At 57.9% G+C, this 123,649-nt stretch overlaps 5 protein-coding genes and 1 long non-coding RNA gene across 6 annotated transcripts; 3 read left to right on the forward strand and 3 right to left on the reverse strand.

Annotated features, from left to right (window-relative positions):
• The first annotated feature begins 21,273 nt into the window (after positions 1-21,273).
• LOC126232362 (axoneme-associated protein mst101(2)-like) lies at positions 21,274-27,697 on the forward strand. The gene is made up of 4 exons (XM_049942637.1): positions 21,274-21,736; positions 21,850-24,407; positions 24,468-26,594; positions 27,212-27,697. Exons 1-4 carry the CDS (start codon positions 21,274-21,276, stop codon positions 27,695-27,697), a joined length of 5,634 nt encoding a protein of 1,877 aa, XP_049798594.1.
• A 22,344-nt stretch (positions 27,698-50,041) lies between these two features.
• On the reverse strand, positions 50,042-55,491 carry LOC126232363 (trichohyalin-like). Its single transcript, XM_049942638.1, has 3 exons — positions 54,127-55,491; positions 53,697-54,038; positions 50,042-53,182 (listed from the first exon to the last, which is right to left on the reverse strand). Exons 1-3 carry the CDS (start codon positions 55,489-55,491, stop codon positions 50,042-50,044), a joined length of 4,848 nt encoding a protein of 1,615 aa, XP_049798595.1.
• Positions 55,492-57,155: 1,664 nt separating this feature from the next.
• LOC126232364 (uncharacterized) lies at positions 57,156-70,697 on the forward strand. The gene is made up of 6 exons (XM_049942639.1): positions 57,156-58,990; positions 59,104-61,213; positions 61,260-65,945; positions 66,338-68,706; positions 68,896-69,637; positions 69,702-70,697. Exons 1-6 carry the CDS (start codon positions 57,156-57,158, stop codon positions 70,695-70,697), a joined length of 12,738 nt encoding a protein of 4,245 aa, XP_049798596.1.
• Positions 70,698-70,804: 107 nt separating this feature from the next.
• LOC126232365 (trichohyalin-like) lies at positions 70,805-81,087 on the reverse strand. The gene is made up of 9 exons (XM_049942640.1): positions 80,866-81,087; positions 79,775-80,777; positions 78,372-79,708; positions 77,675-78,328; positions 76,430-77,139; positions 74,551-76,327; positions 73,840-74,507; positions 71,021-73,374; positions 70,805-70,812 (listed from the first exon to the last, which is right to left on the reverse strand). Exons 1-9 carry the CDS (start codon positions 81,085-81,087, stop codon positions 70,805-70,807), a joined length of 8,733 nt encoding a protein of 2,910 aa, XP_049798597.1.
• Positions 81,088-81,573: 486 nt separating this feature from the next.
• LOC126232366 (axoneme-associated protein mst101(2)-like) lies at positions 81,574-85,077 on the reverse strand. The gene is made up of 4 exons (XM_049942641.1): positions 84,898-85,077; positions 83,453-84,795; positions 82,882-83,353; positions 81,574-82,821 (listed from the first exon to the last, which is right to left on the reverse strand). Exons 1-4 carry the CDS (start codon positions 85,075-85,077, stop codon positions 81,574-81,576), a joined length of 3,243 nt encoding a protein of 1,080 aa, XP_049798598.1.
• Positions 85,078-95,283: 10,206 nt separating this feature from the next.
• LOC126232390 (uncharacterized) lies at positions 95,284-120,824 on the forward strand. Its single transcript, XR_007544695.1, has 3 exons — positions 95,284-95,441; positions 95,550-95,674; positions 120,733-120,824. It is a non-coding gene; the product is annotated as an uncharacterized LOC126232390 (long non-coding RNA).
• The last annotated feature ends 2,825 nt before the right edge of the window (positions 120,825-123,649 follow it).

A 123,649-nucleotide genomic window follows, 5' to 3' on the forward strand; every position in this document is an offset into this window, starting at 1 on the left:
TGCGCAGGTACAGCTGCGCAGGTACAGCTGCGCAGGAACAGCTGCGCAGAAACAGCTGCGCAGGAACAGCTGCGCAGGAACAGCTGCGCAGGAACAGCTGCGCAGGTACAGCTGCGCAGGAGCAGCTGCGCAGGAACAGCTGCGCAGGAACAGCTGCGCAGGAACAGCTGCGCAGAAACAGCTGCGCAGGAACAGCTGCGCAGAAACAGCTGCGCAGGAACAGCTGCGCAGGAACAGCTGCGCAGAAACAGCTGCGCAGGAACAGCTGCGCAGGAACAGCTGCGCAGGAACAGCTGCGCAGGAACAGCTGCGCAGAAACTGCTGCGCAGAAACTGCTGCGCAGAAACTGCTGCGCAGAAACAGCTGCGCAGGAACAGCTGCGCAGGAACAGCTGCGCAGGAACAGCTGCGCAGGAACAGCTGCGCAGGAACAGCTGCGCAGGAACAGCTGCGCAGGAACAGCTGCGCAGAAACAGCTGCGCAGGAACAGCTGCGCAGAAACAGCTGCGCAGGAACAGCTGCGCAGAAACAGCTGCGCAGGAACAGCTGCGCAGAAACAACTGCGCAGAAACAACTGCGCAGAAACAGCTGCGCAGGAACAGCTGCGCAGAAACAGCTGCGCAGAAACAGCTGCGCAGAAACAGCTTCGCAGAAACAGCTGCGCAGAAACAGCTGCGCAGAAACAGCTGCGCAGAAACAGCTGCGCAGGAACAGCTGCGCAGAAACAGCTGCGCAGAAACAGCTGCGCAGAAACAGCTGCGCAGAAACAGCTGCGCAGAAACAGCTGCGCAGAAACAGCTGCGCAGAAACAGCTGCGCAGAAACAGCTGCGCAGAAACAGCTGCGCAGAAACAGCTGCGCAGAAACAGCTGCGCAGAAACAGCTGCGCAGAAACAGCTGCGCAGGAGCAGCTGCGCAGGAACAGCTGCGCAGGAACAGCTGCACAGGAACAGCTGCGCAGGAACAGCTGCACAGGAACAGGTGCGCAGGAACAGGTGCGCAGGAACAGGTGCGGAGGAACAGGTGCGCAGGAACAGCTGCGCAGGAACAGGTGCGCAGGAGCAGGTGCGCAGGAACAGCTGCGCAGGAACAGCTGCGCAGGAACAGCTGCGCAGGAACAGCTGCGCAGGAACAGCTGCGCAGGAACAGCTGCGCAGGAACAGCTGCGCAGGAACAGGTGCGCAGGAACAGCTGCGCAGGAACAGCTGCGCAGAAACAGCTGCGCAGAAACAGCTGCGCAGAAACAGCTGCGCAGAAGCAGCTGCGCAGAAACAGCTGCGCAGAAACAGCTGCGCAGAAACAGCTCCGCAGAAACAGCTGCGCAGAGACAGCTGCGCAGAGACAGCTGCGCAGATACAGCTGCGCAGAAACAGCTGCGCAGAAACAGCTGCGCAGAAACAGCTGCGCAGAAACAGTTGCGCAGAAACAGCTGCGCAGAAACAGCTGCGCAGAAACAGCTGCGCAGAAACAGCTGCGCAGAAACAGATGCGAAGAAACAGCTGCGCAGAAACAGCTGCGCAGAAACAGCTGCGCAGAAACAGCGGCGCAGAAACAGCGGCGCAGAAACAGCTGCGCAGGAACAGCTGCGCAGAAACAGCTGCGCAGAAACAGCTGCGCAGGAACAGCTGCGCAGGAACAGCTGCGCAGAAACAGCTGCGCAGAAACAGCTGCGCAGAAACAGCTGCGCAGAAACAGCTGCGCAGGAACAGCTGCGCAGGAACAGCTGCGCAGAAACAGCTGCGCAGAAACAGCTGCGCAGAAACAGCTGCGCAGAAACAGCTGCGCAGGAACAGCTACGCAGAAACAGCTGCGCAGAAACAGCTGCGCAGAAACAGCTGCGCAGAAACAGCTGCGCAGAAACAGCTGCGCAGAAACAGCTGCGCAGAGACAGCTGCGCAGAAACAGCTGCGCAGAGACAGCTGCGCAGAAACAGCTGCGCAGAAACAGCTGCGCAGAAACAGCTGCGCAGAAACAGCTGCGCAGAAACAGCTGCGCAGAAACAGCTGCGCAGAAACAGCTGCGCAGAAACAGCTGCGCAGAAACAGCTGCGCAGAAACAGCGGCGCAGAAACAGCGGCGCAGAAACAGCGGCGCAGAAACACTCTATAGCCTCTGGTTACAGGAGCGTACCTCCATGTTCAATGTTTTTTGGGCAGTTGAACATGTAAAGTTGAATCCCGTACGCGCGTGGTAGGATCTCTAGACCACGCGCGCGTACGGAGTTCGTCACCCATGCTGTTGCAGTGAAGTCTCATCAGAAAATCAGAAACAGCTGCGCGGAGACGGCTGCGCAGAAGCGGCTGCGCGGAAGCGGCTGCGCGGAAACGGCTGCGCGGAAACGGCTGCGCGGAAACGGCTGCGCGAGAACAGCTGCGCGAGAACAGGTGCGCGGGAACAGGTGCGCGGGAACAGCTGCGCAGGAACAGCTGCGCAGGAACAGCTGCGCAGGAACAGCTGCGCAGGAACAGGTGCGCAGGAACAGGTGCGCAAAAACAGGTGCGCAAAAACAGGTGCGCAGGAACAGGTGCGCAGGAACAGCTGCGCAGGAACAGCTGCGCAGGAACAGCTGCGCAGGAACAGCTGCGCAGGAACAGCTGCGCAGGAACAGCTGCGCAGAAACAGCTGCGCAGGAACAGCTGCGCAGAAACAGCTGCGCAGGAACAGCTGCACAGAAACAACTGCACAGAAACAACTGCGCAGAAACAGCTGCGCAGGAACAGCTGCGCAGAAACAGCTGCGCAGAAACAGCTGCGCAGAAACAGCTTCGCAGAAACAGCTGCGCAGAAACAGCTGCGCAGAAACAGCTGCGCAGGAACAGCTGCGCAGAAACAGCTGCGCAGAAACAGCTGCGCAGAAACAGCTGCGCAGAAACAGCTGCGCAGAAACAGCTGCGCAGAAACAGCTGCGCAGGAACAGCTGCGCAGGAACAGCTGCGCAGAAACAGCTGCGCAGGAGCAGCTGCGCAGGAACGGCTGCGCAGGAACAACTGCGCAGGAACAGCTGCGCAGGAACAGCTGCGCAGGAACAGGTGCGCAGGAACAGGTGCGCAGGAACAGGTGCGGAGGAACAGGTGCGCAGGAACAGCTGCGCAGGAACAGGTGCGCAGGAGCAGGTGCGCAGGAACAGCTGCGCAGGAACAGCTGCGCAGGAACAGCTGTGCAGGAACAGGTGCGCAGGAACAGGTGCGCAGGAACAGGTGCGCAGGAACAGCTGCGCAGAAACAGCTGCGCAGAAACAGCTGCGCAGAAACAGCTGCGCAGAAACAGCTGCGCAGAAACAGCTGCGCAGAAACAGCTGCGCAGAAACAGCTGCGCAGAAACAGCTCCGCAGAGACAGCTGCGCAGAGACAGCTGCGCAGAGACAGCTGCGCAGAGACATCTGCGCAGTTACAGCTGCGCAGAAACAGCTGCGCAGAAACAGCTGCGCAGAAACAGCTGCGCAGAAACAGCTGCGCAGAAACAGCTGCGCAGAAACAGCTGCGCAGAAACAGCTGCGCAGAAACAGCTGCGCAGAAACAGCTGCGCAGAAACAGCTGCGCAGAAACAGATGCGAAGAAACAGCTGCGCAGAAACAGCTGCGCAGAAACAGCGAGGCAGAAGCAGCGGCGCAGAAACAGCTGCGCAGGAACAGCTGCGCAGGAACAGCTGCGCAGAAACAGCTGCGCAGAAACAGCTGCGCAGGAACAGCTGCGCAGAAACAGCTGCGCAGAAACAGCTGCGCAGAAACAGCTGCGCAGGAACAGCTGCGCAGGAACAGCTGCGCAGAAACAGCTGCGCAGAAACAGCTGCGCAGAAACAGCTGCGCAGAAACAGCTTCGCAGAAACAGCTGCGCAGGAACAGCTACGCAGAAACAGCTGCGCAGAAACAGCTGCGCAGAAACAGCTGCGCAGAAACTGCTGCGCAGAAACAGCTGCGCAGAAACAGCTGCGAAGAAACAGCTGCGCAGAGACAGCTGCGCAGAGACAGCTGCGCAGAAACAGCTGCGAAGAAACAGCTGCGCAGAAACAGCTGCGCAGAAACAGCTGCGCAGAAACAGCTGCGCAGAAACAGCTGCGCAGAAACAGCTGCGCAGAAACAGCTGCGCAGAAACAGCTGCGCAGAAACAGCGGCGCAGAAACAGCGGCGCAGAAACACTCTATAGCCTCCGGTTACAGGAGCGTACCTCCATGTTCAATGTTTTTTGGGCAGTTGAACATGTAAAGTTGAATCCCGTACGCGCGTGGTAGGATCTCTAGACCACGCGCGCGTACGGAGTTCGTCACCCATGCTGTTGCAGTGAAGTCTCATCAGAAAATCAGAAACAGCTGCGCGGAGACGGCTGCGCAGAAGCGGCTGCGCGGAAGCGGCTGCGCGGAAACGGCTGCGCGGAAACGGCTGCGCGGAAACGGCTGCGCGAGAACAGCTGCGCGAGAACAGGTGCGCGGGAACAGCTGCGCGGGAACAGCTGCGCAGGAACAGCTGCGCAGGAACAGCTGCGCAGGAACAGGTGCACAAAAACAGGTGCGCAGGAACAGCTGCGCAGGAACAGCTGCGCAGGAACAGCTGCGCAGGAACAGCTGCGCAGAAACAGCTGCGCAGAAGCAGCTGCGCAGAAGCAGCTGCGCAGAATCAGCTGCGCAGAAACAGCTGCGCAGAAACAGCTGCGCAGATACAGCTGCGCAGATACAGCTGCGCTGAAACAGCTGCGCAGAAACAGCTGCGCAGGAACAGCTGCGCAGAAACAGCTGCGCAGGAACAGCTGCGCAGGAACAGCTGCGCAGGAACAGCTGCGCAGGAACAGCTGCGCAGGAACAGCTGCACAGGAACAGCTGCGCAGAAACAGCTGCGCAGGAACGGCTGCGCAGGAACGGCTGCGCAGGAACGGCTGCGCAGGAACGGCTGCGCAGGAACGGCTGCGCAGGAACGGCTGCGCAGGAACAGCTGCGCAGGAACAGCTGCGCAGGAACGGCTGCGCAGGAACGGCTGCGCAGGAACGGCTGCGCAGAAACGGCTGCGCAGGAACGGCTGCGCAGGAACGGCTGCGCAGAAACAGCTGCGCAGAAACAGCTGCGCAGAAGCAGCTGCGCAGAAACAGCTGCGCAGAAGCAGCTGCGCAGAAACAGCTGCGCAGAAGCAGCTGCGCAGAAGCAGCTGCGCAGAAGCAGCTGCGCAGAAGCAGCTGCGCAGAAGCAGCTGCGCAGAAGCAGCTGCGCAGAAGCAGCTGCGCAGGAACAGCTGCGCAGAAGCAGCTGCGCAGGAACAGCTGCGCAGAAGCAGCTGCGCAGAAACAGCTGCGCAGGAACAGCTGCGCAGGAACAGCTGCGCAGGAACAGCAGCGCAGGAACAGCTGCGCAGGAACAGCTGCGCAGGAACGGCTGCGCAGGAACGGCTGCGCAGGAACGGCTGCGCAGGAACGGCTGCGCAGGAACGGCTGCGCAGGAACGGCTGCGCAGAAACGGCTGCGCAGGAACGGCTGCGCAGGAACGGCTGCGCAGAAACGGCTGCGCAGAAACGGCTGCGCCGAAACGGCTGCGCCGAAACGGCTGCGCCGAAACGGCTGCGCAGAAACGGCTGCGCAGAAACGGCTGCGCAGAAACGGCTGCGCCGAAACGGCTGCGCCGAAACGGCTGCGCCGAAACAGCTGCGCCGAAACAGCTGCGCAGAAACAGCTGCGCAGAAACAGCTGCGCCGAAACAGCTGCGCCGGAACAGCTGCGCCGGAACAGCTGCGCCGGAACAGCTGCGCAGGAACAGCTGCGCAGGAACAGCTGCGCAGGAACAGCTGCGCAGAAGCGGCTGCGCAGAAACGGCTGCGCAGAAACGGCTGCGCAGGAACGGCTGCGCAGGAACGGCTGCGCAGGAACGGCTGCGCAGGAACGGCTGCGCAGGAACGGCTGCGCAGGAACGGCTGCGCAGAAACGGCTGCGCAGGAACGGCTGCTCAGGAACGGCTGCGCAGGAACGGCTGCGCAGGAACGGCTGCGCAGAAACGGCTGCGCAGAAACGGCTGCGCAGAAACGGCTGCGCAGAAACGGCTGCGCAGAAACGGCTGCGCAGAAACGGCTGCGCAGAAACGGTTGCGCAGAAACGGCTGCGCAGTAACGGCTGCGCAGAAGCGGCTGCGCAGAAGCGGCTGCGCAGAAGCGGCTGCGCAGAAGCGGCTGCGCAGAAGCGGCTGCGCAGAAGCGGCTAGGCAGAAGCGGCTGCGCAGAAGCGGCTGCGCAGAAGCGGCTGCGCAGAAGCGGCTGCGCAGAAGCGGCTGCGCAGAAGCGGCTGCGCAGAAGCGGCTGCGCAGAAGCGGCTGCGCAGAAGCGGCTGCGCAGAAGCGGCTGCGCAGAAGCGGCTGCGCAGAAGCGGCTGCGCAGAAGCGGCTGCGCAGAAGCGGCTGCGCAGAAGCGGCTGCGCAGAAGCGGCTGCGCAGAAGCGGCTGCGCAGAAGCGGCTGCGCAGAAGCGGCTGCGCAGAAGCGGCTGCGCAGAAGCGGCTGCGCAGAAGCGGCTGCGCAGAAACGGCTGCGCAGAAACGGCTGCGCAGAAACGGCTGCGCCGAAACGGCTGCGCAGAAACGGCTGCGACGAAACGGCTGCGACGAAACGGCTGCGCCGAAACGGCTGCGCCGAAACGGCTGCGCCGAAACGGCTGCGCAGAAACAGCTAGGCAGAAACAGCTGCGCAGAAACAGCTGCGCAGAAACAGCTGCACAGAAGCAGCTGCGCAGAAGCAGCTGCGCAGAAACAGCTGCGCAGAAACAGCTGCGCAGAAGCAGCTGCGCAGAAGCAGCTGCGCAGAAACAGCTGCGCAGAAGCAGCTGCGCAGAAGCAGCTGCGCAGAAGCAGCTGCGCAGAAGCAGCTGCGCAGAAGCAGCTGCGCAGAAGCAGCTGCGCAGAAGCAGCTGCGCAGGATCAGCTGCGCAGGATCAGCTGCGCAGGAACAGCTGCGCAGGAACAGCTGCGCAGGAACAGCTGCGCAGAAGCGGCTGCGCAGAAACGGCTGCGCAGGAACGGCTGCGCAGGAACGGCTGCGCAGGAACGGCTGCGCAGGAACGGCTGCGCAGGAACGGCTGCGCAGGAACGGCTGCGCAGGAACGGCTGCGCAGAAACGGCTGCGCAGGAACGGCTGCGCAGGAACGGCTGCGCAGGAACGGCTGCGCAGGAACGGCTGCGCAGGGACGGCTGCGCAGGAACGGCTGCGCAGGAACGGCTGCGCAGGAACAGCTGCGCAGTAACGGCTGCGCAGGAACGGCTGCGCAGAAACGGCTGCGCAGAAACGGCTCCGCAGGAACGGCTGCGCAGGAACGGCTGCGCAGGAACGGCTGCGCAGAAACGGCTGCGCAGAAACGGCTGCGCAGAAACGGCTGCGCAGAAGCGGCTGCGCAGAAGCGGCTGCGCAGAAGCGGCTGCGCAGAAGCGGCTGCGCAGAAGTGGCTGCGCAGAAGCGGCTGCGCAGAAGCGGCTGCGCCGAAGCGGCTGCGCCGAAACGGCTGCGCCGAAACGGCTGCGCCGAAACGGCTGCGCAGAAACGGCTGCGCAGAAACGGCTGCGCCGAAACAGCTGCGCAGAAACGGCTGCGCCGAAACGGCTGCGCAGGAACGGCTGCGCAGAAACGGCTGCGCAGAAACGGCTGCGCAGAAACGGCTGCGCAGAAACGGCTGCGCAGAAGCGGCTGTGCAGAAGCGGCTGCGCAGAAACGGCTGCGCAGAAACGGCTGCGCAGAAGCGGCTGCGCAGAAACGGCTGCGCAGAAGCGGCTGCGCAGAAGCGGCTGCGCAGAAGCGGCTGCGCAGAAGCGGCTGCGCAGAAGCGGCTGCGCAGAAGCGGCTGCGCAGAAGCGGCTGCGCAGAAGCGGCTGCGCAGAAGCGGCTGCGCAGAAGCGGCTGCGCAGAAGCGGCTGCGCAGAAGCGGCTGCGCAGAAGCGGCTGCGCAGAAGCGGCTGCGCAGAAGCGGCTGCGCAGAAGCGGCTGCGCAGAAGCGGCTGCGCAGAAGCGGCTGCGCAGAAACGGCTGCGCAGAAACGGCTGCGCCGAAACGGCTGCGCAGAAACGGCTGCGACGAAACGGCTGCGACGAAACGGCTGCGCCGAAACGGCTGCGCCGAAACGGCTGCGCCGAAACGGCTGCGCAGAAACAGCTAGGCAGAAACAGCTGCGCAGAAACAGCTGCGCAGAAACAGCTGCGCAGAAGCAGCTGCGCAGAAGCAGCTGCGCAGAAACAGCTGCGCAGAAACAGCTGCGCAGAAGCAGCTGCGCAGAAGCAGCTGCGCAGAAACAGCTGCGCAGAAGCAGCTGCGCAGAAGCAGCTGCGCAGAAGCAGCTGCGCAGAAGCAGCTGCGCAGAAGCAGCTGCGCAGAAGCAGCTGCGCAGAAGCAGCTGCGCAGAAGCAGCTGCGCAGGATCAGCTGCGCAGGATCAGCTGCGCAGGAACAGCTGCGCAGGAACAGCTGCGCAGGAACAGCTGCGCAGGAACAGCTGCGCAGAAGCGGCTGCGCAGAAGCGGCTGCGCAGGAACGGCTGCGCAGGAACGGCTGCGCCGGAACGGCTGCGCAGGAACGGCTGCGCAGGAACGGCTGCGCAGGAACGGCTGCGCAGGAACGGCTGCGCAGGAACGGCTGCGCAGAAACGGCTGCGCAGGAACGGCTGCGCAGGAACGGCTGCGCAGGAACGGCTGCGCAGGAACGGCTGCGCAGGAACGGCTGCGCAGGAACGGCTGCGCAGGAACGGCTGCGCAGGAACGGCTGCGCAGTAACGGCTGCGCAGGAACGGCTGCGCAGAAACGGCTGCGCAGAAACGGCTGCGCAGGAACGGCTGCGCAGGAACGGCTGCGCAGGAACGGCTGCGCAGAAACGGCTGCGCAGAAACGGCTGCGCAGAAACGGCTGCGCAGAAACGGCTGCGCAGAAGCGGCTGCGCAGAAGCGGCTGCGCAGAAGCGGCTGCGCAGAAGCGGCTGCGCAGAAGCGGCTGCGCAGAAGCGACTGCGCAGAAGTGGCTGCGCAGAAGCGGCTGCGCAGAAGCGGCTGCGCCGAAGCGGCTGCGCCGAAACGGCTGCGCCGAAACGGCTGCGCCGAAACGGCTGCGCAGAAACGGCTGCGCAGAAACGGCTGCGCCGAAACAGCTGCGCAGAAACGGCTGCGCCGAAACGGCTGCGCAGGAACGGCTGCGCAGAAACGGCTGCGCAGAAACGGCTGCGCAGAAACGGCTGCGCAGAAACGGCTGCGCAGAAACGGCTGCGCAGAAGCGGCTGCGCAGAAGCGGCTGCGCAGAAACGGCTGCGCAGAAACGGCTGCGCAGAAGCGGCTGCGCAGAAACGGCTGCGCAGAAGCGGCTGCGCAGAAGCGGCTGCGCAGAAGCGGCTGCGCAGAAGCGGCTGCGCAGAAGCGGCTGCGCAGAAGCGGCTGCGCAGAAGCGGCTGCGCAGAAGCGGCTGCGCAGCAGCGGCTGCGCAGAAGCGGCTGCGCAGAACCGGCTGCGCAGAAGCGGCTGCGCAGAAGCGGCTGCGCAGAAGCGGCAGCGCAGAAGCGGCAGCGCAGAAGCGGCTGCGCAGAATCGGCTGCGCAGAAGCGGCTGCGCAGAAGCGGCTGCGCTGAAACGGCTGCGCAGAAACGGCTGCGCAGAAACGGCTGCGCAGAAACGGCTGCGCAGAAACGGCTGCGCAGAAACGGCTGCAAGAAACGGCTGCGCAGAAACGGCTGCGCAGAAACGGCTGCGCAGAAACGGCTGCGCAGAAACGGCTGCGCAGAAGCGGCTGCGCAGAAGCGGCTGCGCAGAAGCGGCTGCGCATAAACGGCTGCGCAGAAACGGCTGCGCAGAAACGGCTGCGCAGAAACGGCTAGGCAGAAACGGCTGCGCAGAAACGGCTGCGCAGAAACGGCTGCGCAGAAGCGGCTGTGCAGAAGCGGCTGCGCAGAAGCGGCTGCGCAGAAACGGCTGCGCAGAAGCGGCTGCGCAGAAGCGGCTGCGCAGAAGCGGCTGCGCAGAAGCGGCTGCGCAGAAGCGGCTGCGCAGAAGCGGCTGCGCAGAAGCGGCTGCGCAGAAGCGGCTGCGCAGAAGCGGCTGCGCAGAAGCGGCTGCGCAGAAGCGGCTGCGCAGAAGCGGCTGCGCAGAAGCGGCTGCGCAGAAGCGGCTGCGCAGAAGCGGCTGCGCAGAAGCGGCTGCGCAGAAGCGGCTGCGCAGAAGCGGCTGCGCAGAAACGGCTGCGCAGAAACGGCTGCGCCGAAACGGCTGCGCAGAAACGGCTGCGACGAAACGGCTGCGACGAAACGGCTGCGCCGAAACGGCTGCGCCGAAACGGCTGCGCCGAAACGGCTGCGCAGAAACAGCTAGGCAGAAACAGCTGCGCAGAAACAGCTGCGCAGAAACAGCTGCGCAGAAGCAGCTGCGCAGAAGCAGCTGCGCAGAAACAGCTGCGCAGAAACAGCTGCGCAGAAGCAGCTGCGCAGAAGCAGCTGCGCAGAAACAGCTGCGCAGAAGCAGCTGCGCAGAAGCAGCTGCGCAGAAGCAGCTGCGCAGAAGCAGCTGCGCAGAAGCAGCTGCGCAGAAGCAGCTGCGCAGAAGCAGCTGCGCAGAAGCAGCTGCGCAGGATCAGCTGCGCAGGATCAGCTGCGCAGGAACAGCTGCGCAGGAACAGCTGCGCAGGAACAGCTGCGCAGGAACAGCTGCGCAGAAGCGGCTGCGCAGAAACGGCTGCGCAGGAACGGCTGCGCAGGAACGGCTGCGCCGGAACGGCTGCGCAGGAACGGCTGCGCAGGAACGGCTGCGCAGGAACGGCTGCGCAGGAACGGCTGCGCAGGAACGGCTGCGCAGAAACGGCTGCGCAGGAACGGCTGCGCAGGAACGGCTGCGCAGGAACGGCTGCGCAGGAACGGCTGCGCAGGAACGGCTGCGCAGGAACGGCTGCGCAGGAACGGCTGCGCAGGAACGGCTGCGCAGTAACGGCTGCGCAGGAACGGCTGCGCAGAAACGGCTGCGCAGAAACGGCTGCGCAGGAACGGCTGCGCAGGAACGGCTGCGCAGGAACGGCTGCGCAGAAACGGCTGCGCAGAAACGGCTGCGCAGAAACGGCTGCGCAGAAACGGCTGCGCAGAAGCGGCTGCGCAGAAGCGGCTGCGCAGAAGCGGCTGCGCAGAAGCGGCTGCGCAGAAGCGGCTGCGCAGAAGCGACTGCGCAGAAGTGGCTGCGCAGAAGCGGCTGCGCAGAAGCGGCTGCGCCGAAGCGGCTGCGCCGAAACGGCTGCGCCGAAACGGCTGCGCCGAAACGGCTGCGCAGAAACGGCTGCGCAGAAACGGCTGCGCCGAAACAGCTGCGCAGAAACGGCTGCGCCGAAACGGCTGCGCAGGAACGGCTGCGCAGAAACGGCTGCGCAGAAACGGCTGCGCAGAAACGGCTGCGCAGAAACGGCTGCGCAGAAACGGCTGCGCAGAAGCGGCTGCGCAGAAGCGGCTGCGCAGAAACGGCTGCGCAGAAACGGCTGCGCAGAAGCGGCTGCGCAGAAACGGCTGCGCAGAAGCGGCTGCGCAGAAGCGGCTGCGCAGAAGCGGCTGCGCAGAAGCGGCTGCGCAGAAGCGGCTGCGCAGAAGCGGCTGCGCAGAAGCGGCTGCGCAGAAGCGGCTGCGCAGCAGCGGCTGCGCAGAAGCGGCTGCGCAGAACCGGCTGCGCAGAAGCGGCTGCGCAGAAGCGGCTGCGCAGAAGCGGCAGCGCAGAAGCGGCAGCGCAGAAGCGGCTGCGCAGAATCGGCTGCGCAGAAGCGGCTGCGCAGAAGCGGCTGCGCTGAAACGGCTGCGCAGAAACGGCTGCGCAGAAACGGCTGCGCAGAAACGGCTGCGCAGAAACGGCTGCGCAGAAACGGCTGCAAGAAACGGCTGCGCAGAAACGGCTGCGCAGAAACGGCTGCGCAGAAACGGCTGCGCAGAAACGGCTGCGCAGAAACGGCTAGGCAGAAACGGCTGCGCAGAAACGGCTGCGCAGAAACGGCTGCGCATAAACGGCTGCGCATAAACGGCTGCGCATAAACGGCTGCGCATAAACGGCTGCGCATAAACGGCTGCGCATAAACGGCTGCGCAGAAACAGCTGCGCAGAAACAGCTGCGCAGAAACAGCTGCGCAGAAACAGCTGCGCAGAAACAGCTGCGCAGAAACAGCTGCGCAGAAACAGCTGCGCAGAAACAGCTGCTCAGGATCAGCTGCGCAGGAACAGCTGCGCAGGAACAGCTGCGCAGGAACAGCTGCGCATGAACAGCTGCGCAGAAACGGCTGCGCAGAAACGGCTGCGCAGAAACGGCTGCGCAGAAACGGCTGCGCAGAAACGGCTGCGCAGAAACGGCTGCGCAGAAACGGCTGCGCAGAAACGGCTGCGCAGAAACGGCTGCGCAGAAACGGCTGCGCAGAAACGGCTGCGCAGAAACGGCTGCGCCGAAACGGCTGCGCCGAAACGGCTGCGCCGAATCGGCTGCGCCGAAACGGCTGCGCAGAAACGGCTGCGCCGAAACGGCTGACCCGAAACGGCTGCGCAGAAACGGCTGCGCCGAAACGGCTGCGCGGAAACAGCTGCGCCGAAACAGCTGCGCCGAAACAGCTGCGCCGAAACAGCTGCGCAGAAACAGCTGCGCAGAAACAGCTGCGCCGAAACAGCTGCGCAGGAACAGCTGCGCAGGAACAGCTGCGCAGAAACAGCTGCGCAGAAACAGCTAGGCAGAAACGGCTGCGCAGAAACGGCTGCGCAGAAACGGCTGCGCAGAAACGGCTGCGCAGGAACGGCTGCGCAGGAACGGCTGCGCAGGAACGGCTGCGCAGGAACGGCTGCGCAGGAACGGCTGCGCAGAAACGGCTGCGCAGGAACGGCTGCGCAGGAACGGCTGCGCAGGAACGGCTGCGCAGGAACGGCTGCGCAGGAACGGCTGCGCAGGAACGGCTGCGCAGAAGCGGCTGCGCAGAAGCGGCTGCGCAGAAGCGGCTGCGCAGAAGCGGCTGCGCAGATGCGGCTGCGCAGAAGCGGCTGCGCAGAAGCGGCTGCGCAGAAGCGGCTGCGCAGAAGCGGCTGCGCAGAAGCGGCTGCGCAGATGCGGCTGCGCAGAAGCGGCTGCGCAGAAGCGGCTGCGCAGAAGCGGCTGCGCAGAAGCGGTTGCGCAGAAGCGGCTGCGCAGAAGCGGCTGCGCAGAAGCGGCTGCGCAGAAACGGCTGCGCAGAAACGGCTGCGCAGAAACGGCTGCGCAGAAACGGCTGCGCAGAAACGGCTGCGCAGAAACGGCTGCGCATAAACGGCTGCGCATAAACGGCTGCGCATAAACGGCTGCGCATAAACGGCTGCGCATAAACGGCTGCGCAGAAACGGCTGCGCAGAAACGGCGGCGCAGGAACGGCTGCGCAGGAACGGCTGCGCAGGAACGGCTGCGCAGGAACGGCTGCGCAGGAACGGCTGCGCATGAACGGCTGCGCATGAACGGCTGCGCCGAAACAGCTGCGCCGAAACAGCTGCGCCGAAACAGCTGCGCCGAAACAGCTGCGCCGAAACAGCTGCGCCGAAACAGCTGCGCAGAAACAGCTGCGCCGAAACAGCTGCGCAGAAACAGCTAGGCAGAAACAGCTGCGCCGAAACAGCTGCGCCGAAACAGCTGCGCAGAAACAGTTGCGCCGAAACAGCTGCGCAGAAACAGCTAGGCAGAAACAGCTGCGCAGAAGCAGCTGCGCAGAAGCAGCTGCGCAGAAGCAGCTGCGCAGAAGCAGCTGCGCAGAAACAGCTGCGCAGAAGCAGCTGCGCAGAAACAGCTGCGCAGAAGCGGCTGCGCAGAAGCGGCTGCGCAGAAGCGGCTGCGCAGAAGCGGCTGCGCAGAAACGGCTGCGCAGGAACGGCTGCGCAGGAAACAGCTGCGCCGAAACAGCTGCGCAGAAACAGCTAGGCAGAAACAGCTGCGCCGAAACAGCTGCGCCGAAACAGCTGCGCAGAAACAGTTGCGCCGAAACAGCTGCGCAGAAACGCTGCGCAGGAACGGCTGCGCAGGAACGGCTGCGCAGAAACGGCTGCGCAGAAACGGCTGCGCAGAAACGGCTGCGCAGAAACGGCTGCGCAGAAACGGCTGCGCAGAAGCGGCTGCGCAGAAGCGGCTGCGCTGAAGCGGCTGCGCAGAAGCGGCTGCGCAGAAGCGGCTGCGCAGAAGCGGCTGCGCAGAAGCGGCTGCGCAGAAGCGGCTGCGCAGAAGCGGCTGCGCAGAAGCGGCTGCGCAGAAGCGGCTGCGCAGAAGAGGCTGCGCAGAAGCGGCTGCGCAGAAGCGGCTGCGCAGAAGCGGCTGCGCAGAAGCGGCTGCGCAGAAGCGGCTGCGCAGAAGCGGCTGCGCAGAAGCGGCTGCGCAGAAGCGGCTGCGCAGAAGCGGCTGCGCTGAAGCGGCTGCGCAGAAGCGGCTGCGCAGAAGCGGCTGCGCAGAAGCGGCTGCGCAGAAGCGGCTGCGCAGAAGCGGCTGCGCAGAAGCGGCTGCGCAGAAGCGGCTGCGCAGAAGCGGCTGCGCAGAAACGGCTGCGCAGAAACGGCTGCGCAGAAACGGCTGCGCAGAAACGGCTGCGCAGAAACGGCTGCGCAGAAACGGCTGCGACGAAACGGCTGCGCAGAAACGGCTGCGACGAAACGGCTGCGCCGAGACAGCTGCGCCGAAACAGCTGCGCAGAAACGGCTGCGCAGAAACGGCTGCGCAGGAACGGCTGCGCAGAAACGGCTGCGCAGAAACGGCTGCGCCGAAACGGCTGCGCAGGAACGGCTGCGCAGGAACGGCTGCGCAGGAACGGCTGCGCCGAAACGGCTGCGCCGAAACGGCTGCGCCGAAACGGCTGCGCAGAAACGGCTGCGCAGAAACGGCTGCGCAGGAACAGCTGCGCAGGAACAGCTGCGCAGGAACAGCTGCGCAGGAACAGCTGCGCAGAAACAGCTGCGCAGAAACGGCTGCGCAGAAACGGCTGCGCCGAAACGGCTGCGCCGAAACGGCTGCGCCGAAACGGCTGCGCCGAAACGGCTGCGCAGAAACGGCTGCGCAGAAACGGCTGCGCAGGAACGGCTGCGCAGAAACGGCTGCGCAGAAACGGCTGCGCCGAAACGGCTGCGCAGGAACGGCTGCGCAGGAACGGCTGCGCAGGAACGGCTGCGCAGGAACGGCTGCGCAGGAACGGCTGCGCAGGAACGGCTGCGCAGGAACGGCTGCGCAGCAACGGCTGCGCAGTAACGGCTGCGCAGAAACGGCTGCGCATGAACGGCTGCGCAGGAACGGCTGCGCAGGAACGGCTGCGCAGAAACGGCTGCGCAGAAACGGCTGCGCAGAAACGGCTGCGCAGAAACGGCTGCGCAGAAGCGGCTGCGCAGAAGCGGCTGCGCAGAAACGGCTGCGCAGAAGCGGCTGCGCAGAAGCGGCTGCGCAGAAACGGCTGCGCAGAAGCGGCTGCGCAGAAGCGGCTGCGCAGAAGCGGCTGCGCAGAAGCGGCTGCGCAGAAGCGGCTGCGCAGAAGCGGCTGCGCAGAAGCGGCTGCGCAGAAGCGGCTGCGCAGAAGCGGCTGCGCAGGAACGGCTGCGCAGGAACGGCTGCGCAGGAACGGCTGCGCAGGAACGGCTGCGCAGGAACGGCTGCGCAGGAACGGCTGCGCAGGAACGGCTGCGCAGGAACGGCTGCGCAGGAACGGCTGCGCAGAAACGGCTGCGCAGAAACGGCTGCGCAGAAACGGCTGCGCAGAAGCGGCTGCGCAGAAGCGGCTGCGCGGAAGCGGCTGCGCGGAAGCGGCTGCGCGGAAGCGGCTGCGCGGAAACGGCTGCGCGGAAGCGGCTGCGCGGAAGCGGCTGCGCGGAAGCGGCTGCGCGGAAGCGGCTGCGCGGAAGCGGCTGCGCGGAAGCGGCTGCGCGGAAGCGGCTGCGCAGAAGCGGCTGCGCAGAAGCGGCTGCGCAGGCACGGCTGCGCAGGCACGGCTGCGCAGGAACGGCTGCGCAGGAACGGCTGCGCAGGAACGGCTGCGCAGGAACGGCTGCGCAGGAACGGCTGCGCAGGAACGGCTGCGCAGGAACGGCTGCGCAGGAACGGCTGCGCAGGAACGGCTGCGCAGGAACGGCTGCGCAGGAACGGCTGCGCAGCAACGGCTGCGCAGGAACGGCTGCGCAGGAACGGCTGCGCAGAAACGGCTGCGCAGAAACGGCTGCGCAGAAACGGCTGCGCAGTAACGGCTGCGCAGGAACGGCTGCGCAGGAACGGCTGCGCAGGAACGGCTGCGCAGGAACGGCTGCGCAGGAACGGCTGCGCAGGAACGGCTGCGCAGAAGCGGCTGCGCAGAAACGGCTGCGCAGAAACGGCTGCGCAGAAACGGCTGCGCAGAAACGGCTGCGCATAAACGGCTGCGCATAAACGGCTGCGCATAAACGGCTGCGCAGAAACAGCTGCGCAGCAACAGCTGCGCAGGAACAGCTGCGCAGGAACAGCTGCGCAGGAAGAGCTGCGCAGGAAGAGCTGCGCAGGAAGAGCTGCGCAGGAACAGCTGCGCAGGAACAGCTGCGCAGAAACAGCTGCGCAGAAACAGCTGCGCAGGAACAGCTGCGCAGGAACAGCTGCGCAGGAACAGCTGCGCAGGAACAGCTGCGCAGGAACAGCTGCGCAGAAACAGCTGCGCAGAAACAGCTGCGCAGAAACAGCTGCGCAGAAACAGCTGCGCAGAAACAGCTGCGCAGAAACAGCTGCGCAGAAACAGCTGCGCAGAAACAGCTGCCCCGAAACAGCTGCGCAGAAACAGCTGCGCCGAAACAGCTGCGCAGGAACAGCTGCGCAGGAACAGCTGCGCAGAAACACCTGCGCAGAAACAGCTAGGCAGAAACAGCTGCGCAGGAACAGCTGCGCAGGAACAGCTGCGCAGAAGCAGCTGCGCAGGAACAGCTGTGCAGGAACAGCTGCGCAGGAACAGCTGCTCAGGAACAGCTGCGCAGGAACAGCTGCGCAGGAACAGCTGCGCATGAACAGCTGCGCAGAAACGGCTGCGCAGAAACGGCTGCGCAGAAACGGCTGCGCAGAAACGGCTGCGCAGAAACGGCTGCGCCGAAACGGCTGCGCCGAAACGACTGCGCCGAAACGGCTGCGCCGAAACGGCTGCGCCGAAACGGCTCCGCCGAAACGGCTGCGCCGAAACGGCTGCGCCGAAACGGCTGCGCAGAAACGGCTGCGCCGAAACGGCTGAGCCGAAACGGCTGAGCCGAAACGGCTGCGCAGAAACGGCTGCGACGAAACGGCTGCGCCGAAACGGCTGCGCCGAAACGGCTGCGCAGAAACAGCTGCGCAGAAACAGCTGCGCCGAAACAGCTGCGCCGAAACAGCTGCGCCGAAACAGCTGCGCAGAAACAGCTGCGCAGAAACAGCTGCGCAGAAACAGCTGCGCAGAAGCAGCTGCGCAGAAACAGCTGCGCAGAAGCAGCTGCGCATAAGCAGCTGCGCAGAAGCAGCTGCGCAGAAGCAGCTGCGCAGAAGAAGCTGCGCAGAAGCAGCTGCGCAGAAGCAGCTGCGCAGGAACAGCTGCGCAGGAACAGCTGCGCAGAAGCAGCTGCGCAGGAACAGCTGCGCAGAAGCAGCTGCGCAGAAACAGCTGCGCAGGAACAGCTGCGCAGGAACAGCTGCGCAGGAACGGCTGCGCAGAAACGGCTGCGCAGGAACGGCTGCGCCGGAACGGCTGCGCCGAAACGGCTGCGCCGAAACGGCTGCGCCGAAACAGCTGCGCCGAAACGGCTGCGCCGGAACGGCTGCGCCGGAACGGCTGCGCCGGAACGGCTGCGCAGGAACGGCTGCGCAGGAACGGCTGCGCAGGAACGGCTGCGCAGAAACGGCTGCGCAGGAACGGCTGCGCAGGAACGGCTGCGCAGGAACGGCTGCGCAGGAACGGCTGCGCAGGAACGGCTGCGCAGGAACGGCTGCGCAGGAACGGCTGCGCAGGAACGGCTGCGCAGAAACGGCTGCGCAGAAACGGCTGCGCAGAAACGGCTGCGCAGAAACGGCTGCGCAGAAACGGCTGCGCAGAAACGGCTGCGCAGAAACGGCTGCGCAAAAACGGCTGCGCAGTAACGGCTGCGCAGGAGCGGCTGCGCAGGAGCGGCTGCGCAGGAGCGGCTGCGCAGAAGCGGCTGCGCAGAGGCGGCTGCGCAGAGGCGGCTGCGCAGAAGCGGCTGCGCTGAAGCGGCTGCGCAGAAGCGGCTGCGCAGAAGCGGCTGCGCAGAAGCGGCTGCGCAGAAGCGGCTGCGCAGAAGCGGCTGCGCAGAAGCGGCTGCGCAGAAGCGGCTGCGCAGAAGCGGCTGCGCAGAAGCGGCTGCGCAGAAGCGGCTGCGCAGAAGCGGCTGCGCAGAAGCGGCTGCGCAGAAGCGGCTGCGCAGAAGCGGCTGCGCAGAAGCGGCTGCGCAGAAGCGGCTGCGCAGAAGCGGCTGCGCAGAAGCGGCTGCGCAGAAGCGGCTGCGCAGAAGCGGCTGCGCAGAAGCGGCTGCGCAGAAGCGGCTGCGCAGAAACGGCTGCGCAGAAACGGCTGCGCAGAAACGGCTGCGCCGAAACGGCTGCGCCGAAACGGCTGCGACGAAACGGCTGCGCCGAAACGGCTGCGCCGAAACGGCTGCGCCGAAACGGCTGCGCAGAAACGGCTGCGCAGAAACGGCTGCGCCGAAACGGCTGCGCAGAAACGGCTGCGCCGAAACAGCTGCGCCGAAACAGCTGCGCAGGAACAGCTGCGCAGAAACAGCTGCGCAGAAACAGCTGCGCAGAAACAGCTAGGCAGAAACAGCTGCGCAGAAACAGCTGCGCAGAAACAGCTGCGCAGAAACAGCTGCGCAGAAACAGCTGCGCAGAAGCAGCTGCGCAGAAACAGCTGCGCAGAAGCAGCTGCACAGAAGCAGCTGCGCAGAAACAGCTGCGCAGAAGCAGCTGCGCAGAAGCAGCTGCGCAGAAGCAGCTGCGCAGAAGCAGCTGCGCAGAAGCAGCTGCGCAGAAGCAGCTGCGCAGGAACAGCTGCGCAGAAGCAGCTGCGCAGGAACAGCTGCGCAGAAGCAGCTGCGCAGGAACAGCTGCGCAGAAACAGCTGCGCAGAAACAGCTGCGCCGAAACAGCTGCGCAGAAACAGCTGCGCAGAAGCGGCTGCGCAGAAGCGGCTGCGCAGAAGCGGCTGCGCAGAAGCGGCTGCGCAGTAGCGGCTGCGCAGAAGGGGCTGCGCAGAAACGGCTGCGCAGAAGCGGCTGCGCAGAAGCGGCTGCGCGGAAGCGGCTGCGCGGAAGCGGCTGCGCGGAAGCGGCTGCGCGGAAGCGGCTGCGCGGAAGCGGCTGCGCAGAAGCGGCTGCGCACAAGCGGCTGCGCAGAAGCGGCTGCGCAGGCACGGCTGCGCAGGAACGGCTGCGCAGGAACGGCTGCGCAGGAACGGCTGCGCAGGAACGGCTGCGCAGGAACGGCTGCGCAGGAACGGCTGCGCAGGAACGGCTGCGCAGGAACGGCTGCGCAGGAACGGCTGCGCAGGAACGGCTGCGCAGGAACGGCTGCGCAGAAACGGCTGCGCAGAAACGGCTGCGCAGTAACGGCTGCGCAGGAACGGCTGCGCAGGAACGGCTGCGCAGAAACGGCTGCGCAGGAACGGCTGCGCAGGAACGGCTGCGCAGGAACGGCTGCGCAGGAACGGCTGCGCAGAAGCGGCTGCGCAGAAACGGCTGCGCAGAAACGGCTGCGCAGAAACGGCTGCGCAGAAACGGCTGCGCAGAAACGGCTGCGCAGGAGCAGCTGCGCAGGAACAGCTGCGCAGGAACAGGTGCGCAGGAACAGCTTCGCAGGAACAGCTGCGCAGGAACAGCTGCGCAGGAACAGCTGCGCAGCAACGGCTGCGCAGGAACGGCTGCGCAGGAACGGCTGCGCAGAAACGGCTGCGCAGGAACGGCTGCGCAGAAACGGCTGCGCCGAAACGGCTGCGCCGAAACGGCTGCGCCGAAACGGCTGCGCCGAAACGGCTGCGCCGAAACGGCTGCGCCGAAACGGCTGCGCCGAAACGGCTGCGCCGAAACGGCTGCGCCGAAACGGCTGCGCCGAAACGGCTGCGCCGAAACGGCTGCGCCGAAACAGCTGCGCAGAAACAGCTGCGCAGAAACAGCTGCGCCGAAACAGCTGCGCAGAAACAGCTGCGCCGAAACAGCTGCGCAGGAACAGCTGCGCAGAAACAGCTGCGCAGAAACAGCTGCGCAGAAACAGCTAGGCAGAAACAGCTGCGCAGGAACAGCTGCGCAGAAGCAGCTGCGCAGGAACAGCTGCGCAGAAGCAGCTGCACAGGAACAGCTGCGCAGGAACAGCTGCGCAGAAACAGCTGCGCAGAAACAGCTGCGCAGAAACAGCTGCGCAGAAACAGCTGCGCCGAAACAGCTGCGCAGAAACAGCTGCGCAGAAACAGCTGCGCAGGAACAGCTGCGCAGGAACAGCTGCGCAGGAACAGCTGCGCAGGAACAGCTGCGCAGGAACAGCTGCGCAGAAACAGCTGCGCAGAAACAGCTGCGCAGGAACAGCTGCTCAGGAACAGCTGCGCAGGAACAGCTGCGCAGGAACAGCTGCGCAGAAACTGCTAGGCAGAAACGGCTGCGCAGAAACGGCTGCGCAGGAACGGCTGCGCAGGAACGGCTGCGCAGGAACGGCTGCGCAGGAACGGCTGCGCAGGAACGGCTGCGCAGGAACGGCTGCGCAGGAACGGCTGCGCAGGAACGGCTGCGCAGAAACGGCTGCGCAGGAACGGCTGCGCAGGAACGGCTGCGCAGGAACGGCTGCGCAGGAACGGCTGCGCAGGAACGGCTGCGCAGGAACGGCTGCGCAGAAGCGGCTGCGCAGAAGCGGCTGCGCAGAAGCGGCTGCGCAGAAGCGGCTGCGCAGATGCGGCTGCGCAGAAGCGGCTGCGCAGAAGCGGCTGCGCAGAAGCGGCTGCGCAGAAGCGGCTGCGCAGAAGCGGCTGCGCAGATGCGGCTGCGCAGAAGCGGCTGCGCAGAAGCGGCTGCGCAGAAGCGGCTGCGCAGAAGCGGTTGCGCAGAAGCGGCTGCGCAGAAGCGGCTGCGCAGAAGCGGCTGCGCAGAAACGGCTGCGCAGAAACGGCTGCGCAGAAACGGCTGCGCAGAAACGGCTGCGCAGAAACGGCTGCGCATAAACGGCTGCGCATAAACGGCTGCGCATAAACGGCTGCGCATAAACGGCTGCGCATAAACGGCTGCGCAGAAACGGCTGCGCAGAAACGGCGGCGCAGGAACGGCTGCGCAGGAACGGCTGCGCAGGAACGGCTGCGCAGGAACGGCTGCGCAGGAACGGCTGCGCATGAACGGCTGCGCATGAACGGCTGCGCCGAAACAGCTGCGCCGAAACAGCTGCGCCGAAACAGCTGCGCCGAAACAGCTGCGCCGAAACAGCTGCGCCGAAACAGCTGCGCAGAAACAGCTGCGCCGAAACAGCTGCGCAGAAACAGTTGCGCCGAAACAGCTGCGCAGAAACAGCTAGGCAGAAACAGCTGCGCAGAAGCAGCTGCGCAGAAGCAGCTGCGCAGAAGCAGCTGCGCAGAAACAGCTGCGCAGAAGCAGCTGCGCAGAAACAGCTGCGCAGAAGCGGCTGCGCAGAAGCGGCTGCGCAGAAGCGGCTGCGCAGAAGCGGCTGCGCAGAAACGGCTGCGCAGGAACGGCTGCGCAGGAACGGCTGCGCAGGGACGGCTGCGCAGGGACGGCTGCGCAGGAACGGCTGCGCAGGAACGGCTGCGCAGGAACGGCTGCGCAGGAACGGCTGCGCAGGAACGGCTGCGCAGTAACGGCTGCGCAGAAACGGCTGCGCAGGAACGGCTGCGCAGGAACGGCTGCGCAGAAACGGCTGCGCAGAAACGGCTGCGCAGAAACGGCTGCGCAGAAACGGCTGCGCAGAAACGGCTGCGCAGAAGCGGCTGCGCAGAAGCGGCTGCGCAGAAGCGGCTGCGCAGAAGCGGCTGCGCAGAAGCGGCTGCGCAGAAGCGGCTGCGCAGAAGCGGCTGCGCAGAAGCGGCTGCGCAGAAGCGGCTGCGCAGAAGCGGCTGCGCAGAAGCGGCTGCGCAGAAGCGGCTGCGCAGAAGCGGCTGCGCAGAAGAGGCTGCGCAGAAGCGGCTGCGCAGAAGCGGCTGCGCAGAAGCGGCTGCGCAGAAGCGGCTGCGCAGAAGCGGCTGCGCAGAAGCGGCTGCGCAGAAGCGGCTGCGCAGAAGCGGCTGCGCAGAAGCGGCTGCGCAGAAGCGGCTGCGCTGAAGCGGCTGCGCAGAAGCGGCTGCGCAGAAGCGGCTGCGCAGAAGCGGCTGCGCAGAAGCGGCTGCGCAGAAGCGGCTGCGCAGAAGCGGCTGCGCAGAAGCGGCTGCGCTGAAGCGGCTGCGCAGAAGCGGCTGCGCAGAAACGGCTGCGCAGAAACGGCTGCGCAGAAACGGCTGCGCAGAAACGGCTGCGCAGAAACGGCTGCGCAGAAACGGCTGCGACGAAACGGCTGCGCAGAAACGGCTGCGACGAAACGGCTGCGCCGAGACAGCTGCGCCGAAACAGCTGCGCCGAAACAGCTGCGCAGAAACAGCTGCGCAGAAACAGCTGCGCCGAAACAGCTGCGCAGAAACAGCTGCGCCGAAACAGCTGCGCCGAAACAGCTGCGCAGGAACAGCTGCGCAGAAACAGCTGCGCAGAAACAGCTGCGCAGAAACAGCTGCGCAGAAACAGCTGCGCAGAAACAGCTGCGCAGAAACAGCTGCGCAGAAACAGCTGCGCAGAAGCAGCTGCGCAGAAGCAGCTGCGCAGAAGCAGCTGCGCAGAAGCAGCTGCGCAGAAGCAGCTGCGCAGGAACAGCTGCGCAGAAGCAGCTGCGCAGGAACAGCTGCGCAGAAGCAGCTGCGCAGAAACAGCTGCGCAGGAACAGCTGCGCAGGAACAGCTGCGCAGGAACAGCTGCGCAGGAACAGCTGCGCAGGAACAGCTGCGCAGAAACAGCTGCGCAGGAACAGCTGCGCAGGAACAGCTGCGCAGGAACAGCTGCGCAGGAACAGCTGCGCAGGAACAGCTGCGCAGGAACAGCTGCGCAGAAACAGCTGCGCAGAAACAGCTGCGCAGAAACAGCTGCGCCGAAACGGCTGCGCCGAAACGGCTGCGCCGAAACGGCTGCGCCGAAACGGCTGCGCAGAAACGGCTGCGCAGGAACGGCTGCGCAGGAACGGCTGCGCAGAAACGGCTGCGCAGAAACGGCTGCGCCGAAACGGCTGCGCAGGAACGGCTGCGCAGGAACGGCTGCGCAGGAACGGCTGCGCAGGAACGGCTGCGCAGGAACGGCTGCGCAGGAACGGCTGCGCAGGAACGGCTGCGCAGCAACGGCTGCGCAGTAACGGCTGCGCAGAAACGGCTGCGCATGAACGGCTGCGCAGGAACGGCTGCGCAGGAACGGCTGCGCAGAAACGGCTGCGCAGAAACGGCTGCGCAGAAACGGCTGCGCAGAAACGGCTGCGCAGAAGCGGCTGCGCAGAAGCGGCTGCGCAGAAACGGCTGCGCAGAAGCGGCTGCGCAGAAGCGGCTGCGCAGAAACGGCTGCGCAGAAGCGGCTGCGCAGAAGCGGCTGCGCAGAAGCGGCTGCGCAGAAGCGGCTGCGCAGAAGCGGCTGCGCAGAAGCGGCTGCGCAGAAGCGGCTGCGCAGAAGCGGCTGCGCAGGAACGGCTGCGCAGGAACGGCTGCGCAGGAACGGCTGCGCAGGAACGGCTGCGCAGGAACGGCTGCGCAGGAACGGCTGCGCAGGAACGGCTGCGCAGGAACGGCTGCGCAGGAACGGCTGCGCAGAAACGGCTGCGCAGAAACGGCTGCGCAGAAACGGCTGCGCAGAAGCGGCTGCGCAGAAGCGGCTGCGCAGAAGCGGCTGCGCAGAAGCGGCTGCGCGGAAGCGGCTGCGCGGAAACGGCTGCGCGGAAGCGGCTGCGCGGAAGCGGCTGCGCGGAAGCGGCTGCGCGGAAGCGGCTGCGCGGAAGCGGCTGCGCGGAAGCGGCTGCGCGGAAGCGGCTGCGCAGAAGCGGCTGCGCAGAAGCGGCTGCGCAGGCACGGCTGCGCAGGAACGGCTGCGCAGGAACGGCTGCGCAGGAACGGCTGCGCAGGAACGGCTGCGCAGGAACGGCTGCGCAGGAACGGCTGCGCAGGAACGGCTGCGCAGGAACGGCTGCGCAGGAACGGCTGCGCAGGAACGGCTGCGCAGGAACGGCTGCGCAGGAACGGCTGCGCAGGAACGGCTGCGCAGGAACGGCTGCGCAGAAACGGCTGCGCAGAAACGGCTGCGCAGTAACGGCTGCGCAGGAACGGCTGCGCAGGAACGGCTGCGCAGGAACGGCTGCGCAGGAACGGCTGCGCAGGAACGGCTGCGCAGGAACGGCTGCGCAGAAGCGGCTGCGCAGAAACGGCTGCGCAGAAACGGCTGCGCAGAAACGGCTGCGCAGAAACGGCTGCGCATAAACGGCTGCGCATAAACGGCTGCGCATAAACGGCTGCGCATAAACGGCTGCGCAGAAACAGCTGCGCAGCAACAGCTGCGCAGGAACAGCTGCGCAGGAACAGCTGCGCAGGAAGAGCTGCGCAGGAAGAGCTGCGCAGAAGCGGCTGCGCAGAAGCGGCTGCGCAGAAACGGCTGCGCAGAAACGGCTGCGCAGAAACGGCTGCGCCGAAACGGCTGCGCCGAAACGGCTGCGACGAAACGGCTGCGCCGAAACGGCTGCGCCGAAACGGCTGCGCCGAAACGGCTGCGCAGAAACGGCTGCGCAGAAACGGCTGCGCCGAAACGGCTGCGCAGAAACGGCTGCGCCGAAACAGCTGCGCCGAAACAGCTGCGCAGGAACAGCTGCGCAGAAACAGCTGCGCAGAAACAGCTGCGCAGAAACAGCTAGGCAGAAACAGCTGCGCAGAAACAGCTGCGCAGAAACAGCTGCGCAGAAACAGCTGCGCAGAAACAGCTGCGCAGAAGCAGCTGCGCAGAAACAGCTGCGCAGAAGCAGCTGCACAGAAGCAGCTGCGCAGAAACAGCTGCGCAGAAGCAGCTGCGCAGAAGCAGCTGCGCAGAAGCAGCTGCGCAGAAGCAGCTACGCAGAAGCAGCTGCGCAGAAGCAGCTGCGCAGAAGCAGCTGCGCAGAAGCAGCTGCGCAGAAGCAGCTGCGCAGGAACAGCTGCGCAGAAGCAGCTGCGCAGGAACAGCTGCGCAGAAGCAGCTGCGCAGGAACAGCTGCGCAGGAACAGCTGCGCAGGAACAGCTGCGCTGGAACAGCTGCGCTGGAACAGCTGCGCAGGAACAGCTGCGCAGGAACGGCTGCGCAGAAACGGCTGCGCAGAAACGGCTGCGCAGGAACGGCTGCGCAGGAACGGCTGCGCAGAAACGGCTGCGCAGAAACGGCTGCGCAGAAACGGCTGCGCAGAAACGGCTGCGCCGAAACGGCTGCGCCGAAACGGCTGCGCAGAAACGGCTGCGCAGAAACTGCTGCGCCGAAACGGCTGCGCCGTAACAGCTGCGCCGAAACAGCTGCACCGAAACAGCTGCGCAGAAACAGCTGCGCAGAAACTGCTGCGCCGAAACAGCTGCGCAGAAACAGCTGCGCCGAAACAGCTGCGCCGAAACAGCTGCGCAGGAACAGCTGCGCAGGAACAGCTGCGCAGAAACAGCTGCGCAGGAACAGCTGCGCAGAAACAGCTGCGCAGAAACAGCTGCGCAGAAGCAGCTGCGCAGAAACAGCTGCGCAGAAGCAGCTGCGCAGAAACAGCTGCGCAGAAGCAGCTGCGCAGAAGCAGCTGCGCAGAAGCAGCTGCGCAGAAGCAGCTGCGCAGAAGCAGCTGCGCAGGAACAGCTGCGCAGGAACAGCTGCGCAGAAGCAGCTGCGCAGGAACAGCTGCGCAGAAGCGGCTGCGCAGAAGCGGCTGCGCAGGAACGGCTGCGCAGGAACGGCTGCGCAGGAACGGCTGCGCAGGAACGGCTGCGCAGGAAAGGCTGCGCAGGAACGGCTGCGCAGAAACGGCTGCGCAGAAACGGCTGCGCAGAAACGGCTGCGCCGAAACGGCTGCGCCGAAACGGCTGCGCCGAAACGGCTGCGCCGAAACGGCTGCGCAGGAACGGCTGCGCAGGAACGGCTGCGCAGGAACGGCTGCGCAGGAACGGCTGCGCAGGAACGGCTGCGCAGGAACGGCTGCGCAGGAACGGCTGCGCAGGAACGGCTGCGCAGGAACGGCTGCGCAGGAACGGCTGCGCAGGAACGGCTGCGCAGGAACGGCTGCGCAGGAACGGCTGCGCAGGAACGGCTGCGCAGAAACGGCTGCGCAGAAACGGCTGCGCAGAAACGGCTGCGCAGAAACGGCTGCGCAGAAGCGGCTGCGCAGAAGCGGCTGCGCAGAAACGGCTGCGCAGAAACGGCTGCGCAGGAACAGCTGCGCAGGAACAGCTGCGCAGGAACAGCTGCGCAGAAACAGCTGCGCAGGAACAGCTGCGCAGGAACAGCTGCGCAGGAACAGCTGCGCAGAAACGGCTGCGCAGGAACGGCTGCGCAGGAACGGCTGCGCAGGAACGGCTGCGCAGAAACGGCTGCGCAGGAACGGCTGCGCAGGAACGGCTGCGCAGGAACGGCTGCGCAGAAACGGCTGCGCAGAAACGGCTGCGCAGTAACGGCTGCGCAGGAACGGCTGCGCAGGAACGGCTGCGCAGGAACGGCTGCGCAGGAACGGCTGCGCAGGAACGGCTGCGCAGGAACGGCTGCGCAGTAACGGCTGCGCAGGAACGGCTGCGCAGAAGCGGCTGCGCATAAGCGGCTGCGCAGAAACGGCTGCGCAGAAACGGCTGCGCAGAAACGGCTGCGCAGAAGCGGGTGCGCAGAAGCGGGTGCGCAGAAGCGGGTGCGCAGAAGCTGGTGCGCAGAAGCGGGTGCGCAGAAGCGGGTGCGCAGAAGCGGCTGCGCAGAAGCGGCTGCGCAGAAGCGGCTGCGCAGAAGCGGCTGCGCAGAAGCGGCTGCGCAGAAGCGGCTGCGCAGAAGCGGCTGCGCAGAAGCGGCAGCGCAGAAACGGCTGCGCAGAAACGGCTGCGCATAAACGGCTGCGCATAAACGGCTGCGCATAAACGGCTGCGCAGAAACGTCTGCGCAGAAACGGCTGCGCAGAAACGGCTGCGCAGAAACGGCTGCGCAGAAACGGCTGCGCAGAAACGGCTGCGCATAAACGGCTGCGCATAAACGGCTGCGCAAAAACGGCTGCGCATAAACGGCTGCGCAGAAACGGCTGCGCAGAAACGGCTGCGCAGAAACAGCTGCGCAGAAACAGCTGCGCAGAAACAGCTGCGCCGAAACAGCTGCGCCGAAACAGCTGCGCAGAAACAGCTGCGCAGAAACAGCTGCGCAGAAACAGCTGCGCAGAAACAGCTAGGCAGAAACAGCTGCGCAGAAACAGCTGCGCAGGAACAGCTGCGCAGAAACAGCTGCGCAGAAACAGCTGCGCAGAAGCGGCTGCGCAGAAACGGCTGCGCAGAAACGGCTGCGCAGAAGCGGCTGCGCAGAAGCGGCTGCGCAGAAGCGGCTGCGCAGAAGCGGCTGCGCAGAAGCGGCTGCGCAGAAGCGGCTGCGCAGAAGCGGCTGCGCAGAAGCGGCTGCGCAGAAGCGGCTGCGCAGAAGCGGCTGCGCAGAATCGGCTGCGCAGAAGCGGCTGCGCAGAAGCGGCTGCGCAGAAACGGCTGCGCAGAAACGGCTGCGCAGAAACGGCTGCGCAGAAACGGCTAGGCAGAAACGGCTGCGCAGAAACGGCTGCGCATAAACGGCTGCGCATAAACGGCTGCGCATAAACGGCTGCGCATAAACGGCTGCGCATAAACGGCTGCGCATAAACGGCTGCGCAGAAACGGCTGCGGAGAAGCGGCTGCGCAGAAGCGGCTGCGCAGAAGCGGCTGCGCAGGAACAGCTGCGCAGGAACAGCTGCGCAGAAACAGCTGCGCAGGAACAGCTGCGCAGAAACAGCTGCGCAGGAACAGCTGCGCAGAAACAGCTGCGCAGGAACAGCTACGCAGGAACAGCTGCGCAGGAACAGCTGCGCAGGAACAGCTGCGCAGGAACAGCTGCGCAGGAACAGCTGCGCAGGAACTGCTGCGCAGGAACGGCTGCGCAGGAACGGCTGCGCAGGAACGGCTGCGCAGGAACGGCTGCGCAGGAACGGCTGCGCAGGAACGGCTGCGCAGGAACGGCTGCGCAGTAACGGCTGCGCAGTAACGGCTGCGCAGGAACGGCTGCGCAGGAACGGCTGCGCAGGAACGGCTGCGCAGGAACGGCTGCGCAGGAACGGCTGCGCAGAAACGGCTGCGCAGAAACGGCTGCGCAGAAACGGCTGCGCAGAAACGGCTGCGCACAAACGGCTGCGCAGAAGCGGCTGCGCAGAAACGGCTGCGCAGAAGCGGCTGCGCAGAAACGGCTGCGCAGAAGCGGCTGCGCAGAAGCGGCTGCGCAGAAGCGGGTGCGCAGAAGCGGGTGCGCAGAAGCGGGTGCGCAGAAGCGGGTGCGCAGAAGCGGGTGCGCAGAAGCGGGTGCGCAGAAGCGGGTGCGCAGAAGCGGGTGCGCAGAAGCGGGTGCGCAGAAGCGGGTGCGCAGAAGCGGGTGCGCAGAAGCGGCTGCGCAGAAGCGGCTGCGCAGAAGCGGCTGCGCAGAAGCGGCTGCGCAGAAGCGGCTGCGCAGAAGCGGCTGCGCAGAAGCGGCTGCGCAGAAGCGGCTGCGCAGAAACGGCTGCGCAGAAACGGCTGCGCATAAACGGCTGCGCATAAACGGCTGCGCATAAACGGCTGCGCATAAACGGCTGCGCAGAAACGGCTGCGCAGAAACGGCTGCGCATAAACGGCTGCGCATAAACGGCTGCGCATAAACGGCTGCGCATAAACGGCTGCGCAGAAACGGCTGCGCAGAAACGGCTGCGCAGAAACGGCTGCGCAGAAACGGCTGCGCAGAAACAGCTGCGCAGATACAGCTGGGCCGAAACAGCTGCGCCGAAACAGCTGCGCCGAAACAGCTGCGCCGAAACAGCTGCGCAGAAACAGCTGCGCAGAAACTGCTGCGCAGAAACAGCTGCGCAGAAACAGCTAGGCAGAAACAGCTGCGCAGAAACAGCTGCGCAGGGACAGCTGCGCAGAAACAGCTGCGCAGAAACAGCTGCGCAGAAGCAGCTGCGCAGAAACAGCTGCGCAGAAGCGGCTGCGCAGAAGCGGCTGCGCAGAAACGGCTGCGCAGAAGCGGCTGCGCTGAAGCGGCTGCGCAGAAGCGGCTGCGCAGAAGCGGCTGCGCAGAAGCGGCTGCGCAGAAGCGGCTGCGCAGAAGCGGCTGCGCACAAGCGGCTGCGCAGAAGCGGCTGCGCAGAAGCGGCTGCGCAGAAGCGGCTGCGCAGAAGCGGCTGCGCAGAAGCGGCTGCGCAGAAGCGGCTGCGCAGAAGCGGCTGCGCAGAAACGGCTGCGCAGAAACGGCTAGGCAGAAACGGCTGCGCAGAAACGGCTGCGCAGAAACGGCTGCGCATAAACGGCTGCGCATAAACGGCTGCGCATAAACGGCTGCGCAGAAGCGGCTGCGCAGAAGCGGCTGCGCAGAAGCAGCTGCGCAGAAGCAGCTGCGCAGGATCAGCTGCGCAGGAACAGCTGCGCAGAAGCAGCTGCGCAGGAACAGCTGCGCAGAAGCAGCTGCGCAGGAACAGCTGCGCAGGAACAGCTGCGCAGGAACAGCTGCGCAGGAACAGCTGCGCAGGAACAGCTGCGCACAAACAGCTGCGCAGGAACAGCTGCGCAGAAACAGCTGCGCAGGAACAGCTGCGCAGAAACAGCTGCGCAGGAACAGCTGCGCAGGAACAGCTGCGCAGGAACAGCTGCGCAGGAACAGCTGCGCAGGAACTGCTGCGCAGGAACGGCTGCGCAGGAACGGCTGCGCAGGAACGGCTGCGCAGGAACGGCTGCGCAGGAACGGCTGCGCAGGAACGGCTGCGCAGTAACGGCTGCGCAGGAACGGCTGCGCAGGAACGGCTGCGCAGGAACGGCTGCGCAGGAACGGCTGCGCAGGAACGGCTGCGCAGAAACGGCTGCGCAGAAACGGCTGCGCAGAAACGGCTGCGCACAAACGGCTGCGCAGAAGCGGCTGCGCAGAAACGGCTGCGCAGAAGCGGCTGCGCAGAAGCGGCTGCGCAGAAGCGGCTGCGCAGAAGCGGCTGCGCAGAAGCGGCTGCGCAGAAGCGGCTGCGCAGAAGCGGCTGCGCAGAAGCGGCTGCGCAGAAGCGGCTGCGCAGAAGCGGCTGCGCAGAAGCGGCTGCGCAGAAGCGGCTGCGCAGAAGCGGCTGCGCAGAAGCGGCTGCGCAGAAGCGGCTGCGCAGAAGCGGCTACGCAGAAGCGGCTGCGCAGAAGCGGCTGCGCAGAAGCGGCTGCGCAGAAACGGCTGCGCAGAAACGGCTAGGCAGAAACGGCTGCGCAGAAACGGCTGCGCAGAAACGGCTGCGCATAAACGGCTGCGCATAAACGGCTGCGCATAAACGGCTGCGCATAAACGGCTGCGCATAAACGGCTGCGCATAAACGGCTGCGCATAAACGGCTGCGCAGAAGCGGCTGCGCAGAAGCGGCTGCGCAGAAGCAGCTGCGCAGGAACAGCTGCGCAGGAACAGCTGCGCAGAAGCAGCTGCGCAGGAACAGCTGCGCAGGAACAGCTGCGCAGAAGCAGCTGCGCAGGAACAGCTGCGCAGGAACAGCTGCGCAGGAACAGCTGCGCGGGAACAGCTGCGCGGGAACAGCTGCGCGGGAACAGCTGCGCGGAAACAGCTGCGCAGGAACAGCTGCGAAGAAACAGCTGTGCAGGAACAGCTGCGCAGAAACAGCTGTGCAGGAACAGCTGCGCAGGAACAGCTGCGCAGGAACAGCTGCGCAGGAACAGCTGCGCAGGAACTGCTGCGCAGAAACAGCTGCGCAGAAACAGCTGCGCAGGAACAGCTGCGCAGGAACAGCTGCGCAGGAACAGCTGCGCAGGAACAGCTGCGCAGGAACAGCTGCGCAGAAACAGCTGCGCAGGAACAGCTGCGCAGAAACAGCTGCGCAGGAACAGCTGCGCTGAAACAGCTGCGCAGAAACAGCTGCGCAGAAACAGCTGCGCAGGAACAGCTGCGCAGAAACAGCTGCGCAGAAACAGCTGCGCAGAAACAGCTGCGCAGAAATTGCTGCGCAGGAACGGCTGCGCAGGAACGGCTGCGCAGGAACGGCTGCGCAGGAACGGCTGCGCAGGAACGGCTGCGCAGGAACGGCTGCGCAGGAACGGCTGCGCAGGAACGGCTGCGCAGGAACGGCTGCGCAGGAACGGCTGCGCAGGAACGGCTGCGCAGTAACGGCTGCGCAGGAACGGCTGCGCAGAAACGGCTGCGCAGAAACGGCTGCGCAGGAACGGCTGCGCAGGAACGGCTGCGCAGGAACGGCTGCGCAGAAACGGCTGCGCAGAAACGGCTGCGCAGAAACGGCTGCGCAGAAACGGCTGCGCAGAAACGGCTGCGCAGAAGCGGCTGCGCAGAAGCGGCTGCGCAGAAACGGCTGCGCAGAAACGGCTGCGCCGAAGCGGCTGCGCAGAAGCGGCTGCGCAGAAGCGGCTGCGCAGAAGCGGCTGCGCAGAAGCGGCTGCGCAGAAGCGGCTGCGCAGAAGCGGCTGCGCAGAAGCGGCTGCGCATTAGCGGCTGCGCATTAGCGGCTGCGCAGAAGCGGCTGCGCACAAGCGGCTGCGCAGAAGCGGCTGCGCAGAAGCGGCTGCGCAGAAGCGGCTGCGCAGAAGCGGCTGCGCAGAAGCGGCTGCGCAGAAGCGGCTGCGCAGAAACGGCTGCGCAGAAACGGCTGCGCAGAAACGGCTGCGCATAAACGGCTGCGCATAGACGGCTGCGCATAAACGGCTGCGCATAAACGGCTGCGCATAAACGGCTGCGCATAAACGGCTGCGCAGAAACGGCTGCGCAGAAACGGCTGCGCAGAAACGGCTGCGCAGAAACGGCTGCGCAGAAACAGCTGCGCAGAAACAGCTGCGCATAAACAGCTGCGCATAAACAGCTGCGCATAAACAGCTGCGCAGAAACAGCTAGGCAGAAACAGCTGCGCAGAAACAGCTGCGCAGAAACAGCTGGGCAGAAACAGCTGCGCAGAAACAGCTGCGCAGAAACAGCTGCGCAGAAACGGCTGCGCAGAAACGGCTGCGCAGAAACGGCTGCGCATAAACGGCTGCGCATAAACGGCTGCGCATAAACGGCTGCGCATAAACGGCTGCGCATAAACGGCTGCGCATAAACGGCTGCGCAGAAACGGCTGCGCAGAAACGGCTGCGCAGAAACGGCTGCGCAGAAACGGCTGCGCAGAAACAGCTGCGCAGAAACAGCTGCGCATAAACAGCTGCGCATAAACAGCTGCGCATAAACAGCTGCGCAGAAACAGCTAGGCAGAAACAGCTGCGCAGAAACAGCTGCGCAGAAACAGCTGGGCAGAAACAGCTGCGCAGAAACAGCTGCGCAGAAACAGCTGCGCAGGAACAGCTGCGCAGGAACAGCTGCGCAGAAACAGCTGCGCAGGAACAGCTGCGCAGAAACGGCTGCGCAGAAACAGCTGCGCAGGAACAGCTGCACAGGAACGGCTGCGCTGGAACAGCTGCGCAGAAACGGCTGCGCAGGAACGGCTGCGCAGGAACGGCTGCGCAGGAACGGCTGCGCAGGAACGGCTGCGCAGGAACGGCTGCGCAGGAACGGCTGCGCAGAAACGGCTGCGCAGGAACGGCTGCGCAGGAACGGCTGCGCAGGAACGGCTGCGCAGGAACGGCAGCGCAGGAACGGCTGCGCAGGAACGGCTGCGCAGGAACGGCTGCGCAGAAACGGCTGCGCAGTAACGGCTGCGCAGGAACGGCTGCGCAGGAACGGCTGCGCAGAAACGGCTGCGCAGGAACGGCTGCGCAGGAACGGCTGCGCAGGAACGGCTGCGCAGGAACGGCTGCGCAGGAACGGCTGCGCAGAAACGGCTGCGCAGAAACGGCTGCGCAGAAACGGCTGCGCAGTAGCGGCTGCGCTGAAGCGGCTGCGCAGAAGCGGCTGCGCAGAAACGGCTGCGCAGAAACGGCTGCGCAGAAGCGGCTGCGCAGAAACGGCTGCGCAGAAGCGGCTGCGCAGAAGCGGCTGCGCAGAAGCGGCTGCGCAGAAGCGGCTGCGCAGAAGCGGCTGCGCAGAAGCGGCTGCGCAGAAGCGGCTGCGCAGAAGCGGCTGCGCAGAAGCGGTTGCGCAGAAGCGGCTGCGCAGAAGCGGCTGCGCAGAAGCGGCTGCGCAGAAGCGGCTGCGCAGAAGCGGCTGCGCAGAAGCGGCTGCGCAGAAGCGGCTGCGCAGAAGCGGCTGCGCAGAAGCGGCTGCGCAGAAGCGGCTGCGCAGAAGCGGCTGCGCAGAAGCGGCTGCGCAGAAACGGCTGCGCAGAAACGGCTGCGCAGAAACGGCTGCGCAGAAACGGCTGCGCAGAAAAGGCTGCGCAGAAACGGCTGCGCAGAAACGGCTGCGCAGAAACGGCTGCGCAGAAACGGCTGCGCAGAAACGGCTGCGCAGAAACGGCTGCGCAGAAACGGCTGCGCAGAAACGGCTGCGCAGAAACGGCTGCGCAGAAACGGCTGCGCAGAAACGGCTGCGCAGAAACGGCTAGGCAGAAACGGCTGCGCAGAAACGGCTGCGAAGAAACGGCTGCGCATAAACGGCTGCGCAGAAACGGCTGCGCAGAAACGGCTGCGCAGAAACGGCTGCGCAGAAACGGCTGCGCAGAAACGGCTGCGCAGAAACAGCTGCGCAGAAACAGCTGCGCAGAAACAGCTGCGCAGAAACAGCTGCGCAGGAACAGCTGCGCAGGAACAGCTGCGCAGGAACAGCTGCGCAGCAACAGCTGCGCAGGAACAGCTGCGAACAGCTGCGCAGGAACAGCTGCGCAGGAACAGCTGCGCAGGAACAGCTGCGCAGGAACAGCTGCTCAGGAACAGCTGCGCAGGAACAGCTGCGCAGGAACAGCTGCGCATGAACAGCTGCGCATGAACAGCTGCGCAGAAACGGCTGCGCAGAAACGGCTGCGCCGAAACGGCTGCGCCGAAACGGCTGCGCCGAAACGGCTGCGCCGAAACGGCTGCGCCGAAACGGCTGCGCCGAAACGGCTGCGCCGAAACGGCTGCGCCGAAACGGCTGCGCCGAAACGGCTGCGCCGAAACGGCTGCGCAGAAACGGCTGCGCCGAAACGGCTGAGACGAAACGGCTGCGCAGAAACGGCTGCGACGAAACGGCTGCGCCGAAACGGCTGCGCCGAAACGGCTGCGCCGAAACAGCTGCGCAGAAACAGCTGCGCAGAAACAGCTGCGCCGAAACAGCTGCGCAGAAACAGCTGCGCCGAAACAGCTGCGCCGAAACAGCTGCGCAGAAACAGCTGCGCAGAAACAGCTGCGCAGAAACAGCTAGGCAGAAACAGCTGCGCAGAAACAGCTGCGCAGAAACAGCTGCGCAGAAGCAGCTGCGCAGAAACAGCTGCGCAGAAGCAGCTGCGCAGAAGCAGCTGCGCAGAAGCAGCTGCGCAGAAGCAGCTGCGCAGGAACAGCTGCGCAGGAACAGCTGCGCAGGAGCAGCTGCGCAGGAGCGGCTGCGCAGGAACGGCTGCGCAGGAACGGCTGCGCAGGAACGGCTGCGCAGGAACGGCTGCGCAGGAACGGCTGCGCAGGAACGGCTGCGCAGGAACGGCTGCGCAGGAACGGCTGCGCAGGAACGGCTGCGCAGAAACGGCTGCGCCGAAACGGCTGCGCCGAAACGGCTGCGCAGAAACGGCTGCGCCGAAACGGCTGCGCCGAAACGGCTGCGCAGAAACGGCGGCGCAGAAACGGCTGCGCCGAAACGGCTGCGCCGAAACGGCTGCGCCGAAACGGCTGCGCCGAAACAGCTGCGCCGAAACAGCTGCGCAGAAACAGCTGCGCAGAAACAGCTGCGCCGAAACAGCTGCGCAGAAACAGCTGCGCCGGAACAGCTGCGCCGGAACAGCTGCGCCGGAACAGCTGCGCAGGAACAGCTGCGCAGGAACAGCTGCGCAGAAACGGCTGCGCAGAAGCGGCTGCGCAGAAACGGCTGCGCAGAAACGGCTGCGCAGAAACGGCTGCGCAGGAACGGCTGCGCAGGAACGGCTGCGCAGGAACGGCTGCGCAGGAACGGCTGCGCAGGAACGGCTGCGCAGGAACGGCTGCGCAGGAACGGCTGCGCAGGAACGGCTGCGCAGGAACGGCTGCTCAGGAACGGCTGCGCAGGAACGGCTGCGCAGGAACGGCTGCGCAGAAACGGCTGCGCAGAAACGGCTGCGCAGAAACGGCTGCGCAGAAACGGCTGCGCAGTAACGGCTGCGCAGAAGCGGCTGCGCAGAAGCGGCTGCGCAGAAGCGGCTGCGCAGAAGCGGCTGCGCAGAAGCGGCTGCGCAGAAGCGGCTGCGCAGAAGCGGCTGCGCAGAAGCGGCTGCGCAGAAGCGGCTGCGCAGAAGCGGCTGCGCAGAAGCGGCTGCGCAGAAGCGGCTGCGCAGAAGCGGCTGCGCAGAAGCGGCTGCGCAGAAGCGGCTGCGCAGAAGCGGCTGCGCAGAAGCGGCTGCGCAGAAGCGGCTGCGCAGAAGCGGCTGCGCAGAAGCGGCTGCGCAGAAGCGGCTGCGCAGAAGCGGCTGCGCAGAAGCGGCTGCGCAGAAGCGGCTGCGCAGAAGCGGCTGCGCAGAAGCGGCTGCGCAGAAACGGCTGCGCAGAAACGGCTGCGCAGAAACGGCTGCGCCGAAACGGCTGCGCAGAAACGGCTGCGACGAAACGGCTGCGACGAAACGGCTGCGCCGAAACGGCTGCGCCGAAACGGCTGCGCCGAAACAGCTAGGCAGAAACAGCTGCGCAGAAACAGCTGCGCAGAAACAGCTGCGCAGAAGCAGCTGCGCAGAAGCAGCTGCGCAGAAACAGCTGCGCAGAAACAGCTGCGCAGAAGCAGCTGCGCAGAAGCAGCTGCGCAGAAACAGCTGCGCAGAAGCAGCTGCGCAGAAGCAGCTGCGCAGAAGCAGCTGCGCAGAAGCAGCTGCGCAGAAGCAGCTGCGCAGGATCAGCTGCGCAGGATCAGCTGCGCAGGATCAGCTGCGCAGGAACAGCTGCGCAGGAACAGCTGCGCAGGAACAGCTGCGCAGGAACAGCTGCGCAGAAGCGGCTGCGCAGAAGCGGCTGCGCAGGAACGGCTGCGCAGGAACGGCTGCGCCGGAACGGCTGCGCAGGAACGGCTGCGCAGGAACGGCTGCGCAGGAACGGCTGCGCAGGAACGGCTGCGCAGGAACGGCTGCGCAGGAACGGCTGCGCAGGAACGGCTGCGCAGGAACGGCTGCGCAGGAACGGCTGCGCAGGAACGGCTGCGCAGGAACGGCTGCGCAGTAACGGCTGCGCAGGAACGGCTGCGCAGAAACGGCTGCGCAGGAACGGCTGCGCAGGAACGGCTGCGCAGGAACGGCTGCGCAGGAACGGCTGCGCAGGAACGGCTGCGCAGGAACAGCTGCGCAGGAACAGCTGCGCAGGAACGGCTGCGCAGGAACGGCTGCGCAGGAACGGCTGCGCAGAAACGGCTGCGCAGGAACGGCTGCGCAGGAACGGCTGCGCAGAAACAGCTGCGCAGAAACAGCTGCGCAGAAGCAGCTGCGCAGAAACAGCTGCGCAGAAGCAGCTGCGCAGAAACAGCTGCGCAGAAGCAGCTGCGCAGAAGCAGCTGCGCAGAAGCAGCTGCGCAGAAGCAGCTGCGCAGAAGCAGCTGCGCAGAAGCAGCTGCGCAGAAGCAGCTGCGCAGGAACAGCTGCGCAGAAGCAGCTGCGCAGGAACAGCTGCGCAGAAGCAGCTGCGCAGAAACAGCTGCGCAGGAACAGCTGCGCAGGAACAGCTGCGCAGGAACAGCAGCGCAGGAACAGCTGCGCAGGAACAGCTGCGCAGGAACGGCTGCGCAGGAACGGCTGCGCAGGAACGGCTGCGCAGGAACGGCTGCGCAGGAACGGCTGCGCAGGAACGGCTGCGCAGAAACGGCTGCGCAGGAACGGCTGCGCAGGAACGGCTGCGCAGAAACGGCTGCGCAGAAACGGCTGCGCCGAAACGGCTGCGCCGAAACGGCTGCGCCGAAACGGCTGCGCAGAAACGGCTGCGCAGAAACGGCTGCGCAGAAACGGCTGCGCCGAAACGGCTGCGCCGAAACGGCTGCGCCGAAACAGCTGCGCCGAAACAGCTGCGCAGAAACAGCTGCGCAGAAACAGCTGCGCCGAAACAGCTGCGCCGGAACAGCTGCGCCGGAACAGCTGCGCCGGAACAGCTGCGCAGGAACAGCTGCGCAGGAACAGCTGCGCAGGAACAGCTGCGCAGAAGCGGCTGCGCAGAAACGGCTGCGCAGAAACGGCTGCGCAGGAACGGCTGCGCAGGAACGGCTGCGCAGGAACGGCTGCGCAGGAACGGCTGCGCAGGAACGGCTGCGCAGGAACGGCTGCGCAGAAACGGCTGCGCAGGAACGGCTGCTCAGGAACGGCTGCGCAGGAACGGCTGCGCAGGAACGGCTGCGCAGAAACGGCTGCGCAGAAACGGCTGCGCAGAAACGGCTGCGCAGAAACGGCTGCGCAGAAACGGCTGCGCAGAAACGGCTGCGCAGAAACGGTTGCGCAGAAACGGCTGCGCAGTAACGGCTGCGCAGAAGCGGCTGCGCAGAAGCGGCTGCGCAGAAGCGGCTGCGCAGAAGCGGCTGCGCAGAAGCGGCTGCGCAGAAGCGGCTAGGCAGAAGCGGCTGCGCAGAAGCGGCTGCGCAGAAGCGGCTGCGCAGAAGCGGCTGCGCAGAAGCGGCTGCGCAGAAGCGGCTGCGCAGAAGCGGCTGCGCAGAAGCGGCTGCGCAGAAGCGGCTGCGCAGAAGCGGCTGCGCAGAAGCGGCTGCGCAGAAGCGGCTGCGCAGAAGCGGCTGCGCAGAAGCGGCTGCGCAGAAGCGGCTGCGCAGAAGCGGCTGCGCAGAAGCGGCTGCGCAGAAGCGGCTGCGCAGAAGCGGCTGCGCAGAAGCGGCTGCGCAGAAACGGCTGCGCAGAAACGGCTGCGCAGAAACGGCTGCGCCGAAACGGCTGCGCAGAAACGGCTGCGACGAAACGGCTGCGACGAAACGGCTGCGCCGAAACGGCTGCGCCGAAACGGCTGCGCCGAAACGGCTGCGCAGAAACAGCTAGGCAGAAACAGCTGCGCAGAAACAGCTGCGCAGAAACAGCTGCACAGAAGCAGCTGCGCAGAAGCAGCTGCGCAGAAACAGCTGCGCAGAAACAGCTGCGCAGAAGCAGCTGCGCAGAAGCAGCTGCGCAGAAACAGCTGCGCAGAAGCAGCTGCGCAGAAGCAGCTGCGCAGAAGCAGCTGCGCAGAAGCAGCTGCGCAGAAGCAGCTGCGCAGAAGCAGCTGCGCAGAAGCAGCTGCGCAGGATCAGCTGCGCAGGATCAGCTGCGCAGGAACAGCTGCGCAGGAACAGCTGCGCAGGAACAGCTGCGCAGAAGCGGCTGCGCAGAAACGGCTGCGCAGGAACGGCTGCGCAGGAACGGCTGCGCAGGAACGGCTGCGCAGGAACGGCTGCGCAGGAACGGCTGCGCAGGAACGGCTGCGCAGGAACGGCTGCGCAGGAACGGCTGCGCAGAAACGGCTGCGCAGGAACGGCTGCGCAGGAACGGCTGCGCAGGAACGGCTGCGCAGGAACGGCTGCGCAGGGACGGCTGCGCAGGAACGGCTGCGCAGGAACGGCTGCGCAGGAACGGCTGCGCAGTAACGGCTGCGCAGGAACGGCTGCGCAGAAACGGCTGCGCAGAAACGGCTCCGCAGGAACGGCTGCGCAGGAACGGCTGCGCAGGAACGGCTGCGCAGAAACGGCTGCGCAGAAACGGCTGCGCAGAAACGGCTGCGCAGAAGCGGCTGCGCAGAAGCGGCTGCGCAGAAGCGGCTGCGCAGAAGCGGCTGCGCAGAAGTGGCTGCGCAGAAGCGGCTGCGCAGAAGCGGCTGCGCCGAAGCGGCTGCGCCGAAACGGCTGCGCCGAAACGGCTGCGCCGAAACGGCTGCGCAGAAACGGCTGCGCAGAAACGGCTGCGCCGAAACAGCTGCGCAGAAACGGCTGCGCCGAAACGGCTGCGCAGGAACGGCTGCGCAGAAACGGCTGCGCAGAAACGGCTGCGCAGAAACGGCTGCGCAGAAACGGCTGCGCAGAAGCGGCTGTGCAGAAGCGGCTGCGCAGAAACGGCTGCGCAGAAACGGCTGCGCAGAAGCGGCTGCGCAGAAACGGCTGCGCAGAAGCGGCTGCGCAGAAGCGGCTGCGCAGAAGCGGCTGCGCAGAAGCGGCTGCGCAGAAGCGGCTGCGCAGAAGCGGCTGCGCAGAAGCGGCTGCGCAGAAGCGGCTGCGCAGAAGCGGCTGCGCAGAAGCGGCTGCGCAGAAGCGGCTGCGCAGAAGCGGCTGCGCAGAAGCGGCTGCGCAGAAGCGGCTGCGCAGAAGCGGCTGCGCAGAAGCGGCTGCGCAGAAGCGGCTGCGCAGAAACGGCTGCGCAGAAACGGCTGCGCCGAAACGGCTGCGCAGAAACGGCTGCGACGAAACGGCTGCGACGAAACGGCTGCGCCGAAACGGCTGCGCCGAAACGGCTGCGCCGAAACGGCTGCGCAGAAACAGCTAGGCAGAAACAGCTGCGCAGAAACAGCTGCGCAGAAACAGCTGCGCAGAAGCAGCTGCGCAGAAGCAGCTGCGCAGAAACAGCTGCGCAGAAACAGCTGCGCAGAAGCAGCTGCGCAGAAGCAGCTGCGCAGAAACAGCTGCGCAGAAGCAGCTGCGCAGAAGCAGCTGCGCAGAAGCAGCTGCGCAGAAGCAGCTGCGCAGAAGCAGCTGCGCAGAAGCAGCTGCGCAGAAGCAGCTGCGCAGAAGCAGCTGCGCAGGATCAGCTGCGCAGGATCAGCTGCGCAGGAACAGCTGCGCAGGAACAGCTGCGCAGGAACAGCTGCGCAGGAACAGCTGCGCAGAAGCGGCTGCGCAGAAGCGGCTGCGCAGGAACGGCTGCGCAGGAACGGCTGCGCCGGAACGGCTGCGCAGGAACGGCTGCGCAGGAACGGCTGCGCAGGAACGGCTGCGCAGGAACGGCTGCGCAGGAACGGCTGCGCAGAAACGGCTGCGCAGGAACGGCTGCGCAGGAACGGCTGCGCAGGAACGGCTGCGCAGGAACGGCTGCGCAGGAACGGCTGCGCAGGAACGGCTGCGCAGGAACGGCTGCGCAGGAACGGCTGCGCAGTAACGGCTGCGCAGGAACGGCTGCGCAGAAACGGCTGCGCAGAAACGGCTGCGCAGGAACGGCTGCGCAGGAACGGCTGCGCAGGAACGGCTGCGCAGAAACGGCTGCGCAGAAACGGCTGCGCAGAAACGGCTGCGCAGAAACGGCTGCGCAGAAGCGGCTGCGCAGAAGCGGCTGCGCAGAAGCGGCTGCGCAGAAGCGGCTGCGCAGAAGCGGCTGCGCAGAAGCGACTGCGCAGAAGTGGCTGCGCAGAAGCGGCTGCGCAGAAGCGGCTGCGCCGAAGCGGCTGCGCCGAAACGGCTGCGCCGAAACGGCTGCGCCGAAACGGCTGCGCAGAAACGGCTGCGCAGAAACGGCTGCGCCGAAACAGCTGCGCAGAAACGGCTGCGCCGAAACGGCTGCGCAGGAACGGCTGCGCAGAAACGGCTGCGCAGAAACGGCTGCGCAGAAACGGCTGCGCAGAAACGGCTGCGCAGAAACGGCTGCGCAGAAGCGGCTGCGCAGAAGCGGCTGCGCAGAAACGGCTGCGCAGAAACGGCTGCGCAGAAGCGGCTGCGCAGAAACGGCTGCGCAGAAGCGGCTGCGCAGAAGCGGCTGCGCAGAAGCGGCTGCGCAGAAGCGGCTGCGCAGAAGCGGCTGCGCAGAAGCGGCTGCGCAGAAGCGGCTGCGCAGAAGCGGCTGCGCAGCAGCGGCTGCGCAGAAGCGGCTGCGCAGAACCGGCTGCGCAGAAGCGGCTGCGCAGAAGTGGCTGCGCAGAAGCGGCAGCGCAGAAGCGGCAGCGCAGAAGCGGCTGCGCAGAATCGGCTGCGCAGAAGCGGCTGCGCAGAAGCGGCTGCGCTGAAACGGCTGCGCAGAAACGGCTGCGCAGAAACGGCTGCGCAGAAACGGCTGCGCAGAAACGGCTGCGCAGAAACGGCTGCAAGAAACGGCTGCGCAGAAACGGCTGCGCAGAAACGGCTGCGCAGAAACGGCTGCGCAGAAACGGCTGCGCAGAAGCGGCTGCGCAGAAGCGGCTGCGCAGAAGCGGCTGCGCATAAACGGCTGCGCAGAAACGGCTGCGCAGAAACGGCTGCGCAGAAACGGCTAGGCAGAAACGGCTGCGCAGAAACGGCTGCGCAGAAACGGCTGCGCAGAAGCGGCTGCGCAGAAGCGGCTGCGCAGAAGCGGCTGCGCAGAAACGGCTGCGCAGAAGCGGCTGCGCAGAAGCGGCTGCGCAGAAGCGGCTGCGCAGAAGCGGCTGCGCAGAAGCGGCTGCGCAGAAGCGGCTGCGCAGAAGCGGCTGCGCAGAAGCGGCTGCGCAGAAGCGGCTGCGCAGAAGCGGCTGCGCAGAAGCGGCTGCGCAGAAGCGGCTGCGCAGAAGCGGCTGCGCAGAAGCGGCTGCGCAGAAGCGGCTGCGCAGAAGCGGCTGCGCAGAAGCGGCTGCGCAGAAGCGGCTGCGCAGAAACGGCTGCGCAGAAACGGCTGCGCCGAAACGGCTGCGCAGAAACGGCTGCGACGAAACGGCTGCGACGAAACGGCTGCGCCGAAACGGCTGCGCCGAAACGGCTGCGCCGAAACGGCTGCGCAGAAACAGCTAGGCAGAAACAGCTGCGCAGAAACAGCTGCGCAGAAACAGCTGCGCAGAAGCAGCTGCGCAGAAGCAGCTGCGCAGAAACAGCTGCGCAGAAACAGCTGCGCAGAAGCAGCTGCGCAGAAGCAGCTGCGCAGAAACAGCTGCGCAGAAGCAGCTGCGCAGAAGCAGCTGCGCAGAAGCAGCTGCGCAGAAGCAGCTGCGCAGAAGCAGCTGCGCAGAAGCAGCTGCGCAGAAGCAGCTGCGCAGAAGCAGCTGCGCAGGATCAGCTGCGCAGGATCAGCTGCGCAGGAACAGCTGCGCAGGAACAGCTGCGCAGGAACAGCTGCGCAGGAACAGCTGCGCAGAAGCGGCTGCGCAGAAACGGCTGCGCAGGAACGGCTGCGCAGGAACGGCTGCGCCGGAACGGCTGCGCAGGAACGGCTGCGCAGGAACGGCTGCGCAGGAACGGCTGCGCAGGAACGGCTGCGCAGGAACGGCTGCGCAGAAACGGCTGCGCAGGAACGGCTGCGCAGGAACGGCTGCGCAGGAACGGCTGCGCAGGAACGGCTGCGCAGGAACGGCTGCGCAGGAACGGCTGCGCAGGAACGGCTGCGCAGGAACGGCTGCGCAGTAACGGCTGCGCAGGAACGGCTGCGCAGAAACGGCTGCGCAGAAACGGCTGCGCAGGAACGGCTGCGCAGGAACGGCTGCGCAGGAACGGCTGCGCAGAAACGGCTGCGCAGAAACGGCTGCGCAGAAACGGCTGCGCAGAAACGGCTGCGCAGAAGCGGCTGCGCAGAAGCGGCTGCGCAGAAGCGGCTGCGCAGAAGCGGCTGCGCAGAAGCGGCTGCGCAGAAGCGACTGCGCAGAAGTGGCTGCGCAGAAGCGGCTGCGCAGAAGCGGCTGCGCCGAAGCGGCTGCGCCGAAACGGCTGCGCCGAAACGGCTGCGCCGAAACGGCTGCGCAGAAACGGCTGCGCAGAAACGGCTGCGCCGAAACAGCTGCGCAGAAACGGCTGCGCCGAAACGGCTGCGCAGGAACGGCTGCGCAGAAACGGCTGCGCAGAAACGGCTGCGCAGAAACGGCTGCGCAGAAACGGCTGCGCAGAAACGGCTGTGCAGAAGCGGCTGCGCAGAAGCGGCTGCGCAGAAACGGCTGCGCAGAAACGGCTGCGCAGAAGCGGCTGCGCAGAAACGGCTGCGCAGAAGCGGCTGCGCAGAAGCGGCTGCGCAGAAGCGGCTGCGCAGAAGCGGCTGCGCAGAAGCGGCTGCGCAGAAGCGGCTGCGCAGAAGCGGCTGCGCAGAAGCGGCTGCGCAGCAGCGGCTGCGCAGAAGCGGCTGCGCAGAACCGGCTGCGCAGAAGCGGCTGCGCAGAAGCGGCTGCGCAGAAGCGGCAGCGCAGAAGCGGCAGCGCAGAAGCGGCTGCGCAGAATCGGCTGCGCAGAAGCGGCTGCGCAGAAGCGGCTGCGCTGAAACGGCTGCGCAGAAACGGCTGCGCAGAAACGGCTGCGCAGAAACGGCTGCGCAGAAACGGCTGCGCAGAAACGGCTGCAAGAAACGGCTGCGCAGAAACGGCTGCGCAGAAACGGCTGCGCAGAAACGGCTGCGCAGAAACGGCTGCGCAGAAACGGCTAGGCAGAAACGGCTGCGCAGAAACGGCTGCGCAGAAACGGCTGCGCATAAACGGCTGCGCATAAACGGCTGCGCATAAACGGCTGCGCATAAACGGCTGCGCATAAACGGCTGCGCATAAACGGCTGCGCAGAAACAGCTGCGCAGAAACAGCTGCGCAGAAACAGCTGCGCAGAAACAGCTGCGCAGAAACAGCTGCGCAGAAACAGCTGCGCAGAAACAGCTGCGCAGAAACAGCTGCTCAGGATCAGCTGCGCAGGAACAGCTGCGCAGGAACAGCTGCGCAGGAACAGCTGCGCATGAACAGCTGCGCAGAAACGGCTGCGCAGAAACGGCTGCGCAGAAACGGCTGCGCAGAAACGGCTGCGCAGAAACGGCTGCGCAGAAACGGCTGCGCAGAAACGGCTGCGCAGAAACGGCTGCGCAGAAACGGCTGCGCAGAAACGGCTGCGCAGAAACGGCTGCGCAGAAACGGCTGCGCAGAAACGGCTGCGCCGAAACGGCTGCGCCGAAACGGCTGCGCCGAATCGGCTGCGCCGAAACGGCTGCGCAGAAACGGCTGCGCCGAAACGGCTGACCCGAAACGGCTGCGCAGAAACGGCTGCGCCGAAACGGCTGCGCGGAAACAGCTGCGCCGAAACAGCTGCGCCGAAACAGCTGCGCCGAAACAGCTGCGCAGAAACAGCTGCGCAGAAACAGCTGCGCCGAAACAGCTGCGCAGGAACAGCTGCGCAGGAACAGCTGCGCAGAAACAGCTGCGCAGAAACAGCTAGGCAGAAACGGCTGCGCAGAAACGGCTGCGCAGAAACGGCTGCGCAGAAACGGCTGCGCAGAAACGGCTGCGCAGAAACGGCTGCGCATAAACGGCTGCGCATAAACGGCTGCGCAGGAACAGCTGCGCAGGAACAGCTGCGCAGGAACAGTTGCGCAGGAACGGCTGCGCAGGAACGGCTGCGCAGGAACGGCTGCGCAGGAACGGCTGCGCAGGAACGGCAGCGCAGGAACGGCTGCGCAGGAACGGCTGCGCAGGAACGGCTGCGCAGGAACGGCTGCTCAGGAACGGCTGCGCAGGAACGGCTGCGCAGAAACGGCTGCGCAGAAACGGCTGCGCAGAAACGGCTGCGCAGAAACGGCTGCGCAGAAACGGCTGCGCAGAAACGGCTGCGCCGAAACGGCTGCGCCGAAACGGCTGCGCCGAAACGGCTGCGCCGAAACGGCTGCGCAGAAACGGCTGCGCCGAAACGGCTGCGCCGGAACGGCTGCGCAGAAACGGCTGCGACGAAACGGCTGCGCCGAAACGGCTGCGCCGAAACGGCTGCGCCGAAACGGCTGCGCCGAAACAGCTGCGCCGAAACAGCTGCGCAGAAACAGCTGCGCCGAAACAGCTGCGCAGAAACAGCTGCGCAGGAACAGCTGCGCAGAAACAGCTGCGCAGAAACAGCTAGGCAGAAACGGCTGCGCAGAAACGGCTGCGCATAAACGGCTGCGCATAAACGGCTGCGCATAAACGGCTGCGCATAAACGGCTGCGCATAAACGGCTGCGCAGAAACGGCTGCGCAGAAACGGCTTCGCAGAAACGGCTGCGCATAAACGGCTGCGCATAAACGGCTGCGCATAAACGGCTGCGCATAAACGGCTGCGCAGGAACGGCTGCGCAGGAACGGCTGCGCAGGAACGGCTGCGCAGGAACGGCTGCGCAGGAACGGCTGCGCAGGAACGGCAGCGCAGGAACGGCTGCGCAGGAACGGCTGCGCAGAAGCGGCTGCGCAGAAACGGCTGCGCAGAAGCGGCTGCGCAGAAGCGGCTGCGCAGAAGCGGCTGCGCAGAAGCGGCTGCGCAGAAGCGGCTGCGCAGAAGCGGCTGCGCAGAAGCGGCTGCGCAGAAGCGGCTGCGCAGAAGCGGCTGCGCAGAAGCGGCTGCGCAGAAGCGGCTGCGCAGAAGCGGCTGCGCAGAAGCGGCTGCGCAGAAGCGGCTGCGCAGAAGCGGCTGCGCAGAAGCGGCTGCGCAGAAGCGGCTGCGCAGAAGCGGCTGCGCAGAAGCGGCTGCGCAGAAACGGCTGCGCAGAAACGGCTGCACAGGAACAGCTGCGCAGGAACAGCTGCGCAGAAGCAGCTGCGCAGGAACAGCTGCGCAGAAGCAGCTGCGCAGGAACAGCTGCGCAGGAACAGCTGCGCAGGAACAGCTGCGCAGGAACAGCTGCGCGGGAACAGCTGCGCGGGAACAGCTGCGCGGGAACAGCTGCGCGGAAACAGCTGCGCAGGAACAGCTGCGAAGAAACAGCTGCGCAGGAACAGCTGCGCAGAAACAGCTGCGCAGGAACAGCTGCGCAGGAACAGCTGCGCAGGAACAGCTGCGCAGGAACAGCTGCGCAGGAACTGCTGCGCAGAAACAGCTGCGCAGGAACAGCTGCGCAGGAACAGCTGCGCAGGAACAGCTGCGCAGGAACAGCTGCGCAGAAACAGCTGCGCAGGAACAGCTGCGCAGAAACAGCTGCGCAGGAACAGCTGCGCAGAAACAGCTGCGCAGAAACAGCTGCGCAGGAACAGCTGCGCAGGAACAGCTGCGCAGAAACAGCTGCGCAGAAACAGCTGCGCAGAAATTGCTGCGCAGGAACGGCTGCGCAGGAACGGCTGCGCAGGAACGGCTGCGCAGGAACGGCTGCGCAGGAACGGCTGCGCAGGAACGGCTGCGCAGGAACGGCTGCGCAGGAACGGCTGCGCAGGAACGGCTGCGCAGGAACGGCTGCGCAGGAACGGCTGCGCAGGAACGGCTGCGCAGAAACGGCTGCGCAGAAACGGCTGCGCAGTAACGGCTGCGCAGGAACGGCTGCGCAGAAACGACTGCGCAGAAACGGCTGCGCAGGAACGGCTGCGCAGGAACGGCTGCGCAGGAACGGCTGCGCAGAAACGGCTGCGCAGAAACGGCTGCGCAGAAACGGCTGCGCAGAAACGGCTGCGCAGAAACGGCTGCGCAGAAACGGCTGCGCAGAAGCGGCTGCGCAGAAACGGCTGCGCAGAAACGGCTGCGCAGAAGCGGCTGCGCAGAAGCGGCTGCGCAGAAGCGGCTGCGCAGAAGCGGCTGCGCAGAAGCGGCTGCGGAGAAGCGGCTGCGCAGAAGCGGCTGCGCATTATCGGCTGCGCATTAGCGGCTGCGCAGAAGCGGCTGCGCAGAAGCGGCTGCGCAGAAGCGGCTGCGCAGAAGCGGCTGCGCAGAAGCGGCTGCGCAGAAGCGGCTGCGCAGAAGCGGCTGCGCAGAAGCGGCTGCGCAGAAGCGGCTGCGCAGAAACGGCTGCGCAGAAACGGCTGCGCAGAAACGGCTGCGCAGAAACGGCTGCGCATAAACGGCTGCGCATAAACGGCTGCGCATAAACGGCTGCGCATAAACGGCTGCGCATAAACGGCTGCGCATAAACGGCTGCGCATAAACGGCTGCGCAGAAACGGCTGCGCAGAAACGGCTGCGCAGAAACGGCTGCGCAGAAACGGCTGCGCAGAAACGGCTGCGCAGAAACGGCTGCGCAGAAACGGCTGCGCAGAAACGGCTGCGCAGAAACGGCTGCGCAGAAACGGCTGCGCAGAAACGGCTGCGCAGAAACAGCTGCGCAGGAACAGCTGCGCAGGAACAGCTGCGCAGGAACAGTTGCGCAGCAACAGCTGCGCAGGAACAGCTGCGAACAGCTGCGCAGGAACAGCTGCGCAGGAACAGCTGCGCAGGAACAGCTGCGCAGGAACAGCTGCTCAGGAACAGCTGCGCAGGAACAGCTGCGCAGGAACAGCTGCGCATGAACAGCTGCGCATGAACAGCTGCGCAGAAACGGCTGCGCAGAAACGGCTGCGCAGAAACGGCTGCGCAGAAACGGCTGCGCAGAAACGGCTGCGCAGAAACGGCTGCGCCGAAACGGCTGCGCCGAAACGGCTGCGCCGAAACGGCTGCGCCGAAACGGCTGCGCCGAAACGGCTGCGCCGAAACGGCTGCGCCGAAACGGCTGCGCCGAAACGGCTGCGCCGAAACGGCTGCGCCGAAACGGCTGCGCAGAAACGGCTGCGCCGAAACGGCTGAGACGAAACGGCTGCGCAGAAACGGCTGCGACGAAACGGCTGCGCCGAAACGGCTGCGCCGAAACGGCTGCGCCGAAACAGCTGCGCAGAAACAGCTGCGCAGAAACAGCTGCGCCGAAACAGCTGCGCAGAAACAGCTACGCCGAAACAGCTGCGCCGAAACAGCTGCGCAGAAACAGCTGCGCAGAAACAGCTGCGCAGAACAGCTAGGCAGAACAGCTGCGCAGAAACAGCTGCGCAGAAACAGCTGCGCAGAAACAGCTGCGCAGAAACAGCTGCGCAGAAGCAGCTGCGCAGAAACAGCTGCGCAGAAGCAGCTGCGCAGAAGCAGCTGCGCAGAAGCAGCTGCGCAGAAGCAGCTGCGCAGAAGCAGCTGCGCAGAAGCAGCTGCGCAGAAGCAGCTGCGCAGGAGCAGCTGCGCAGGAACAGCTGCGCAGGAACAGCTGCGCAGGAACAGCTGCACAGAAGCAGCTGCGCAGGAACAGCTGCGCAGAAGCAGCTGCGCAGAAACAGCTGCGCAGGAACAGCTGCGCAGGAACAGCTGCGCAGGAACAGCTGCGCAGGAACAGCTGCGCAGGAACGGCTGCGCAGGAACGGCTGCGCAGGAACGGCTGCGCAGGAACGGCTGCGCAGAAACGGCTGCGCAGGAACGGCTGCGCAGGAACGGCTGCGCAGAAACGGCTGCGCAGAAACGGCTGCGCAGAAACGGCTGCGCCGAAACGGCTGCGCCGAAACGGCTGCGCAGAAACGGCTGCGCCGAAACGGCTGCGCCGAAACGGCTGCGCAGAAACGGCTGCGCAGAAACGGCTGCGCCGAAACGGCTGCGCCGAAACAGCTGCGCCGAAACAGCTGCGCAGAAACAGCTGCGCAGAAACAGCTGCGCCGAAACAGCTGCGCAGAAACAGCTGCGCCGGAACAGCTGCGCCGGAACAGCTGCGCCGGAACAGCTGCGCAGGAACAGCTGCGCAGGAACAGCTGCGCGGAAACAGCTGCGCAGAAGCGGCTGCGCAGAAACGGCTGCGCAGAAACGGCTGCGCAGAAACGGCTGCGCAGGAACGGCTGCGCAGGAACGGCTGCGCAGGAACGGCTGCGCAGGAACGGCTGCGCAGGAACGGCTGCGCAGAAGCGGCTGCGCAGAAGCGGCTGCGCAGAAGCGGCTGCGCAGAAGCGGCTGCGCAGAAGCGGCTGCGCAGAAGCGGCTGCGCAGAAGCGGCTGCGCAGAAGCGGCTGCGCAGAAGCGGCTGCGCAGAAGCGGCTGCGCAGAAGCGGCTGCGCAGAAGCGGCTGCGCAGAAGCGGCTGCGCAGAAGCGGTTGCGCAGAAGCGGCTGCGCAGAAGCGGCTGCGCAGAAGCGGCTGCGCAGAAGCGGCTGCGCAGAAGCGGCTGCGCAGAAGCGGCTGCGCAGAAACGGCTGCGCAGCCGTTCCTGCGCAGCCGTTCCTGCGCAGCCGTTCCTGCGCAGCCGTTCCTGCGCAGCCGTTCCTGCGCAGCCGTTTCTGCGCAGCCGTTCCTGCGCAGCCGTTCCTGCGCAGCCGTTCCTGCGCAGCCGTTCCTGCGCAGCCGTTCCTGCGCAGCCGTTCCTGCGCAGCCGTTTCTGCGCAGCCGCTTCTGCGCAGCTGTTCCTGCGCAGCTGCTTCTGCGCAGCTGTTCCTGCGCAGCTGTTCCTGCGCAGCTGTTCCTGCGCAGCTGCTTCTGCGCAGCTGCTTCTGCGCAGCTGCTTCTGCGCAGCTGCTTCTGCGCAGCTGCTTCTGCGCAGCTGCTTCTGCGCAGCTGTTTCTGCGCAGCTGCTTCTGCGCAGCTGCTTCTGCGCAGCTGTTTCTGCGCAGCTGTTTCTGCGCAGCTGCTTCTGCGCAGCTATTTCTGCGCAGCTGTTTCTGCGCAGCTGTTTCTGCCTAGCTGTTTCTGCCTAGCTGTTTCTGCGCAGCTGTTTCTGCGCAGCTGTTCCTGCGCAGCTGTTCCTGCGCAGCTGTTTCGGCGCAGCTGTTTCTGCGCAGCTGTTTCGGCGCAGCTGTTTCGGCGCAGCTGTTTCGGCGCAGCTGTTTCGGCGCAGCTGTTTCGGCGCAGCTGTTTCTGCGCAGCCGTTTCGGGTCAGCCGTTTCGGCGCAGCCGTTTCGGCGCAGCCGTTTCGGCGCAGCCGATTCGGCGCAGCCGTTTCGGCGCAGCCGTTTCTGCGCAGCCGTTTCTGCGCAGCCGTTTCTGCGCAGCCGTTTCTGCGCAGCCGTTTCTGCGCAGCCGTTTCTGCGCAGCCGTTTCTGCGCAGCCGTTTCTGCGCAGCCGTTTCTGCGCAGCCGTTTCTGCGCAGCCGTTTCGGCGCAGCCGTTCATGCGCAGCCGTTCCTGCGCGCCGAAACGGCTGCGCCGAAACGGCTGCGCCGAAACGGCTGCGCCGAAACGTCTGCGCAGAAGCGGCTGCGCAGAAGCGGCTGCGCAGAAACGGCTGCGCAGAAACGGCTGCGCCGAAACGGCTGCGCAGAAACGGCTGCGACGAAACGGCTGCGCCGAAACGGCTGCGCCGAAACGGCTGCGCCGAAACGGCTGCGCAGAAACAGCTAGGCAGAAACAGCTGCGCAGAAACAGCTGCGCAGAAACAGCTGCGCAGAAGCGGCTGCGCAGAAGCGGCTGCGCAGAAGCGGCTGCGCAGAAACGGCTGCGCCGAAACGGCTGCGCCGAAACGGCTGCGCCGAAACGGCTGCGCCGAAACGGCTGCGCCGAAACGTCTGCGCAGAAACGGCTGCGCAGAAACGGCTGCGCAGAAACGGCTGCGCAGTAACGGCTGCGCAGAAGTGGCTGCGCAGAAGCGGCTGCGCAGAAGCGGCTGCGCAGAAGCGGCTGCGCAGAAGCGGCTGCGCAGAAGCGGCTGCGCAGAAGCGGCTGCGCAGAAGCGGCTGCGCAGAAGCGGCTGCGCAGAAGCGGCTGCGCAGAAGCGGCTGCGCAGAAGCGGCTGCGCAGAAGCGGCTGCGCAGAAGCGGCTGCGCAGAAGCGGCTGCGCAGAAGCGGCTGCGCAGAAGCGGCTGCGCAGAAGCGGCTGCGCAGAAGCGGCTGCGCAGAAGCGGCTGCGCTGTTCCGGCGCAGCTGTTACGGCGCAGCTGTTTCTGCGCAGCTGTTTCGGCGCAGCTGTTTCTGCGCAGCCGTTTCTGCGCAGCCGTTTCGGCGCAGCCGTTTCGGCGCAGCCGTTTCGGCGCAGCCGTTTCGGCGCAGCCGTTTCTGCGCAGCCGTTTCTGCGCAGCCGTTTCGGCGCAGCCGTTTCGGCGCAGCCGTTTCTGCGCAGCCGTTTCGGCGCAGCCGTTTCGGCGCAGCCGTTTCTGCGCAGCCGTTCCTGCGCAGCCGTTCCTGCGCAGCCGTTCCTGCGCAGCCGTTCCTGCGCAGCCGTTCCTGCGCAGCCGTTCCTGCGCAGCCGTTCCTGCGCAGCCGTTCCTGCGCAGCCGTTCCTGCGCAGCCGTTCCTGCGCAGCCGTTCCTGCGCAGCCGTTCCTGCGCAGCTGCTTCTGCGCAGCTGTTCCTGCGCAGCTGCTTCTGCGCAGCTGTTCCTGCGCAGCTGTTCCTGCGCAGCTGTTCCTGCGCAGCTGCTTCTGCGCAGCTGCTTCTGCGCAGCTGCTTCTGCGCAGCTGCTTCTGCGCAGCTGCTTCTGCGCAGCTGCTTCTGCGCAGCTGTTTCTGCGCAGCTGCTTCTGCGCAGCTGTTTCTGCGCAGCTGCTTCTGCGCAGCTGTTTCTGCGCAGCCGTTTCTGCGCAGCCGTTCCTGCGCAGCCGTTCCTGCGCAGCCGTTTCTGCGCAGCCGTTCCTGCGCAGCCGTTCCTGCGCAGCCGTTCCTGCGCAGCCGTTCCTGCGCAGCCGTTCCTGCGCAGCCGTTCCTGCGCAGCTGATCCTGCGCAGCTGATCCTGCGCAGCTGATCCTGCGCAGCTGCTTCTGCGCAGCTGCTTCTGCGCAGCTGCTTCTGCGCAGCTGCTTCTGCGCAGCTGTTTCTGCGCAGCTGCTTCTGCGCAGCTGCTTCTGCGCAGCTGTTTCTGCGCAGCTGTTTCTGCGCAGCTGCTTCTGCGCAGCTGCTTCTGCGCAGCTGTTTCTGCGCAGCTGTTTCTGCGCAGCTGTTTCTGCCTAGCTGTTTCTGCGCAGCCGTTTCGGCGCAGCCGTTTCGGCGCAGCCGTTTCGGCGCAGCCGTTTCGTCGCAGCCGTTTCGTCGCAGCCGTTTCTGCGCAGCCGTTTCGGCGCAGCCGTTTCTGCGCAGCCGTTTCTGCGCAGCCGTTTCTGCGCAGCCGCTTCTGCGCAGCCGCTTCTGCGCAGCCGCTTCTGCGCAGCCGCTTCTGCGCAGCCGCTTCTGCGCAGCCGCTTCTGCGCAACCGCTTCTGCGCAGCCGCTTCTGCGCAGCCGCTTCTGCGCAGCCGCTTCTGCGCAGCCGCTTCTGCGCAGCCGCTTCTGCGCAGCCGCTTCTGCGCAGCCGCTTCTGCGCAGCCGCTTCTGCGCAGCCGCTTCTGCGCAGCCGCTTCTGCGCAGCCGCTTCTGCGCAGCCGCTTCTGCGCAGCCGCTTCTGCGCAGCCGCTTCTGCGCAGCCGCTTCTGCGCAGCCGCTTCTGCGCAGCCGCTTCTGCGCAGCCGCTTCTGCGCAGCCGCTTCTGCGCAGCCGCTTCTGCGCAGCCGTTACTGCGCAGCCGTTTCTGCGCAGCCGTTTCTGCGCAGCCGTTTCTGCGCAGCCGTTTCTGCGCAGCCGTTTCTGCGCAGCCGTTTCTGCGCAGCGGTTTCTGCGCAGCCGTTCCTGCGCAGCCGTTCCTGAGCAGCCGTTCCTGCGCAGCCGTTGCTGCGCAGCCGTTCCTGCGCAGCCGTTCCTGCGCAGCCGTTCCTGCGCAGCCGTTCCTGCGCAGCCGTTCCTGCGCAGCCGTTCCTGCGCAGCCGTTTCTGCGCAGCCGTTTCTGCGCAGCCGTTTCTGCGCAGCCGCTTCTGCGCAGCTGTTTCCGCGCAGCTGTTCCTGCGCAGCTGTTCCTGCGCAGCTGTTCCGGCGCAGCTGTTCCGGCGCAGCTGTTCCGGCGCAGCTGTTTCTGCGCAGCTGTTTCGGCGCAGCTGTTTCTGCGCAGCTGTTTCTGCGCAGCTGTTTCGGCGCAGCTGTTTCGGCGCAGCCGTTTCGGCGCAGCCGTTTCTGCGCAGCCGTTTCTGCGCAGCCGTTTCGGCGCAGCCGTTTCGGCGCAGCCGTTTCTGCGCAGCCGTTTCGGCGCAGCCGTTTCGGCGCAGCCGTTTCTGCGCAGCCGTTTCTGCGCAGCCGTTTCTGCGCAGCCGTTCCTGCGCAGCCGTTCCTGCGCAGCCGTTTCTGCGCAGCCGTTCCTGCGCAGCCGTTCCTGCGCAGCCGTTCCTGCGCAGCCGTTCCTGCGCAGCTGTTCCTGCGCAGCTGTTCCTGCGCAGCTGTTCCTGCGCAGCTGTTCCTGCGCAGCTGTTTCTGCGCAGCTGCTTCTGCGCAGCTGTTCCTGCGCAGCTGCTTCTGTGCAGCTGTTCCTGCGCAGCTGTTCCTGCGCAGCTGTTCCTGCGCAGCTGCTCCTGCGCAGCTGCTTCTGCGCAGCTGCTTCTGCGCAGCTGCTTCTGCGCAGCTGCTTCTGCGCAGCTGCTTCTGCGCAGCTGCTTCTGCGCAGCTGCTTCTGCGCAGCTGTTTCTGCGCAGCTGCTTCTGCGCAGCTGTTTCTGCGCAGCTGTTTCTGCGCAGCTGTTTCTGCGCAGCTGTTTCTGCGCAGCTGTTTCTGCCTAGCTGTTTCTGCGCAGCTGTTTCTGCGCAGCTGTTTCTGCGCAGCTGTTTCGGCGCAGCTGTTTCGGCGTAGCTGTTTCTGCGCAGCTGTTTCGGCGCAGCTGTTTCTGCGCAGCTGTTTCTGCGCAGCTGTTTCGGCGCAGCCGTTTCGGCGCAGCCGTTTCGGCGCAGCCGTTTCGTCGCAGCCGTTTCTGCGCAGCCGTTTCGTCTCAGCCGTTTCGGCGCAGCCGTTTCTGCGCAGCCGTTTCGGCGCAGCCGTTTCGGCGCAGCCGTTTCGGCGCAGCCGTTTCGGCGCAGCCGTTTCGGCGCAGCCGTTTCGGCGCAGCCGTTTCGGCGCAGCCGTTTCGGCGCAGCCGTTTCGGCGCAGCCGTTTCGGCGCAGCCGTTTCTGCGCAGCCGTTTCTGCGCAGCCGTTTCTGCGCAGCCGTTTCTGCGCAGCCGTTTCTGCGCAGCCGTTTCTGCGCAGCTGTTCATGCGCAGCTGTTCATGCGCAGCTGTTCCTGCGCAGCTGTTCCTGCGCAGCTGTTCCTGAGCAGCTGTTCCTGCGCAGCTGTTCCTGCGCAGCTGTTCCTGCGCAGCTGTTCCTGCGCAGCTGTTCGCAGCTGTTCCTGCGCAGCTGTTGCTGCGCAACTGTTCCTGCGCAGCTGTTCCTGCGCAGCTGTTCCTGCGCAGCTGTTTCTGCGCAGCCGTTTCTGCGCAGCCGTTTCTGCGCAGCCGTTTCTGCGCAGCCGTTTCTGCGCAGCCGTTTCTGCGCAGCCGTTTCTGCGCAGCCGTTTCTGCGCAGCCGTTTCTGCGCAGCCGTTTCTGCGCAGCCGTTTCTGCGCAGCCGTTTCTGCGCAGCCGTTTATGCGCAGCCGTTTATGCGCAGCCGTTTATGCGCAGCCGTTTATGCGCAGCCGTTTATGCGCAGCCGTTTATGCGCAGCCGTTTATGCGCAGCCGTTTCTGCGCAGCCGTTTCTGCGCAGCCGTTTCTGCGCAGCCGTTTCTGCGCAGCCGCTTCTGCGCAGCCGCTTCTGCGCAGCCGCTTCTGCGCAGCCGCTTCTGCGCAGCCGCTTCTGCGCAGCCGCTTCTGCGCAGCCGCTTCTGCGCAGCCGCTTCTGCGCAGCCGCTTCTGCGCAGCCGCTAATGCGCAGCCGATAATGCGCAGCCGCTTCTGCGCAGCCGCTTCTCCGCAGCCGCTTCTGCGCAGCCGCTTCTGCGCAGCCGCTTCTGCGCAGCCGCTTCTGCGCAGCCGCTTCTGCGCAGCCGTTTCTGCGCAGCCGTTTCTGCGCAGCCGCTTCTGCGCAGCCGTTTCTGCGCAGCCGTTTCTGCGCAGCCGTTTCTGCGCAGCCGTTTCTGCGCAGCCGTTTCTGCGCAGCCGTTTCTGCGCAGCCGTTCCTGCGCAGCCGTTCCTGCGCAGCCGTTCCTGCGCAGCCGTTTCTGCGCAGTCGTTTCTGCGCAGCCGTTCCTGCGCAGCCGTTACTGCGCAGCCGTTTCTGCGCAGCCGTTCCTGCGCAGCCGTTCCTGCGCAGCCGTTCCTGCGCAGCCGTTCCTGCGCAGCCGTTCCTGCGCAGCCGTTCCTGCGCAGCCGTTCCTGCGCAGCCGTTCCTGCGCAGCCGTTCCTGCGCAGCCGTTCCTGCGCAGCCGTTCCTGCGCAGCCGTTCCTGCGCAGCAATTTCTGCGCAGCTGTTTCTGCGCAGCTGTTTCTGCGCAGCTGTTCCTGCGCAGCTGTTCCTGCGCAGCTGTTTCTGCGCAGCTGTTTCTGCGCAGCTGTTCCTGCGCAGCTGTTTCTGCGCAGCTGTTCCTGCGCAGCTGTTTCTGCGCAGCTGTTCCTGCGCAGCTGTTCCTGCGCAGCTGTTCCTGCGCAGCTGTTCCTGCGCAGCTGTTTCTGCGCAGCAGTTCCTGCGCAGCTGTTCCTGCGCAGCTGTTCCTGCGCAGCTGTTCCTGCGCAGCTGTTCCTGCGCAGCTGTTTCTGCGCAGCTGTTCCTGCGCAGCTGTTTCTTCGCAGCTGTTCCTGCGCAGCTGTTTCCGCGCAGCTGTTCCCGCGCAGCTGTTCCCGCGCAGCTGTTCCCGCGCAGCTGTTCCTGCGCAGCTGTTCCTGCGCAGCTGTTCCTGCGCAGCTGTTCCTGCGCAGCTGCTTCTGCGCAGCTGTTCCTGCGCAGCTGCTTCTGCGCAGCTGTTCCTGCGCAGCTGTTCCTGTGCAGCCGTTTCTGCGCAGCCGTTTCTGCGCAGCCGCTTCTGCGCAGCCGCTTCTGCGCAGCCGCTTCTGCGCAGCCGCTTCTGCGGCGCATAAACGGCTGCGCATAAACGGCTGCGCAGAAACGGCTGCGCATAAACGGCTGCGCAGAAACGGCTGCGCAGAAACAGCTGCGCAGAAACAGCTGCGCAGAAACAGCTGCGCAGAAACATCTGCGCAGAAACGGCTGCTCAGGAACGGCTGCGCAGAAACGGCTGCGCAGGAACGGCTGCGCAGGAACGGCTGCGCAGGAACGGCTGCGCAGGAACGGCTGCGCAGGAACGGCTGCGCATGAACGGCTGCGCCGAAACGGCTGCGCAGAAACGGCTGCGCAGAAACGGCTGCGCAGAAACGGCTGCGCAGAAACGGCTGCGCAGAAACGGCTGCGCAGAAACGGCTGCGCAGAAACGGCTGCGCAGAAACGGCTGCGCAGAAACGGCTGCGCAGAAACGGCTGCGCCGAAACGGCTGCGCCGAATCGGCTGCGCCGAAACGGCTGCGCCGAAACGGCTGCGCCGAAACGGCTGACCCGAAACGGCTGCGCAGAAACAGCTGCGCCGAAACAGCTGCGCCGAAACAGCTGCGCCGAAACAGCTGCGCCGAAACAGCTGCGCCGAAACAGCTGCGCAGAAACAGCTGCGCCGAAACAGCTGCGCAGGAACAGCTGCGCAGGAACAGCTGCGCAGAAACAGCTGCGCAGAAACAGCTAGGCAGAAACAGCTAGGCAGAAACAGCTGCGCAGAAACAGCTGCGCAGAAATAGCTGCGCAGAAGCAGCTGCGCAGAAACAGCTGCGCAGAAACAGCTGCGCAGAAGCAGCTGCGCAGAAGCAGCTGCGCAGAAACAGCTGCGCAGAAGCAGCTGCGCAGAAGCAGCTGCGCAGAAGCAGCTGCGCAGAAGCAGCTGCGCAGAAGCAGCTGCGCAGAAGCAGCTGCGCAGGAACAGCTGCGCAGGAACAGCTGCGCAGGAACAGCTGCGCAGAAGCAGCTGCGCAGGAACAGCTGCGCAGAAGCGGCTGCGCAGAAACGGCTGCGCAGGAACGGCTGCGCAGGAACGGCTGCGCAGGAACGGCTGCGCAGGAACGGCTGCGCAGGAACGGCTGCGCAGGAACGGCTGCGCAGAAACGGCTGCGCAGGAACGGCTGCGCAGGAACGGCTGCGCAGGAACGGCTGCGCAGGAACGGCTGCGCAGGAACGGCTGCGCAGGAACGGCTGCGCAGCAACGGCTGCGCAGCAACGGCTGCGCAGCAACGGCTGCGCAGGAACGGCTGCGCAGGAACGGCTGCGCAGAAACGGCTGCGCAGAAGCGGCTGCGCAGAAGCGGCTGCGCAGAAGCGGCTGCGCAGAAGCGGCTGCGCAGAAGCGGCTGCGCAGATGCGGCTGCGCAGAAGCGGCTGCGCAGAAGCGGCTGCGCAGAAGCGGCTGCGCAGTAGCGGCTGCGCAGAAGCGGCTGCGCAGAAGCGGCTGCGCAGAAACGGCAGCGCAGAAACGGCTGCGCAGAAACGGCTGCGCAGAAACGGCTGCGCAGAAACGGCTGCGCATAAACGGCTGCGCATAAACGGCTGCGCATAAACGGCTGCGCATAAACGGCTGCGCATAAACGGCTGCGCATAAACGGCTGCGCAGAAACGGCTGCGCAGAAACGGCGGCGCAGGAACGGCTGCGCAGGAACGGCTGCGCAGGAACGGCTGCGCAGGAACGGCTGCGCAGGAACGGCTGCGCATGAACGGCTGCGCATGAACGGCTGCGCCGAAACAGCTGCGCCGAAACAGCTGCGCCGAAACAGCTGCGCCGAAACAGCTGCGCCGAAACAGCTGCGCCGAAACAGCTGCGCCGAAACAGCTGCGCAGAAACAGCTGCGCCGAAACAGCTGCGCAGAAACAGCTGCGCAGAAACAGCTAGGCAGAAACAGCTGCGCCGAAACAGCTGCGCCGAAACAGCTGCGCAGAAGCAGTTGCGCCGAAACAGCTGCGCAGAAACAGCTAGGCAGAAACAGTTGCGCAGAAGCAGCTGCGCAGAAGCAGCTGCGCAGAAGCAGCTGCGCAGACGCAGCTGCGCAGAAACAGCTGCGCAGAAGCAGCTGCGCAGAAACAGCTGCGCAGAAGCAGCTGCGCAGAAGCAGCTGCGCAGAAGCAGCTGCGCAGGAACGGCTGCGCAGGAACGGCTGCGCAGGAACGGCTGCGCAGGAACGGCTGCGCAGGAACGGCTGCGCAGGAACGGCTGCGCAGGAACGGCTGCGCAGAAACGGCTGCGCAGGAACGGCTGCGCAGGAACGGCTGCGCAGGAACGGCTGCGCAGGAACGGCTGCGCAGGAACGGCTGCGCAGGAACGGCTGCGCAGGAACGGCTGCGCAGAAACGGCTGCGCAGTAACGGCTGCGCAGGAACGGCTGCGCAGAAACGGCTGCGCAGGAACGGCTGCGCAGAAACGGCTGCGCAGAAACGGCTGCGCAGAAACGGCTGCGCAGAAACGGCTGCGCAGAAACGGCTGCGCAGAAACGGCTGCGCAGAAACGGCTGCGCAGAAACGGCTGCGCAGAAGCGGCTGCGCAGAAGCGGCTGCGCAGAAACGGCTGCGCAGAAACGGCTGCGCAGAAGCGGCTGCGCAGAAGCGGCTGCGCAGAAGCGGCTGCGCAGAAGCGGCTGCGCAGAAGCGGCTGCGCAGAAGCCGCTGCGCAGAAGCGGCTGCGCAGAAGCGGCTGCGCAGAAGCGGCTGCGCAGAAGCGGCTGCGCAGAAGCGGCTGCGCAGAAGCGGCTGCGCAGAAGCGGCTGCGCTGAAGCGGCTGCGCAGAAGCGGCTGCGCAGAAGCGGCTGCGCAGAAGCGGCTGCGCAGAAGCGGCTGCGCAGAAGCGGCTGCGCAGAAGCGGCTGCGCAGAAGCGGCTGCGCAGAAGCGGCTGCGCAGAAGCGGCTGCGCAGAAGCGGCTGCGCAGAAACGGCTGCGCAGAAACGGCTGCGCAGAAACGGCTGCGCAGAAACGGCTGCGCAGAAACGGCTGCGCCGAAACGGCTGCGCAGAAACGGCTGCGACGAAACGGCTGCGCCGAAACAGCTGCGCCGAAACAGCTGCGCCGAAACAGCTGCGCAGAAACAGCTGCGCCGAAACAGCTGCGCAGGAACAGCTGCGCAGGAACAGCTGCGCAGGAACAGCTGCGCAGGAACAGCTGCGCAGGAACAGCTGCGCAGAAACGGCTGCGCAGGAACGGCTGCGCAGGAACGGCTGCGCAGAAACGGCTGCGCAGGAACGGCTGCGCAGGAACGGCTGCGCAGAAACGGCTGCGCAGAAACGGCTGCGCAGAAACGGCTGCGCCGAAACGGCTGCGCCGAAACGGCTGCGCCGAAACGGCTGCGCCGAAACGGCTGCGCCGAAACAGCTGCGCCGAAACAGCTGCGCCGAAACAGCTGCGCCGAAACAGCTGCGCCGAAACAGCTGCGCCGAAACAGCTGCGCCGAAACAGCTGCGCAGGAACAGCTGCGCAGAAACAGCTGCGCAGGAACAGCTGCGCAGGAACGGCTGCGCAGGAACGGCTGCGCAGGAACGGCTGCACAGGAACGGCTGCGCAGCAACGGCTGCGCAGTAACGGCTGCGCAGAAACGGCTGCGCAGGAACGGCTGCGCAGGAACGGCTGCGCAGGAACGGCTGCTCAGAAACGGCTGCGCAGAAACGGCTGCGCAGAAACGGCTGCGCAGAAACGGCTGCGCAGAAGCGGCTGCGCAGAAGCGGCTGCGCAGAAACGGCTGCGCAGAAGCGGCTGCGCAGAAGCGGCTGCGCAGAAACGGCTGCGCAGAAGCGGCTGCGCAGAAGCGGCTGCGCAGAAGCGGCTGCGCAGAAGCGGCTGCGCAGAAGCGGCTGCGCAGAAGCGGCTGCGCAGAAGCGGCTGCGCAGAAGCGGCTGCGCAGAAGCGGCTGCGCAGAAGCGGCTGCGCAGGAACGGCTGCGCAGGAACGGCTGCGCAGGAACGGCTGCGCAGGAACGGCTGCGCAGGAACGGCTGCGCAGGAACGGCTGCGCAGGAACGGCTGCGCAGGAACGGCTGCGCAGGAACGGCTTCACAGGAACGGCTGCGCAGAAACGGCTGCGCAGGTACGGCTGCGCAGGAACGGCTGCGCAGGAACGGCTGCGCAGGAACGGCTGCGCAGGAACGGCTGCGCAGGAACGGCTGCGCAGAAACGGCTGCGCAGGAACGGCTGCGCAGGAACGGCTGCGCAGAAACGGCTGCGCAGAAACGGCTGCGCAGAAACGGCTGCGCAGAAGCGGCTGCGCAGAAGCGGCTGCGGAGAAACGGCTGCGCAGAAGCGGCTGCGCAGAAGCGGCTGCGCAGAAACGGCTGCGCAGAAGCGGCTGCGCAGAAGCGGCTGCGCAGAAGCGGCTGCGCAGAAGCGGCTGCGCAGAAGCGGCTGCGCAGAAGCGGCTGCGCAGAAGCGGCTGCGCAGAAGCGGCTGCGCAGAAGCGGCTGCGCAGAAGCGGCTGCGCAGAAGCGGCTGCGCAGAAGCGGCTGCGCAAAAACGGCTGCGCAGGAACGGCTGCGCAGGAACGGCTGCGCAGGAACGGCTGCGCAGGAACGGCTGCGCAGGAACGGCTGCGCAGGAACGGCTGCGCAGGAACGGCTGCGCAGGAACGGCTGCGCAGGAACGGCTGCGCAGGAACGGCTGCGCAGGAACGGCTGCACAGGAACGGCTGCGCAGAAACGGCTGCGCAGGTACGGCTGCGCAGGAACGGCTGCGCAGGAACGGCTGCGCAGGAACGGCTGCGCAGGAACGGCTGCGCAGAAACGGCTGCGCAGAAACGGCTGCGCAGAAACGGCTGCGCAGAAACGGCTGCGCAGAAGCGGCTGCGCAGAAGCGGCTGCGCAGAAGCGGCTGCGCAGAAGCGGCTGCGCAGAAGCGGCTGCGCAGAAGCGGCTGCGCAGAAACGGATGCGCAGAAGCGGCTGCGCAGAAGCGGCTGCGCAGAAGCGGCTGCGCGGAAGCGGCTGCGCGGAAGCGGCTGCGCGGAAGCGGCTGCGCGGAAGCGGCTGCGCAGAAGCGGCTGCGCAGAAGCGGCTGCGCAGAAGCGGCTGCGCAGAAGCAGCTGCGCAGGCACGGCTGCGCAGGAACGGCTGCGCAGGAACGGCTGCGCAGGAACGGCTGCGCAGGAACGGCTGCGCCGAAACGGCTGCGCAGAAACGGCTGCGACGAAACAGCTGCGCCGAAACAGCTGCGCCGAAACAGCTGCGCCGAAACAGCTGCGCAGAAACAGCTGCGCAGAAACAGCTGCGCCGAAACAGCTGCGCAGAAACAGCTGCGCCGAAACAGCTGCGCCGAAACAGCTGCGCAGGAACAGCTGCGCAGGAACAGCTGCGCAGAAACAGCTGCGCTGAAGCAGCTGTGCAGGAACAGCTGCGCAGAAGCAGCTGCGCAGAAACAGCTGCGCAGGAACAGCTGCGCAGGAACAGCTGCGCAGGAACAGCTGCGCAGGAACAGCTGCGCAGGAACAGCTGCGCAGAAACAGCTGCGCAGAAACAGCTGCGCAGGAACAGCTGCGCAGGAACAGCTGCGCAGAAGCAGCTGCACAGAAGCAGCTGCGCAGGAACAGCTGCGCAGGAACAGCTGCGCTGAAGCAGCTGTGCAGGAACAGCTGCGCAGAAGCAGCTGCGCAGAAACAGCTGCGCAGGAACAGCTGCGCAGGAACAGCTGCGCAGGAACAGCTGCGCAGGAACAGCTGCGCAGGAACAGCTGCGCAGAAACAGCTGCGCAGAAACAGCTGCGCAGGAACAGCTGCGCAGGAACAGCTGCGCAGAAACAGCTGCGCAGGAACGGCTGCGCAGGAACGGCTGCGCAGAAACGGCTGCGCAGAAACGGCTGCGCAGAAACGGCTGCGCCGAAACGGCTGCGCCGAAACGGCTGCGCCGAAACGGCTGCGCCGAAACGGCTGCGCAGAAACGGCTGCGCCGAAACGGCTGCGCCGAAACTGCTGCGCCGAAACAGCTGCGCCGAAACAGCTGCGCCGAAACAGCTGCGCCGAAACAGCTGCGCAGAAACAGCTGCGCAGAAACAGCTGCGCCGAAACAGCTGCGCAGAAACAGCTGCGCCGAAACAGCTGCGCAGGAACAGCTGCGCAGAAACAGCTGCGCAGAAACAGCTGCGCAGAAACAGCTGCGCAGAAACAGCTGCGCAGAAGCAGCTGCGCAGAAGCAGCTGCGCAGAAACAGCTGCGCAGAAGCAGCTGCGCAGAAGCAGCTGCGCAGAAGCAGCTGCGCAGAAGCAGCTGCGCAGAAGCAACTGCGCAGAAGCAGCTGCGCAGAAGCAGCTGCGCAGAAGCAGCTGCGCAGGAACAGCTGCGCAGGAACAGCTGCGCAGAAGCAGCTGTGCAGGAACAGCTGTGCAGAAGCAGCTGCGCAGAAGCAGCTGCGCAGAAACAGCTGCGCAGGAACAGCTGCGCAGGAACAGCTGCGCAGGAACAGCTGCGCAGGAACAGCTGCGCAGGAACAGCTGCGCAGGAACAGCTGCGCAGAAACAGCTGCGCAGGAACAGCTGCGCAGGAACAGCTGCGCAGAAACAGCTGCGCAGAAACAGCAGCGCCGAAACGGCTGCGCAGGAACGGCTGCGCAGGAACGGCTGCGCAGGAACGGCTGCGCAGGAACGGCTGCGCAGGAACGGCTGCGCAGGAACGGCTGCGCAGAAACGGCTGCGCAGAAGCGGCTGCGCAGAAGCGGCTGCGCAGAAGCGGCTGCGCAGAAGCGGCTGCGCAGAAGCGGCTGCGCAGAAGCAGCTGCGCAGAAGCAGCTGCGCAGAAGCAGCTGCGCAGAAGCAGCTGCACAGAAGCAGCTGCGCAGGAACAGCTGCGCAGGAACAGCTGCGCTGAAGCAGCTGTGCAGGAACAGCTGCGCAGAAGCAGCTGCGCAGAAACAGCTGCGCAGGAACAGCTGCGCAGGAACAGCTGCGCAGGAACAGCTGCGCAGGAACAGCTGCGCAGGAACAGCTGCGCAGAAACAGCTGCGCAGAAACAGCTGCGCAGGAACAGCTGCGCAGGAACAGCTGCGCAGAAACAGCTGCGCAGGAACGGCTGCGCAGGAACGGCTGCGCAGAAACGGCTGCGCAGAAACGGCTGCGCAGAAACGGCTGCGCCGAAACGGCTGCGCCGAAACGGCTGCGCCGAAACGGCTGCGCCGAAACGGCTGCGCAGAAACGGCTGCGCCGAAACGGCTGCGCCGAAACTGCTGCGCCGAAACTGCTGCGCCGAAACAGCTGCGCCGAAACAGCTGCGCCGAAACAGCTGCGCAGAAACAGCTGCGCAGAAACAGCTGCGCCGAAACAGCTGCGCAGAAACAGCTGCGCCGAAACAGCTGCGCAGGAACAGCTGCGCAGAAACAGCTGCGCAGAAACAGCTGCGCAGAAACAGCTGCGCAGAAACAGCTGCGCAGAAGCAGCTGCGCAGAAGCAGCTGCGCAGAAACAGCTGCGCAGAAGCAGCTGCGCAGAAGCAGCTGCGCAGAAGCAGCTGCGCAGAAGCAGCTGCGCAGAAGCAACTGCGCAGAAGCAGCTGCGCAGAAGCAGCTGCGCAGAAGCAGCTGCGCAGGAACAGCTGCGCAGGAACAGCTGCGCAGAAGCAGCTGTGCAGGAACAGCTGTGCAGAAGCAGCTGCGCAGAAGCAGCTGCGCAGAAACAGCTGCGCAGGAACAGCTGCGCAGGAACAGCTGCGCAGGAACAGCTGCGCAGGAACAGCTGCGCAGGAACAGCTGCGCAGGAACAGCTGCGCAGAAACAGCTGCGCAGGAACAGCTGCGCAGGAACAGCTGCGCAGAAACAGCTGCGCAGAAACAGCAGCGCCGAAACGGCTGCGCAGGAACGGCTGCGCAGGAACGGCTGCGCAGGAACGGCTGCGCAGGAACGGCTGCGCAGGAACGGCTGCGCAGGAACGGCTGCGCAGCAACGGCTGCGCAGTAACGGCTGCGCAGAAACGGCTGCGCAGGAACGGCTGCGCAGGAACGGCTGCGCAGGAACGGCTGCGCAGAAACGGCTGCGCAGAAACGGCTGCGCAGAAACGGCTGCGCAGAAGCGGCTGCGCAGAAGCGGCTGCGCAGAAACGGCTGCGCAGAAGCGGCTGCGCAGAAGCGGCTGCGCAGAAACGGCTGCGCAGAAGCGGCTGCGCAGAAGCGGCTGCGCAGAAGCGGCTGCGCAGAAGCGGCTGCGCAGAAGCGGCTGCGCAGAAGCGGCTGCGCAGAAGCGGCTGCGCAGAAGCGGCTGCGCAGGAACGGCTGCGCAGGAACGGCTGCGCAGGAACGGCTGCGCAGGAACGGCTGCGCAGGAACGGCTGCGCAGGAACGGCTGCGCAGGAAGGGCTGCGCAGGAACGGCTGCGCAGGAACGGCTGCGCAGGAACGGCTGCGCAGGAACGGCTGCGCAGGAACGGCTGCGCAGGAACGGCTGCGCAGGAACGGCTGCGCAGGAACGGCTGCGCAGAAACGGCTGCGCAGGTACGGCTGCGCAGGAACGGCTGCGCAGGAACGGCTGCGCAGGAACGGCTGCGCAGGAACGGCTGCGCAGGAACGGCTGCGCAGAAACGGCTGCGCAGAAACGGCTGCGCAGAAACGGCTGCGCAGAAGCGGCTGCGCAGAAGCGGCTGCGCAGAAGCGGCTGCGCAGAAGCGGCTGCGCCGAAGCGGCTGCGCAGTAGCGGCTGCGCAGAAGGGGCTGCGCAGAAACGGCTGCGCAGAAGCGGCTGCGCAGAAGCGGCTGCACGGAAGCGGCTGCGCGGAAGCGGCTGCGCGGAAGCGGCTGCGCGGAAGCGGCTGCGCGGAAGCGGCTGCGCAGAAGCGGCTGCGCACAAGCGGCTGCGCAGAAACGGCTGCGCAGGAGCAGCTGCGCAGGAGCAGCTGCGCAGGAGCAGCTGCGCAGGAGCAGCTGCGCAGGAGCAGCTGCGCAGGAGCAGCTGCGCAGGAACAGGTGCGCAGGAACAGCTTCGCAGGAACAGCTGCGCAGGAACAGCTGCGCAGGAACAGCTGCGCAGCAACGGCTGCGCAGGAACGGCTGCGCAGGAACGGCTGCGCAGAAGCGGCTGCGCAGGAACGGCTGCGCAGAAACGGCTGCGCCGAAACGGCTGCGCCGATACGGCTGCGCCGAAACGGCTGCGCCGAAACGGCTGCGCCGAAACGGCTGCGCCGAAACGGCTGCGCCGAAACGGCTGCGCCGAAACGGCTGCGCCGAAACGGCTGCGCCGAAACGGCTGCGCCGAAACGGCTGCGCAGAAACGGCTGCGCAGAAACGGCTGCGCCGAAACAGCTGCGCAGAAACAGCTGCGCCGAAACAGCTGCGCAGGAACAGCTGCGCAGAAACAGCTGCGCAGAAACAGCTGCGAAGAAACAGCTAGGCAGAAACAGCTGCGCAGGAACAGCTGCGCAGGAACAGCTGCGCAGAAGCAGCTGCGCAGAAACAGCTGCGCAGAAACAGCTGCGCAGAAGCAGCTGCGCAGAAGCAGCTGCGCAGAAGCAGCTGCGCAGAAGCAGCTGCGCAGAAGCAGCTGCGCAGAAGCAGCTGCGCAGAAGCAGCTGCGCAGAAGCAGCTGCGCAGGAACAGCTGCGCAGGAACAGCTGCGCAGAAGCAGCTGCGCAGGAACAGCTGCGCAGAAGCAGCTGCACAGGAACAGCTGCGCAGGAACAGCTGCGCAGAAACAGCTGCGCAGAAACAGCTGCGCAGAAACAGCTGCGCAGAAACAGCTGCGCCGAAACAGCTGCGCAGAAACAGCTGCGCAGAAACAGCTGCGCAGGAACAGCTGCGCAGGAACAGCTGCGCAGGAACAGCTGCGCAGGAACAGCTGCGCAGGAACAGCTGCGCAGAAACAGCTGCGCAGGAACAGCTGCTCAGGAACAGCTGCTCAGGAACAGCTGCGCAGGAACAGCTGCGCAGAAACTGCTAGGCAGAAACGGCTGCGCAGAAACGGCTGCGCAGGAACGGCTGCGCAGGAACGGCTGCGCAGGAACGGCTGCGCAGGAACGGCTGCGCAGGAACGGCTGCGCAGGAACGGCTGCGCAGAAACGGCTGCGCAGGAACGGCTGCGCAGGAACGGCTGCGCAGGAACGGCTGCGCAGGAACGGCTGCGCAGGAACGGCTGCGCAGGAACGGCTGCGCAGGAACGGCTGCGCAGAGACGGCTGCGCAGCAACGGCTGCGCAGGAACGGCTGCGCAGGAACGGCTGCGCAGAAACGGCTGCGCAGAAACGGCTGCGCAGAAGCGGCTGCGCAGAAGCGGCTGCGCAGAAGCGGCTGCGCAGAAGCGGCTGCGCAGATGCGGCTGCGCAGAAGCGGCTGCGCAGAAGCGGCTGCGCAGAAGCGGCTGCGCAGAAGCGGCTGCGCAGAAGCGGCTGCGCAGATGCGGCTGCGCAGAAGCGGCTGCGCAGAAGCGGCTGCGCAGAAGCGGCTGCGCAGAAGCGGCTGCGCAGAAGCGGCTGCGCAGAAGCGGCTGCGCAGAAGCGGCTGCGCAGAAACGGCTGCGCAGAAACGGCTGCGCAGAAACGGCTGCGCAGAAACGGCTGCGCAGAAACGGCTGCGCATAAACGGCTGCGCATAAACGGCTGCGCATAAACGGCTGCGCATAAACGGCTGCGCATAAACGGCTGCGCAGAAACGGCTGCGCAGAAACGGCGGCGCAGGAACGGCTGCGCAGGAACGGCTGCGCAGGAACGGCTGCGCAGGAACGGCTGCGCAGGAACGGCTGCGCATGAACGGCTGCGCATGAACGGCTGCGCCGAAACAGCTGCGCCGAAACAGCTGCGCCGAAACAGCTGCGCCGAAACAGCTGCGCCGAAACAGCTGCGCCGAAACAGCTGCGCCGAAACAGCTGCGCCGAAACAGCTGCGCAGAAACAGCTAGGCAGAAACAGCTGCGCCGAAACAGCTGCGCCGAAACAGCTGCGCAGAAACAGTTGCGCCGAAACAGCTGCGCAGAAACAGCTAGGCAGAAACAGCTGCGCAGAAGCAGCTGCGCAGAAGCAGCTGCGCAGAAGCAGCTGCGCAGAAGCAGCTGCGCAGACGCAGCTGCGCAGAAACAGCTGCGCAGAAGCAGCTGCGCAGAAACAGCTGCGCAGAAGCGGCTGCGCAGAAGCGGCTGCGCAGAAGCGGCTGCGCAGAAGCGGCTGCGCAGAAACGGCTGCGCAGGAACGGCTGCGCAGGAACGGCTGCGCAGGAACGGCTGCGCAGGGACGGCTGCGCAGGAACGGCTGCGCAGGAACGGCTGCGCAGGAACGGCTGCGCAGGAACGGCTGCGCAGGAACGGCTGCGCAGTAACGGCTGCGCAGAAACGGCTGCGCAGGAACGGCTGCGCAGGAACGGCTGCGCAGAAACGGCTGCGCAGAAACGGCTGCGCAGAAACGGCTGCGCAGAAACGGCTGCGCAGAAACGGCTGCGCAGAAGCGGCTGCGCAGAAGCGGCTGCGCAGAAGCGGCTGCGCAGAAGCGGCTGCGCAGAAACGGCTGCGCAGAAGCGGCTGCGCAGAAGCGGCTGCGCAGAAGCGGCTGCGCTGAAGCGGCTGCGCAGAAGCGGCAGCGCAGAAGCGGCTGCGCAGAAGCGGCTGCGCAGAAGCGGCTGCGCAGAAGAGGCTGCGCAGAAGCGGCTGCGCAGAAGCGGCTGCGCAGAAGCGGCTGCGCAGAAGCGGCTGCGCAGAAGCGGCTGCGCAGAAGCGGCTGCGCAGAAGCGGCTGCGCAGAAGCGGCTGCGCAGAAGCGGCTGCGCTGAAGCGGCTGCGCAGAAGCGGCTGCGCAGAAGCGGCTGCGCAGAAGCGGCTGCGCAGAAGCGGCTGCGCAGAAGCGGCTGCGCAGAAGCGGCTGCGCAGAAGCGGCTGCGCAGAAGCGGCTGCGCAGAAGCGGCTGCGCAGAAACGGCTGCGCAGAAACGGCTGCGCAGAAACGGCTGCGCAGAAACGGCTGCGCAGAAACGGCTGCGCAGAAACGGCTGCGCAGAAACGGCTGCGACGAAACGGCTGCGCCGAGACAGCTGCGCCGAAACAGCTGCGCCGAAACAGCTGCGCAGAAACAGCTGCGCAGAAACAGCTGCGCCGAAACAGCTGCGCAGAAACAGCTGCGCCGAAACAGCTGCGCCGAAACAGCTGCGCAGGAACAGCTGCGCAGAAACAGCTGCGCAGAAACAGCTGCGCAGAAACAGCTAGGCAGAAACAGCTGCGCAGAAACAGCTGCGCAGAAACAGCTGCGCAGAAACAGCTGCGCAGAAACAGCTGCGCAGAAGCAGCTGCGCAGAAGCAGCTGCGCAGAAGCAGCTGCGCAGAAGCAGCTGCGCAGAAGCAGCTGCGCAGAAGCAGCTGCGCAGGAACAGCTGCGCAGAAGCAGCTGCGCAGGAACAGCTGCGCAGAAGCAGCTGCGCAGAAACAGCTGCGCAGGAACAGCTGCGCAGGAACAGCTGCGCAGGAACAGCTGCGCAGGAACAGCTGCGCAGCAACAGCTGCGCAGGAACAGCTGCGCAGGAACAGCTGCGCAGGAACGGCTGCGCAGAAACGGCTGCGCAGAAACGGCTGCGCAGAAACGGCTGCGCCGAAACGGCTGCGCCGAAACGGCTGCGCCGAAACGGCTGCGCCGAAACGGCTGCGCAGAAACGGCTGCGCAGAAACGGCTGCGCAGGAACGGCTGCGCAGAAACGGCTGCGCAGAAACGGCTGCGCAGGAACGGCTGCGCAGGAACGGCTGCGCAGGAACGGCTGCGCAGGAACGGCTGCGCAGGAACGGCTGCGCAGGAACGGCTGCGCAGGAACGGCTGCGCAGGAACGGCTGCGCAGGAACGGCTGCGCAGAAACGGCTGCGCAGAAACGGCTGCGCAGAAACGGCTGCGCAGAAGCGGCTGCGCAGAAGCGGCTGCGCAGAAGCGGCTGCGCGGAAGCGGCTGCGCGGAAGCGGCTGCGCGGAAACGGCTGCGCGGAAGCGGCTGCGCGGAAGCGGCTGCGCGGAAGCGGCTGCGCGGAAGCGGCTGCGCGGAAGCGGCTGTGCGGAAGCGGCTGCGCGGAAGCGGCTGCGCAGAAGCGGCTGCGCAGAAGCGGCTGCGCAGGCACGGCTGCGCAGGCACGGCTGCGCAGGAACGGCTGCGCAGGAACGGCTGCGCAGGAACGGCTGCGCAGGAACGGCTGCGCAGGAACGGCTGCGCAGGAACGGCTGCGCAGGAACGGCTGCGCAGGAACGGCTGCGCAGGAACGGCTGCGCAGGAACGGCTGCGCAGGAACGGCTGCGCAGGAACGGCTGCGCAGGAACGGCTGCGCAGCAACGGCTGCGCAGGAACGGCTGCGCAGGAACGGTTGCGCAGAAACGGCTGCGCAGAAACGGCTGCGCAGTAACGGCTGCGCAGGAACGGCTGCGCAGGAACGGCTGCGCAGGAACGGCTGCGCAGGAACGGCTGCGCAGGAACGGCTGCGCAGAAGCGGCTGCGCAGAAACGGCTGCGCAGAAACGGCTGCGCAGAAACGGCTGCGCATAAACGGCTGCGCATAAACGGCTGCGCATAAACGGCTGCGCATAAACAGCTGCGCAGAAACAGCTGCGCAGCAACAGCTGCGCAGGAACAGCTGCGCAGGAACAGCTGCGCAGGAAGAGCTGCGCAGGAAGAGCTGCGCAGGAAGAGCTGCGCAGGAACAGCTGCGCAGGAACAGCTGCGCAGAAACAGCTGCGCAGAAACAGCTGCGCAGGAACAGCTGCGCAGGAACAGCTGCGCAGGAACAGCTGCGCAGAAACAGCTGCGCAGGAACAGCTGCGCAGGAACAGCTGCGCAGAAACAGCTGCGCAGAAACAGCTGCGCAGAAACAGCTGCGCAGAAACAGCTGCGCAGAAACAGCTGCGCAGAAACAGCTGCGCAGAAACAGCTGCGCAGAAACAGCTGCCCCGAAACAGCTGCGCAGAAACAGCTGCGCCGAAACAGCTGCGCAGGAACAGCTGCGCAGGAACAGCTGCGCAGAAACACCTGCGCAGAAACAGCTAGGCAGAAACAGCTGCGCAGAAACAGCTGCGCAGGAACAGCTGCGCAGGAACAGCTGCGCAGAAGCAGCTGCGCAGAAGCAGCTGCGCAGAAGCAGCTGCGCAGAAACAGCTGCGCAGAAGCAGCTGCGCAGAAGCAGCTGCGCAGAAGCAGCTGCGCAGAAGCAGCTGCGCAGGAGCAGCTGCGCAGGAGCAGCTGCGCAGGAGCAGCTGCGCAGGAGCAGCTGCGCAGGAGCAGCTGCGCAGGAGCAGCTGCGCAGGAGCAGCTGCGCAGGAACAGCTGCGCAGGAACAGGTGCGCAGGAACGGCTTCGCAGGAACGGCTGCGCAGGAACGGCTGCGCAGGAACGGCTGCGCAGGAACGGCTGCGCAGGAACGGCTGCGCAGAAACGGCTGCGCAGGAACGGCTGCGCAGGAACGGCTGCGCAGAAACGGCTGCGCAGAAACGGCTGCGCCGAAACGGCAGCGCCGAAACGGCTGCGCCGAAACGGCTGCGCCGAAACGGCTGCGCCGAAACGGCTGCGCCGAAACGGCTGCGCCGAAACGGCTGCGCCGAAACAGCTGCGCAGAAACAGCTGCGCAGAAACAGCTGCGCCGAAACAGCTGCGCAGAAACAGCTGCGCCGAAACAGCTGCGCAGGAACAGCTGCGCAGAAACAGCTGCGCAGAAACAGCTGCGCAGAAACAGCTAGGCAGAAACAGCTAGGCAGAAACAGCTGCGCAGGAACAGCTGCGCAGAAACAGCTGCGCAGAAGCAGCTGCGCAGAAACAGCTGCGCAGAAACAGCTGCGCAGAAGCAGCTGCGCAGAAGCAGCTGCGCAGAAGCAGCTGCGCAGAAGCAGCTGCGCAGAAGCAGCTGCGCAGAAGCAGCTGCGCAGGAGCAGCTGCGCAGGAGCAGCTGCGCAGGAACAGCTGCGCAGGAACAGCTGCGCAGAAGCAGCTGCGCAGGAACAGCTGCGCAGAAGCAGCTGCGCAGGAACAGCTGCGCAGGAACAGCTGCGCAGGAACAGCTGCGCAGAAACAGCTGCGCAGAAACAGCTGCGCAGAAACAGCTGCGCAGAAACAGCTGCGCCGAAACAGCTGCGCCGAAACAGCTGCGCCGAAACAGCTGCGCAGAAACAGCTGCGCAGGAACAGCTGCGCAGGAACAGCTGCGCAGGAACAGCTGCGCAGGAACGGCTGCGAAGAAACGGCTGCGCAGGAACGGCTGCGCAGGAACGGCTGCGCAGGAACGGCTGCGCAGGAACGGCTGCGCAGGAACGGCTGCGCAGGAACGGCTGCGCAGGAACGGCTGCGCAGGAACGGCTGCGCAGGAACGGCTGCGCAGGAACGGCTGCGCAGAAACGGCTGCGCATAAACGGCTGCGCATAAACGGCTGCGCATAAACGGCTGCGCATAAACGGCTGCGCATAAACTGCTGCGCAGAAACGGCTGCGCAGAAACGGCTGCGCAGAAACGGCTGCGTTAAACGGCTGCGCATAAACGGCTGCGCATAAACGGCTGCGCAGAAACGGCTGCGCATAAACGGCTGCGCATAAACGGCTGCGCATAAACGGCTGCGCATAAACGGCTGCGCATAAACGGCTGCGCAGAAACGGCTGCGCAGAAACGGCTGCGCAGAAACGGCTGCGCAGAAACGGCTGCGCAGAAACGGCTGCGCAGAAACGGCTGCGCAGAAACGGCTGCGCATAAACGGCTGCGCAGCTGTTCCTGCGCAGCTGTTTCTGCGCAGCTGTTTCTGCGCAGCTGTTTCTGCGCAGCTGTTTCTGCGCAGCTGTTTCTGCGCAGCTGTTTCGGCGCAGCTGTTTCTGCGCAGCTGTTTCGGCGCAGCTGTTTCGGCGCAGCTGTTTCGGCGCAGCTGTTTCGGCGCAGCTGTTTCGGCGCAGCTGTTTCTGCGCAGCTGTTTCTGCGCAGCTGTTTCTGCGCAGCTGTTTCTGCGCAGCTGTTTCTGCGCAGCTGTTTCTGCGCAGCTGTTTCTGCGCAGCTGTTCCTGCGCAGCTGTTTCTGCGCAGCTGTTCCTGCGCAGCTGTTCCTGCGCAGCTGTTCCTGCGCAGCTGTTTCTGCGCAGCTGTTCCTGCGCAGCTGTTCCTGCGCAGCTGTTCCTGCGCAGCTGTTCCTGCGCAGCTGTTTCTGCGCAGCTGCTTCTGCGCAGCTGTTCCTGCGCAGCTGCTTCTGCGCAGCTGTTCCTGCGCAGCTTTTCCTGCGCAGCTGCTTCTGCGCAGCTGCTTCTGCGCAGCTGCTTCTGCGCAGCTGCTTCTGCGCAGCTGCTTCTGCGCAGCTGTTTCTGCGCAGCTGCTTCTGCGCAGCTGCTTCTGCGCAGCTGTTTCTGCGCAGCTGTTCCTGCGCAGCTGTTCCTGCGCAGCTGTTTCTGCGCAGCTGTTCCTGCGCAGCTGTTCCTGCGCAGCTGTTCCTGCGCAGCTGTTTCTGCGCAGCTGCTTCTGCGCAGCTGTTCCTGCGCAGCTGCTTCTGCACAGCTGTTCCTGCGCAGCTGCTTCTGCGCAGCTGCTTCTGCGCAGCTGCTTCTGCGCAGCTGCTTCTGCGCAGCTGCTTCTGCGCAGCTGTTTCTGCGCAGCTGCTTCTGCGCAGCTGCTTCTGCGCAGCTGTTTCTGCGCAGCTGCTTCTGCGCAGCTGCTTCTGCGCAGCTGCTTCTGCGCAGCTGTTTCTGCGCAGCTGTTCCTGCGCAGCTGTTTCTGCGCAGCTGTTTCTGCGCAGCTGTTACTGCGCAGCTGTTCCTGCGCAGCTGTTTCGGCGCAGCTGTTTCGGCGCAGCTGTTTCGGCGCAGCTGTTTCGGCGCAGCCGTTTCGGCGCAGCCGTTTCTGCGCAGCCGTTTCGGCGCAGCCGTTTCGGCGCAGCCGTTTCTGCGCAGCCGTTTCGGCGCAGCCGTTTCGGCGCAGCCGTTTCGGCGCAGCCGTTTCGGCGCAGCCGTTTCTGCGCAGCCGTTTCTGCGCAGCCGTTTCTGCGCAGCCGTTCCTGCGCAGCTGTTCCTGCGCAGCTGTTCCTGCGCAGCTGTTTCTGCGCAGCTGTTCCTGCGCAGCTGTTCCTGCGCAGCTGTTCCTGCGCAGCCGTTCCTGCGCAGCCGTTCCTGCGCAGCCGTTTCTGCGCAGCCGTTCCTGCGCAGCCGTTCCTGCGCAGCCGTTCCTGCGCAGCCGCTTCTGCGCAGCCGCTTCTGCGCAGCCGCTTCTGCGCAGCCGTTTATGCGCAGCCGTTTATGCGCAGCCGTTTCTGCGCAGCCGTTTCTGCGCAGCCGTTTCTGCGCAGCCGTTTCTGCGCAGCCGCTTCTGCGCAGCCGCTTCTGCGCAGCCGCTTCTGCGCAGCCGCTTCTGCGCAGCCGCTTCTGCGCAGCCGCTTCTGCGCAGCCGCTTCTGCGCAGCCGCTTCTGCGCAGCCGCTTCTGCGCAGCCGCATCTGCGCAGCCGCTTCTGCGCAGCCGCTTCTGCGCAGCCGCTTCTGCGCAGCCGCTTCTGCGCAGCCGCTTCTGCGCAGCCGCTTCTGCGCAGCCGCTTCTGCGCAGCCGCTTCTGCGCAGCCGCTTCTGCGCAGCCGTTTCTGCTCAGCCGTTTCTGCGCAGCCGTTTCTGCGCAGCCGTTTCTGCGCAGCCGTTCCTGCGCAGCCGTTCCTGCGCAGCCGTTCCTGCGCAGCCGTTGCTGCGCAGCCGTTCCTGCGCAGCCGTTCCTGCGCAGCCGTTCCTGCGCAGCCGTTCCTGCGCAGCCGTTCCTGCGCAGCCGTTCCTGCGCAGCTGCTTCTGCGCAGCTGCTTCTGCGCAGCTGTTTCTGCGCAGCTGTTTCTGCGCAGCTGCTTCTGCGCAGCTGTTTCTGCGCAGCTGTTTCTGCCTAGCTGTTTCTGCGCAGCTGTTTCTGCGCAGCTGTTTCTGCGCAGCTGTTTCTGCGCAGCTGTTTCGGCGCAGCTGTTTCGGCGCAGCAGTTTCTGCGCAGCCGTTTCGGCGCAGCCGTTTCGGCGCAGCCGTTTCGGCGCAGCCGTTTCGTCGCAGCCGTTTCTGCGCAGCCGTTTCGGCTCAGCCGTTTCGGCGCAGCCGTTTCTGCGCAGCCGTTTCGGCGCAGCCGTTTAGCGCAGCCGTTTCGGCGCAGCCGTTTCGGCGCAGCCGTTTCGGCGCAGCCGTTTCGGCGCAGCCGTTTCTGCGCAGCCGTTTCTGCGCAGCCGTTTCTGCGCAGCCGTTTCTGCGCAGCCGTTCCTGCGCAGCCGTTCCTGCGCAGCCGTTCCTGCGCAGCCGTTCATGCGCAGCCGTTCATGCGCAGCCGTTCCTGCGCAGCCGTTCCTGAGCAGCCGTTCCTGAGCAGCCGTTCCTGCGCAGCCGTTCCTGCGCAGCCGTTCCTGCGCAGCCGTTCCTGCGCAGCCGTTCCTGCGCAGCCGTTCCTGCGCAGCCGTTCCTGCGCAGCCGTTCCTGCGCAGCCGTTCCTGCGCAGCCGTTCCTGCGCAGCCGTTCCTGCGCAGCCGTTCCTGCGCAGCCGTTCCTGCTCAGCCGTTCCTGCGCAGCCGTTCCTGCGCAGCCGTTCCTGCGCAGCCGTTCCTGCGCAGCCGTTCCTGCGCAGCCGTTCCTGCGCAGCCGTTTATGCGCAGCCGTTTATGCGCAGCCGTTTCTGCGCAGCCGTTTCTGCGCAGCCGTTTCTGCGCAGCCGTCTCTGCGCAGCCGTCTCTGCGCAGCCGTCTCTGCGCAGCCGTCTCTGCGCAGCCGCTTATGCGCAGCCGTTTCTGCGCAGCCGTTTCTGCGCAGCCGCTTCTGCGCAGCCGCTTCTGCGCAGCCGCTTCTGCGCAGCCGCTTCTGCGCAGCCGCTTCTGCGCAGCCGCTTCTGCGCAGCCGCTTCTGCGCAGCCGCTTCTGCGCAGCCGCTTCTGCGCAGCCGCTTCTGCGCAGCCGCTTCTGCGCAGCCGCTTCTGCGCAGCGGCTTCTGCGCAGCCGCTTCTGCGCAGCCGCTTCTGCGCAGCCGCTTCTGCGCAGCCGCTTCTGCGCAGCCGCTTCTGCGCTGCCGCTTCTGCGCAGCCGCTTCTGCGCAGCCGCTTCTGCGCAGCCGCTTCTGCGCAGCCGCGTCTGCGCAGCCGCTTCTGCGCAGCCGTTTCTGCGCAGCCGCTTCTGCGCAGCCGCTTCTGCGCAGCCGCTTCTGCGCAGCCGCTTCTGCGCAGCCGTTCCTGCGCAGATGTTCCTGCGCAGCCGTTCCTGCGCAGCCGTTCCTCCGCAGCCGTTACTGCGCAGCCGTTACTGCGCAGCCGTTACTGCGCAGCCGTTTCTGCGCAGCCGTTCCTGCGCAGCCGTTCCTGCGCAGCCGTTCCTGCGCAGCCGTTCCTGCGCAGCCGTTCCTGCGCAGCCGTTCCTGCGCAGCCGTTCCTGCGCTGCCGTTCCTGCGCATCCGTTCCTGCGCAGCTGTTTCTGCGCAGCCGTTCCTGCGCAGCCGTTCCTGCGCAGCCGTTCCTGCGCAGCCGTTCCTGCGCAGCCGTTTCTGCGCAGCCGTTCCTGCGCAGCCGTTCCTGCGCAGCCGTTTCTGCGCAGCTGTTCCTGCGCAGCTGTTCCTGCGCAGCTGTTCCTGCGCAGCTGTTCCTGCGCAGCTGCTTCTGCGCAGCTGCTTCTGCGCAGCTGCTTCTGCGCAGCTGTTTCTGCGCAGCTGTTTCGGCGCAGCTGTTTCGGCGCAGCTGTTTCTGCGCAGCCGTTTCTGCGCAGCCGTTTCTGCGCAGCCGTTTCGGCGCAGCCGTTTCTGCGCAGCCGTTTCTGCGCAGCCGTTTCGGCGCAGCCGTTTCGGCGCAGCCGTTTCGGCGCAGCCGTTTCTGCGCAGCCGTTTCTGCGCAGCCGTTTCTGCGCAGCCGTTCCTGCGCAGCTGTTTCTGCGCAGCTGTTCCTGCGCAGCTGTTCCTGCGCAGCTGCTCCTGCGCAGCTGTTCCTGCGCAGCTGTTCCTGCGCAGCTGTTCCTGCTCAGCTGTTCCTGCGCAGCTGCTTCTGCGCAGCTGTTCCTGCGCAGCTGCTTCTGCGCAGCTGTTCCTGCGCAGCTGTTCCTGCGCAGCTGCTTCTGCGCAGCTGCTTCTGCGCAGCTGCTTCTGCGCAGCTGCTTCTGCGCAGCTGCTTCTGCGCAGCTGCTTCTGCGCAGCTGTTTCTGCGCAGCTGCTTCTGCGCAGCTGCTTCTGCGCAGCTGTTTCTGCGCAGCTGTTCCTGCGCAGCTGTTCCTGCGCAGCTGTTTCTGCGCAGCTGTTCCTGCGCAGCTGTTCCTGCGCAGCTGTTCCTGCGCAGCTGTTTCTGCGCAGCTGCTTCTGCGCAGCTGTTCCTGCGCAGCTGCTTCTGCGCAGCTGTTCCTGCGCAGCTGCTTCTGCGCAGCTGCTTCTGCGCAGCTGCTTCTGCGCAGCTGCTTCTGCGCAGCTGCTTCTGCGCAGCTGTTTCTGCGCAGCTGCTTCTGCGCAGCTGCTTCTGCGCAGCTGTTTCTGCGCAGCTGCTTCTGCGCAGCTGCTTCTGCGCAGCTGCTTCTGCGCAGCTGTTTCTGCGCAGCTGTTCCTGCGCAGCTGTTTCTGCGCAGCTGTTTCTGCGCAGCTGTTACTGCGCAGCTGTTCCTGCGCAGCTGTTTCGGCGCAGCTGTTTCGGCGCAGCTGTTTCGGCGCAGCTGTTTCGGCGCAGCCGTTTCGGCGCAGCCGTTTCTGCGCAGCCGTTTCGGCGCAGCCGTTTCGGCGCAGCCGTTTCTGCGCAGCCGTTTCGGCGCAGCCGTTTCGGCGCAGCCGTTTCGGCGCAGCCGTTTCGGCGCAGCCGTTTCTGCGCAGCCGTTTCTGCGCAGCCGTTTCTGCGCAGCCGTTCCTGCGCAGCTGTTCCTGCGCAGCTGTTCCTGCGCAGCTGTTTCTGCGCAGCTGTTCCTGCGCAGCTGTTCCTGCGCAGCTGTTCCTGCGCAGCCGTTCCTGCGCAGCCGTTCTTGCGCAGCCGTTTCTGCGCAGCCGTTCCTGCGCAGCCGTTCCTGCGCAGCCGTTCCTGCGCAGCCGTTTCTGCGCAGCCGCTTCTGCGCAGCCGCTTCTGCGCAGCCGTTTATGCGCAGCCGTTTATGCGCAGCCGTTTCTGCGCAGCCGTTTCTGCGCAGCCGTTTCTGCGCAGCCGTTTCTGCGCAGCCGTTTCTGCGCAGCCGCTTCTGCGCAGCCGCTTCTGCGCAGGCGCTTCTGCGCAGCCGCTTCTGCGCAGCCGCTTCTGCGCAGCCGCTTCTGCGCAGCCGCTTCTGCGCAGCCGCTTCTGCGCAGCCGCTTCTGCGCAGCCGCATCTGCGCAGCCGCTTCTGCGCAGCCGCTTCTGCGCAGCCGCTTCTGCGCAGCCGCTTCTGCGCAGCCGCTTCTGCGCAGCCGCTTCTGCGCAGCCGCTTCTGCGCAGCCGCTTCTGCGCAGCCGCTTCTGCGCAGCCGTTTCTGCTCAGCCGTTTCTGCGCAGCCGTTTCTGCGCAGCCGTTTCTGCGCAGCCGTTCCTGCGCAGCCGTTCCTGCGCAGCCGTTGCTGCGCAGCCGTTCCTGCGCAGCCGTTCCTGCGCAGCCGTTCCTGCGCAGCCGTTCCTGCGCAGCCGTTCCTGCGCAGCTGTTCCTGCGCAGCTGCTTCTGCGCAGCTGCTTCTGCGCAGCTGTTTCTGCGCAGCTGTTTCTGCGCAGCTGCTTCTGCGCAGCTGTTTCTGCGCAGCTGTTTCTGCCTAGCTGTTTCTGCGCAGCTGTTTCTGCGCAGCTGTTTCTGCGCAGCTGTTTCTGCGCAGCTGTTTCGGCGCAGCTGTTTCGGCGCAGCAGTTTCTGCGCAGCCGTTTCGGCGCAGCCGTTTCGGCGCAGCCGTTTCGGCGCAGCCGTTTCGTCGCAGCCGTTTCTGCGCAGCCGTTTCGGCTCAGCCGTTTCGGCGCAGCCGTTTCTGCGCAGCCGTTTCGGCGCAGCCGTTTAGCGCAGCCGTTTCGGCGCAGCCGTTTCGGCGCAGCCGTTTCGGCGCAGCCGTTTCGGCGCAGCCGTTTCTGCGCAGCCGTTTCTGCGCAGCCGTTTCTGCGCAGCCGTTTCTGCGCAGCCGTTCCTGCGCAGCCGTTCCTGCGCAGCCGTTCCTGCGCAGCCGTTCATGCGCAGCCGTTCATGCGCAGCCGTTCCTGCGCAGCCGTTCCTGAGCAGCCGTTCCTGAGCAGCCGTTCCTGCGCAGCCGTTCCTGCGCAGCCGTTCCTGCGCAGCCGTTCCTGCGCAGCCGTTCCTGCGCAGCCGTTCCTGCGCAGCCGTTCCTGCGCAGCCGTTCCTGCGCAGCCGTTCCTGCGCAGCCGTTCCTGCGCAGCCGTTCCTGCGCAGCCGTTCCTGCGCAGCCGTTCCTGCGCAGCCGTTCCTGCTCAGCCGTTCCTGCGCAGCCGTTCCTGCGCAGCCGTTCCTGCGCAGCCGTTCCTGCGCAGCCGTTCCTGCGCAGCCGTTCCTGCGCAGCCGTTTATGCGCAGCCCTTTATGCGCAGCCGTTTCTGCGCAGCCGTTTCTGCGCAGCCGTTTCTGCGCAGCCGTCTCTGCGCAGCCGTCTCTGCGCAGCCGTCTCTGCGCAGCCGTCTCTGCGCAGCCGCTTATGCGCAGCCGTTTCTGCGCAGCCGTTTCTGCGCAGCCGCTTCTGCGCAGCCGCTTCTGCGCAGCCGCTTCTGCGCAGCCGCTTCTGCGCAGCCGCTTCTGCGCAGCCGCTTCTGCGCAGCCGCTTCTGCGCAGCCGCTTCTGCGCAGCCGCTTCTGCGCAGCCGCTTCTGCGCAGCCGCTTCTGCGCAGCCGCTTCTGCGCAGCGGCTTCTGCGCAGCCGCTTCTGCGCAGCCGCTTCTGCGCAGCCGCTTCTGCGCAGCCGCTTCTGCGCAGCCGCTTCTTCGCTGCCGCTTCTGCGCAGCCGCTTCTGCGCAGCCGCTTCTGCGCAGCCGCTTCTGCGCAGCCGCGTCTGCGCAGCCGCTTCTGCGCAGCCGTTTCTGCGCAGCCGCTTCTGCGCAGCCGCTTCTGCGCAGCCGCTTCTGCGCAGCCGCTTCTGCGCAGCCGTTCCTGCGCAGATGTTCCTGCGCAGCCGTTCCTGCGCAGCCGTTCCTCCGCAGCCGTTACTGCGCAGCCGTTACTGCGCAGCCGTTACTGCGCAGCCGTTTCTGCGCAGCCGTTCCTGCGCAGCCGTTCCTGCGCAGCCGTTCCTGCGCAGCCGTTCCTGCGCAGCCGTTCCTGCGCAGCCGTTCCTGCGCAGCCGTTCCTGCGCTGCCGTTCCTGCGCATCCGTTCCTGCGCAGCCGTTTCTGCGCAGCCGTTCCTGCGCAGCCGTTCCTGCGCAGCCGTTCCTGCGCAGCCGTTCCTGCGCAGCCGTTTCTGCGCAGCCGTTCCTGCGCAGCCGTTCCTGCGCAGCCGTTTCTGCGCAGCTGTTCCTGCGCAGCTGTTCCTGCGCAGCTGTTCCTGCGCAGCTGTTCCTGCGCAGCTGCTTCTGCGCAGCTGCTTCTGCGCAGCTGCTTCTGCGCAGCTGTTTCTGCGCAGCTGTTTCGGCGCAGCTGTTTCGGCGCAGCTGTTTCTGCGCAGCCGTTTCTGCGCAGCCGTTTCGGCGCAGCCGTTTCTGCGCAGCCGTTTCTGCGCAGCCGTTTCGGCGCAGCCGTTTCGGCGCAGCCGTTTCGGCGCAGCCGTTTCTGCGCAGCCGTTTCTGCGCAGCCGTTTCTGCGCAGCCGTTCCTGCGCAGCCGTTCCTGCGCAGCTGTTTCTGCGCAGCTGTTCCTGCGCAGCTGTTCCTGCGCAGCTGCTCCTGCGCAGCTGTTCCTGCGCAGCTGTTCCTGCGCAGCTGTTCCTGCTCAGCTGTTCCTGCGCAGCTGCTTCTGCGCAGCTGTTCCTGCGCAGCTGCTTCTGCGCAGCTGTTCCTGCGCAGCTGTTCCTGCGCAGCTGCTTCTGCGCAGCTGCTTCTGCGCAGCTGCTTCTGCGCAGCTGCTTCTGCGCAGCTGCTTCTGCGCAGCTGCTTCTGCGCAGCTGTTTCTGCGCAGCTGCTTCTGCGCAGCTGTTTCTGCGCAGCTGTTTCTGCGCAGCTGTTTCTGCCTAGCTGTTCCTGCGCAGCTGTTTCTGCGCAGCTGTTCCTGCGCAGCTGTTCCTGCGCAGCTGTTTCTGCGCAGCTGCTTCTGCGCAGCTGTTCCTGCGCAGCTGCTTCTGCGCAGCTGTTCCTGCGCAGCTGTTCCTGCGCAGCTGTTCCTGCGCAGCTGCTTCTGCGCAGCTGCTTCTGCGCAGCTGCTTCTGCGCAGCTGCTTCTGCGCAGCTGCTTCTGCGCAGCTGCTTCTGCGCAGCTGTTTCTGCGCAGCTGCTTCTGCGCAGCTGTTTCTGCGCAGCTGTTTCTGCGCAGCTGTTTCTGCCTAGCTGTTCCTGCGCAGCTGTTTCTGCGCAGCTGTTCCTGCGCAGCTGTTCCTGCGCAGCTGCTTCTGCGCAGCTGCTTCTGCGCAGCTGTTTATGCGCAGCCGTTTATGCGCAGCCGTTTCTGCGCAGCTGTTTCGGCGCAGCTGTTTCGGCGCAGCTGTTTCTGCGCAGCCGTTTCGGCGCAGCCGTTTCGGCGCAGCCGTTTCTGCGCAGCCGTTTCTGCGCAGCCGTTTCGGCGCAGCCGTTTCGGCGCAGCCGTTTCGGCGCAGCCGTTTCGGCGCAGCCGTTTCTGCGCAGCCGTTTCTGCGCAGCCGTTTCTGCGCAGCCGTTCCTGCGCAGCCGTTCCTGCGCAGCCGTTCCTGCGCAGCCGTTCCTGCGCAGCCGTTTCTGCGCAGCTGTTCCTGCGCAGCTGTTCCTGCGCAGCTGTTCCTGCGCAGCTGTTCCTGCGCAGCTGTTCCTGCGCAGCTGTTCCTGCGCAGCTGTTTCTGCGCAGCTGCTTCTGCGCAGCTGTTCCTGCGCAGCTGCTTCTGCGCAGCTGTTCCTGCGCAGCTGTTCCTGCGCAGCTGTTCCTGCGCAGCTGCTTCTGCGCAGCTGCTTCTGCGCAGCTGCTTCTGCGCAGCTGCTTCTGCGCAGCTGCTTCTGCGCAGCTGCTTCTGCGCAGCTGCTTCTGCGCAGCTGTTTCTGCGCAGCTGTTTCTGCGCAGCTGCTTCTGCGCAGCTGTTTCTGCGCAGCTGTTTCTGCGCAGCTGTTTCTGCCTAGCTGTTTCTGCGCAGCTGTTTCTGCGCAGCTGTTTCTGCGCAGCTGTTTCTGCGCAGCTGTTTCGGCGCAGCTGTTTCGGCGCAGCTGTTTCTGCGCAGCCGTTTCTGCGCAGCGGTTTCGGCGCAGCCGTTTCGGCGCAGCCGTTTCGGCGCAGCCGTTTCGTCGCAGCCGTTTCTGCGCAGCCGTTTCGGCTCAGCCGTTTCGGCGCAGCCGTTTCTGCGCAGCCGTTTCGGCGCAGCCGTTTAGCGCAGCCGTCTCGGCGCAGCCGTTTCGGCGCAGCCGTTTCGGCGCAGCCGTTTCGGCGCAGCCGTTTCTGCGCAGCCGTTTCTGCGCAGCCGTTTCTGCGCAGCCGTTTCTGCGCAGCCGTTCCTGCGCAGCCGTTCCTGCGCAGCCGTTCCTGCGCAGCCGTTCATGCGCAGCCGTTCATGCGCAGCCGTTCCTGCGCAGCCGTTCCTGAGCAGCCGTTCCTGCGCAGCCGTTCCTGCGCAGCCGTTCCTGCGCAGCCGTTCCTGCGCAGCCGTTCCTGCGCAGCCGTTCCTGCGCAGCCGTTCCTGCGCAGCCGTTCCTGCGCAGCCGTTCCTGCGCAGCCGTTCCTGCGCAGCCGTTCCTGCGCAGCCGTTCCTGCGCAGCCGTTCCTGCGCAGCCGTTCCTGCGCAGCCGTTCCTGCGCAGCCGTTCCTGCGCAGCCGTTCCTGCGCAGCCGTTCATGCGCAGCCGTTCATGCGCAGCCGTTTCTGCGCAGCCGTCTCTGCGCAGCCGTCTCTGCGCAGCCGTCTCTGCGCAGCCGTCTCTGCGCAGCCGTCTCTGCGCAGCCGTTTATGCGCAGCCGTTTCTGCGCAGCCGTTTCTGCGCAGCCGCTTCTGCGCAGCCGCTTCTGCGCAGCCGCTTCTGCGCAGCCGCTTCTGCGCAGCCGCTTCTGCGCAGCCGCTTCTGCGCAGCCGCTTCAGCGCAGCCGCTTCTGCGCAGCCGCTTCTGCGCAGCCGCTTCTGCGCAGCCGCTTCTGCGCAGCCGCTTCTGCGCAGCCGCTTCTGCGCAGCCGCTTCTGCGCAGCCGCTTCTGCGCAGCCGCTTCTGCGCTGCCGCTTCTGCGCAGCCGCTTCTGCGCAGCCGCTTCTGCGCAGCCGTTCCTGCGCAGCCGTTCCTGCGCAGACGTTCCTGCGCAGCCGTTCCTGCGCAGCCGTTCATGCGCAGCCGTTCATGCGCAGCCGTTCCTGCGCAGCCGTTCCTGAGCAGCCGTTCCTGCGCAGCCGTTCCTGCGCAGCCGTTTATGCGCAGCCGTTCCTGCGCAGCCGTTCCTGCGCAGCCGTTCCTGCGCAGCCGTTCCTGCGCAGCCGTTCCTGCGCAGCTGCTTCTGCGCAGCTGCTCCTGCGCAGCTGTTCCTGCGCAGCTGCTTCTGCGCAGCTGTTCCTGCGCAGCTGTTCCTGGGCAGCTGCTTCTGCGCAGCTGCTTCTGCGCAGCTGCTTCTGCGCAGCTGCTTCTGCGCAGCTGCTTCTGCGCAGCTGCTTCTGCGCAGCTGCTTCTGCGCAGCTGTTTCTGCGCAGCTGCTTCGGAGCAGCTGCTTCTGCGCAGCTCTTTCTGCGCAGCTGCTTCTGCGCAGCTGCTTCTGCGCAGCTGTTTCTGCGCAGCTGTTCCTGCGCAGCTGTTTCGGCGCAGCTGTTTCGGCGCAGCTGTTTCGGCGCAGCTGTTTCGGCGCAGCTGTTTCGGCGCAGCTGTTTCTGCGCAGCTGTTTCTGCGCAGCCGTTTCGGCGCAGCCGTTTCGGCGCAGCCGTTTCTGCGCAGCCGTTTCTGCGCAGCCGTTTCGGCGCAGCCGTTTCGGCGCAGCCGTTTCTGCGCAGCCGTTTCTGCGCAGCCGTTCCTGCGCAGCCGTTCCTGCGCAGCCGTTTCTGCGCAGCCGTTCCTGCGCAGCTGTTCCTGCGCAGCTGTTTCTGCGCAGCTGTTCCTGCGCAGCTGTTCCTGCGCAGCTGTTCCTGCGCAGCTGTTCCTGCGCAGCTGTTCCTGCGCAACTGTTCCTGCGCAGCTGTTTCTGCGCAGCTGCTTCTGCGCAGCTGTTCCTGCGCAGCTGCTTCTGCGCAGCTGTTCCTGCGCAGCTGTTCCTGCGCAGCTGTTCCTGCGCAGCTGCTTCTGCGCAGCTGCTTCTGCGCAGCTGCTTCTGCGCAGCTGCTTCTGCGCAGCTGCTTCTGCGCAGCTGCTTCTGCGCAGCTGTTTCTGCGCAGCTGCTTCTGCGCAGCTGTTTCTGCGCAGCTGTTTCTGCACAGCTGTTTCTGCCTAGCTGTTCCTGCGCAGCTGTTTCTGCGCAGCTGTTCCTGCGCAGCTGCTTCTGCGCAGCTGCTTCTGCGCAGCCGTTTATGCGCAGCCGTTTATGCGCAGCCGTTTCTGCGCAGCCGTTTCTGCGCAGCCGTTTCTGCGCAGCCGTTTCTGCGCAGCCGTTTCTGCGCAGCCGTTTCTGCGCAGCCGTTTATGCGCAGCCGTTTCTGCGCAGCCGTTTCTGCGCAGCCGTTTCTGCGCAGCCGTTTCTGCGCAGCCGCTTCTGCGCAGCCGCTTCTGCGCAGCCGCTCCTGCGCAGCCGCTCCTGCGCAGCCGCTTCTGCGCAGCCGCTTCTGCGCAGCCGCTTCTGCGCAGCCGCTTCTGCGCAGCCGCTTCTGCGCAGCCGCTTCTGCGCAGCCGCTTCTGCGCAGCCGCTTCTGCGCAGCCGCTTCTGCGCAGCGGCTTCTGCGCAGCCGCTTCTGCGCAGCCGCTTCTGCGCAGCCGCTTCTGCGCAGCCGCTTCTGCGCAGCCGCTTCTGCGCAGCCGCTTCTGCGCTGCCGCTTCTGCGCAGCCGCTTCTGCGCAGCCGCTTCTGCGCAGCCGCTTCTGCGCAGCCGCTTCTGCGCAGCCGCTTCTGCGCAGCCGTTTCTGCGCAGCCGTTTCTGCGCAGCCGTTTCTGCGCAGCCGCTTCTGCGCAGCCGCTTCTGCGCAGCCGTTTCTGCGCAGCCGTTCCTGCGCAGCCGTTCCTGCGCAGCCGTTCCTGCGCAGCCGTTCCTCCGCAGCCGTTACTGCGCAGCCGTTACTGCGCAGCCGTTACTGCGCAGCCGTTACTGCGCAGCCGTTTCTGCGCAGCCGTTCCTGCGCAGCCGTTCCTGCGCAGCCGTTCCTGCGCAGCCGTTCCTGCGCAGCCGTTCCTGCGCAGCCGTTCCTGCGCAGCCGTTCCTGCGCAGCCGTTCCTGCGCAGCCGTTCCTGCGCAGCCGTTCCTGCGCAGCCGCTCCTGCGCAGCCGCTCCTGCGCAGCTGTTCCTGCGCAGCTGCTTCTGCGCAGCTGTTCCTGCGCACCTGTTCCTGCGCGGCTGCTTCTGCGAGGCTGCTTCTGCGCAGCTGCTTCTGCGCAGCTGCTTCTGCGCAGCTGCTTCTGCGCAGCTGTTTCTGCGCAGCTGCTTCTGAGCAGCTGCTACTGCGCAGCTGTTTCTGCGCAGCTGTTTCTGCGCAGCTGCTTCTGCGCAGCTGTTTCTGCGCAGCTGTTCCTGCGCAGCTGTTCCTGCGCAGCTGTTTCGGCGCAGCTGTTTCTGCGCAGCCGTTTCTGCGCAGCCGTTTCGGCGCAGCCGTTTCGGCGCAGCCGTTTCTGCGCAGCCGTTTCTGCGCAGCCGTTTCGGCGCAGCCGTTTCGGCGCAGCCGTTTCGGCGCAGCCGTTTCGGCGCAGCCGTTTCGGCGCAGCCGTTTCTGCACAGCCGTTTCTGCGCAGCCGTTCCTGCGCAGCCGTTCCTGCGCAGCCGTTCCTGCGCAGCCGTTTCTGCGCAGCCGTTCCTGCGCAGCCGTTCCTGCGCAGCCGTTCCTGCGCAGCTGTTCCTGCGCAGCTGTTCCTGCGCAGCTGTTTCTGCGCAGCTGCTTCTGCGCAGCTGTTCCTGCGCAGCTGCTCCTGCGCAGCTGTTCCTGCGCAGCTGTTCCTGCGCAGCTGTTCCTGCGCAGCTGCTCCTGCGCAGCTGCTTCTGCGCTGCTGCTTCTGCGCAGCTGCTTCTGCGCAGCTGCTTCTGCGCAGCTGCTTCTGCGCAGCTGTTTCTGCGCAGCTGCTTCTGCGCAGCTGTTTCTGCGCAGCTGTTTCTGCGCAGCTGTTTCTGCCTAGCTGTTTCTGCGCAGCTGTTTCTGCGCAGCTGTTTCTGCGCAGCTGTTTCGGCGCAGCTGTTTCGGCGCAGCTGTTTCGGCGCAGCTGGTTCGGCGCAGCCGTTTCTGCGCAGCCGTTTCGGCGCAGCCGTTTCGGCGCAGCCGTTTCGGCGCAGCCGTTTCGTCGCAGCCGTTTCGTCGCAGCCGTTTCTGCGCAGCCGTTTCGGCTCAGCCGTTTCGGCGCAGCCGTTTCTGCACAGCCGTTTCGGCGCAGCCGTTTCGGCGCAGCCGTTTCGGCGCAGCCGTTTCGGCGCAGCCGTTTCGGCGCAGCCGTTTCTGCGCAGCCGTTTCTGCGCAGCCGTTTCTCCGCAGCCGTTTCTGCGCAGCCGTTTCTGCGCAGCCGTTCCTGCGCAGCCGTTCCTGCGCAGCCGTTCATGCGCAGCCGTTCATGCGCAGCCGTTCCTGCGCAGCCGTTCCTGCGCAGCCGTTCCTGCGCAGCCGTTCCTGCGCAGCCGTTCCTGCGCAGCCGTTCCTGCGCAGCCGTTCCTGCGCAGCCGTTCCTGCGCAGCCGTTCCTGCGCAGCCGTTCCTGCGCAGCCGTTCCTGCGCAGCCGTTCCTGCGCAGCCGTTCATGCGCAGCCGTTCATGCGCAGCCGTTTCTGCGCAGCCGTTTCTGCGCAGCCGTTTCTGCGCAGCCGTTTCTGCGCAGCCGTTTCTGCGCAGCCGTTTATGCGCAGCCGTTTATGCGCAGCCGCTTCTGCGCAGCCGCTTCTGCGCAGCCGCTTCTGCGCAGCCGCTTCTGCGCAGCCGCTTCTGCGCAGCCGCTTCTGCGCAGCCGCTTCTGCGCAGCCGCTTCTGCGCAGCCGCTTCTGCGCAGCCGCTTCTGCGCAGCCGCTTCTGCGCAGCCGCTTCTGCGCAGCCGCTTCTGCGCAGCCGCTTTTGCAGCGACACCTCATATAAGAGGTATAATTAAAGAAGCAGTGATGTATGACTTCCCCGAGATTGTTGTTGCTGCTATTTCAAAAGGTTCAAAAAGATCTATTATCTCTTGTATAGCTAGGTAATTTTCTGCTGTGAGGGCAGTGCTTTTGAACTTTCATTTCTCACAATGCCAAGCTCACTTCGTACTTCCAAAATTCTTTTGAGCATGTGGCATGAGCTGTTCCATCAAATCAGCTTCTTTTTTTTTTGCCCTTTTTGAACGTTGCACAGTTTGTCACTGGCTAGTTTAGAGCTATGGAGGAAAGTCACAATAGCCTTTATTTTCAATAAAACTTTGGAAAATGTTTCTGCTTAGAAACAATCTTCACTGTTACATCTACATCTACATCTACCTCCATACCCCGTAAGCCACCTGACGGAGGGTACCTTGAGTACCTCTATCGGTTCTCCGTTCTATTCCAGTCTCCTATTGTTGTTGAAAGAAGGAATGTCGGTATGCCTCTGTGAGGGCTCTAGTCTCTCTGATTTTATCCTCATGGTCTCTTCGCGAGATACACATAGGAGGGAGCAATATACTGCTTGACTCCTCGGTGAATGTATGTTCTCGAAACTTCAGAAAAAGCCCGTACCAAGCTACTGAGCGTCTCGCTTGCAAAGTCTTCCAATGGAGTGTGTCTATCATCTCCGTAACGCTTTCGCGATTACTGAATGATCCTGTAACGAAGTGTGCTGCTGTCTGTCGGATCTTCTCTCTCTCTTCTATCAAGTCTATCTGGTACGGATCCCACATCGGTGAGCAGTATTCGAGCAGTGGGCGAACAATCGTACTGTAACCTACTTCCTTTGTTTTCGGACTGCAATTCCTTAGGATTCTTCCAAGGAATCTCAGTCTGGCATCTGCTTTACCGACGATTAATTTTATATGGTCCTTCTATTTTAAATCACTCCTAATGCCTACTCCCAGATAATTTATGGAATTAACTGCTTCCAGTTGCTGACCTGCTATATTGTAGCTAAAAGATGAAGGATCTTTCTTTCTATGTATTCGCAGCACATTACACTTGCCTACATTGAGGTTCAATTGTTATTCCCTGCACGATGCCTCAATTCGTTACAGATCCTCCTACATTTCAGTACAATTTTCCGTTGTTACAACCTCTCGATATACTACAGCATCATCCACAAAAAGCCTCAGTGAACTTCCGATGTTATCCACAAGGCCACTTACATATACTGTGAACAGCAACGGGCCTACGACACTCCCCTGCGGCACAACGGAAACCACTCTTACTTCGGAAGACTTCTCTTCATTGAGAATGACATGCTGCGTTCTGTTATCTAGGAACTCTTCAATCCAATCACACAATTGGTCTGATAGTCCATGTGCTCTTACTTTGTTCATTTAACGTCTGTGGGGAACTATATCAAACTCCTTGCGGAAATCAAGAAACACAGCATCTACCTGGGAAGCCGTGTCTATGGATCTCTGAGTCTCGTGGACGAATAGCGCGAGCTCAGTTTGACATGATAGTTTTTTTCGAAACCCATGCTACAGCGTAGATTTCTAGTCTCCATAAAAGTCATTATACTCGAACATAATACGTGTCCCAAAATTCTACAACTGATCGACGTTAGAGATACAGGTCTATAGTTCTGCACATCTGTTCGACGTCCATTCTTGGAAACGGGAATGACCTGTGGCCTTTCCCAATCTTTTGGAACGCTACGCTCTTCTAGTGACCTACGGTACACTGCTGCAAGAAGGGGGGCATGTTCCTTGGTGTACTCTGTGTAAAATCGAACTGGTATCCCGTCAGGTCCAGCAGCCTTTCCTCTTTTGAGCGATTTTAATTGTTTTTCTATCCCTCTGTCATCTATTTCGATATCTACCATTTGTCATCTGTGGGACAATCTAGAGAAGGAACTATGATGCGGTCTTTCTCTGTGAAACAGCTTTGGAAAAAGACATTTAGTACTTCTGCCTTTAGTCTGTCATCCTCTGTTTCAGTACCATTTTGGTCACAGAGTGTCTGGACATTTTGTTTTGATCTTCCTACCTCTTCGAAGTAAGGATTTTCTGCCAAGTCAGTACATAGAACTCTACATTTAAGTTGATGCAGTGGGCAAAACAGGGTGAATGTCGAATCCTTAACATTTAGACAGCTTTTTCGTAATTGCAGTGTTGTCTGTAACCACAACTACTGTCTTATCACGGGTATTGTGTTCTAGTAAGATTTGATCTGAAAATATGTAATGTTAATGTAACCTGCAAAAATGTCCGAAATTTTGCATAATATTGTCAAAAAATTTATTTCTTTAGCGTCTTGTTATCTGAAAAATTACTTTCATACGTAAAAAATAATTCACATAAAAATTTGGCCAATATATTATTTGTCGATGTTACACCGAGCTTCAGAGTCTTAGAAGCATGGGGAAAACAGGAAGAGCAAGAGGAAGAAGAAGGTGGTCGTAAGGAATAGGGATGTGAGAGGGGAAATGTTCACCGTTCAGCTACGCAATGTTGCTATCTTAGGTGTGCATGCTTGCTCATGAACTGCAGCAGTTATGGTATAAACTGGACATTGGAATAACAAGGCTGAAACTGGGTTGAAGAGATCAAGGGTGGCTCCCTCACTCATGTTTTTTCTCGGTTGAGTTGACACTCAGTACGAAACAAAAGGGCCATCACTCTACTGCAGTGCTACAGCCACTACATCACAGAGATCGGTAGCACTTGTGATCTTAGTGCAGTTGACATAAAACGTGTAGCTTGTAGAAGTTTTGTTGGGTGTTTTGCCTTTCGTCAGGGGGAAACACACGGAGCGGTATAAAGAGCACGGTATTAATGAAGGATAAGGTAAGGTGCAGTGAGAGACCGATGTATTCCTATAATATACCCGCGTTGCTCGAATTATACACTTGACAGAACCTGAGAGATAACGTTTCGTCAGCTTCACTGTAGTGGCGATACGACAGCTTCCATTACTCAATAGCTGAGTTTTCCATTACCACTGGAAAGTTTCGATTCGTTAGTAAGGCTTATATTTACAACTTGCTATGGTCAGTCTTTTTTGGCAAATACATGCGTTAATTTTTGATGCCATTTTATAAGCACCGAAAGTTTTAATTCTTTCCAATTCGTTGACATAAGGGAAATACTTCCACATAAATCGCCACAAAAGCAAGTTGTTTATATGCTCAGACGACAGCATCACAGCAATTGTAATGCCACTGCAGCTGATTTTTCTATGCTATATTAACTTTGGTTCAGATCGTGTTGGGATTACCATTCATTTCTCACTTGTTAGTCTGCTATCGTACGAACTCTCAAGAGAAAACTATGGGCATGGATGTAACAATATTTTGAGAATGCGCATTACAGAGACATCTATATTCAAATGTGTTGCTTATTTGTAGTAATGTATAAGAAAATATACTAAGCCTGTTGTAACGCAATTATTCAATGATCTGTTAGAGCTGGCAGTGTCTAAAATACACGATGGCTTCAGATTTCTATCGACAAGATTGGTGAGTGTAGAGGTGGCGGGAAGGGGAGGAGTGAAGCTGCCAAGAAATGCCTTACAAGTTACGCAGACTTGACTTATACCGACATATACCGATCACAAGAATGAAACGAAACTCAGCATGGCATTGAAAAGTTAAAGGAGGAAATATTGTTAAAAAATGTTAGTTGCATGTGCATAGATTATGCATTGTGTGGCCTGCAGTTTTTGTCACTTTTAATATGGGTGAAACTAATTTTTCGTTTATTCAATGGCAGTATGAGTTATTTATGTTGCTTTTCCACATGTCTGTTATAACACTAAAAAATTACATTTTGTAAGGGCTTTCTCCGATTTATTTTTTATCGCTTCTTATAGTTTTGAGATCGGTAAACATTTAAGTGTGGTTTTTTCTGGCAACTTATATCTGCTGTCTAAGGCACAAACAATTTTTTTCAAACATTGATGGTCAGAAGTTGTGTATGGCAGCATGTAGATAGCAGTCATTTGTGCATAAAGAGAACCAAGTTCTTTTTGTACTTTTGAACTGGCAGCGTACAACCGTCTTGTGTTAAAATAATTTGTTGTAGAGGTTCTCGATTTGTTTTTGGTTGCACCTCTTGCACTTGATCTAGCTCACAACTTGGTCGCTCCCCTTTCGCTTCTATTGCTAATTCATGGTTCCTAGTTTTCACCATGATTTGTTTTTAGTGGTCTCTTAAATTAGTCCTATTTGCTGATCATGTTTATTATCTCAAATGCAGATGGTACACTTTACAAACTGACTATTATCCCCCGCTTTCTTGAAAAAATTCCACGTGGATTATTGATTTTTACGGTTCATTTTCAGAACAATAAGACGTAGCTCTTACATAAACAAAAGCGCGGAATTTACTCAGCCAACAGAGACTGTCGCTGGCATGCAAAAAGTACTGATCGCTTCATGTCAGCACCATTCGGAAAACTTCTTCGCTACTGTGCTCTTTGTCTCACTGCTGCCGACAGAGGTTGAACAGTTGTGGCACTATAGTTGCATGATCAATAATAATGTTGTGTGGCGTTTAAATAACGAAGTGAGTGACGAAGAAGCGATTGTTGGCATATTGTGGTCGCCTCCTATGGCACCTCGTAGAGCGAGAAGCTTTAGGGATAGAATTCTTTCTCGTGACATTCGAAAAATTATTCACCAGGTTGCAGAAAGATGTAAACACGAAAAATGAAAAAAAAAAAATGATGAGCTTATTCACCTGCTGCACAAATTTCAAACAAGGGGTTTCAGCATTAAAGAGCAAGAGCTTAAGAAATATATACAGGATTTGGAGCTTTGCAAAAACAGCCGTGGACATTCACAGTCAGCTCTTGGCAAGAAGTGATTAGTTTTGTCTCACATCCACTAAAACATTCACATTTCGCCCGAATTACTTATGAATACGCCCTGCAATGCTGTGAAAGCATATAGCATGTAAATACAGCTGTATATTTTAATGTTTATGTCCAGCCATCACATCCTTTCCCTTTAATCCAAATGTATACAGATTCATTAACATTAATCTTACGTCTACTTCTAGTGTAGAGGGATAAAGAGGAAGGAGAGGTGTATACAGATTTTCCGAAGTCTTTATTGGCAATTTCTCCAATATGGTAAGTACGAAAGGCGATGACATCACGATCGACGAAACTCTCCAAGCCACCGACTGCAGGAACGCCAGATCCACCTCTTACGATGGCTACTGTAAGCCACCCATTGCCGTGCGTAAATGTATCATTCACATCTATACTGAAATTCAGTCTGCAACCGCGAAACATACAGGGTCCTTCGAGTAATTCACTGGCAGATATATTCTTCAGCTTGTTACTCTTCTTGTCGGCAGCTGAAGTAGTCATTTCAATGTTCTCGATGGTTTTGTAAACTGTTTGACGAGAACGTCGAGCTTTGCAAAAACAGCCGACTGCAGGAACGCCAGATCCACCTCTTACGATGCCTACTGTAAGCCACCCATTGCCGTGCGTAAATGTATCATTCACATCTATACTGAAATTCAGTCTGCAACCGCGAAACATACAGGGTCCTTCGAGTAATTCACTGGCAGATATATTCTTCAATGCCTTACAGAAGATACCGTCGACGTTCTCGTCAAACAGTTTACAAAACCATCGAGAACATTGAAATGACTACTTCAGCTGCCGACAAGAAGAGTAACAAGCTGAAGAATATATCTGCCAGTGAATTACTCGAAGGACCCTGTATGTTTCGCGGTTGCAGACTGAATTTCAGTATAGATGTGAATGATACATTTACGCACGGCAATGGGTGGCTTACAGTAGCCATCGTAAGAGGTGGATCTGGCGTTCCTGCAGTCGGTGGCTTGGAGAGTTTCGTCGATGCCTTACAGAAGATACCGTCGACGTTCTCGTCAAACAGTTTACAAAACTATCGAGAACATTGAAATGACAACTTCAGCTGCCGACAAGAAGAGTAACAAGCTGAAGAATATATCTGCCAGTGAACTGCTCGAAGGACCTTGTATGTTTCGTGGTTGCAGACTGAATTTCAGTATAGACGTGAATGATACATTTACGCACGGCAATGGGTGGCTTACAGGAGCCATCGTAAGAGGTGGATCTGGCGTTCCTGCAGTCGGTGGCCTGGAGAGTTTCGTCGATCGTGATGTCATCGCCTTTCGTACTTACCATATTGGAGAAATTGCTAATAAAGACTTCGGAAAATCTGTATATACCTCTCCGTCCTCATTATCCCTCTATACTAGAAGTAGACGTAAGATTAATGTTAACGAATCTGTATATATTTGGATTAAAGGGAAAGGATGTTGTGAATATGTAAAATTTGTGGGAGACTGTATTGTATATTTTTATAAATAAAGTGATCTGTACCTACCATATTGGAGAAATTGCTAATAAAGACTTCGGAAAATCTGTATATACCTCTCCTTCCTCATTATCCCTCTATACTAGAAGTAGACGTAAGATTAATGTTAATGAATCTGTATATATTTGGATTAAAGGGAAAGGATGTTGTGAATATGTAAAGTTTGTTGGAGACTGTATTGTATATTTTTATAAATAAACTGATCTGTAGCGTAGCCCAAAAATTTGTAGCGTAGCTGAGAACCTGTAAACGTACATCTAGGATCTGTAGGCCATAGAGTATGTAACAGCATGTTCCATGTTAAAGTTCTTATCAGTTTGACCTTTGACCCCACCGCGCGAGGCTGGCTTACGCAATCGTGGCAGCGCTGTTACATACTCTATGGCCTGTTACATACTCTATGGCCTACAGATCCTAGATGTACGCTTACAGGTTCTCAGCTACGCTACAGATTTTTGGGCTACGCTACAGATCACTTTATTTATAAAAATATACAATACAGTCTCCCACAAATTTTACATATTCACAACATCCTTTCCCTTTAATCCAAATATATACAGATTCGTTAACATTAATCTTACGTCTACTTCTAGTATAGAGGGATAATGAGGACGGAGAGGTATATACAGATTTTCCGAAGTCTTTATTAGCAATTTCTCCAATATGGTAAGTACGAAAGGCGATGACATCACGATCGACGAAACTCTCCAGGCCACCGACTGCAGGAACGCCAGATCCACCTCTTACGATGGCTACTGTAAGCCACCCATTGCCGTGCGTAAATGTATCATTCACGTCTATACTGAAATTCAGTCTGCAACCACGAAACATACAAGGTCCTTCGAGCAGTTCAATGGCAGATATATTCTTCAGCTTGTTACTCTTCTTGTCGGCAGCTGAAGTTGTCATTTCAATGTTCTCGATAGTTTTGTAAACTGTTTGACGAGAACATGTACAACTGAAAACACTTGTAAGTGCAATGAGGACTCAGAAACAGAAGAGGGCAGTAGCAGGTGTGTTTACTTGATAACGACAATAATTGTATTTATTTTAAAATGCATTACACGATACAATCAGAATCACTTAAAAAATCTTTAAAATGTCATATTTTCCTCTACTAACTGCGTTGTATTACAACAGCATTATTTACATTTGTATTCCATTTTACAAGTAAGTAAGCCCACACATTTGAAGATGAAAATCAGTATAACGCACATTCACGAATACGTGTTATTTAGCTGTGTAGTTTTCACCATAAGCATCTGATCGGTACGAGACACACGACCATGAGTTGTCATCATTGGAAGACAAACAAGAAAATTAAAATTCCATTTTTCACGAACCCCTCTCCCACAGCGAACAATCCATTAACAACATAGCTTATAAACAACTTAGACTGGCTTAGGCGCCACCGTATTTGTTGTTGATTAAATACCACCATACAGTCTACTTTTCCTCTGCACTCCAAACGCCATGGAGGTAATAGGAACCAACAATTTTTCAGGCGCCAATTAAAAAAGAATTACATTATAAAAGATAGGACTAACGATAGTTAAATCAGACTACCGATAGCGCATATACTATCGATTAATCGATAGTCTGACGATGTAAGAAACACTGTCGAATGTTAAGATCATTCCCACCAGGATATTATGAAGGTATTTGTTACTCGTTAGCTTGTCTTCGAAACGAACGGATAGGATTATCGCAGATATAGGTAATTCATCTTAGGTCGCAAGTCCCCGTGGGATGGAAAGAAATGAATTAAATGTTATCAAGGCAACAAAAGAGTGGAAATTTGATTATTCTTTTTCTTATGCCGCGGTATCTTTGTACACGTATGTTTGCGACAGGACCAAATGTGCATTTAAATGAATGCTTGTAGAATGTATTTAATGCGGAACTCTTAAAACTTGCCCACAAAAAGTCCACGTCTAGTTTAGCAGGCGATACAACCCGTCGGCTTTGACCAATGGCGTCGGAATTGGCCAGAAATCATGTATTATAAAGATGAAAGAGCTGAGAAGCATGTTCAGAAACAAAGGAATGCAAGACAGAAAGACTGTACTTCACATATATATAAGGGCCAGTAGTATTTTCACGTTAATGATATCGCGTGTTTGTATCTTAGTATTTCTCCGCAAAATACAATGGAAAGAAATGAATGAAATATATTAATAGCAAAGAACATCAAGTTACATGTACGTCAGTTGTATGTCGAAACTCTTTCGAACTGTATTGCTTAAGTGCAGTACGGGATACAAATTCAGCGTACGTCGATTTCTTAATTTCAACTAGCATTGCTGTCCTGTTGTTCACTTGAACTATGTATCCCCTGCTTCACTAACCATAAATGAAAAACCTGATACAAATTAAAATCTCATCCGAAGTGTGTTGCTTAAGTACAGTACGGAATACGAGTTTGTCGTAAGTCGATTTCTTCGTTTTCACTAGCATTACTGTCCTGTTCTTCACTTTAACGATGTATCCTCCGCTTCAGTAAACCCTAAGTGGAATACAGGATACAAATTGTAGATGTGTTGTTTATTTAGTCTCCGCTATTACTAACAGTCTTTTCTTATGTACATATCAGTACGACTGATGACAGAAGGACCTACGTATGTAATATATGTATACCAGACTTCCGTTGACCTCTATATATGTACACTGGTGACGAAACGGTGGAAATAGACGTACGCTACATTCGCAACTGTACCTCAATTGTACTACACGGAGACAAGAAGACGACACATGTACAATTTGTATCCCGTACTTCACTATGGGGTACAGTTACCTTGTTGCCTTGGACGCTAATGGTATCCCATTCGTTACTTGAGCTATATAGCTATACCCAACATTTGTATCTTGCTCGCCAATTGACATATATAGTGTCAGTTAAAGGCGAAGTGAAGGATGGGATACAAATTTTCGTTGTGTCGTCAGTGTAAATGCGAAGTGAAGGACGTGATAGAAATTTTAATTGTGCCGGGGGTTTCGCCTGTAATATAGCAAGTACACATTCGAAAATGTCGTACTGATACTAGTGCTGGGAAACGAAAGAAGATCGACAGCTGAGAAATTTCTATTACGTACTTTACAATACGAAAATAGACATATTGGTGGAATAAAACAGTGAAATATGTCAAAATAGTGAAATACAGTGAAAGAAGCAAATGGAAAAGTGAACTTACCACACGGAAATATCGAGGAATAACCGAAGCTCGCCTAGACAGACAGTAACGAAAGTTCCATACCCACAAATAAAAAAAATCCATTCCTATAAACGAAAATAAGACACTAAAAATTTTTCTACAATAACAAACTAATACTCCAAATTACCTCAATATCATTACGAATAATTATTTTAATGTACAATGATAGCGCTTATCCGGGACATTGAACTGTATTATCTATGCCTCGAAGTGAAGACATTACTATCTCTGACTAATGCGTGACGATTGACGTTATTGGTCACGACGGGTTGTATTCCCTATTTCCCTGCTTAACTAGAGCAGAACTGCAGAAGTGCGACGCTTGTGACCGGCTTGACGATAAATTACGTCTTGCAAGCGTGTGTGGTCGGATGTGCTCGATAAAATTCAAAACAAAATTGTGATACTTAAATGTCTACTGGCAATTTATAGTTACGGCAGTTAGATGAATTGGTAAGAATCGTGAATGATTTGTCATAACACACTAATTTGTGTTAAAATGTTCAGTTTACTTGGTGTATGTGGTAATGAAGATTCTAGTGCCTCTTCTTATATCAACAGTTCCTGTGAACACGACTCTATTCCAGGAAGTGAACATTGGTGAACGTTAATTATTAGCCCATTTGTCGCTTCCTCGTGTTGCCGGGAAGGAAGACCCACTGGTTGATTTCGCTCCTGTTTATAAGGTGAGAACGCGTCCCTTTTCATTCATTATTTTTTTTTTTTTGTTTTCAACGTGTTCCCTAGGTCCCATCGAAAATGAGTTCCATCAGGGATGCAGAATGGACGAGATATATGGAACAAAAGCATGAGAAACTTAGAAACTGTCTGTATACAGTATTAACAGTAAGCTGACAATATTTGAATGCTGTTCACACATACGACATCAAAACTTAGTCGAGTAAATTAGAAAGTGACTAGTGCCTATATACCAGTACTGTGAGCAAATCAGCAAATTCCTTAAGCTTATCAAGTAGTTCACTGCATATTTTATATTGCTAGTTTAATATTTGCGTGACAACACAGGAAGATAATCGTTGGCTTACAAATTTAGTTATCAAGTCACATTTTTGCAGTAGGGCAATTCCATAGTTACGGGTGTTACATGTACACACCTTAAAATCAGGAAAAATAATGTAAGGAATAATATTTATTGAATTTAATACTGAAAACATTTAAGGCTTACATTATATTTCATGTGACAAATGTTGATACTGGAATTGTTTTATTATTCTCCTGGTTATTAATCAAAAAAGTAGTGTTACGGGTGTTACCAAAAGCAGACCTGGCCCCTGTTATGAGTTAGGGAATTCTCTAATTTCTGCAAACTTGATGAAGCTTTTATTCTTGTAAAACAACTGTTAAGAGGTATTGCCCCAAATTTTATTTTGAAATATAAATTTTTATTTTTTTTTTGGACATCATAACTCGGTATATATAAATTTTTTTCTGTTACGGGTGTTACATTAAATGTTACGGGTGTTACATAGATGCATCAGATTTGATTCTTGAGGAATAAATCTAACTCTTACAATTGCATCAAAATAAAAGAAGTACTGTAGTTTATTTGGAATAAAAGTATGTATTTAAGAAAACATATTTGAAGGATAAAGCCATTTATCACACAAAAAATTTTGTTACAATTTTATAGTACAACTAGGCCAAGATATCATTACTTACATTTACCTAATTTTGTAGGCCTAATAAATTTATGACAAATGTTTTCTTATTATTGATAGGTTTAAAAACTTCATTTGATAATCTCTTTCAGCAACATCCAACTCAAAATTGAACTCAAAGTACGAACGGTTGCCTTGTTGTTTGATTTCTGGTGTTACCTGAGATAGTACTTGACTGAATTTCACAAAACAACCATCAGTTTCATCTAGTTTAAAAAGTGTTTTACTTTTTCCTACTGACTTCAGAAACATTATTTTCACATCCTCCTCTTAATCAACCTCACTCTGGCAGATTCCCAAGTAACAGTATTGACTTTTGGATAGGGTTGGCTTCTTTTTATCACTTGCAATGTCAACCAAGACAAATAACCCAAATTTTAAATCAGACTTTTCAATTTTATTAGTTGGGCTTAACTCACAAGCACTTCCAATATTGTCTTGTGATTCAGATAGTGAAGCAGTCTCCTGATCAGAATCTTCAGAACTGCACACTTCATAGAAGTTTATGCATCTTTTTGCATGTAATGTTTTGACTTTGGCGTCGTCAGAAATAAATACTGACACCCTTGTCATTAATGACTCTGCTGTTTTTGAAACCAGCAAATCAGTTGTGTTATAAGGCCAAAAGTGATGTCAGCCCTGGATTTGAAGAATCACTTGTAAATTTTTCCACCTTTCATCCAAAATAGGAATGTTATGCTCCTATCTTATCAACCCATAGTACCTTAAATTTAGAAAAATTCTTCAGAGTGTAGTCATAAAACTCAATTGTGTTGTTAATAATAATTTTCCTAGATCTAACAGCATGTCCACATGCTCCTCTTCAGGGCACCTCCAATGCCATCCATGGCTCCTTTACCATGTGAACTGGCAAAAAAAATCCACTCGACTGTCAATCCAAAGTCTCTCTCAAAATAACATAGATTGGACAAAGTATATTTATTTTTGAACTGCCCAGCACAGTACATTGTTAAACATAGGCTCTTATGAATGACTAGAATTTGCCTCAATAAGCAGTTTACTGGGCCTATATAAAATTTAAAACTGAGGTTATAAATATTGTTGTTCTTGGAAAAGTTAGAATGGAAAACATAAACTATATGTAAAGAATTTTGGGCTTAATTAACTTTTTAGGAGAACATCAGTTGAGTCAGGTTAATGCTCTAATTAACTTTTATAATGTATGTGTAGTGCTTAAAAAATGTATGCAGAGGAATAAAAATTTTAGTTTTCATGCTTAAAACTGTTTTCATATGTAATAAACATAGTTAAACTTTTTTCATTCATAATAATACCCTTCGGTTATAATTTAAATGTAGGGCCTAGGCCTACTAAAGATGAAGGTGGCATTAAACCTTCAAATTCAAGTTACGGGTGTTACGCATGTGTTAAGTAACACCCGAAACGAAAATTGGTAACACCCGTAACAGCTCTAAGTGTTAAATAGGATTTCAAAATCCCATGTAATGGTATATTGTAAAACATGTGCATAACCTCACTTTTACAGAAAGGTATTGTACAGAACAAATTTACTAGATTACAAATTAAACTTTTGTATCTTTTTTGTTATAGGTGTTACAAGCTGCATATATGTTATAAAACTAACAAAATAAAGAAATGCAATTAGCTTACTTCAACAAAATGAATTATGAGCTATAACAATGTTGACTTCAATATTCTTTGCAACAATAGAACAATCAGCCATAGATAACACAACTAACACTCATCTGGAAATAGCATAAAGCATACCTCCCTGTGGTGCCATAGAGTAGTGCACTTTAAACACTTAGTGAAGGTAGAAATTTATTTTTTTCATATTCATGATTATTTTGCAATGAACAAATGTACTTTTAACTTGGCATTTTTAAGGTTATATTTGTAATATTGTCATTTTAATTTTTTTGTCACAGTCTCCTTAACATGGAATGACCCAGTACATTATTACCAACACTCCGATGAAATATGTGATAGCAGTAGTTGGACTTGCGTATTCTATCAGGACGGGCAGTATCATCTTGGTACATAACAACTTCAAAGAGTTTGTATTTGTCATACATCCGTTTGACTTAAAATTAGATGGAGAAATTAACAAGAATGTTTCTTAGTTATGCAAAGTTCACACACATTTTCCTGTTTCCAGTCACTTTCTGTTGCTAGAGAAAAGTGACAAGTGTTGTGAAAACCTCTCAGGTTTCTATTCATTTGGAAATATTTAAATACCATGGCTTTTTGTCGTTGCTAGAAGACATTCTTTGAAACGGTGTATCGTCTCAGCATTGACACTCGCCAGTAAGGTGGAGCTCTTTCTGTCACTAGTGTACACAGGTGCATGGCAGAGGGTACCTCCTACCTTACAAGGTATCAGGCCTTCTTCCTATTCCAGTTGTGATTGTGGGAACTCAAACAAGAGACAAAACGAGTGTTCACATTACAAAAAAAAAAAGTAATTAGGACCATTTTAAGAAGAAAGACCTAACTGCTTCAAGAAGTTAGGTATCTTAACTTCATCATTGTATATATACAAAACAATAATGCACATGACAAAAGGTAGTGAGGATTGGATTACAAATGCTAGTGGGCACACCCACAATACAAGAAGGAAGATTGAAGTAGGGAGCATACCCCACCAACTGGCAATGCTAGAAAAAGGACCCCAGTACTCTGGTATCAGACTACTGTGAAGTCTGCCTGAAAACGTGCAACGTAGTGTACTTGACAACTTTCCGAAGAAACGTAGACTCTCTCATTGCAAAAGAGTTCGTTATTCATTATCAATTATGTAAAAAAAAGCGAAAGGGGTAGAAAAGCGATAATGAATGTTACTACTTTGACATGTCCTATATTACACGTACATTTACTGTACACAATGCAATCTTACAGGATCAGATAAAATTCAGTTCAATTCAGTAGTAAATTGGATAGCTTGGGAAACTGAAGTGTCAAGTTGAATGAATGAATGAATGAATGAATGAATGTACCCTTAAAAGAAAGGAAGAAAGTGTGTGTGTGTGTGTGTGTTTTGTTTGTTGTTTAAAGGAATTTGTGTACACATTTATTTTACCACAGTCTCGTAATGAATAGGACACTTACGTCAGGTTTGTCATTCTTTTTGCTGGGGGTAACACTAATATCATATTTTTCAGTTGATCTGTATAGGATACCAGTGTTAGAGGTGTCATTTTCTGCCCATCAGTTAATAGACATGTGACCTGAAATGAGATACTGTGTTTGTGGTTTCCTCCACAATAGGTAATGTCAGCTGACCTACAGGATACCAATGGAAGAGTTACAGTTTTCTTCGCAATACTTAATTCGTAGATGAACTGAAGTACACGATACCAGTGTTTGGTATGTTCTTCTTTTGGCTGTTGGTAATACCAGTGTTTGATTGCTTGCTTGCTTTTTCCTTCATGGCTAACACTGGTATTTTCTTCCTCAGTTGAACAACAAGATATCAGTGTTTAGATTAGATTAGATTGGTACTTGTTCCATAGATCATGAATACTACACTTCGTAATGATGTGGAACGTATCAGGTTAATAAAAGGTGTCTATACAAGATATTACATTACACAAAATATTACATGACATTTAATCTTTTTATTTATTTATTTTTTGTGGCTGTTGGGGAAATTACCCACTTACTATATCCAAAATTCATCTACTGAGTAGGAGTTGCCATTAAGAAATTCTTATTTCCTTTTACATGCTATATGGCTATCTGTCAGACTTACGATGCAAAGACTTTTGTAGCAGCATAATTTACCCCCTTCTGAGCCAAAGTTAGATTTAACCTTGAGTAGTGAAGATCATGCTTTTTCCTAGTGTTGTAGCCATGTACACTGCTATTACTTTTGAATTCGTTCGGATTGTTAATAACAAATTTCATAAGTGAATATATATATTGTGAGGCCACAGTGAAGATCTGTAGCTCTTTAAATAAGTGTCTGCAGGATGATCTTGGATGAGCTCTAGCAATTATTCTGATTACACGCTTTTGTGCAATGAATACTCTTTTACTCAATGATGAGTTACCCCAGAATATGACGCCATACGAAAGCAGAGAATGAAAATAGGTGTGGTAAGCTAATTTACTGAGATGTATATCGCCAAAATTTTGAATGACTCTAATAGCATAAGTAGTTGAATTCAAACGTTTCAGCAGATCCTCAGTGTTTTTTTTTTCCAGTTCAACCCCTCATCAATGCGTACACTTACAAATTTTGAAAATTCTACCTTAGGTATCAATTTCTGATCGAAGTCTATATCTATTAATGGTGTCATTCCATTTACTGTGTGGAACTGTATGTATTGTGTTTTCTCAAAGTTTAAGGAGAGCCCATTTGCAGAGAACCACTTAATGATTTTCTGAGAAACATTGTTTACAATTTCACCAGTTAATTCTTATCTGTTGGGTGTGATAGCTATGCTTGCATCATCGGCAAAAAGTACCAACTTTGCGTCTTTGGGAATATAGAATGGCAAGTCATTAATGTATATTAAGAACAGAAGAGGACCCAAGACCGAACCTTGTGGCACCTCATTCTTGATTGTTCCCCAATTTGAGAAATCACCAATTTTTTTGCATATTATGTGAACTGCTTACTTCAACTTTCTGCACTCTTCCAGTTAGGTATGATTTAAACCATTTGAGTGCTGTCCCATTCATACCCACAGTACTTGAGCTTATCTAGAAGTATTCCATAATGTCAAAATTTTCATGTGGCATAGTATGGTTCCTGATAATTTGGTTTGTATTTTCTTTTGTGGTAATGTTTGTGGTTCTGCTTTTAGGTTGTGCCCACCCGGAACCCTCTAATTCTCATGTCAGTCCTGTTAATTTCATGCTTTCTAATTTTGTTTCTTTACACAAGATTCTTTCACATTTGTGGGTCCACATGATGTGCATGTATGATCTGTTCCGTGCTACATTACTTTTTCTGAACATTCATTCATGCTTTCAAATGTTTGTCACCTATCATCTGTGGCTGACCTATGTCATTGGTCGAAGCTGACAAGGTGTATTCCATACTTCAGTATTCCCCGAATGTTAAGCTAAGGCTGCCCTTGAATTGACACTGTGTAACATTATAAGCTAAATTTGGTACACAGTAGTGCTATACTGGACTGACCCCTGATATTTTTGGAAGTAAAGCAACTCTTTAAAAATATCATCATTTCCATCTGTTAATTTTAAGGTAAGGTATAGAAGACATGGTAATAATTGTCATGGTCCAGTCTTTCATACCACCTAACAGTGACTGGCTCCAGGATCTTATTTATGGTTTGAGTTCAAAACATATGTGACCAAAATGAATTACATTAAGAATTCCTATCGGAATTTTATGCTTGCGAATTTGGGTTCCAATGTCTGATGTGGTCAGTAACTGGAGCACCTTCTTCCAGGAATGAGAACCTGTTGAAATTACGGGCCCAAATAAAGGGCAAAAGCTATAGAACCTGTCCAGGCAGGCAACTTAATGGCTGCCACAGCCAAACAACTTTGTGTGCCAAGGGTTGGATAACGGAAATGGCAGATTCCACCCATCTGCTTTCACCAATGACGTCACCAATATGGCAGAAATGACCATTCACGACAACTCCCATATCGCGACCATGACGTCATAACATAAACATGACAACAAACACAAAAATAGATCAAAAAACCGTCAAATACATATTCCTCCAAAAATATAATGAAACTAACAGGACAAGCGAGGGAACTTGGGGGTTTTTGGGCGGGGGCAAACTAAAAATAAACACACGCCGCTAAACCAAAACAATAAAATAAAACCACCACAACCTTCCCAAAATCAACTAAAAACACTGGAATCGAACACTTCCCTTGACCTATATAGGTCAACAGCAACTACTGATACCACATAAGTCTCAAAACTTTCACCACCACCACACTTAATCCTAAAAAACTAGAAAATCAAAATTAGAATTCACCAATTCTCTTGTCCTGTTATCCTTAAGACATCTCCACATATAGCTGTCCCTTATCCGAGACAACAGAACTTTAGTAAGCCTGGTTTCTTCACGAGACACTGAACACTTCACAACTTCAGCCAACAGGCCGAATAGCTGAAGAAGTTTTATTAGAGACAACTCACTGTCAGACAACTCAGTGTCCCCCATCATCGACGACAACCGAAAACTGTTCACCTTGTCAGTCATATCCACACCTACCAAAGACACAAACAAAGCGTTTTACCAAAATTCACACATGACGAACAGAACAAAACTACAATAACGTCGACATAACAAAACCAAATTCGTTAACTCAGTGAAAAATATTCCACTGAAAGCACAGTTACTACCGATACCACACACATGCAATGCTACCATGCAAATGAACCCCATATGCCACATAACACGCTAACCGTAAACACACCACCAGAGAGAACCATCGACCACAACAATGCGCTGCTTATGAACACCCCCCCCCCCACACACACACACACAAACTGAACCAACACATAAACATGCCACCAGAGAGCATCACCAATCATATCAAAATGACACACATGCAAACACGCCACTCTCACAAACTAAACTCCGCTTTATGTCACGGGTCAAAGCTGACAGGTGGAATCGGAAGCTTCGGTTAACCCCCGAGTGTGACCGTGCATTACAAAGTGGCAAAAGTACCAAATCACGAGGCACCAGTCCTTATGTTGTACTGACTGGGGATCAGGAGAAATTGGTGTCAAGTGGCTTCTGCAAACAGCAATAGTGCGCTACCTGGTAAGAAAATAAATGTTCTTTGGGCAGTTTCAGCAAATAAGTAAAGGGAACACACAAAATCTGTCATCAGTCACTGTTTGAGGTGGTTTATTTAAATCAGGACCAGTTTTGTACGTGTGCTGATCTTCAAATGACTGTACATTCAGTTTCATGTTGTGACGTTCGATTAGAGTTAATTGTTCACTGTTAGATGGAATATCCGTATCACAATTGAGCATTTCTCACCAAAGTATTCACTTGCACCGCCATATTCGGATTTCCACACATTAATGCCACTAAAAATGTTGTTACCTGCAGACGAGACATGAACTCACACATTCAAAATGCATACTAAATTTGAAAACAGAATTTATAACATTTAAGGTATGATTACTTAAAGATAGGCGTAAGACTGAAAATGGCTGTGATGTAAATAACCCACCTTTGATTGTGGCTGGCAGCAGATTTTATTCAACATGAGCTGTGCCCAGCATGCATTGCGATGGCTCTTTTTCTTTTGAAGTATGTACATTCATGTGAAGTGATCACATTTGCATGTGCAAAATAATGAAAGACAAGGATTCTTTGTGGAGTAATTAAATTTGAAGTTTATTGGTATACTTTTGAACACAGAGCATTTTTGTCTTTCTGTCTTTTGCGATAACAATTTTTTTGGCAGACACTTTTGAGCGTGCGACATATAATTGACTGTTCGAAAAGCCTACACGTACCTAAAGAGAGGGCCTGATGGCCCTAATCTTGCCAGGTTAAATAAATAAATAAATAAAATAAAACGACTGACTTGGGATTCGATGGTCATTACGAATGCAAGATGAATAGGGAGCTCCAGTCTTTTGAAATCAAATGGCACACTTCCTTTTTGACTTGCCATTCAGAATTGTTGCTTTGATGACATTTGGGATTGGTATTTTGACAATGAGCCTGGTTCCACTACACAACTGTCATTTCTTCTCTCTCCAAAACCCTCGGTGAAGGTTCGATAGGGGTATTGTTACTGCCACAATTTTTCCAGGCAGCAAGCAATAAAATTACCAATCTCGATAGATGGTCCTTCAGGTGCTAGAGATAAATCAGAGGTAGGCAACAAGAACCTCGTAATTCTGTTTCATTAAATTTTACAGATGATGTGAAGAAGTTCTTAAAAAAATATTAAGTGAAATCAAACAATGGAAATTCCAGTTAGGAATATAAACTGTCTCGGAAGAGATAGATTGCTACTTCTGCTACTTACCATAAAGATAACACACTAAGTTGCAGACAGGCACATTTAAGGGGAGGTATAATGGAAAAAAAAAATTGTTCCCACATTTTCAGATTTTTATCTCTTTATAAAATGTGCAATTTTCTGAATAAAATGATTTATGTATCACTTATAAACTCACGTCGGAAGTATTTTATTTTCTAAATATAATGTACACTAGTTAAAATTATTACGTGTATTACTTCAAGATGTAACAAAATTGGTAATTTTTTTATATGGAAGGCTATGGATTGCTGTTATAAAGGTCATGTCCAGAAGAGGATGGGCACCCAGTTGAGGAAGTTGAAACAAAGTTTGCGAGACAAGAAATTTTCAGATGGTAAAACTGGTAAAACCATAACAGGCAGACTGACAGACAAAATGATTGATGAACTACAGCAGTATTATGGGATGACCATTACAATTTATACTGAGGATTTGTTGAAAATGAAGCCGGCAGTACGCCACTTTTGCCCTCCTGGACCCCATTCGTGGTGCAATTACCACAATGCCCAGTACACACAATTCATACAGCCATAAATATTCCATCCCAGCAGCAGTCATGGATATCGTAAAACCTTTTTACAGAGACCTGGTAAATCCTGAATTACTGGTCAGACTCAAAATCCCGAGTCGTTCAATAATCTTATATGGACTCGCTAACCAAAAAATGTTTTTGTTGAAATGAAGAAAGTGGGGGTCAGTGACGCTGTTGTTGCTTTTAATGATGGCAGCATTTGTGGGGTGAAAGTGCTACAGCATATGGGAATTAATCCTGGAGCAAACTGCATGAGAGAACTTGAATGGATGGACAAGGTTCACATTGATAAAGCAGAGATGCAGCACAGTTGGCCACTAATGAGTCCAGAAAGAAGAAAAGAAGAAAAAAACTTGGGAAAAGATCAAAAGGATGATATTCAGTACGGTGCAGGGTGCTTCGGAGTGACTAAAAATAAAAAGTTAAGCCTATGTTGAGTTAGTCTTTCGAAACTTCAGAGACCGTTCCTGAAACTTTACATTTTCTGTTGCATTTTTCCATAAATCTCAGAAAGCATGTCTAGTAGAGGATCCAAATTTTCAGGGAGTAGTAACATACGTATCCTGAATCTACTGAACTAAAAGGACATAATGTTACGTATAATTAAAATTATTTGGGATAACATACAAAAACTGTACACAAATTTTTAACTGCGTAATTAAAAAATTGTATTTCTGAAAGCACTGGCTGAAATGCAATTGTTGTAGTTCAGTAGAGTCAGAGCACAAATTTTAATGTCCTGTAAAAGTTTCATGCCAATGGCTACAGTGGCTCCTGAAATACAGGGAAGCCAAGTCGCTAAATTTAACACTGTCGGGATAGGGTGTTCAGACTCCCCTTAAGAAACTCACACCCGAGCTTTCGGCCGTGGCCTCCATCGGAAGAGATAAACGGAGATACGCAAAGGTCATTCTTAAAAGCGAGCACACCTTACGGGAAAGCTAGGTGGGTTCATTGGCAGTGGGCGGCAAACAAGAATGGGGAGGAGATGATGGAACAGAAGGGGTGGGGACAGTATGTTGCTGTAGGTTGAGGCCGGGAGCAGAGAATGTGTTGTGAAGTTAACTCCTGTCTGCTCAATATATCAGAGAGGTGACCCAGAAATCATTGAAAATTATAGACCAATCTTGTTACTGTCATCCTTTTCAAACCTCATAGAGACCATAATGAAAAACAGGATCATGGGGTTAAATCTTCTGAGTAAAGGGCAATTTGGTTTCCGGGCTGGCGAAAGCACAAATTCAGCTGTAGCTCATTTCTCAAATGTTGTCGTCAAAGCACTAGACAAAGGAGGCCACAAAACAGGGATCTTCCTTGATTTGTTCAAAGCATTTGACACAGTAGACCACACAATTTTCCTAAACAAACCTAATGCACTGGGAGTAAGAGGAGTAACCAACTTGTGGTTTCATTCATACCTGCGAAACAGGGTCCAACAGGTGGAGGTCACTCACTCCAATCATACCTTTTCATACCTTTCAAACCCAAAATACAATAATATGAGTCCCCCGAGGAAGTGTTCTGGGCCCAATCCTCTTTCTAATAAACATCAGTGATTCTCTACAAAGTGTCAAATGTGATGAATCAGTACTGTTTGCTGATGACAATCACATCTTAATCGAAGCTGAGTTGCCAAGTATACTCAGTGGAAAAGCTGAGGAAACACTTAACCATCTATTCCAGTGGATGTAGGCTAATAAATTAACCCTAAATGTGAAAACAACAACAGTATTAGTTTCCACCTAAACAGAAAACCGCACAGTACCGAGCTAAAAGTTAATGAGGAGCACTTAGAATGTGTACCGTCAACAAAATTTTTAGGCACGCATGTCGACTCTTGACTAAATTGGACCCAGCACACTGCGGAACTTCAAAAGTGAATAGCTTTAGCGTGCTATGCCCTTAGGATAAGAAACTCGGTTTGTAGTAATTTGTGTACTATAACTGCATATTTTGCATATGTCAACTCTGTAATTAGTTATGGCATAATCTTCTGGGAATCAACAGAGCAGAAAGACAAACAATATTTAAGTTGAAAGAAAGGGCTGTACGAATCATGATGAAAAGTAGCAGTAGATCCCATTGCCCAGAGTTATTCAGTCCGCAGCTCGTAGTCTTGCGGTAGTGTTCTCGCTTCCTGCACACGGGGTCCCGGGTTCGATTCCCGGTGGGGCCGGGGATTTTCTCTGCCTCGTGATGACTGGGTGTCGTGTGTCTTTCGTCGTCATTTCATCCCCATTGACGTGCAGGTCGCCGAAGTGGCGTCAAATCGAAAGACTTGCACCAGGCGAACGGTCTACCCGATGGGAGGCCCTAGCCACACGGCATTTCCACAGAGTTATTCAAATCTTTGGGTATATTGAAAATTCTGTGTGAATACATTTTGAAATCAGTAATATACGTAAACACCTTGACCAGTTCCCAATAAACAGTTCCATACGTGCACATGAAACCAGACACAGACAACAGTTACACCTCTACAGGAAAAACAAATCAAAAACTCAAAATAGTATGTTATATAATGGAATTAAATTGTACAATAAACTTCCACAAGGGATCAAAGCACTCAGTCTGTAGGCCACAAGTGGCCCACCGGGACCGTCTGACCGCCGTGGTCATCATCAGCTGAGGATGCAGATAGGAGGGGCGTGTGGTCAGCACAACGCTCTCCCGGCCGTTACGATACTTTTTTTTGACCGGAGCCGCTACTATTCGGTCGAGTAGCTCCTCGATCGGCATCACGAGGCTGAGTGGACCCCAAAAAATGGCAACAGCGCATGGCGGCCCGGATGGTCACCCGTCCGAGTGCCGGCCGTGCCCGACAGCGCTAAACTTCGGTGATCTGGCAGGGGTGCATCCGCCGTTGCAAGGCAGTTGTCTACAAGGGTTCAAAGACATGAGCAAAATAGGGATTTGCTAAAAAAATATTTCTTGGAAAAGCATTTTTATACTTTCAAGGATTACTTGGAATGATGTAAATATATAGTTATTTGTAAAGATTATCAACTGTGTTATTAAGTGGTTTAATGATGTATCTTTGTTACAATGTTCCTGAATTCAGGTTGTGATAATTATAAATTTGCCTAGCTATTGAATATACTTATGTTGACAACATCGATACAATCGTGATTGTTTAGGGCTGAAGAAATGGATAAATAAGCAGTTCAGAAAAGCTCGTGATGGAGGGGCGGGGCCAGATGGCTCGGGGTAGTGAAGCAGCCAATGCAATAAAGTGTGCTACGTTCAGCTGCACGGTGTGCCACAGGGTGGTCTACTCTGCTCTCGGCCACAGTTTGGCGGTGGCCGTTCGTCCCGGTGGGCAGCTTGTCGCTAGTCGTAGCAATATAAAACACTGCACAGTGGTTGCAGCGGAGCTGGTAAATGGCACAGCTCCTTTCACAGGTGGCCCGGTCCCTGATTGGGCAGGATAAATGTGTGGCAGGACAGGAATAGGAAGTGCAGGGTCGGTCGATTGGGCAGCTCTCGCACCTGGGTCTTGCAGGTGGATATTTATTTATTTACACGTCAAGTTCTGTAGGACCAAATTGAGGAGCAAACCTCCAAGGTCATGGAACATATCAGTACATGAAATTACAACATAAAAGTAATAACAGATAAAAATAAAATGTTTCTGAAACCGAAAAAAGTCAATCCATAAGTTTAAGTAAACGCTATCAGCAATACAATAGGAATCAGCTTAATTTTTCGAGGAACTCCTCGACAGAATAGGAGGGACCCATTAGGATACCCTTCAGTTTAGATTTAAAAGTGTGTGGATTACTGCTAAGATTTTTGAATTCGAGTGGCAGCTTATTGAAAATTGATGCAGCAGTATACTGCACACCTCTTTGCACAAGAGTGAAGGAAGTCCGATCCAAATGCAGGTTTGATTTCTGCCGAGTAGTAAGTGAGTGAAAGCTGCTTATTCTTGGAAATAAACTAATATTGGTAACAAGAAACGACAACAAGGAGTATACCTATTGAGAGGCCAATGTCAAAATACTCAGACTCGTGAACAGAGGTCGACAAGAGGTTAGTGAACTCGCACCGCTTATTGCCCGAACCGCCCGTTTCTGAGCCAAAAATATCCTCATGGAATGGGAAGAGTTACCCCAAAACATAATACCATATGACATAAGTGAATGAAAATAAGCAAAGTAGACTAATTTACGTGTCGAAGTATCACTCACTTTTGATACCGTTCGAATAGTGAAAATGGCAGTATTAAGTCTTTGAACAAGATCCTGAACGTGGGCTTTCCACGACAGCTTACTATCGATCTGAACACCTAGGAATTTGAACTGTTCAGTTTCACTAATCATATGCCCCTTCTGTGAGATTAAAATGTCAGGTTTTGTTTTGAATTGTGTGTTAGAAACTGCAAAAACTGAGTCTTACTGTGATTTAGCATTAGTTTATTTTCTACAAGCCATGAACTTATGTCATGAACTGCACTACTTGAAACAGAGTCAATGTTGCACACATCCTTTACCGCCAAGCTAGTGTCATCAGCAAACAGAAATATTTTAGAGTTACCCATAATACTAGAGGGCGTATCATTTATATAAATAAGGAACAGGAGCGGCCCCTACACTGATACCTGGGGCACCCCCCTCCCCCCACTTGTTAGTACCCCACTCAGATCCCACATCACAGCCGTTATCAACATTGTGAATATGATACTTCTGGCAAGGGGTTGGGGTTGGGATTGGGATTGGCATAGGGACGGAATAGGATGTTCGGGTGGGCGACAGTTCACCACTATACGAAGGCTAGGAAGGATCTCGGGTCAGATGTCACTCGTTTCGGGGCACGACTGTAGGTAATGAAAGTCCCGGCAAAGGATGCGGTCCGGTTGTTCCAGTCTGGGGTGTTATTGGGTGACGAGGGGGACACCCCTTTGTGGCTGGTTCTCGGGGGTGGTGGGAGGATTAGGGGTGTGAGGGAACACGGGAGATGTGTTTGCAGTCTAGGTCTGCGAGATAGTGCCCATCTGCGAAGGTATCGGTGAGACCTCAGCGTACTGGGCAAAGGCAATTCGTGTCACGGCATATATGCCGTCCCCGGGTAGACGGGCTGTACGGGAGGGATTTTTTGGCGCGAAAGAGAATAGAGCTGTCGAAATGCGGGTGCTGTTGGTGGTTGGTGGGTCTAATGTGCAGTGCAGAAGGAGCCATCAGAGGAGGTGGTCAATGTCAAAGATGGTGGCGTGCTGCATTGAGGAGGACCAGGTGAAGCATATGGGAGAGGAGGAGTTGATGTGAAGAAATAAAGCTAGGGTGTCTCAGCCCCGAGTCCAGATGACGACACGCTGCTACCTTCCCCCTGTGATAGCTGCATAGTGCTCAGCTACTGGAGTTGGCAGTCATGTGTGCATGACGTATCCTTGTTTGTGAGAATGCCTCTGCATCTATACTCAACAGTGCAAACCGTCATCAGGTGCATGGCAGAGGGTACGTACCATTGTATTAGTTATTAGGTTTTCTTCCTGTTCCGTTCCCATATCGAGTGTGGGAAGAATGATTGTTCAAATGCCTCTGTGTGTGCGGTGGTGTTCTAATCTTATCCTCGAGATCCCTGTGTGAGCAATATGTTGCAGGTTGTAGTACATCCTTAGATTAATCGTTTAATCCTTACCTACATAAACGGTTTGGGAGGCAATCTGAGCAGCCGTCTTTGGTTGTTTGCAGATGGCGCTGTCATTTATTGACTAATTAAATCCTCAGAAGATCAAAACAAATTGGAAAAAGATTTAGAATAGAGATGTGAATGGTGCGAAAATTGGCAGTTAACAGTAAATAACGAAAAATGTGAGGTTATCCACAAGGAATTTAAGCTTTGGTTACACGATAAATCAGTGTAATCTAAAGGCCATTAATTCAACTAAATACCTAGGAATGACAACTGCGAACAACTTAATTTGGAAGGAACGTACAGAAAATTTTGTGGGGAAGGCTAACCAGAGACTGCGTTTTATTGGCAGGACGCCTACAGATCTACTAAGGAGACTGCCTACACGACACTTCTCCATCCTCTTAGAATACTGCTGCGCGCCGTGGGATTCTTACCAGATAGGACTGACGGAGTGCATCAAAAAAGTTCAAACAAGGGCACCACATTTTGTATTATCGCGAAATATGGGAGAGTGTGTCACAGAAATGATACAGGATTTGGGCTAGACATCATTAAAAGAAAGGCATTTTTCGTTGTGACGGAATCTTCCCACGAAATTCCAGTTACCAACTTTCTCCTCCGAACGTGAAAATATTCTGTTGACACCGACTTACATAGGGAGAAAAGATCACCACGATAAAATAAGGGAAAACAGAGCTCGTACGGAAAGATATAGCTATTTGTTCTTTCTCCATGCTATAAGAGATTGGAATCGTAGAGAGTTGTGAAGGTGGTTCGATGAGCCCTCTGCCAGGCACTTAAATGTGATTTGCAGAGTACCCAGGTAGATGCAGCTGTAATGCCGGTTCTTGAAACTTATTTAAGAGGCTTTCTTGGGATAGTTTTTCTTCAAGAGTCTGCCATTTCAGTTCCTTCAGTATCTCTGACACACTCTCGCAGATTAAATAAACCTGTGACCATTTGTGCTGTCCTTTCCCGTATATGTTCAGTATCCCCTGTTAGCCAGAATGAAATTTTCACTCAGCAGCAGAGTGTGTGCTGATACGAAACTTCCTGGCAGATTAAAACTGTGTGCCGGACCGAGACTCGAACTTGGCACCTTTGCCTTTCGTTGCAAAGTCCTCTACCAACTGAGCTACCCAAGCATGACTCACGAACTGTCCTCACAACCTTAATTCTGCCAGTACCTCGTCTCCTGCCTTCCAAACTTCACAAAAGCTCTCCTGTGAGTCTTGCAGAACTAGCACTCCTGGAAGAAAGGATATTTTGGAGGCAGGGCTTTGCCACAGCTTGTGGGATGTTTCCAGAATGGAAAATTTTTGTAGAGCACTTGCCTGTGAAAGGCAAAGGTCCTGAGTTAGTGTTGGTCCAGCATACAGTTTTAATCTGCCAGGAAATTTCATCCCCTATTAGTCCTATCTGGTATGGGTCCCACACACTTCAGTACTATTCTAGCATGGGCTGCAAGAGTGTTCTGTAAGCAATCTCTTTTTGTTGACTGATTGCATTTCCCCAGTATTCAACCAATAAGCTGAAGTCTACCACCTGCTTTACCCACAACTGGACCTATGTGTTCTTCCATTTCATGTCCCTACAGAGTGGTACACCCAGTTATTTGTATGAGTTAGCCAATTCCAACAATGACTCATTGGTATTAGTCACATTTTTTCATTTTCTGAAGTGCAAAATTTCAAGTTTCTCAACATTTAGAGCAAGTTGCTAATATCTTAAAGTTGAAATGATGCGTGTCAGTTTCTTTTTTTCCACTAATGTTATGGCCAAAAGCACATGTGTAAGTGTCTTAATTGTGCCTGTCTACAATTTAGTGTGATAACATTATAGTAAGTAGCAATATATCTTTTCCTACATTGCTAGTATAAAGTGATACAGATAAAGTTGATACATGTTTAACTACATAGCAGAAGCTTAGTTATTGAGCAGTTAGAGAAATCCGTGTAGTTTCAAATTTCTCTTTGATTAGGGATTGCTGGTTACTGGAATCAAGGTTTTCATAGACAGATAGAGTGAAAAGGTTTTCATTGCGTATTGCCATTGCCATATGCTGATGCATCGCTGTCTTTGGATCCCTGCCTCCTCCCACTCCCATGAAGCCAACTCTAGGAGTGAAACATCTTGACTGACACCAAGTCCCATGACTATGAAAGTTATGTATTTGATATGGATGCAATCCCAAAGAAAGCAGGTGTTGACAGATGTGAAAATTACCGAACTATCAGTTTAATGAGTCACAGCTGCAAAATACTAATACGAATTCTTTACAGACGAATGGAAAAACTAGTAGAAGCCGACCTAGGGGAAGATCAGTTCGAATTCCGTAGAAATATTGGAACACGTGAGGCAATACTGACCCTATGACTTACCTTAGAAGCTAGATTAAGGAAAGGCAAACCTACGTTTCTAGCATTTGTAGACTTAGAGAAAGGTTTTGACAATGTTGACTGGAATACTCTTTCAAATTCGGAAGGTGGCAGGGGTAAAATATAGGGAGCGAAAGGCTATTTACAATTTGTATAGAAACCAAATGGCAGTTAAGAGTTGAGGGGCATGAAAGGGAAGCAGTGGTTGGGAAGGGAGTGGGACAGGGTTGTAGCCTCTCCCCGATATTATTCAATCTGTATATTGAGCAAGCAGTGAAGGAAACAAAAGAAAAATTCGGAGTAGGTATTAAAATCCAGGGAGAAGAAATAAAAACTTTGAGGTACACTGATGACATTGTAATTCTGTCAGACACAGCAAAGGACTTGGAAGAGCAGTTGAACGGAATGGGCAGTGTCTTGAAAGGAGGATATAAGATGAACATCAACAAAAGCAAAACGAGGATAATGGAATGTAGTCTAATCAAGTCGCGTGATGCTGAAGGAAGTAGATTAGGAAAATGAGACACTTACATTGGTAAAGGAGTTTTGCTATTTGGGGAGCAAAATAACTGATGATGGTCGAAGTAGAGAGGATATAAAATGTAGACTGGCAATGGGAAGGAAAGTGTTTCTGAAGAAGAGAAATTTAACAGAGTATAAATTTAAGTGTCAGTAAGTCGTTTCTGAAATTATTTGTATGGAGTGTAGCCATGTATGGAAGTGAAACGTGGATGATAAATAGTTTGGACGAGAAGAGAATAGAAGCTTTCGAAATGTGCTGCTACAGAAGAATGCTGAAGATTAGGTGGGTAGATCACGTAACTAATGAGGAGGTATTGAATAGAATTTGGGAGAAGAGGAATTTGTGGCACAGCTTGACAAGAAGAAGGGATCGGTTGGTAGGACATACTCTGAGGCATCGAGGATCACCAATTTAGTACTGGAGGGCAGCGTGGAGGGTAAAAATCGTAGAGGGAGACCAAGAGATGAATACACCAAGCAGATTCAGAAGGATGTAGGTTGCAGTAGATACTGGGAGATGAAGCTTTCACAGGATAGAGTAGCACGGAGATCTGCATCAAACCAGTCTCAGGACTGAGGACCACAACAACATGGATTTGAACTTAGACTTAAGACTGAACAAGGAAGAAGGGATAGATAACATTCCATCAGAATTTCTAATATCTTTGGGAGAAGTGGCAACAAAATGACTCGATGTCTGTGCGTCGAGTTAAGAGAGTAGTGATATACCATCTGACTTTCGGAGGAGCATAATCCACACAATTCTGAAGATGGCAAGAGCAGATGAGTGCAAGAACTATCACTGAATCAGCTTAACAGCTCACGCGTTAAAGTTGCTTACAGTAATTCTATAGAAAAGAATGGAAAACCAAATCAAAGTTGTCAGATGGTAAGTTTGGCTTTAGGAAAGGGAAAGACACCAGAGAGGCAGTTGTGCTGTTGTGGTTGATATTGGAAGCTAGACTTTAAAAAAAAAAAAAATGGATACATTCATAGGATTTTTGACCTGGAAAAAGCTTTAGACAATGTCAAATGGTGCAAGAAGTTCAAAATGCTGAGGAAAATAGGGGTAAGCTATAGGGAGAGGCAGGTAATATACAACATGAAGAAGAGCTGAGAGGGAACGAGTGGAAGAGAGAGAACAGAGTGCTCCAATTAAAAAGGGTGTGAGGCAGGGATAAAGTCTGCTGCCCCTACTGTTCGTATAAAAGAAAGATTGAAGAGTGAAATTAAAATTAAAGGTGAAAGGACATCAGTAAGGTTCACTGGTGACATCGCTGTTCTCAGTGAAAGTGAAGCAGATTCACAAGATCTGCTGAGTGGAATGAACAATCTAACAAGTGCAGAATATGGACTGAGAATAAATCAGACGGATAATGAGAAGTAGCAGAAATGAGAAGAAGAAATTTGTCAGGTTTGATGAGCACGTAGTAGATGACGTTAATGAATTTAGCTACGTAGGGAGTAAAATAACCCGTGACAGATGGAGCAAGGAGGTCACAAAAGCAGATTAGCACTGGCAAAAGAGCATTCCTGGCCAAGAGAAGTCTGCAAGTATGAGACATAGCCCTTAATTTGAGGAAGAAATTTCTGAGACTGTAAGTTTGGAACACAGCATTGTATGGGAGTGCAACATGGACTGTGGGAAAGCCAGGGAAGAAGAGAATTGAAGTATTTGAGATGTGGTGCTGTGGATGAATGGTGAAAATTAGGTGGACTGATAAAGTAAGGACTGAGGAGGTTCTGCAGAGAATTGGAAAGGAATATGTGGAAAACACTGATAAGGAGGAGGGACAAGATTATAAGACATGTGTTAAGGTGTCAGGGAATAACTTCCATGGTAATAGAGGGAGCTGTAGAGGGGAAAAACTGTAGAGGAGGACAGATATTGCAATACATTCAGCAAATAACTGAGGGTGTAGATTGCAAGTGGTACTCTGAGAGGAAAACATTGGCACAGGAGAGGAATTTGTGGCGGGCCGCATCAAACTAGTCATAAGACTGATGACTCAAAAAGTCGTTATCGAATATTTTTTGTGTGCATTCTCACCCAGTCTCCCTGCCTAGAGGAAGCTATTTCCTTTTACTCCTTACTATTTTTGTTGAAATAATTATACAAATAACAAATCATGTACATACAGAATGTGCTCGAAATGGCTCCAGGTATTGCTGATACAGGCAATGTTGTCCTCTTTTGACCCTCACAATGGGGTTGGTACCCCCACAAGAGCCTTTGCAAGCATGCACACAAGTACTAGCCAAAGATTCATTGCCATTGGATAAACGTTATGGGAGTGCACAGAAGACAATCAGATAATCATTTTTATAAATTGGAGTATCCTATAAAGGAATGGCCGTGGAGTCCAGGAGCACAAATAATGGAAAAATATAAATAATAAATAAATTGAAATTACAAAACCCATTTACTAATGTAAGACCAGGCAGAAAATGTTACTCATCTTTCTTGAAGACAGCTTGTTCTGAGTGAGAGAAGACTGTCAAAATGTCACTGAGCAACAAATTTGTATCTGGTTTACAGAAATAGGAAGAGTGTTTCAAAGGAAACATTTTTGAATTAGCAAATCACCCAAGCAGAGTTTTCTGTTCAGATGAAAGTGGTCTCTCTGCTTAATTTGTAGACTAAAAGGAAAAAAAAAGAAACATGTGAGTTCTGGTGTCCAACTCATGGATTCTGAATAATTAAATGGGAATATTAGATCAGCTTATAGGTGTTAGTTTACACAGGGAGGGGGGGGGGGGTGAGAAACGAAGAAAAGGGCCAGCATAACACATTTGAGCTAGAGTATGATAGTGGAACCCACATCCTCCAAAAAGTTGGTTAGTGGGATATGTTTAACTGTAGCAGTTGTTCTACATTAGTTTAAAAAGTGATAATTTTGTTGTCAGTTGTGGAACTTGACAAATGCAAAATAAAGATTGCGGTAACACTGACATGTGACATAGCCTAATATTTACATTTGTACCATAATTAAATGCACTTTGCCATATTTAATGCAGTTTTCTTGTTTTGATGCCTTTATACATAACGTATATTATGAAAAGAATAGTTGCTACTCACCATATTGAAGAGATGCCGATTCGCAGATAGGCACAGCAAAAAGACTGTCAAACAAGTAAGCTTTCTGCAAACTGACCAATAGAAGTAAACTCTCTCTCTCTCTCTCTCTCTCTCTCTCTCTCTCTCTCTCTCTCTCTCTCTATGTGATCAAAAATATCCAGACCCCCAAAAAGTGGAAGAACGTTTCGTGAAGTGACGAATCATGGAAGGCAATCCAATGGCAGGGTGTGGGAGATGGAAGGCAGTTTTTATCCCTATTCTGCCAATGCTATTTTACCCATTGAATAGGTACACTTTTCAAAAGAACGATAAGTGATAAAACAATGAAATTTTTACTCTCTCTCTCTCTGTGTGTGTGTGTGTGTGTGTGTGTGTGTGTGTGTGTGTGATTATATATCTCAATTTACAAGTAAAATGAACATAATACCTAGTATAGTTTCGAAGAAAAAAAATTCTTTTACTAGTAAAATTTCACTTTTTTGTACATTATTATAAAACAGTTTCTGTTTATTTGGTGGTTCTCAATTTACTTGTAGTAACTTATTACCATCTGCAGTGCAAATTGACCAAATTTCATGTTTCTAACCCCATTAGTTTATCAAATAATGGTACCTGAAAGTAAATTTAATATTACAATTCTAGTATAGTTATTGATGAGAATTACTTACCACTAATAAATATTTTCTTGCACGAAACTGAGCAGCATCTGTATCATGCTGGTCTTCTTTTCTTCTCTTGGTCCCTCTTCTTTTCTGTCTGGCTTCTTTTGTGCATTTTAAATTAGCCATATCTATTTGCACCATGGATTTTGTAGTATTTCCACTAGATTTTATGACCAATAATTCCAAAACATTCAGTTTCTAATTATACCATCATTGAAGCATAAAATAGCATCATAAACACCAATTTTGAGGGTTGTAAGCTGAACAAATACAGTTTTCAGTAACCGGTTCCAAATGACAGAATTCACACATTCATTTAAAATTTGGTTTTTCCCGTGAAGACATTTCTTCAACAACGCATCTTTACAAAATAAATATGGGTTTAATTTAATTTCATTTAATTAAATGCTGTGCATTATCTCTGCATGGCGCAAAAAGAAAGGTGTGGCATTTCAGTGCCGGATTGCACAGAGCGTCAGGAAAACTGTCACATCTCACAAAAAATTGTCGTGTTTATATAAAATAAAAACTGTTTCACGCAGGGAAGACCAGGCATTTCAAATACGCTAAAATCTAAAAACCAAATTTTTGAAGCCCACTTGCCTTCTGTCTCCCCTTAAGCACCTTCTTACTTCCCACTGTCGAAGAGCAATTCGGGGATGGCGGTTGCATCTTTCAGCACGATCGAGCACCTGTTCGTAAGGCACGGCCTGTGGCTGAGTGGTTACACGACAGTAACATCCCTGTAATGGGCTGGCCTTCACAATCCCGACCTGAATCCTGTAGGGCACCCTCGGGATGGTTTGCAATGCTAAATTTGTGCCAGCCCTCACCGATCGACATGGGTACTTTTCCTCAGTGCAGCACTCTGAAGAACGGGCTGTCATTCCCCGAGAAACTTGCCAGCACCTGATTGAATTTATACCTGTGACAGTGGAAAGTGTCGTCAAGGCTGAGAGTGGGTTAACACCGTACTGAATTCCAGCTTTAACGTTGAGGGTGCCGCGAACTTGTAAGTCGTCTGATGTAGATGTAACTTCAGGTGTGCCCCAGGGAAATGTGTTGGGACCACTGCTGTTCATGTTGTGTATTAATAACCGTACAGACAATGTTAATAGTAAAATCAGACTTTCTGCAGCTGATGCAGTTATCTACAATTAAGTACTATCTAAGAGAAGCTGCATATTTATTTATTCAGTCAGATCCTGAGAAGATTTCAAAGTGGTGCAAAAATTGTCAACTTGCTTTAAATGCTCAGAAATGGAAAATTTTGCAGTTCACATAACAAAAAAATGTAGTACCCTATGACTATAATATCAGTCTCACTGCTGGAATCGGCCTACTCGTACAAATACCGAGGTATAACACTTTGTAGGGATATGAAATGGAAAGATCGTAGGATCAGTTGTAGGCAAAGCAGGTGGTAGACTTTAGTTCATTGGTAGATTACTGGGGAAGTGCAGTCGGTCTACAGGCGAGACAGCTTACAAACCACTCGTACGACTGGTTCTAGAATATTGCTCAGGAGTGTGGGACCCATACCGAATAGGACTAGCAGGGTATGTTGAATGTGTACAGGCCAGCACAAATGGTTTCAGGTTTGTCTGATTCGTGGTAGTGTCGCAGAGACTGAAGGAACCGAACTGGGAGACTCTGGAAGACCGATGTGAAATATGCCGAGAAAGTCTATGAAAAAAGTTTCGAGAACTCGCTTTAAATGATGACCCTAGAATGTACGACAACCCCCTATGTATCGCTCAGATAGGGATCGTGAGGATAAGATTAAAATAATTACTGTAGGTACAGAGGCATTCAAAAAATCTTGTACTCTGTACGTGAATGAAATGGGAAGAAACCCTAGTAGTGGTACAGTAGGACGTACACTCTGCCGTGGACCTCACAGTGGTTTGTAGATGCGATGCCTGAAGGTTGCAGTCCATTTCTTTATCGAACATTATAAATGCCTGACCACTTCCAGATATGTTCCACTTAATACCGGTAATCTGGTTTTAACTGCAGTATCTCTTCCACTACAAGTTGCAGACATACTGCCATCCATTTCATTGTAAAATATTAAATAACGTAGCGGTATGTATAGAAGTCCACTTTAGAAACGCAGTTTAGAGCAAGTAATGAAGTACACTCGTGTTCTACAATTCGTAAGCTGCCTCACTGCTTCAATTAATCTTTTGTCATTCATTATAGAATTAAACATTTTAACAAAATAAATAACAAAATGGCACAAATTATAGCAAATAACAAAAATAACCAATAGCAATAACACAAAAAGTGTGACAAAACAAAGCTAGGAGATCCATATGTCACTGTATATCGTAAGGAAGTGCGTTTCGGGATCGTGTGGTAAATGCGTGATGTCGGGCATCAAAACTTTCTTCCTGAGAAACCTCGACGGTGATTTGATGGCCAATGTGGATGCCACCATTTGAAATGCATTGTGGAATGTTTAGACACGACATGACATAAGGTGACGTGATGGGCAGTGAAAACTGACCTTCATTAGAGCATAGACTACATACATTATCAATACTTCACTCTTTTCTGAAGCATCCGACTCATTTTGTACAGAGTGGACAAAAGTCCGACTGGGGACCTCGTTTAGTTTTGTTACCCTAGGCCTGCAGTAGTTTAACTTGCCACTGAATCTCAAAAAAACCTTGAACTAATGGCAGTTTTCATACCAAGTGTTGATGGAAAAGCACATCAGCCTCACATTGTCAAAATTAACAGATCCAGTGATCTTTCTAGAGATTATTGAACATTTATCATTTCAGATTTTGGCGATGCCTGCTTTGGTCCAGACTGCTGAGCAGGGAATAGTTGAATGTAGTGTGGCACTGTAAATTATTGACTTTTGTTTATCCCTTGTGTAGCTGCCTCATTGTCATCATATGTAGGCAATTGGACTGTGTGTGGATTTAAATGCATATTACTAGAATGTATTCAGTGTTGCAGAACTGCCGTTAGTGTGACACAGTGAATGTAGATATGTAGAAAATGCTGTGCCTGTACTTGGCTTGACAATATTTTATATCTTAGGAGCATGTCCAGTTGTTTGTGCTCAGTAAAAACAGAAAACAAAACAAATGTGATAATTACATGTTTACTGACAATTCATAGTTAAGACAACTATGTAAATTAGTGTGAATCTGTGTGTGAATGATAATTAATGTGAAATTAATCTGTGTTAAAATGTTAAATTTGCTGTTAAGGTGTTAATGATTCAAATATCTGTTTATGAACAGTTCCCTGCAGCACAAACCAAATCGGAGAAGTTGACACCTATTTGTTGCCACAATGGAAGAATCGCTGGACGCTTCCTTGCCGGTCGACACGGTAAGAATGGATCCCTTTTCTTTTCGTTCTTTATTTCATTCATTTGTCCATTGTGATCTGTAGATTTCCTCGAGGCCAAATTCCAGGTAGCTGTATACACCTCAAACTCAATTGGTACCCTGATGCATTTTTCGTAGTTTATGTGAAACATATGTGAGTAATAAAAGGTGTACAACTTTGCTTCTGCCGTTTTTTTCCCCAACATTTGAGGCTTTAATGAAACAAATTGGTTACACACGTATCATTCAAAGTATTTTCCATCGCTGGCCACTACTTTCTCCCATCTTTCGGGCAGTGTACGAATCCCGCGTCGAAATAATGGTTCATCTTTTGAAGTGATCCACGAAATGATCCAATTTCAGACTTGTTCGTGAGATCTGAAGTGTCGGTCAGCCAGGCCGTGCGCCATTGATCTAAACAGGTGATAGTCAGAGGGAGTAATGTCGGGAGAATAGTGGGTGGGGTAGGACTTCCCATTTTTAACCTTTCCAAGTACGTTTTGACCCTTTAGCGATGTGGGGTTAAGTGTTGTCATACTGAAAAATCACTTTATCGTACCTCCCACTGTATTGTGGCCGTTTGTCTTTGAATGCTCTGCTCGAACATAATGTGTTCGATAACGAGCACCTGTGATTGTTCAACTTGGTTTTAACACCTCATAGTACACGACACCGAGCTGGTCCCACCAAATGCAGAGCACGATCTTGGAGTTGTGAATATTCGGTTTGTCCCTGGTCCCAATGCGATGCAGAAATTCCTTTCGTTTTTTGCCTCTGCAACTGTTCACAAACGCCACTCAGTCTTTCTCGCTTTCAGCTCACACGGGACCCCAAGTTCCTTCTTTCTGAATCGTGCCCACAGCCTTGAGACGTTTTGAAATGGCTCGCTGTGTCACTCCCTCTAATCGTGCCAATTCTACCAGAGTTTGACACGAGTGTTCACTCGGCAGTGTCTCCAATTCCGCATCTTCGAAAACATTCTCTCTTCCACCGCTATGCCGGTCTGCGAAGTTAAAATCACTCCAGACACGTTCTTTCACTAATACCGTACGTAATAGAGAGCGTTCGATGAGACTAACCTGCAGTTTTCCTCATATTGAAACTAAACAGTAACATCTCCCGCAAATGACTAGAATTAGGCTCATAAACTGACATTTTCAATGGAGAACAACTTTATGGTGCAGACACAAATCGACTAATGTTTGAACGAGGTTATGTTGACCGAGGTCTGAGCTAACTGTCTGACATCTGCGATCTGTTTCTTTCGACCACTACTTCCCATTGTCGCCACCTATCGGCAGAAGCAAAGTTGTACACCTAGTATGTATTGGAATACGCGTCGCAGACGTGTCTGTTATGATACAGCTTTCCTGAATTTACTTTGTAGTTTCAGTTTTTATGATGAAAAGTGCATTTAATGTGTGTGTGTGTGTGTGTGTGTGTGTGTGTGTGTGTGTGTGTGTAAAAGTTAGGTTATGCCACAGATCACTCCTGTTACCACACACTATATCCCGCATTCACGTTCGTTGGCTTCGTTAACTTCAGTCAGATTATCAGTCTACTACCTAACCTAGACCTCGTGCTATGCAACAGATCAGTCTGTGCACACCACCGAAAAACACCTAAAGGTTCAACTGTTAATGACTGATATTCGAGAGGTGTGAACACGAACTTCTGTTCGGAAAGCCCGAGAGATTTTTGAACAAAGTCAAAGGCAGTAGTTTAGGAAGTCTCACGTGTGGAAGGAAGACAGTATGAGGAGGAGAAAGGGTGGGTGTGGAAGGGGGGAAGACGAGTGGATACATATTTCAGTAATTTGGTGGCACTTGATGTGTGGCATACCAGTCTTGTATTTGTTTTACTTACAGCATCGTATCGCAGGCCTGCGTTACATGGCACGAATCCCCCTCAGAGTGTCAATTACTACCTTCCTGTTGTAGGCTGTGGCGAGCTCGAGAGGTCTTCAGCAGCAGCAGCAGCAGCAGCAGCAGCAGCCACCGGCGGCCGCGGACTCGACCACACCCACCCGCAGCGTCACTCCGACCGCGGCCGCTTCACCACGCGCCGCAGCGGTCTGCGGAACTGCCTGCCTCTCGCTGTCCCTCACATCTCTGTCCACTCTGGGGACGGGCAGGAGCTTTGCGGCACCCTGTCTGCTGTATCCTGCCGCTATGTGGAGGCCGCCCTGCTGCCACTTGTTCTGTACGTTGACGTCGGCCCCCGACTGCGGCAGAATTCCGCTGTACAGTGCGGTGGAGTGTAGCCGCGTTCGCGCCGGTTGTTCGAGTCTGTTCCCCTGGCAGAGACCTCGAGGACTTTGGCCGCGTCTCCGTTCTCTGTGCATTTTGAATCTGCTTCTCGACGCCTTGCTCCTTTGCGGTATTATTTTCCACGGAAATGTGTTGCCGCAGTGGAAAATCTGAAAGTCTTTATAACTGTGCCAATTACGTGCTAAAAACCCAGTACTGTGAGCAGCGTGTAAGACTTGACAACTTGGTCCAGTATGGGGAAGGAGATTTTGAGGCTACACAGAATTACTTGTCAACATTTTTAGAACTGAAAGTGTAATGTCAGAGGTTGGTGTTCCACATTACATCTGATTTGGGAATCACCCTGCAAAACCCCCTGTTCAGGGTTACCTTTGCTAACCCAGAAAACTAATTTTTGGCAGGCCACGTATTTGAGGCATATCCTGTAATTTTAATGTGCGGAATTTAAAATTGAGCTGTGGCCTTGGGCGTAGATCCTTAAGCGGGGATTTGCATACGATTTAATGTGATTGAAGATATCTGAGTAAAACAAATTTTCGTTTCGACACGTAAATGTA

Source organism: Schistocerca nitens, unplaced genomic scaffold (genome assembly GCF_023898315.1).
Source record: "Schistocerca nitens isolate TAMUIC-IGC-003100 unplaced genomic scaffold, iqSchNite1.1 HiC_scaffold_468, whole genome shotgun sequence".
Lineage (NCBI taxonomy): Eukaryota > Metazoa > Arthropoda > Insecta > Orthoptera > Acrididae > Schistocerca > Schistocerca nitens.

What these genes read in the sequence shown, in the direction of transcription:
- LOC126232363 (XM_049942638.1), bottom strand. Translation starts at nt 55,491, where the DNA reads ATGCGCAGCCGTTTATGCGCCGCAGAAGCGGCTGCGCAGAAGCGGCTG. An exon ending in GGCTGCGCATAAACGGCTGC is followed by an intron (nt 54,039 to 54,126) that starts GCATAAACGGCT and finishes ACGGCTGCGCAG; the next exon opens with AAACGGCTGCGCAGAAACGG. An exon ending in AGCTGCGCAGGAACAGCTGC is followed by an intron (nt 53,183 to 53,696) that starts GCATGAACAGCT and finishes GCGCAGAAACAG; the next exon opens with CTGCGCAGAAACAGCTGCGC.
- LOC126232366 (XM_049942641.1), bottom strand. Translation starts at nt 85,077, where the DNA reads ATGAACGGCTGCGCAGGAACGGCTGCGCAGGAACGGCTGCGCAGGAAC. An exon ending in TGCGCAGAAACGGCTGCGCA is followed by an intron (nt 83,354 to 83,452) that starts GTAACGGCTGCG and finishes ACGGCTGCGCAG; the next exon opens with GAACGGCTGCGCAGAAACGG. An exon ending in GGCTGCGCAGAAACGGCTGC is followed by an intron (nt 82,822 to 82,881) that starts GCAGAAACGGCT and finishes ACGGCTGCGCAG; the next exon opens with AAACGGCTGCGCAGAAACGG.
- LOC126232364 (XM_049942639.1), top strand. Translation starts at nt 57,156, where the DNA reads ATGAACGGCTGCGCCGAAACAGCTGCGCCGAAACAGCTGCGCCGAAAC. An exon ending in AGCTGCGCAGGAACGGCTGC is followed by an intron (nt 61,214 to 61,259) that starts GCAGGAACGGCT and finishes ACGGCTGCGCAG; the next exon opens with AAACGGCTGCGCCGAAACGG. An exon ending in GAACAGCTGCGCAGGAACAG is followed by an intron (nt 69,638 to 69,701) that starts GTGCGCAGGAAC and finishes ACGGCTGCGCAG; the next exon opens with GAACGGCTGCGCAGGAACGG.
- LOC126232365 (XM_049942640.1), bottom strand. Translation starts at nt 81,087, where the DNA reads ATGAACGGCTGCGCAGGAACGGCTGCGCAGGAACGGCTGCGCAGGAAC. An exon ending in TGCGCAGTAACGGCTGCGCA is followed by an intron (nt 78,329 to 78,371) that starts GTAACGGCTGCG and finishes ACGGCTGCGCAG; the next exon opens with GAACGGCTGCGCAGGAACAT. An exon ending in GGCTGCGCAGGAACGGCTGC is followed by an intron (nt 77,140 to 77,674) that starts GCAGGAACGGCT and finishes ACGGCTGCGCAG; the next exon opens with AAACGGCTGCGACGAAACGG.
- LOC126232362 (XM_049942637.1), top strand. Translation starts at nt 21,274, where the DNA reads ATGAACGGCTGCGCCGAAACAGCTGCGCCGAAACAGCTGCGCCGAAAC. An exon ending in TGCGCAGGAACGGCTGCGCA is followed by an intron (nt 21,737 to 21,849) that starts GTAACGGCTGCG and finishes ACGGCTGCGCAG; the next exon opens with AAACGGCTGCGCAGAAGCGG. An exon ending in GGCTGCGCAGAAACGGCTGC is followed by an intron (nt 24,408 to 24,467) that starts GCATAAACGGCT and finishes ACGGCTGCGCAG; the next exon opens with AAACAGCTGCGCAGCAACAG.